Source organism: Microchirus variegatus, assembly GCF_963457635.1.
Source record: "Microchirus variegatus genome assembly, chromosome: 8".
Classification (NCBI taxonomy): Eukaryota; Metazoa; Chordata; class Actinopteri; order Pleuronectiformes; family Soleidae; genus Microchirus; species Microchirus variegatus.
Window position 1 is genome coordinate 20634121 of NC_139809.1, and position 144179 is coordinate 20778299.

General features: G+C 40.2%; 1 protein-coding gene across 1 annotated transcript; it reads right to left on the minus strand.

Moving 5' to 3' along the window:
- Window positions 1-4077: 4077 nt before the first annotated feature.
- On the minus strand, window positions 4078-82870 carry pclob (piccolo presynaptic cytomatrix protein b; the record flags this gene model as incomplete). Its single annotated transcript, XM_083894276.1, has 31 exons — window positions 4078-4221; window positions 4629-4774; window positions 4867-5004; window positions 5858-5916; window positions 7911-8046; window positions 11517-11711; window positions 12739-13021; window positions 13575-13646; window positions 18531-18624; window positions 18993-19019; window positions 20385-20515; window positions 20607-20654; window positions 22431-22845; window positions 23062-23170; window positions 24662-24787; window positions 24874-24949; window positions 25067-25155; window positions 26267-26293; window positions 26583-26651; window positions 28412-29462; window positions 29778-30603; window positions 30974-31239; window positions 31394-32961; window positions 33413-35120; window positions 36228-36814; window positions 37881-38011; window positions 38212-40034; window positions 40196-41050; window positions 65705-66808; window positions 67847-69055; window positions 81956-82870. 31 exons carry the CDS (start codon window positions 82868-82870, stop codon window positions 4078-4080), a joined length of 14427 nt encoding a protein of 4808 aa, XP_083750402.1.
- Between the last annotated feature and the right edge of the window lie 61309 nt (window positions 82871-144179).

Genomic DNA, 144179 nt, shown 5'->3' on the forward strand with positions numbered 1-144179 from the left:
TTGTATTACATTAGTAACATTCCTATTAAAATCATTATAATTATTACTTGTTTAAACTAAACAAGTAAACATTCAAATTATTGTATTATTTTAGTAATATTTTTTTTATAAAAGTGACATTTATTTGCAATAAAAAAAAGGATGCAAGATTTCCCTTTACAAATATACATCAAGAAATGCTGCATGTGGAAATCCCAACCCTGTAGAGAGAACTAGATTCTGGAGGTATACACATGAAGGACAGAAATAAAAAAAAAAGATCCAATTGTGAAATCAATAATAATAAATATGAATAAATGATAAGGATAAAATGGATAATATTAAACGCACTATTTTTTTTTATCCCATAATTTTCCTACTGTATTTTGAGACCACAGCATGTGTAACTTGGGCGCCCTCTACTGACAACATGAAGTATGAATTGTTGCTATGACAATCCAAAATGTCTGCACTTGAATCAATAACAAAACATAAGAAAACGAGGCTGATGTCGACCAGTGTAATATAGCTCTTCTTAATATTTATTCTTTAGACTCAGGGGGGAAACAGCTGATTTTTTTCTGTTTTTTACAGCACAATTTGCATAATATCTCAACACATCCTGTGTACAACCACAAAACCATAACATTAGATTCTTTGTTTTTACACTGAAGTGAGCATTTGTCTTTACAGTCAGCATTACAGATAAATCTATACATATTCTCTCTTTTTAAACGTAATCTGTAGGCAAAATATACAGACAAACCATCAACGAAACATGCAACATCCAAAACATAAAGTCTCAGATAACTATTAAGTTGAACAGATTTTTTTTCCCACCTGCCCCCCTCCCCCACCCTATTTGGGTCATTTCAGCCATTGAACAGGAACGTGATTGCACAGACAATCGTTGGTTGACACGTCACGCGTTTTCATTACACAGTCAACTCCTCTTATACAACTACAGACACGCATCGCTGTACAATTAAGTATTTTTTTTTTGTTTGTTTCTGGACACTCACATGCTCAAACGTCAGACAATATAAACATTCAAATCTCTGTAGAAAATAAACACTTTATGTACACATTAAGTCACATTCACACCCCTTTAGGACAACAACAAAATGGATGGTTTCACAATTACAGGCAACATTTCGATTCGAACAAACAAGTAGCTCAAGGAAAGTCGAATGAATGAGACACAAGGGGCTAAACAGTCATGACCAAGCACTAAGGGAATGTCTTTTTTAACTTTAAATGTTCATTTTTTTTTCATCTGTACTTTGTACACTGACTGTTTCGTTGATGATCAACATATTATTCATTTGATTTCTCCCCAAATTGTGTTTTTTTTTTTCCTTTTGCCACAGAGATACAAAACGTACGCCACAAATTTTTTTTCCGCCACCACATACACCATGATTCAACTAATTTCAGTGCAGAAACACTAAACACATTTTTTGCATGTCAATGACAGTCAAGGTGAGACAGGAAACTATCGTAAATAATGTCATAATAAAGTGCACAAGCTCCGCCGTTAACATCTATATCATCTATATCTATATCTAGATATTAAAATAAGTAAAAAAAAAAAAAAGAAAAAAATATTTAATGTAATATTTTCTTTCACTGATTTAAATGATATTTGCTATAAGACAATTAATCAAATGCATTCAAACACATATGTTGCATAGAAGTACTTCAAAAGAACTAATGAGTTGGTAATTAAATTTTAAAAAAAGTTGGCACAGCAAAATAATTATCTGAAAATCACCTCTTCCTCATTATATCCTTTTATTTTTCATATATCCTCTCTTTTCTTTTTTTCCTGTTTCCATTGCTGTGAGATTCAAGTGACATCCTGGTCCAAGTGTAGTTTTTGTTTCCTTTTGTGATATTTTATTCTAAAAAAAAAAGATTGCATAAGCCCCGGTTAATGCCTAAATACACTGACAGAGGATCACTTGATCATGCTTTTTTTTTTGTTCAATTCTGTAGATATGGTGGCAAAACATGACAACAAGGATTCATGGGTCACCTGCTCACACAGAATTGGCACCATGTTTTCTCTTCTGACCTAAATGTGAATGAAACCCGGTGGGTCTGTGTGAGTGAGTGAGTGTGTTGGTCACAGGCAGTGAAAGAGGCTGGTTCACTGTGTTCTAACGGGAGTCACTGACACAAAACAGTAGAGTGAGTTTCACAGCACAGCGAGACACACAGAAGAACCTTGACATTTGACTGATAGGAATAGATTTTCTTCATTTTCATTTTGAGCTAACCTCAAACTGGAGGTGGCTGTATGTACACACGCATATGAATGTTGACAGTTGTGTGTCTACATAATATGATTTTTGACACAATATGTGCGTGTGTGTGTGAATTACACATCCATTCCAATAGTGTCATATATTATACCCAACCAGCTTGTCCATGCAATCTCCTTAAGGATTATATCTGGGCTGACAATATGGGTCTTAAGTGGGTTTGTCCATGTTTTCCATGGTAACCCAACCTTTGTACACAGTGACCCATATGATTGTTACTGAAACCATATGGGACCTGCATAATTTGCCCCCTTGGTACTAAGCCTGGTTTAAGTGGGGATGGGCCTGAACTGGGCAAACACAGGTGGGGCCTGAATATAACCCTGATGGGGCCACATGGACATGCTGCCTGGTATACACGAAGGGCTACTGTGACTGTCGCTTTTTTACCATAAATTTAGATACTGATACAAAGTTGGGGAGGAAAAAAGTTAATTCAAGTTATTAATATACAGCTCAGACTGTCTGAAGTAATGACAACGTGCTCCAACAGAGGGTGTTGTGAGCTTTTTTCAGTTCAGCTGTAGATCCGTCTGAACCGTCGTCGTCCTGGGTAGACGATCACGACACCACGTGTGTGGGAGCATTTCAGGTTCTACCACCGCATCTCAGATGGGCAAAACATGGTCAACCTAATGACTAAAAGTAAGTGTATTATTGAAGAAAGTTGTGTTAATATCACGTCACCTAATAATGTTTCAAACCTCATTTTCACAAAAAGTGACAGCTTGACAGGCTACACTTAAAATATATCAACACACTGGGCAACTACAACACCTTTGAAGTGAAATCCTGTTCCACGTGACACAGATGTGATGACTTGGTTTTCATTGAACATTGAACACAGAATGTGCTTCTGACACGCATAGCCGTTCGTGTTTCTGCATTGACTGCCTGACATGACATGGTACCAGTGAAACAGTGTCACTGGATGTTGACCTTTATTTTAAAATCCACCGCGGTCAGTGTGAACAGAATAAGTCCACATTCAGTTCAACCATGTTAGAGGCTGCCTACACCACAGCCTAAAGTAGCCTTCTGGATTGTCAGTGCGCCACCCACAGCCTCAGTATGATACAGATCATAATGTGTATATCTTCTCTTCTATTGTAAGCTTGTGTTAAGATAATCATATATTGTATTTTGTATTATATACATTCTGAATCTGATATCTCTGTATTCTACATAAGTATCACACTCTACACTGTGACTTCTCCGATATGTTCTGAGCGATATGTTACATCTGAAGTGAGTCTCACTCACAATTTTTTCTTCTTCTTTTTTTTACATGTATATTAACATCATACAAGCATCATGTATTCCCTCATCGTGGAATGCAATGACATCCACAAGCATCATGATCACAAAAACACATTGCAGTCAATGGCTCGTGATCAAAGTGAAATCATTTCTTCTTCTTTTACAATCTCTTTTCAGCTCATGGAAAGCGACTTATTCAACTCAACTCAATGCCATATTGCTGCCGAGTTTCAGCGCCCACCGTGGCATTTGCGTGTGTTTGCATCCAATGAGCAAAGTCTACAACCAGCAAAGACTTGTGGCATGGAGGAGGTGGACGTGTGCTGGCAGTGTTGCACTGATACATTTGAATGGTAATTACCTCCTTTACATCCTTAACTTATCAACTGAGGAAATAAATCAAAACATTTTTTTTTTTTTTTTTGCGTCATCCATTTCAAACTGGTATCTCTGCAGTGGTACAGTCTGGTTTCACCTTCCTCTGATCTGCCCCTCCGTCTTGGTGTGGTGCTCATGGGTTGGTCAGAGTGGAGCTGACAAACAGCTTGTGCCAGCTCACTACTCTCTTTCTCATGTCCACCTTGTCCAGCCAGATGTAGGCTTCACCGATCAGTGTCTTCTTCATGAACTTCCCCCCGTTAGACACCAGGAAAAGCTAGAAAAACATTGAGAGGAAATTAAGATGCAGGCTCTCCCTTATGGCAAGGTAGACAGCATTTTCCCCATTCACACTTATTCAAAACTTGTTCTACTTATATTCAAAACTTATTCTAAAACCTGCCTTTAAAAGGATTATACACGCATTAGATTAGTGTAAGACGAGTAAATATTTAACTACAACTGTCTGTGCAGAGTTAAAGCCTTTTTATATGACACGACCAGATGTTCAAATCCTGCGGAGGCACAGTTGGCGGTTCAATCTCACAGCTGCTACATGAGAGACAGGTTTATATTAACGACGAGGTGTAAAACTTATTTTGTCAGACATTACAAGCCTCTGGCGTTTAACCTCAGATTCTGTTGTTTTCTACCAAATAGATCTCATTTGCGTGCCTGCTGTACCTGTATGGCGTGTCCTGTTGGGTTCAATGCGAAGCGGAAGGTCTCGTTGAAAGAGGGCTCCCTGTCGTGTCGACAAACTCTGGTCTTCTTCTTGATGATCCTCTTCTGAGTGGCCACGTTCACCACATACAACTTCACATACAGGTCTGGAGGCCAAAAATTGATTGATTGAACGGTTAATATGAATAGTTGGGATAAAAATAATAACAATTATAAGTAGAAATGATTACTTGCAGACCTGGTAGGTGGTCTGGGCTTTTGAACTTGTATGTGATGTTCCTACATTGGAGGATCTCCAAAACCAGCTGGTCACCTTCTGTTTTCACCTCCTTTTTGAAAGCGACCTTGATTTCTCCCATTATTTGTGTTTTAGCAGCTAAAAGCAGCAATGAAAGAGAAATGTGCTTGGTTAGTTGTAAGTTTAATTGCCAGACCCTGAATTTACCTACAGATTCCTCCAGGGAACTCCAACTGTCTTTGAAGCCTATACCCATATACTTTATTATTAACAGAAATAAAGATAAAGTTATTATGATGGAATCTACTGACACTTTCATCACCACAAATAAAAACTGGGATTGGGAAAAAGTGGAATATATATATTTATATATATGTGTATATTATGCATTACATTATTATTACATATTATAGATGTTACCAATGCGATTGAAAAACATTTAAATAATACAAACAAAGCCAATATGATAATATATAGTGGACTAAAACTAGACTGAAACTCAATGGCATAGGGTGCTATTTCAGTTTAATTGAGACAGGGTCATGTGTTAAATGAGTAATCAGTCGCCATGGAAATGACCTGGTGACCCCTCATCTGTTAAACAGCTGCCTGCAGGCTGCAGCCTAAAATGACCTTGGGCTCTTTGTTACAAAGTGAAACAAGAGCTAGAAGAGAGGCATCGTTGACACCTGAGCTACCTGACACGACGATATAGTTATGACAGTGGGGAGGATAGTGTGACACCCACCTCGCCTCCACTGTCGCAGGGCCGTACACTAAGCTGATCATTACGCTGAGTATATTATTTGATGAGAAACACTTAACTCACATGAGACTCCACAGATGTCACTCTGGTTAAATGTGTTTAAAATAAGTGACGTCATTATTTAAAATATCTAGGTGGAGATGTTCAACCAAGTGAAAAAAACATGTTTTATTTTGGGGTTTTTTCTGTCTAAACCTCAAGAAAGAAGACATTTATGGAACTTACCTTCATTTTCTGGGGTCTCTAGTTGATTTTTGTCGGTGCCATTGGGGATCGTCTTACCACTGTAAGGAAAAAAAGAACAAGATATAACCACCATCTTGGCCTTAAAGCTGCAGTACGAAACTTTTAGTGATAATAATTATTATTTTTTGTTTTTTGATGATATTATTATTGTGCCTATGGTCTCATGAACATAACTAATGTTTAAGACATTATTTGTATGCTGTGTCCTATGTCTGAAAACAGGCTATGTCAAGCAAAACTTTTAGACCTGACTGAGGGAGCCTTTTTGTGTATACAGCGGCAGCGGGTGGGGTGGGAAGGAACAAGAAGCAAACTGCTGAATGACTGGGTTTTTTAAGCAGTTTTTTTTTAAGCACATGCACGGCGCGTCACTTCTGCTAAAATATAAACCAGCTCCTTTACTTCCAGTAACTTGCTGATAATGGGAAACTTTTTAAGTTATTGTTAGTAATTTAAACATCCAATATTGATCAAAAAGATTGACATTGTCTTCAAGTAATAAAGTTTTAGTCGAAAGCCCAGAATTCAAATGTAAATTGAATTCCTCTGGGAATTCAATTCCCAGAGAAAATTATGCTTTATTTAAGCATCATGAGGAGAAAAGAGATCTTCTACCGCCCTCTGTGCTCATCTTTGGCTAAATTCTATCATTTGTCAATGTAGCGGTCACTGGGAAAAAGGTTATGCCCTTATTTTGAAATTAAGTTCCTGGTTGATTAGTGACCCCGACTCTAATTTATGAGGGCAATGAGGAAGATAATGCAGTGCTTACATGTTTAATTAACTTTGTGTGCTGGCTTGATGCTTTGAACAGTGAGCTGGATGAGGAATAGGTGCTATGTTCTAATAAAGAAGAAAATAAGACTTTAAAGGATATTAAAGGGGGCATATTATACCCTATGTAGTGTGTGAATATATTTGTACTTGTATATTTGTACTTAATTGTTTGCATGGCTGTGGTTTTTGCCAGAAAAGGAAAACAAAAAGCTGTAGTAAAATATCAGTCGGAGCGAGGCAGAAGAGAGAAAACCATAGGGAGCAGCTTTAGTCACAAAATACTCCTGATAACTTGTGCAGACACTAACTGCAGAACATCTCTGTGTCTTTGGCTGACAGCTTACTGGAAATAGTCGGGCTGACTTATTTACTGTGCATAAGTAACCATTTCACTTGTGAAATGTTTATCTCAAAACAGACGGAGGCCAGAGCAACATTTTGCTCGTGAAGCGAGACGGCTGCAATCAGGTTTAAATATGACTGAAAACAAAGACACACTCAGGAAAAGTTTCAGAGGTAAATCATACTTTGTATGTTTGACAGTATGAATGCATCCTTCAGTCTGGTCTGATTATGAGATTTTGATTCTGAGTATTGCTTGACAGAGCTTGATTTAAGATGAATGATATATAACGCAGGTTTGCTATCAGCAACGTCATTTACCATTACTTCATAGTATTTGCACAACATGGACCGTGTCGTCGTACCACGGCTGCACGGCTGTTTTTTATACACGACACAAACGCACAAACTAGTGATGGGCAAAACAGTTATTTTCCATGTACTAAATCATTAAAATCAGTTCATTAAAAAAAATGCTCAGTACTTCCTGCAGGACTGGAGCACAGACTCCAGCTCATGATCGCTTGCTTTCGGCAGTGCTGTCACTATTACACCAGACACCTGTTAGATATCGATATTTAAGAAATGTCCTTGGCAAATGTTGGAGATGAACACGTTTTTTAACTGATCTACTGTTGAGCATTGTTCAGTTTGATTCCTATGTCGGACATTGCACTCATGACTCTTCCAGTGACGACACTCTCTGCCAAACAGTGGCCGGCAGTCTGTTGACAGCACAATTTGGTATTGACTCAGACCAGGTACTATCACTAATGCAAAAGCAAAAAAAATGAGTAGAGTCGAGTCGAGCCGAGTGGTGTAAGAAATGTATAATGGACCAATGCACCAATAGTTTCCGATCACTGCACCTTTGAAATCATCTCTGCAAAGAGTGAACCACAGATGGTCTTACATGCGTGGCACTTGAAAAATGGCACTGTCCACTCCAGTGTCCGCCCCCTCCTCCCCATCCAGACCGACAAGACCCACAAGACTTGGGGCAGACAGCACCACTGACCCAGAGACATCAGCAAGCCGGTGACCTGGTCCTGAGGACGAGAAGGGCAGACGTGATCCATCTTTTGTTACAGGGAAATTATTTTTACATGATCTCAGAGCATCTCAACTGACACACACACACACACACGTCCTGAAAGACCTCACTCTGACAGTCTGTCACACACTGAGCATCACATAACAGCATATGAAGCGGAGGAGACAGATGACAGTGTGTCCTTGGGTGTATCAGCACAGTGTAAACCTATGAGGGGCTGTATAGGTATGAGGTTTGTTTTACAATAGTGTGTGTGAGGTTTGATTTTCAGTGGTGTGCGTGTGAGATGTTCCGTATTGAATGTGAGAGTATCCCGCTTTCAACAGCGCGACGTGAGTTTGGATTATGGCCTATACAGCGCCTCACTGATTCCACAAACTTGACAGAAGCAACATGTGTGAAATCGCCTTTTCATCAAGAATGGCCACCTTCCTGTTAGTGTGTTGATCCTCATTTACTTTTTTGCGTGTCCCATTTCCAGTCTTCACTCACATTCACCCAACATTTCGCACACGTTTAGACCCTCAAATTACTATTACGACACGTACAAACACAATACGGTATGAACGCAGACATGCACGCACATACACACAAATAATCGAATGAGAGAGACATGAATTCATTGGTTACTGGGTGGGAGCTGTGATTGACCAAATGATAAATAGCAAAAAGAAAGTGTGTGGAAACACCAGTTGTTGCACCTGAGCCATGTGACTCGTCAAAAAAATATATAAATACATGAAACTAAATTACTTATTAGAAAATAAAATACAAAGTATAATATATATATATATATATATATATATATTAAAAAGAAAATAAAAGAATCATTATACGGTCAAATTAATACAACGTAAACTAAATACATCACCTTGAGGGGAACCAAGAGGTTACTTTTGGAGCAACAGATGGTGTGTGGACACTTTTCGCGACTTAATGTATGTACACATGTAGTTTCACAGGTCTATTTTTGTCTCCTTTTTTATTTCTCTAAAGGTAAGTGAGTCGTTATTTCGAATATTTGTCATATTTATCCTATGTTTCCTCACCTTCCCGTCACACTTGTGTGTTCTTCTCATGGTTAGCAGCTCCCATTACTCTCAGTGCCGAGCAGAATGTAAAGGTCCAGTTTTTCCTGGCTGCTTTGGTCTCTCATTTGTGTCACCTTTATTTTAGGTGGCAGGAATGGAATGGGACCAGAAAGGGGAGGGGACTTTGTGTGCCATTACTTTCTGTTTCTGTGTCTGTGTGTGTTATCTACGTTATCAACGCAGCTCACATGCACACACACACGCAGACTAAAGCATCACAATGTCCTCAGCGGGCAGGGAGGTTTTGACTGCATGCTCACACACTGTGCATTAACAGGATTGAGTTTAGTTTGAGTCATTTAAATAATTAATAACAACGTGCCAGCTTGGTTCTCCACACTTGGGGTGTGTGTGTGTAGAAACCATGTTCTTGGGACTGACACATGCACACAACATGTAGAATAAGATAGTAATGAGAAACTTGGTGGCAACATGTTTTAGTTTTACAGACTATATGAAGTAAGATTTTTACAGAAGGTTAAGTTTCGACACAATACATCAATTAAGGGCTGCAACAATTAACTGATTATTCATTCTGATTACTAAACGATTAATTTTTACATCTAATTTTTACAATTGATGAATCGGTTTTCATATCTTTTTTTTTTTTATTAAATCAAGTTCTTCTGATTGTTTCAGTTTCAGTGAATATTTGCCTCATTCACCAAAAGAATCATTAAGACAATTATTTTGTTTTGACATTCGAGAACATCATCATTCTGATGTTTAAAAAACACTGGTCCATATTTTTAGACATTTTCTGAATAGAGAAAATAATGAAAAGATTAATCAACAATTGTTAGTTGCTGCCCTGCTTCAGTTACTTTCTTCTTCAGTGTCTTAGGTAGTGTGTAGTATGACAGAGTAGTAGGGCCATACTGAATAAAAAAAGTACACTATGAAGAATACAGTCGCAATATTTGTATAATAAAGTTGCAATATTACAATGATCAAATGATCATATTCCGAGAATAAAGTGATATTGTTGTTTATGCAAAGTCTCAGATGATCAGCTGCAAATTTGCTTTGGTTTGAGCTTCATTAAAAAGGAAATATGTTGTATTTTAGTACATCAGCACCACATGAGCATCAGTGTGAGGGCTTTGAAAAGATTTGTGCAAGAAACTAAGGGTGAATTCCAATTCCTTGCTTAACCCTCAATCTCAAAAATGCGCGCTCCCTCTAGTGCAAGTGCTAAGTTGAGGGGCGAGTTTAAGGGCTGTATTGCCCTCAATATTGAGATTTTCTTGGGAGCAAGGGCTACCCAGAATGCATTGCGTGTTTTCACATAAGAAAGATGCCGTCGAAAGCAGCGAAGCGAGTGCGATACAAATTAAGTATTTTCTTTGTTAATAGAGATATAAAAATGATGAAAACCATTGTATTATCTTAGTTTAGGCCCATTTTATGGATTACTGACGTCATTGTTGCGTAACATTTATTTTTATTTTACGATCTTTTGTCAATAGCCGGCCGGTGCGGACAAGCGATTGTTTGCTATGGTTTACTTTTCAATAAGTCGTGGTGTGTGGTAACTGTCAGCTGAATATGTCCGTGGTTGTGGTATTTGTATGAGTATCATCTTATAACTAACTGACAACCTAATAACTTGACTGACAAACGGATCGTAATAAATAATTGTGACGTAATGTGTTCTTCTTCTTCTTTTTTGGAGTTGACAGACTGGACACAGCTTTCGCGTTATTCTGCCCCCTACAGTCTGAAGACGTATCTGCATTTAAGGGGTGTTAAGATAGGAATTGGAATTGGCCCTAAGTCTCTTCGGAAAAAAGCCTCAGAGACTTGGAGGAAATCCTGTCTTCTGTGGAGGAGGAAATGGCTGCTCGTGGTCGACTGCAAGGCTGCTACTGGTTACACCTGTGTGCTATTTAAAGAGGGTTTATAGTCTCTCACGAAACAATGGGATTGATAACTTTTTGGATCCATGAGTGGAACTCCAATGTCAGAGAGCCGATGCTTATGATAAACTAAAGCCATACGGCATTGCAGTTACACGCGGCATAGACAGAATTAGCTGTCACATCATGTGGATGGAGATGTAACCAATAAAAAAAGGGAAAAATGTTGCAGCAATATTACGATATATATATCCTATATATATTTTTTCTTTTTCTTCTCTTCAGTATGGTACTAATACTCCATCTTAGTTAAGTGACTATATTTCTCAGGATTAATTTGTTAGAGACTGACATAAACACAGAGAGCAGAAGGCAGAGGCAGAATGTTAAGGAAGTGATCACACAGCAGATCAGGTTTTTCCATCAACCGATTGGGACTTGCATAAGCATGAACTGGGGGAAAAAAAGAGGAAGCATGTCACAGGAAGTGTATCATGGGTAGGGGAGGGATTTACTTGGTTGCAGGCGGGACTGGTGCACGGCAGCCTCTGCAGCAGCAATGGCTATCCCAGCATCCTCGAGGTGAGCCTGAGTGACGCTGCTCTTGCTTTGGCTGCGGGAGGGGCCGTGGGACCGAAGCTGGCCGTCAGAGGACGACTTGGAGCTGCCCGGGCTGCTGTGTGACTTCTCCAAAGGCAACATCTGCATGTCTGCAGGAACATTAAATGGATCTTTATGATGCAATCATAATAATTCCTAATATTTTCTGCTCAAATGAAGCCCCGTTTGTTGCAGGGAGCAGACAGTTGCAATTACAGCCGTCAAGTAATGTTGAGCATTTTTGTTTCCGTGGTAACAGCCTCCATCTCCAGACAACTGTATGAAAACCACCTGACCTTGCATGCTGTAATCACTATGTGCTACAATGCAGGTCATTTAAAACATCCTATTATAATAATTTAGGAACAAGTGAATGTTACTGCCACTGAAAGAAACATTATAAATAATTGATGAATAATTTATACTGAAAATGTAAGTTGAAAATTAATAAGCATAATATACTTTTTAACGTGTGAATGTCAATGTTGTGTGTTTTTAAATATGCAATCTATAGCTGAGCATAATTTTAAAAGGAATTCAGTAGAAACTTAAAATATTTGGTGTTTTGGTTAAACGTGCTTTATACCAAACAATTACAATAATTTGAGGGCTTTTGAGTTATTTTTGTAATTTGTATTCACCTTGTATTATTTTATTTTAATATTTTAATATTTTTAACCTAATCATATTTTTACTCCGTTTGACCTCTTTTCACTCTTTTTTATTTTGGATTTTATTTTTTTTTATGTTTCTGTAAAGCACCTTGAAATTACCTTTGGTACTCTGCAATGTCAGGAACATGCAATGCCTATATTTTTCGATCCCACACTGTGACCAACTTTATGATAATAATAATAATAATGTGCCAAGTGTGATCCAAATTGGGTTTAAACTGCTTGAATTAACAATGCAACTGTCAGAGAGAAGTCACCAATTAACTTACACCTTCCAACTACATCATTGTGTCAAGTCAAATACAACTTGATTTATCTCTGGATCACCACCAGAATCGAAACATTTCTGTCGTTCTGCAAATCTGACAAACATGGTAAACCCCTGGTGAAGTCAGAGATTTTTTGGAAATAATGGAAACTGAAGATGAATAAGAGACTGAAAACAGACACATGCTGCATTTACCTTTAGATGGATCAGGGAAAATTCCATGACTTCTGCTCTTGATTACAGAGTTTTTTGGTGAATCATTACTCCCGTCTCCCTGTCCCATTCCATGTCCAGGCCCCATCCCGGGCACTGACATATGACCGTGGCCTTGTCCATATCCCTGACCTGACCCAGAGCCTGGTGGGCCCTGAGAAACATGGTGAGCTCTACTCTGCTCAATACTCTCACTCTGCTCCCTCAGAGGCAGCCAACGAGGAGTGTTGTCCAGCTGCACAGTGTTTGAGAGGTCAATCAAAACCTGAGACATCATTAGAGAGAGCGAAAGACAAGGGAAATTAAATGAAAAATGGTCAAATCAAGCCAAAGATTAAGGTAAGAATAATGCAACCCTAATAATAATAATAATAATAATAATAATACTAATAATAACAATAATAATAAATCCAAAACGGAATGTGTCATCAATGGAGTTTGGCTAGACAACCCAGAAGATACGACGCACAGGGACAACTTGAAAGGGATTTTTCCAGAAAATCTGACATCCAGTCTTGTCTCTCCCATGTTGTTCATGTCAAATTTCAAGCAATTCTACTGTAAAAATATGGAGGAATTTAAACCTTAATTCTGCTAAACCCCAAAACAAACCAACAACAAAAATGATTAATTATGCCCACTGCAGAGATTTACAGGCATGGACTAATTCTTGACTTGTGAGAGGAGAGAGATAAGGCTTTATATTCAGATTGTATGTGGAACACAAAAAAAAGAGAGCAGAAACCTTTTGTGCCAGTTAAATATAAAAATAAATGTGACATTTTCCGACACAGGATTTAAAGTCGAAAAGCACTCACTTCTCCGAGGAAGTCGTTGGAGGCGGATCTGTCGTAATCCCACACTGTCACCTCCAACGTCTTTTTCTTTAACTGGATAGAGAGAAAATAGACAAGGAGAGAGAGAGTGAGAGAGAGAGAGAGAGAGAGAGGTGTGGGAAGTGTGAGTACGCACTGTGCAGGAATGAATGCACATCTTGTAAAGATCAAGTGTGTAACAAGGGTTTATGGCAGAAGTTGAAAAGAGATATAATTATTTTACCCATAAGTATCATCCGAAAAAGAGGCCACCACTTTGCATTGTTTTGTTTGTACTACAGCCTAAATGAACAAACTAGATCATGTGTTTTCCATTTTAATGTGGGGGCTCAATTCATGTTAATGAATACTCAACCTTAGTATTAAAGTATTAAACAGTATATATATATATATAAGTACTGCCCTTTGAAGGTGATCTGCTCTGTACACACGCCATCTATTAATCTATTCTATTCATCATTTCTGGCTCTCATGGAAGAGTGATCTCCTCTTTGGCTCCTCTTGAGATTTAATCCTTTTTGAAAAAAAAAAAAAAAAAATTCATCCTTGTGCTGTTCCTTACATCAGCTAAGCTCCCAGAATGTGGGTACCTGTACAGATCGTGAAGCACACCAAAGAGAATTGTGATTTTGTGAAATTGGGCTAATTGATTTGAAATGAAGATGATTAAATTGTAACTAAACCCCCAGTTGCGTAGTGTAAACCAGTGTATGTGTATCTAGTAATGTTACTTGCTTATCCAGGTGCAAATCTTCATAGTTCAGTGTTAAGTATTGCAATTTTACATGATAACATTTGGTGTATCTACTGTCCTCTCTGGTCAAACACCATTTACTGCATGCAAATTTTGCCACTAGCGTTCACAGTCAATCACACTAGTGTCCACTCGCTTTATTGTCTCTTCTTCTCTAAATGGGAACATTCTCGACAAAAAATCAACATCACATTCTGTTAAAGAAGAGCTGAAACTAGCAATTGAGACCATTAACTCCTCAGGAGGATTAACATCATAAATCAAGTTGAAGCTCATTTTTCCCATAGATTTCTATGTCTACCTTATGCAGTCTATGTATGCAACAATTGCTCCTTGAAAACAGATTGATCCAAGTATAAAACACCAACACAACACTTGCACAGCAGTGACAGACGAGTACACAGGTCTGTTGTGTGATTGCAGGTTGTTAAAATGACACACACTGTCTATGTCAAGAGTGTGTGAGAGCAGAACTGATGGCTGCTAAGTTGTTTCTTGGGAGTGTTGAGGAGATGTTATACAGGGATGCTAATAATGGCCCAGAGGACGAGGCATGAGGACTGAATAATAATAATAAGAAAATAAGACATTCTTTCATTTAAAATAGCCCACAGCCATAAGCAAATCAGACTGGAGGACTGTGTGTGTATTTTGTTATCTCTTTAAGAACTTTTCTGTTCATAAACAAGTACAATGTCAAATTATGTCGATGCTTTTTGATATAATCGATGTAATCAACCGAGCAGTGCAGTGAATTATGAGTAGCTGTCAACTATTTTTGTTTGTGTTAATAACATTACTAATGTTTATTCTAGATAAAAAATAAATAACCATGACTAATCAGAAAAATAATTGTACGGATAGTTGACTACCAAATAATTGTGCGTTGCAACTCTACTTGTCAGGAACTGTTGGTCTCATGCAGACCAAACCCTGGTCCAAATAAGGCAGACATTCATTTATAAGGACCTGGTGATTGTTAAGGCTAGGAGAGATAATGTTTTGTTTAGGCTGTCCAAATGGTTGGACGTCACTGCAGTGTCCAAAGAAGAATAGCTGTGCCAACCTGGGGTCCGTTTCACAAAGCAGGTTTAGTGAAAACTCTGAGTCTGTTAACCCTGAAATGAGGGAAACTCTGAGTTTTCCGTTTCACAAAGGGAGGTAAGTCAAACCAGAGAAAGAGGAGTAACTCTAGCCTGTTTCACAGAGAGAGGTAACTTAAGCTCTCGGTCAGTTACCATGGTAACATGCTCTTTGAAACTAACCTGGTCGGGACCAGGTCCACTACGTGGATGAAGGTGCAGCATTACTGTGCAGAGAATTAAATATTCGTCAGGAGATGATTATCAGACCGCGCATAGATGTTCTTACATTTCCAGACACTTCTTTTTGAGCGGTACAGTTTCACGTCACAGTCCAATTATTTACATTCACAACCTAATCAGTCCTTACATTTCAACATTAACAACCAGAGTCACGCTCTCACATCACAGCAGATATTGTGTGTTGCGCTGCGGTTACAGTATTTATTATTAATAATATTATACATTATTATTTTTTTACTTACAAATTTACAAATTTACACATTTTTCTTTTATACAGCATCATAGATGCAGAACACTTGAACGTGATATAAAGAATGAGAAGTTATTTATGTGAAAACATCATTATGTTGAGGATAAAACAACTGTACAATCAATCAGCCACTTCATATTTACTTTATGTAAAACATGATCAAAATGAGGTTAATCCCATGAGATTATACCGAGGTCTTACCTGTTTGAACAATGTTTTTGTGTTTCATATTAAATTGAATTATTATTATTATTATAAATTGATTAAATTCATGCTGTCTTTTTAAACTTGTGGTGCACGCGCTTAACTCGAGGTGAAACTACTCTGAGTTGAACAAACTAACTCAAATCAGCTGAAACCGAAAACTCAGAGTTTCCTTTCTCAGAGTAGATCAACTCAGAGTTCAGGGTTAGACTCAGAGTTTGTTGAACCTGCTTTGTGAAACGGACCCCTGTAAGTGTGTTTGGGTGAGACAATCAACACTGTCAGAGCAGAGAAGCTGCATTTGTCTTGGTTTGTGTCTGAATTTTACTGACAACCCTCAACAGCTAGCTCATTTTTGTGCATTATATTATAATGTGAAACAATCAAAAAAATGTGTTGCTGATTCTCTGCTATGTTTCCTCAATCTGTGTGTGTGTGTGTGTGTGTGTGTGTGTGTGTGCGTGTGTGCTGAAGCAGCAGACGTCCACTGATGGAGTAGAGTGTGCGGTGAAGAGACCACAGAGAAGCTGTGCTGTGTAACACCAAACTATACCTGTAATTTATTTTGTGAGTCTGTTCTTGCTGGGTCAGCATGCCAAAACTTTACCAGGAGAAATGCTTTCCTGGTCTTCTATCGCACATTCACTCGCTATTAGTATGTTGTCCTGTGTAAAGTTTTCAACTTCTGTGTCTCTTGTTTTAATGGTAGTTGGCAAAAAAAAATTCCACTAATGCCGTGAGTGCCTTTATGTTGCCCACTCAGTCTAGCCGGGCTAACACCAGAATGCATTTCAGTCCCATTTGACATTGAATACAGATCAGGAAAGGGTCTAGTCACCTCCCCCTTGCAATGGACTGAAAATCAAAATTGAATAGACTTCAAGCCAATCAGACAAATGATCCAGATGATGTATGCACAGTGACAGAAAACATGCCAACAAATGTGCTTGCTGTATTTTTAACGAGTATAACGCTTAAAGTGAAGCTAAAGCCATATCGAAAGACAGCTGTTCTTTGGTGGCCTCCATGTTGGATGTGTATTTCCCTGTCGTCATCTTGTTAATCCCTGCCTCTCACGGTTCCAGGAGAAAACATTTTTTTTGGATTGGTTCCATTTTTTTCTGAAATTCTGTAGTTTGCCAAAATGGAGTCCTTGCCAGAAGTGTCTACAGAGCGAAATCAAATTGCATAAATACATACAATATACATATACATACATAAATGCAGGGCTGCCAACTTTTGAGAAAACCTTGGAGTGAGACATTGTGGCATGCGAGGCTAATGTATGGCTGGTTAACACTACGCACCCAATATATTCATTTATAGTAATATTTTTTTATGCATCCCAAGCTTAATTAATGCTTTATACAATCTATATAAAATATACAATTTATGGATTATTAATGCTTAATACTCATAATGCTTTATCAAATAATAATAATACGGTAAATAAGTTGAGACCTGGATTCGATCCTTCGACCTTCCCCACAAAAGACGAACAACTTAACCACTAGACTACCACTGTAAACGTACATTACTCAAGTCGTTACCCAACTTGTACCAGAAACTCGATCCGTTCTGCTCATGTGTTTGGCTGAATTCCTAGAACCATTGATGCTCGGACACCTCTCTTACCGCTCAGTATGATGCAACTGATCATAACCGAATGGTCTAGGTATCGCGGGTGCGAGTGGTTTCAAACATTTCAGAGGATGGATGATATTCGCACCATATGCTTATGCTATTCAGAATAGAGCTTAGATCGGGCCCAAAAAATCAAGCCCGACCCGACCAGAGCCCGTGCACGTTGTGTCCGAGCCAGACACATTAACTGTAATTACGAGCCCAATTTAAACCCGACATTTTTTTTAATACGGTTGACATATTAAAAAAAAATGTTTTTAATCGTTTTTAATCGTGATGTGTACTTCAGTGTGAGAAATCGGAAGTGTGTCGTGAGAGCGTGAGAATTCAATCAAATGCGTGAGTCTCACGGCCAATGTGTGAGAGTTGGCAGCTATGTAAATTTAGTATCACTGTCTGCAATAAACTGCACCATTATGCTACAGGAGGATTACATATAATTATTAAGCCCCTAATGCTTAAGTGCAGTTTTAGTGTGTGCACATTTTTTTACTTAAATTGAAGAATGTGGTTGTTTTAAGGTTGCATGAGAGTTAAGTCAGTCTGGCGGTGCTCATGTCATGGACTGATGCATTTACAGAGCCCTTGTCTTTGTCACTGAAGTCAATTTTAACACCTTGGGACCAAAGACATTACACAAAATAGCTGCGCAAACCTTTCAGTTTGTGTGTGTGTGTGTGTGTGTGTGTGTGTGTGTGTGTGTGTGTGTGTGTGTGTGTGTGTGTGTGTGTGTGTGTGTGTGTGTGTGTGTGTGTGAGTACCTGCTCCAAATGAATGTTCTTGTAGATGACAGTCTGGTTCCATTCTGGATTCATTGTCTTCTGGGCATACTTTGTCCTTCTCTTGTTGTCAGCACTGATTAGTCAAGAATTCAGAACAAATTAAAATGTGTCCTGTTTGCCACACCCCAATGACAGATATTCACCAAACTGTGATGTACTCAATCAATGTGGACTGAATTGATGTTATGGATGTTGTCTGTTTTTCATCAGAAACATTTTCAAAATTGTGTTTTTACATTTTGAGGACAGCTAAAAGTGAGAGGCATGGAGAGAAAAAGCAATGGGTGTTCTTAAACACCATGAGATTGAGCAGACAATTGGACAAACAACAGAGGCCACAACAAAAGGGTGGAAAAATCACGTTGGAGACAAACACTAATTCTAGAAAAAAAAAAAAAGGAACATAACATCAACTAAAAGCAAAGATCAGCACCACACTACCTTGCATTCTGGACAACCATGACTTGGCTGAGGGAGTCCAGAAGAGGAGGAGGAGGGCAGATATCACAAACAAGAAAAGCAAAAACACAAAAAACAGTCAGAGCTCAAAGAAAAGGCAGTAAAAGGAGAGCGATCTGAGGCATTCAATATTCAATGCAGGGTGCATTTCTGTTTTTGTGCCAAAGCGATGTATGTGGCGCAAGATCAAAAGAAAAAACTCAATGATTACGCGTGACTCATGTGTGAATTAATAATTCAATGTTCTGAACTGCTCTTGAGGTTCATGGCTGTGCACTTCACTGCTACACTGCACTTCACATAAATATAATTTAAGGATATTCTGGAACCGGCAGGAGAACAAATGCACTCTCCTGCAGCGCTTTCATTTTCTAACCTACAGGGTGGTCCAAGAGAGCTTATAATCTTATGAACAGGTCTGACGGGGTCATTATCTAAGAGCAGATAGTGTTACACAGCAGATAACGACTGTATTGATCTTTCCGTCAGCTGTTCACAGGCTGTCATGAAGACAGTTGAGCAGATTGTGATGAAAGGGGGAAATTCTAGGGAACAAACCCTTAAGAAGGCTACTCTTCCTAGCCAAAATTGACATATTCTGAAGAGTGTGTGAATTTAGCATGTTATATATTTCCACATGCTGGTGGTTCCCAAACATTTTATATGGGGTTCCACTTTTAAAAGGTGACAAACTATCAATCACAATATTAACCGTGACATAACCACATTTGTGCATGATATAATGTTTCTGACTATTCTTAATGCAATTAAACTAACCATTTCCAAACAATATTCATTTGATAAATTGTGGGCAACTGTAAAATTATTGGCCACATCAATGGAGCTGACCACGCTCATGATATAAAAGTCTCCTGGTAATGAAATACAACAATTCATACAGAAATTAAATTAAAATTATTTTATCTAAATGTACACACTGTACATTCAAATAGTTCCTCAGTAAAAGGATGCGCAAATGCATTTGTCAAGCCCCAAATAAATGTCCTGTACCTCATCTGCGGGTCCTGATCCAGTCTCTGTGAATGAATGATTGGTCAATATGAACAGGGAATGTGTAATGTAGTGGTATGGCCAAGGATCTACTCTCACAGCTTAGTATATTATCCACAACAGCCATCCATCGATTGGTCTTTACCATTGTCTTTACTCCACCAAATGACTGAAAATGAGTGCCTCATATCATGTCTTGTCCCATTCTCTCAGACAAACTCGGGTAAGTTAGTCAGTTCCATATATGACACACAGTCAATACAAAGTCAGAAAGAAATAGGGGGAGAGAAAACAAGACAGACACAGAAGCAGAAAAGGCAGGACACAGACCAGACATGACACTCAAACACACTCAGGACTCACCCTCTCCCTGGTAAGAGGTAGACCTTGACAAAAGGGTCAGAGTAGCCGTCGTTGTCCCTCGGGGCTAGGTTTCTAGCCTGCAGGACATGAACGATCAGGTTTCCAAGGTTCCTGTCATAGTTGATCTGAAGCTGAGGGGCAAAAACGTAGAGACTGTGTGAGCCAAACTCAACATATGTGCTCTATCTTCCATTTTGTTGGGCTTAACATTGGTTTTGTTACCTGAATTTCTCCAGTGATGGGGTGAGGCAACTTCATCACCTCTGCTGGCTGAACAAAAGAAAACAAATAAAAGGGTTAAATTATATGCGTGTTAACACATTTTTTACATGTCAGCAACACCACTGTTGCATGGAACAGACACACTTTCTCTTTCAGTTTCCACCAGTTGCTGACATGAGAAAAAAAAACATTGATATTTGGTCAAATAAAACAGATGGCGATGTAATGTTTGTATGAGTACGTATGTGCATGGACAGTGTGCAGCTCTGTGCTTCTATGTTCTGGTAACTGTTTGCATCCATTACTCTCCAATATTTCAAACAGGGACTGCACCTATTTTAAACTCTAAAGGTCGCTATAATTGTATTTCACATATGACAAATCAAATGTAAACGTTTGCTTAAAAATGAAGCCTTCGTGTATCAAGTCCCATATATAGCACATTTCATAAAGACTAACGAGAACCCATATAACCAGGGTCATGTACTCTACCACAGCATTTTTATAATTTATTATAATTGGTGTGTGTCACTATCTGTTGAACACAGTTGCACCGTTTCACCTTCGCAGGGAACTGCCCTTTAGAAGTGTTTGATGTAATACTAATTGAATTACTGGAGCCAAGGTGCATGGCAGATCACACAACGGTACACACACTGCGGCCAAGTACAGATCCTATTATTTCACTTTATTTTATGCAATATATCAATGTGGATAGTGACAGTGACACAGCCACTTTGTTAGGCACAGGAGACGCCTAATAATGAAGTATGAGTAACATAAAATGAATGGTTATTTGAGTCAGTGTTGCCTTTTCTATCATTTCTTAACAGTCAATTGGCATATTTGCCCAGAGAAATGCCACTCGCTGGATTTTTTCTTCTTAGATCAGCACTTTCTGAAATATTCAGATCAGCCCATTTCTCACCATCAAAGATATCACATTCAAAGTCACTTAAAGGTCCAACATGATATATCCAACGTGATATTGTGGGCGGTTTTGTTAGGATCAATCCAATATACTACCAATAAGTATGAAGGTCCAGTGTGTAAGAATTAGTGGCATCTAATCTGCAGATTAACACATAATTCACTCTCAACTCATCCCTCCCTTTCCCCAGCATGTTAAGAGATTGTGGTAGCCTTCACATACCACAGATGATGTTATTCTTCAATTCTGAGTGAGCTCTGGTCTGCTTAGGACAGGGGCAGTGCTAGATGATGTCACCCTGTGTGAAGCAAGTCCCTGTTTTATCTACAAATGTCTGTGTCTATCAGTGATTATAGCCTTATACAAACATACTTGTGGGTAGTATATTCAATTTCTGCCAATAAACCATTAGACCTTTTAATCACCTTCCTTCCCCATACTTATGCTAAGTTTGAATTCCCATGTTTTCATGTATACTGAATTGCTGCCATGTAATAAGCAGTTGAAGTTGTGTACCTATTAATGTGCCATGTTTTTTTTTGGCAAATTCATCCCTTCACAGATGATGATGTCTTTATTTAGATATTGCTTTTCTGGTCTTGATGTCCACACAAAGCTGGTTTGCATTATTTACACTATTACATCGATGTACAACACAATTTCCTCTTTCACACAGCGTTTATATACACGCTGTAGGCACAGCCACCAGGAGCAATGGGGGGTTAAGTGTCTTGCCCAAGGTCACATTAAGATGTAGACTAGCGCAGCCAAGAATCAAATCCACAACCTTCCAGTTGAAAGACTACTCGCTATACCACTGGCCGAACATGAACTGACAATCAAATAATATTGCGCGTCTGAGATGAGCAGGTACGTTCTCAAATAAAATCCACTACCTTGTGTCGCTGTTTCTTGTTTATGGCAGGGGATGCTGGCTGACCAGGGCTCGGCACACCACTGGAGGCAGCCGATCCAGTTCCGGAATGGAGTAGAGCCGAATGCTCCAGTGCAGACAGGACACCCAAACCACCAGGCACAATTCCTGTCCCAGCAACACCAGGACCTTGCTGCTGAGACACCTTCTGCAGCTCTGCTGCCAACTGCTTAGGATCCACTCCCGGTGAACGCTGGCCACCTTTCAGAGACAAACAACCATTGTAATCCTCAATGTGTGCAGGTGAAACGGATACACAGATACATGCATACATGCAGACATGACACAACAAATCCTTGTACATACCAGCCTTAAGCTGGACATGGTGCTCCAGGGCTTGTGGGTGCTCAGGGTCAGACAGCATATTAAGGTCGCTGTTTGGATCCATACAGGAAATTTATAAAGGAATATCAACCAGTGTTTTCTTAGCAGTAATCGGTCATTGAGTGATATTTGACAGTTGAAGGGGTGGAATGGATAGAGTAAGGAGGGATGAGGAGGGCGTGTGTGTGCAGAGTCACCATATTGTGACTAAACATGTAAGAGTTTCAGTGGGACAGAGGGGTAATGATGACAGATGTATAACTTACAGTCTCAGGCAGAGCTCCACCTCTGCACATGGCTGGCCCATGATGCGCTGCACTTCTTCATAAGTCTTTCCCATCAGAGGGACTCCATTCCACTCTAGTACCTGCATTCCTGTGGGGCATTTAAGGTGAAGCAGATAGATGTCGAGACTGCGGGCAAAAATGCTTCACCTCATCTCTAAATATCAGACATGATTTTTTTTTTCTGAATGCAGCAACATATGTACTCATATAATAACACTAGTCTATAGACGATATACACAAATTACTGTATATAAAGAAAGATGGACTGTGCCTCTTATCACCTCACATATTTACTAAATATACATAAAATTCCCTAATAAATAAAATACTACTATTTTTATTTAATCAATTAAATTTAATTGCATTATAGAATATAAATACATTGCACAATAAAAATATGACCACCAGTCCCCAAACGTGAAGCAGGTGACACAAATTTAAATTTAATGAAATTGGTTTTATCTTGAATATAATAAAATGGTAAATGGTACCATCTCGGAATACTTTAATCTGTTGAGGAGAACAAGGCAGGGGACACTTTTCTTTTGATTTTGGCATTTTGCAGAGCCATGTTGACTTAGCCATTATCACCTCACACACACAGCACAGCAACCTCTGTCAAAACAATAATTGCACTGCAAACCGAAACTTGCAACCCAAGGGCAGAGCAGTACAAGGCCTCACTTACACAACATAAACCTGCAGGTCCTTAGATTAGACTTCTGCTTATGAAGCAACTCAGCAGCTGCTGCAACAATAAAGGCTTGAATTAATATCTCCATACCCGGCTCTGCATGAGCTAGTGCACATGCTCACTCTGTCTAATTCATCATATCCTCCCCCGCTTTATTTCTTCTTGCACCTTAAGGCATGAAACAACTGCCAATTTCTTTCAGTGGGAAGTAAACACCAAATCAAAAGCCCGACCAGTTACTATTTGCCAATCTACCTACCTACATAAACAGCTATTTAAAATGAGCTGATCATCCTTCACCCTCTCCTTTGTACAAAAGTCATGTCTGTTGAGTTTCCACTGTAGAGAGAGCTATGAAACAATTTAGCACCAAGGAAATATCTTCAAACTGTGAGTATCTCCATTTGTATTCCATCCATTTACGATCCAAACCATAAACCCAATCACTTTAAAACTCTTGACTGCAAATAAGAATTGAATGGGTTTTTAAATGATTATTGGGCTAATTATTGTGTGTGTGTGTGTGCGTGTGAGAGAGAGAGAGGGAGCATGTGTACGTGTCTATAAAGATGCTAAATATAGCTTAGTGACTAACAGAGCCTAATGCTGTGGATGAAGGAGTTCACAGACTTTTTTTCTGCATTTATATGCAATGTCGAAATGAGACATGACAGACCACAACACAGAAGGCTGCTGCAGCCGTGCATCTCAACTCACTGATTCAGACAGTGACTTATAGGGAATAAATAACAGTTGAAAGACCACGTGAAATAATGCCAAGTCATTTGGGCTGTGTTAATTGTTCACAAAAGATATAATTGAAAAGTCTTAACTTTGAACTGCACAAGGTATGTGTTCTAGTAGATTCATGGAATGTGATCTTACCCTCTACAACTTTTCCTGTGTGTTCTGCCACACCACCAGGAATAACCTTTGCAATGTAGGCTCCGATCTCTCCACTGCCCCCTGGAATGTCTTTGCCACCCACGACACAGATCCCAAGTCCATGCCCTGAGGGAAAGTAAACTGATTAGCAAAACAATCATAGTAAATAAGCACAGAAACCCATGTTTGTGTGACATGTCTGTTTTTTTTACCTGACACACTGGTGTCCATGGGGTCTCTCTTGAGCATGGTCCGAGTGTGAGGGAAGGCATAAGGAACCAGTTTGATCTGAAAATTGGTTTCATAAACAGAGGTTTTCCATGCTGAATATTTCATAATTGTTCAAAAACAATAATGGTTCTGGTTAGGGTAAGGAAGCAATATTTTGTGAAGTGGAATGCTCACCTGTCTCCTGTCTGACATGTTTCCACCCTGAAGGTGTCCTTCTCTCGGCTTGTCAAACCAGTCTGTGTCCTCTCTCCTCAGATGGTAGGCTAGGCAGGGAGAAGCAGTGGTTAAAAGCCATGTACAAACAATCAATCACACAAACCCTGTACCCCTGGTAGCTTGATAAATTAGCTTTTAAACCATGGTAATGACTACTTGGGCAGCAATTATTTTTGCACAATCATCCTTTGGCTATAGTATGTGTCACACAGTTAGCAATGCATCAATTCACTTGTGTAAGGGCAGGGGAATCATTGGTACTTCAGAGGAGTATAAACCCTATGTCACCCTATCCATTCCATCTCTCAGCTGAAATGATGGAAACACTGAGAAAAGGATTAAAACATTTGAGTTCGGCATGCTTATGATATCATGCAATGCTCAGAATGCAGATGTTTCTCTCCTCCTTTTCATAGCTGCTGTGTATGAAACATTATCACTGAAAGAAGCTCTACCAGACTTTGTTGAAAAGCCAACATTTTATATATATTTTTTCATATAATATTTTCACTCCAATTTCAGAAAACCACAATATAAAATACTGTAAACCACTGCAGAGTGTGCTATCACGTGCTGTTCAATTATGAAATGTACCAAACACAGAAATCTAGCACCCTTTTCAATAATGATAATCTGAAACAAAGTGGTCGTCACTTTACTGTCATAATTGCAAAGCTAAGAAAACTTGCATCTTTCAACACGAAAGCAAACTTACATTTTACAAAAAGCACAGCATTAGTAAACAGTGTCAGCATCAACCTTCAGAATTTGGAGAATGTATGTAATGTATATTTATCTACCACAATTTTGTGGTAACACTTGTGCAGGGTCACATCATATACACATATTTTTTTGGCAAAAGTGCATGAATATGAATACTAGAAATGGGTTATTCCAGAATGATGTGTAACTCGATTCACTACAATACGGTATATGACACAAAAGAGATCAATATTGCCATGAATGGATTTGACATGTCAATTACTGCTAAATGACATGCATTGATCTGCTAAATGACATGTATTGTATACTACTGATATGTGGGTCATTCCAGAATGGGTCTGGTTTAGGAAATCAACCAGAAAAGTTGGATCATTCAGAACCATGGTATGTGGCATGGAGGTGTAGTCGCTACATGGGAATTGAATGCTTCCTCACCTTCTATATTCCAGTTTGGGCCTCCAGCTAGGGTACAAAGTTGTATATATGTATATTTAAAAATGTGTTAACATGTTTTATTGAATCTAACAAACTACAGAAACTGTGCTACCTTTTATTGTGAGCATATTTGAGCACATGCACTGTACAAGCAGTCAATAAAAGTTGCAAATTTTAACTACAATAAGTCTGACCTGTCAGTAAAGGTACTATGTATGCAAACATGTTAATAAAAACAAAACAAAACTTATCAAATTATGTCAGACTGAGCCATAGTGGCATAAAGGGCTTTAATCAGTACCATGAGATACTCTACCGTGTCTGATACTTTCATGAAAGATTCTGGAATCATCTCTGTTCAAAGCCAGCATGGACTCACTTAGTGCTGTAATCAAGGCAGATGGACATACATCATCTTCTTATCAAGAGCTAAACTCTAATGATTCCTTATAAAACGCTCTTAAATCATGTGTTACTATCATACATTGTGTGATAATCAGTGTGGACACAAAACCCTCTTAAACCTTCCCCATGAGTTTTGCAAATGCCATTTTACTGTAGCGTCTCATTTATTTATAAAAATTGAATTCACACTGTCTTCAGTATTCCAATGGTATGTATATTAACTGAATTCCATACTATGTGTTCATATCTAAAGGAACAGAATTATCCGATCTCGTGAATCTCTGCCAATTCCACACTAACAAATGTGGAGATAATACATGTCAATATTTTCTGTCAATCACTAGAAGACATAGACATCTCTCATAGCAATGAGACATAGACTGCAACATTAAGCAAGCACAGAACATTCACTTTATTTAGACAGAAATTGGAAATAACATAAATCAGACAACATGCAAGATTGCAAAATCAGATACAGATAGAAAATGAAAGACATACAGTAATATAATAAGAAAGATACAGTAAACACAACACAACTGAGACAGAAAGATATCATGCTGAACGTGAATTATGACACAGTCCTTGAGAGAGCTGAAATGTACCACAACTTGCATTACTTTTTCAAATATTTTGATTAGTCCTTAATGTGTATGTGTCCCTGACAGACCAGGAATAACAACACAAAGGGAATGCAATAAACTCTTCAGCACATTGAAATTTCAGGACTCTGCAGTATGCCTTTCAAAGTTCTGCAGCTATTGCTCTCCAAAAAAGCTAAAGGATGCTTCAGAATAGTAAATGCAAATTATACACAGATTTATCTTGGTGGCAGTGACCTACTTCTGATAGTGCTTTGTTTTGTAGATAGACATTGTTGGAGGGGGGTGTAAGACAATCCCCAGATATTCCATGTCATACCTTCATTTTAAGTCTACTATCACAGGATTTAGCAGATAAAACAGCATCCAGGTGGTTTTCTAAAGCATCGCAGAAAGTCCAGATGCCAGCAATTGATAGAGTTTCAAACTTGTAAAATATGTAATGGTGATTAAGCGCATGTAATCTATTGTATGTACAGTATAAGGCACTTTACATTTGATGTAATTTTATGTTATATTGTTACTATGTTGGACAGTTGCTCTAATATAATAAATACATACAAAAAAAACCAAAAACAACAATACTTGCCATTATATGTCACAAGCATTCATTATATATGTATGCAGGAGTGAATCCATACCAACTTTCTTAATCAGTTTATATCTGCAATTAATTCACAGATGTTCCCAATTAAGAACTCTGTTTAGGATGCCTATTAAATGTTTCACTATAAAGCAGCTGTAATGTTGACTATATGAATAAGTTCAAGCCTAAAGATTGTGTGCCTTGTAATGCTGTTACACTGGGCTTTAAGTTTAAGGAGGAAAGCTGATGCAAAATAAAAAGAGAAAGCATGCTGATGAAATAAAAGACCGGACATGAATATAACTGATTAGTGACATACATAAACTCAGGTCGAGAGTGTTATGTATCGGTGAGCATGCATGCAAACCACTCATGTTTCATTTATTGTGACAGAGGGAAATACAAAAAAAACAAACAATCAACAACTATTTAGCACACAGATGCTTGGGAAAGAACCATTTAGAACACAAAGTCAGTCACACCACTAAGCATCAGCATGCATGACAAGCATGTCCAAACAGCCGAGTTGCTGCATCAGGCTGAGGATCCATTTACCTTCACTGTCCGACATGGCACCTTGCAAGTCATCCATGATGAATGCAATGTCTCGATCGTATCCCCTTGTTCGAGATTCCTCCCTCATATGTTGTTGTACCTCTGGCAGGGAATGGCTGGACCCAAACTGGTCCCTAGAGTCAGCAGAGATTGGAGGGAGAGGTCCAGCCGAGGCTCTCGCCATGCCCATAGGCTGCCCCACTGGGCTCAGAGGGCTCTCCTCCTCAGAGTTCTGAGCCACAATGGGGATACGGCCCCGGCTTTGGCTGATAGGTAAACTAGTTGGCTTTGCTCTGGCCATGCCAGAGGCAAATGCTGCATCCAGGACCTCTCCCTCCGTTTTTAGTCTAAGTGAGGAGCTAGATAAATCACGTTTGATAGAAAGATCCAAGCCATAGACAGAAGAGGGGCGGGAGGAGGGGCGAGATGAAGGTCGGGAACGTGAGCCACTGGGGTAGGTCCCATCATCCTGGGCAGTGGCCCTGATCGCGGGTCCCAATCCAATGGACTGCCCAAGATTAAGAGAAACAGCTAGGTTGGCCCCCAAAGAGGAGCCCAAATATTTTTGCTGCTCAGACAAGTTCTTTCTTAGCCCAAATGTAATTTCATCCTGAAGCAACCTGGCTCTAGCTGCCAGGTTAGTCACAGAGGAGGCCCCAGATCCCATGTAACTTCCAAAGTCAGGCTCCAGGTCCCTACTTTCTTGAATTGGAGAACATTTTGTAACTACTTTAGGGTCTATTAGGGCCTTTTTGTTCTTCATCTGTTTCTGGTAAAGCACAGCTGCTGGGAGTTGCTTTGCAGCCTGTTTTTCAAGGGTGAGCCTGCCAATGCTGTATTTCTCCCCTTTAGGAAAGTGACGAAAACTGCTGTCACTGGGGAGAAACTGGGGTAGGCCCAGACTTGTCAAGTGTTCCAGCCCCTCAGTTCCTCTCCTGAACTCCTGCTTGATTTGTTGCTTCAGTAGTTTCAGCTCATATGGTTCCTCCATAGTGTCATCTTCTCCTTTACAATAACCTTGTAGACGGGATGTGCCTAAAAAATCTGCCACCTAAATGAAGAAAATATAAGTGCTTACATGTGTAATACTTATAGAATAATTAAATATGACAATTATTACCTAGATAAATTTTTGGAACAGTTTTTCAGTGCCCTTTCAATTAACCATAATGCTGCGTTCTTAATATGATATGCAACCGTGCATCATGGGCATAAAACAAACAGCATAGCACAGTTCTTATTTTTTAAAATTTTAAATTGACGTAGTGAGAGATTCATGTGCCACAAAAAAGTGACCAAATGGCATGTAAACTGTAAATCAAATGATAAGAAAACTATAGACTTGCTGTAATAGTGCAGTATTTACCTCTGCTGTGCGCCTGACTTCTGCTGCTCTGAGAAGCCTGTCTGCTTTGGACAACTCTTTATCAGGCAAACTGAATCCAGAACCCAAGCCAGTGTTGCTTAGCCCTGTTGAAGCCTTGGTAAGCTCCCCTATGTCCTCAATCAACACATAGTTCCTGGCATTGTGGTGGTCAATGTCAGCATAGAAAGAATCAGCTGAGATGCTGGACATAGGACTAGAGGCCATGCTCCTTTCCTCTATCCCCAGCCTCAAATCCAAGCTGCCATACTTGCCTCCCAAGTGAGCAACACCATATCCACTTTCTGAAGAGGTTGGTACAATTAGCAGAGGCTGGTTGCGTATTACTTCGTAGTTGGTGGTGATCTTGGGCTCTAAATCAGACAGAGTAGTTTGTCGCTGCTTTCCCTGTTGCAAGAGCAGTGCATGTTGGTAGCTGCTAGGTTGAGCCTGGGCGTGGGACAGGGATAGAGATGAATAAGGAGACACTTGGTGGTAAAGGGACTGCTGCTGATAAAGATTCTGTTGGGTGTAGTGGCTCGTGGTTTGTGTCTGAGGAACATATTGGGCATAGTGTGAGTATGGACTAGTAAGTGTGTTGTACTGGGAATCAGCTTCCGTCTGTGGGGGGATGAATTGGTCAAACTCCGATTGGGGAGCCGTCCGTGGTCTCTCCAGGCCATCACCCCTTGCTTCTCTGATGTTGCTAACCTCACTATCTGACATATAATCTCTTTCCTCTGCCACCCCCTGGAGATAGGCCCTTTCTCTTTTCTCTCTCTCCTTCAGCAAGGCCTCCTTACGCCGATTAATACCCATCTCCAGGTACCTATAAGATAGATAGAATTTTTTTTTATTATTTATTTTTTGTTTTAGAATTTAAGCATTCTATTAACATAATAACCAAATATGTTCCAGGTCCTCACACATTTGTACCTGTTTACTATGTGTGAGTGTGGAGAGGTCTCATTGTGTGATGTCAAGGCAGCCTTTTAGCCCATAAGCTATCAAGGTAAAAGGGGAACCATGCAGATGAATTAGGAATGATGATTTCAGGAGAGGGACAAAATGCAATGATGCAATAGTAATCAATTAACAGTATATTAATTGATCACTAACACTTAGTTAATTTGCGTTATATGTTCTGAAAGAAGGTATAATACTCGAAATTTGTTGATTTTAATTCTGTAGTAACTCACCGCAGCTTGGCATCGATCTCTTTTTCCTCTTCATCTAGCTCAGCCTGTTTCTTACGAAGTTTGGATGATTCTCTCTCCACCAGATCAAGCTCCTTGTCAATATCCTGCAGTATCTTTGCACGAGCCATTGTTGTACTGCGGGCAAGGCGGCGACGTGCAGAGTTGGTGCTGTAGCCTGACCGTCCTGTCAAAGACTCGTCCTCAGGAGGAGGGTCCGGTAGTGTCCGTTTCACCTTCTTACCTGAGCCAGTAGAAGAGCCTCTACCCTATTATGTAAGATGAAAATAAAATGTAAATTATATACACAGCTATTATTATTTGGAATCCAAAACAGTGTTATCATTCTACAAGTATCAGCAACATTTTAGTTATTTTATCAATGATGGTAATTCTTTTTAATTACATTTTGAAATGACTTACAGAATAGATGTCTGCACTGTATCCACCCATCCTGTCTTCTGTTGAAGGACTAAGGGACATAGGATCAGATAGGGATTTCTGACCAGATTTCAATATACGTGGACCAGAGGAAAATCTGGCTGGGTCAGCAGTTAACATTCTCTGGCCTCCAAGAGATTTTTCTGGAGATAGTGGGGAGACTGCGGTATAAAAGACTTTAGATTTAGAGGGGAGATCTGCTGTTAGGTGGGTACTGTAGGCCACCTCAATAGGTGCATGTCTTCTATCTGAGTCCGTCTGACAGCTCAGACTGCCACCTCTCTGCGAGTTTTCTGGAGCTGAGATATGTTTGATGATTTCCACCTTTGTGTCCATCTGGACATTAGGACGTTTGATTGATCCAGAGTGGTCAGTCTGGACAGATATCTCTGCTACTGTCTGGATAGCAATGCTAGAGACCTTGGAGCCATGTTTCCCATCACTGCTATGTTTTCGAGAGCGTCGACGAGCTTTTGAAGGAGCATCCCAGTCATCTTGGTCCTCATCATCAGACTGAGCTGAGCTATCAGCACTTCTCTTAATCTTCTTTCTCTTCCCTACATGCTGCTTCTCTGCTGAGTCTTCATCATCTGTCTGCACTCCACTATCAATTATTCTTTTACATGTGTCCTGATCAGCTTGCGGCTTCTTTACTAAGCTAAGTTGGTCTTGGTTTTCCTCTAAATATGTTCCAATACATGAAGTTGTAGACTCATCTCTGACTGGCCAGTACTGGCCACCGTCTCCCACTCCTGCATATTTAGCATCAAGGAGATTTCCTGTAGGACCACTGCTACCATAGTGCTCATCTAGCTGGCGTTGGAGTTGCAATTGGAGTTGTTGGATTTGTTGCAGCTGCTCTTTCTGCTGGGCATAGGTCTCCTGCTGGGCCACCATATGTGCATGGTGCTCTTCCTCTTGCTGTAAGAGAAGCTGCTGTTTTAGTGCCTGAAGTTCCTCAAGCTCCCTTTGAACCATAAGCTGCTCCTGTTCACGGTAACGCTGAATTTCCTGCCTCTCCCATTCCAACTCCTCAGCAAGACAAAGCTGTTTAAGCTTTTCTAACTCTAGAATCTCCCTCTCCATCTGATACTGGGCCATCTTGGTATTGTCTAGGCCAGGGAACATTGGGGAAGAGGCCAAAGCATCAAGAGAGGCAGCAATTGCTTCCAGGGTTATATCTGAGTACATATCTGGATAACCTGTTATAATGTCAGTCAAAGTTGGGGGTATGAGCTCCTTAGGTAGACCTGTGTCATAAGGAATTATCTGTCCTGGGTCTGTAGTAGGAATGAAGCCATAAGGTTGTGGCAATAACTGGTTTTGGACTGTTGAAGTAGGAGTTAAGGTGGTGCTAAAGACTGAGCCTGGTTGAGTTGTAATTGCATATGTGGATGGAACTGGGGCAGCAACAGAGGAGTAAACGATTCCATCTGAGGTTCTTAGAACACTATTTATACCAAAACCAGCTGCAGAAACCTGGGAGTAAGGAGTTGTAGTCATCCCAGGATAGTCTCCAGTAGCTTTGTTTGTGTAGTCAAGAGCTTTACCTGCGATGAAAAGTCCAGAGATAAAAAAAAATGTACTTAACAAAACACAATAATTCTAGAAACAATCATAATGCACTGTATATCACTTGATTGTCATGCAGCTTGGCTTTACAAAGAGTACCACTGCACATGCATATCTGCAGTTATTTTGGCTAGCAAGATGCAAAGCCAAAATATTGAGGGAGCACACGAAGGCACACAAATGCATCTGTATCAAGACAAAAAGAAAAAAAGGCAGCTGTTACTCAAAGCATGCATATTAAACAACTGAAACATTTAAGGGAAGCATTAAGGGAAAATAATCACATGAATCTTCACTATTGAAATGAATGAACTGTAACTGTGTACGTAAGTAAAAGAATAAATCCTCTAATTGATTAAATCAGTTTAATGCAAGACCCAAAAGAAAGCAAAACATGCAGGTTAAACAAACTCATACTCCCATACTCACCAGATGGAAGTTTGGTAGCAGTGAGGTCTATAGCACCATCCGAAGTTCCAATGAGATAGTTATAGTCACTGTTGGGGTCACCAGAGAAAAGTCCTGCTTCTGTAAGGTTGGTCTCAGACATTGATGCTTTTACACCATTCATGCCTTTGATTCTATAAATTCCAGCCTTGTCGTATTGGTAATGGTCATCTCTGTCACCAAAATGGTCGTCAGGCTGGGTTGTAACTGGGGGCTGTCTTCTGCAGCTTCCTGTAAATGGAAGTTTGTAAATGACATCACAGCATACACTCCTCCTACCAGCTGTAAGGTCAACTGGAGTTCCATCATCCTCTACAACAGTGGTCACCACTCCTGGGCTTGTGCTTGATAAAGCTACCATCGCTCTCACTGGTCTGTAGTTGGAGAGATCCATGGCTTCTAGGGAAAGAACAGGACCTTCATTGGTGACAGCTGCCGGTTGTTTGACTGCTGGTGAGACAAGACCTCCAAAGGAGAGATTAATGGGTATATCCTGAGCTGTAGTTGCAACAGCACTGAATACAGTCTCAGAGTTCACAGGTTTATATACAATCTGTGATATTGGTTCAAATGGTTTGCATGATTTGACAGGCAGAGGTAATGCCATAACATGGCCTTGTATATCAAGGGGTTTCTCAGCTGCAGCTTTATTATATGAAGCGATGGTGGCTGTACAAGTAACTATTGTGATGCTGTCTGTGACAACAGACAATGTGGTTGCAGGGGTGATCTGTGAACTAAGATTCACTATCTCAGGCTGCACTGCTGTAATTTGACGGCCACTGGAGTCACTTGAAAAAGACTGTCGACGTGAGTCAGGCTGTGTCAGGTCCATGCCTTGTTCTGTCATTCTGACACCAACCTTCATTGTGCGTAAATCAATGACATCACCGGGGTATATCAGCTTCCCATTCTTTTTCAGGGGAGGTTGGACTTTAGCTACTTCTGGTTGCATTGTGATTGCTATACTTGGTGAAGGGGCCTGTGGAAGTCTTTCATGTACAACAGAAACAGTGGTCCTCTGGACCTCAGTGGTTACCACCTGAGTGACCAGACTAGGTAGGCTCTCAGGGGGTTGCCCTAAAGTGGATACTGAAGAAGAATACATGTGACTCATACTTGAGACCACCTTTTCTGGTCCCCGAATCTCTTGGCTCTCAATAGACTCTTGCTGAATTTTAGTGATGGAAACTGGGGCCACAGAAACAGCCTGTGGAATGTCCTGTGCAGTGGGTATTGAGGTTCTCCGAGCATATGCCTCAGTGGTTATTATTTCCAGAGGCTGATCAAATTCAGATGAGTAAGTTATTACGTGTGGTTGTTGTTCTGTTGAGGAAATAGATTCTCTTCTGTAAGGCACATGGATTCCATAACCTTCCATGGGAATGTCTATCTCCGATGGCATGTTTACGACCTGTGCTGACTGTAATGGTTGCTGCATAGTTATGGATTCTCTCCTGGTTGCAGCAAAGGCAATAACTTGGTTGGGTATGGATGGTACAGATGTCCTCTGCTTACTTGTGGTTTCCTCTGTATTAATAATTCCTACTGGCATGGATAATGGAACTGAAGCTACATCAGTACTTTGTGTTATAATCTCTATGGGAGTCTCACATTCAGGCTGCAATGCAATGACCTCCAGTGGTGGTGTAGAATTTGAAATGACAGAAGACGAAATTGCTTCATTGACCTGTGGTAAATAAGGAACAAAAGGTACTTCTGGTTGCACTACAATTTGCTGCACATCAGTCACAAGAGGTGATTGTGTTATTTTAGTACCTGCTGGGATTATCACCTTATCAATTGGGGCTAGCAGTATTGACTTAGCTACTTCAGGTATTGGGGTAAAATCAGCTGTTACATGTTGAAATTGTGATACTGTAGATGCTGATGATGGTCCACTTTCAGCAGCATCGATGGAAATAACCTCAGTGAGTGATTCAAACATTGTAGGCAGGGTTTCCACATTTGGATGCTGTTCTGGCTCCACTTGGAAAGGCTGGAAACGTTGTAGTATTGATTCAGCAATGGTGTGACTATCTGTGAGTAAAATTTGGTCTGCAGGTTGTGTTATTGCATCAACTTCTGTCAGTTGCTCATGAACAGGAAGTTGCTGACCCACTTCAGTTATAAATGATACTATAGACCCTTCAGAGAGATTAGGATGTATACTCTGTTCTTTCTGTAGCATTTCTATTTGAGTTGCAATCTGTGGGTAACTAACAGTTGAAGGGTCTGTAGCTGATCTATTTTGTGGACCTAGTGGATCTAAAGGTTGCAGTGGTACAACTACAACTTCTTTCAGTGGCTGTGGCTGCACGGGTACAGTTGTTATTGGGACCTGAGAAACTTCTGGTGGAGCTGTTGTTACCTCTATTGACATATGTTGTTGGTGAGCAACAGATGGTATAGCCTGTGTTCTTACTGAGTCTTGGATTGTCACAGGTTGAATAAGAACCTTAGGGGGCATCGAGATTAGCTCAGATATAATTCCGGGTGGTGAGAGTGGCTGAGCAGTTGATTGCTCTTTTTGCACATATGGTTTCTTGATTGGAGGAGGTACAGCATGCACTTGGATGATTGTGTCCCGATGAGCTGACACCATGCTGACTTCGGCTACAGATGGTGGTGGATGCACTACAGGGGGAAGAGAGTCTCTCCTTGTTTTCAATTCAGAAGCAAATGCTGCAGAAGATGTAACTTGCTCCACTGCAACAGTAAGAGGCACAGGTACTGGATGTGGATGCCTTACCAATGGGACAGAGGAGGTCCTCATTGTTGCCTGTGCTGAGTATACCTCAGTGGGTGCTTTTTGCTCAAAAGGTGTAGGCCGCACCTCAGACACTTTTGCAGATGGAATGGAGCCTCTCCTTGCAGGTGCCTGGACTGTTATAACCTCAGTAGGTGAGCCAGGCTCAGATGGAAGAGTTATCACCACATAAGTTTGCAAACATTTGGAATGTCGAGGGGACAAAGGTGACTTAGGGGATGTTGCACCAAATTTTGATTCAACAGGTCGTGTCAGACTAAGCGACAGAGCATTTGGAGGTTCCTTGGTCCTGGGCAGTGTTGCAGCTTTCAGGGCTACATGGGGAGGTGGCTTGACACTCTCTCCTGGCTTGTGGCTGAAAACCAGTCCAGCTGGAATTGATATAGGCTTAGGTGGTATGGGTGGAGGAGACTTGGTTGTTTGAGTGGGACCAGCTGTTGTTGCAGCAATCGTAACTGCAGTGGGAAAATGTGGCTTTGGATAAACAGTTGGCTTGGGTAATCCAGTAGGTGGTGGTGTTGCTGGTGGTGGAGGTGTATCTGCCACGGGTATTTCAACTGTGTCTACAGCTTTTGTCCCTGTCATGGGTTTAGGTGGAAGCGATGCTATTGGTACTGCTGACAGTTCAGAGGATGGTGAAGTTGTAAGTGAACTGTATGTATCTAAAGCAGGGTCAGTGGTCATTTGAGTAATTGGTGGCAGAGAGGAATTGTAAGCAACTAACCCTGTGCCAGTAATAACTTGTTGAGTTTGTCCAACTACAGATGAAGAATCCTCACTAGGCACTTTGATGACTACATGCCCTTGTCTGGTTGGGGTCACGATGCAAGATTCAGCTATATGATTCGGTTTTATGTCTGTCATTCTTGGTTGTATAGCTACAACTACAGACTGCAGTGGCTGGACAGATGCTGTGCTTCCCATGTCTGTGGTAGTGGTCACATCAGCGGTGACATGGTGATCAGTCCTTACAAGAGGCAGTTCTGTGCTTGGCTCAGGTAATGACACTGATGTAGACCGAGGGGGAGGAGGGGGTGGAACCTTCTTTTTGACGATAGTTGTTGATGCCAGAGCTGGTGGTGGCACCTTGGTTGTTTGAGCTGGAACTACCACTGGGCTCACTGATGGCACAACTGGTTGTACAGGGACTGAGTGTACCACCTTAGCTCGGGCTTGGGCAGGGGTTGTCACAAGTGCTGAGACTGGTAGTGGAGTTTGTGCAACAATTGGAGATGTAGTTGACACTAGGTCGGGCATCTGGACAATGACTGGCCCTGGGCCTGACGTCAGTGAGGCAGAAACAAAATGAGATGAAGCTGGAGTGGAGACTGGTGCAGCTGCAACTAGGGCTGCAGACTGAGCTGAAACAACAGCAGGTGCTGGACTTGGTGCTGAGGCCTGTATAACAGCTGGTGCCTCAATGGGCATCTGAGATGGAGATGAAACTAAGTCTGGCATTTGGACCACCACAGGCACAGTTGACATATCTACTTGACTTAGGGGTTTAGAAGGGTTCGCTTCGGTTGCTGCAGTTAGAGATTTGGATGGATCAGAAACCACATCTGGTATTGTAACTATAATAGCTGTAGGAGTGAACTGGGAGAATGAGCCCCCACTAGACGATAATGCTGCAACTGTGGTAGGTGATGGTGATGAAATGTCTGTAGGTGATTGTGTTACAAATGAGGTTGGAGGTGTTGGTGTAGACAATGGAGTTGAATCTGATGAAATAGGTGTTTGAGCCTGGAATGGGAATGTAGAACTGGAAAGTAAACTGGAATCTGAATTGGCTGGTGAAGTTGGAGGTGATACTGGTGACACAGGGGAAGGTGTGGTGGTGAGTTCTGGGGCTGATATTGGCGTTGGAATGGGTTTTGGCTCTGGCATTTCACAAACTACACATATAGGCTCAATTTCTGCCGTTTCAAAGAAAGGTGGGCTTGTGGATGGATCATCTTTGGTCTCAGAGTCATCACTGGGGGTAATGTCAGATGAAATACCCACACCATACTCATCTGCTAGACTGTCATCTTCTTCCTCCCCAGATGAACACTGGGTAATCTTGAGGTCCGGTATAGGAAACAATGATTTTCTGAGTGCAGGATCCTGTGGAACCATAGGCCTTACAAAACCTATAGATACACTTGGAGTGCAGGGAACAACTGTCACCTCAGTGCGCTTGGGGGGTTCAGAGGGGCGTGGTGGAGCTGGGCGTTTCTTTTTCCTCGTGAGTAGTTCACTGGAAGATTCGGTTTCCATGAGAGGAATTTCAGTTTGACCAGTGAGGAACTCTTCCATGGGAATTGTAACCACACAGGTCTCAGCAACTGATAGCGGCTCAGTAACTGAGGACCCAGTAGGAGAACTTTCCATTGCAGTCTGGGCCTGATGAAATTCTTGCTCTATCATCATCAGTTCTCTTTTTTTCTCCATCATTTCCTCATAAACCTCCTCAGGTGACCTGAGTTTTTTGAGGGATTCAAAGCCAGTATTCTGGTTGGATTCTGCCTCTTGAGATTCACTTATTCTTATATCAGGCTCCTCAACCAAGGATTCATAAAGATAGTCCTCAATTGACATTCCTCCAAAGAGTGGCTCAATATCAGGAGGACTCTCCCCAGGAATCATTATTGTCTTTTGAATAATGTCCTCATATGCTTCTTCAGCACTCTTCAATGATTTTGTTACAGATGGAGTGTATGGTATCACTGTTGTCGAAGGCTTACGTCCTCTCTGTACAGCTTGTCTAGCCTCTGATTCTGATTCAACACTGGCATAGTAGTCAGAGCCAGATGTTCTATTAGTTTCATCCATGAACTCTCTCAGATCACCCCTTGGGGAAACATCTTCAGGTGTAGACAGTGGTTGACCATGAGCCTTAACTTGATCTTTGTCTTTCTTAGGCTTCTCTCCTTCCCTCATCTGCTCATCTTCTGAAGAGTCTTCAATTGTTGGGAGAGGCTGGGTTGGTTGCCTGTGTTTACCTTTACGATGGCGTTTGTCCCCAGTGACTTTCCTATGACTGGGGCTGCTGTCACTGTCCTCTTCAAGAGATGAGGCTGACGTAGGTGAAGATCCTGGAGTAAAGCTAGATGCCTGAACACTAGATGATCCCTTGGACAAAGATTCTGTGATGCTCTCTACTTCTTCATCAGTGCTTTGTCTCTGTCTCATGACAGGAACGGCTTTCCTGAAAGTAGAGATAGGCATTGTTTCAGGAAAATCTTGAGCTGTTGCAGTGCCAGTTAATGGGAGGGCTATTTTCCTAGTTGGGCTATCATCATTATCTATGACACCTTGTCTAGACAATGCTATCACTGAAGCATTATCAAGCATGGACTCCTTTACGTCCTGGTTTTCCAAATTATTGTCTTTTTCATCTTCTGAAAGAGACATTTGTCCTTCATCACCCATACCCATTATCTGTTTGCGAATGAACTCTTCAGTTTCAACAGAGGAGTCATTGCTTTCAGTTTTGATATCCTCACTGCTGGATGAAACCTTTGTTACCTTTAGCCTCCTCCTTTGGAATTTAGGTGAGGGTGATTGCGTGTGTTCACTTTCACTGCTATCATCCATTGCTTCATAACTTAAGAGCTTTCTTTCAGCTTTGGCTTCCTCTTCTACTGGTATGGATGGTTCTGTATTTTTATCATCATTGCTTGTGTTGCTAACCACCTGCCCATCCTCTAATTCCTCTGATATCGGTAAAATATGGGGTTGATCATCATGTTCTTTCAATTTAGGCTTTGTATCTGTTGGAGAGAGAATCTGCTCAGTTGAGGGAGACACAGTCCTTTCTTCAATTGGCTCTTTCAAGGTCTCATCTTGGGCCTGTGGGGGGTAAAAGACATGTTACAATAAATGTTTAAGAGTTTGGCATTAGATTACAGACATGATAATGCAATACACAAAATAAAGGATGTTGAATTTTATAAAAAAAGAAGCAATACATATTTTATCAAAGTTGATATTTTTACAGGACCCATTCTTACTTTTACAATGATGGTTTTCATTGAGTCTGGTTGTGCCTGTGGTGCTGAGGTGACATCAGGAATCTTTATGTTTTCAGAGACTGCCTTGTCCTCTTCTTGTAACCCTGGTGTTGCCTCTGATATCAACTGCATTTCCTGTGTCTTTGGTAACACCTCATCTTGCTGCAAAGATTTTGTTTGTGCTATAGGTTTGACAGGATCATCCGGCTGTGCTTCTTTTACAATCCTCTCTGGGGTAGAGGGAGGATTTGGCTTTGATTCTGTTCCAGCAACAACTACAGCCAGGGCATCTTTTGCAGCCATGGGGGAGATGGGTACACTTGTAGCAGCAGCAATATCTTCTTCAACTTTTACTTTTTGAAGATCAAGTTCAGACCCTTCAGATATGGGCAATTCTGTCCCACTAATCTCCATTTTTACTTTGTTTTCTTTAGTTACATTTACAGTCTTGGAAATATCTATGTTTGGCACCTGGACCTTTGGTTGTACCACTGTTTCTTGCAGTGGGGACACAGTGGGTGTAGTGGGTTCTGCTGCAGATGCCACTTGAAGCTGTTGTCCTTCTTTAACTGGTGAAAACGGTGCTGTTGTGTGTAGGGGTTGGGCCTTGTCCTCAATTTGAGTTGAAGCTGCTAAAGGTTTGGTTTCCCTCATGGGGTCAGGACTTGACTGTGATGTGGTGGCAGGTGTGGGTTCTGCCTTTGGTGCACTTTTGGACTCTGCCTGTTTGGTTGCAGGTGGGGCCTGGATCTCTGGCTTGGCAGATACAGGTGGAGGCTGGGCTACCTTCTCTGAGTCTCCTAGTTGTCCAGACAAAGCCCTTTGTGTCTGGCAGTTCAGACACAGCCATTCCTCCTGTGAACAAACACACATGACACAAACACACTTTAAGAAATTGTTTACCAGTTTACAATCTAAAACGTCCAAAAATGCTATTTTTGTTTTATACCACATATTTTATACAACAAAGCCTCTGTTTTTTCTGTCTTGTGTATGGACTTTTTACCTTTGTGTGAATTGGGATTAAGCCTACATGTTTTGTCCATTGTCATGGTGTATTGTCCGTATATGTATATATTTTTTATGACTCCTGCCTTAGGACAATGGGCTAACTCCGGCAATTAATTATTAATTTAATTGTTAGTGTATATGCATTTGGTAATATGCAATTTCCTCTAGGTTGCAGTTCAAATAATTACTCCAATACTTGGAAAGGGTATTTCATAAAGGCGGAAGAAAAGTAAGGTTTGCTGTGAAATTGCTGAATGAACCTATCTTACTGATCTTAACTGATCTAGTAGGATTAAATAATTGCACAAAGCAAATGATCAGACGAGTCTGTTTCCAGGAGAGGAAAAAAGTACTGTATGGGTCCAGCTGATCCACCTCTCTAGCAACGTGGTTCAAAAATACACAAAAATATGTTAGATGGTTATACTGCACACAGCAGAAAAAAACTCTTAAGGTCAAGTTATATTATGAGAATTGATTTCCCAAGCATAGAGGTAAACAAACAGACCAGTGCTTGTTCAGTGTATTGACCCTAAGCCATCATCGGGGTCTGACAAACATCTACTCTACAAGAATTACATATCAAATGTTAGCGGCAGTATTCTCCACAGATGTGGTTTGGTACACCTTTAATAACATGCATTGCACACACACTGTACCGCTTAATCCTCCACATGAGGGTTCGTGTGGAGGATGAAGCGCTAGACAGTGACATTGGGGGCTGGGACCAGTCCATCACAGGGCAAACATATAGAGAAGAACAACCCTTCACTCTCATATTCACACCTATGGTCACTTTAGAATATCCAATTAACCTCGGCATGTTTTTGGACTGTGGGAGGAAACCAGAGAACCCAGAGCACATGCACAAGCAAACTCCACACAGCAACGAGTCACTGGTTCTGGCTGTGAGGCAACAGTGCTCGGTACTAATCTGCTGTGTGGACCTGCATTCCACACACGTCAAAAATATTGACTCTGCATTGTGTGGAAAAAAAGAGTGAAAAGAGTGAAAAAATGCAATAAAATAAGTCACATTAGGAAAAAGATCAAGAGATGTCCAACAGCTGCAAATGAGCAATAATGGAAAAAAGGAAAAACATATCATAATAAATGAACACCAAACTCTCTTCAACTGGCAAATGCATTTTGTAATAACAAAAAGGTAAATTATAGTTTTTATGCATGAACATTTCTTGAAACATAATATAAAACAGCAATCATTTCCTAAAAAGTTACTGTTGTCTGGCGGCTTTTGTTTTATTGTTTATTGTAAATTTCTCTTGTTTGTTTTTCGGATCAATCACAACCTGTTCATAAAAATTGTGATGATGGCTGGACTAAGTTTTGCTGCCCTTCGCCGCATTCTTCTGTTACTTTTTCTACTCTTTGAACAGAGAACTTTGCCGGCAGTAGTGGGGGCATTGTTTACATGCGTGAACAGCTGCTCACGCTGTGTGAGCCTGTGCTGCTGCCCAGAGATAGACCTGTGTTCCCAGAGGAGTTATGGAGGAGACGCCGGGGTTGCAGGTACTACTAATATTTTATTTTGCACTACAATCTGTATCTATCTATCTATCTATCTATCTATCTATCTATCTATCTATCTATCTATCTATCTATCTATCTATCTATCTATCTATCTATCTATCTATCTATCGACAAAAGCCTGTGTTAAAAATATTGTGAAGCTGAAATTTGGAATGTGAATCCCATTATTTAACTTAAAAAAATTCACCTAAAGATGGAGTGCCTTTTATTTTTTCTCTACAGTTGTCTGCAGTATTGACAACTGGATCATTAGCATCACATAAGCATCAACAAATATCTGCATCATTTACACACACCCAATTTGTCTGGTGTCTAATCTTAGTATTAAAATACTTGTTGTAGTTGTCACTGAGAAAAGATACTATACATAGGAGGTCATTATGTCAACTGATAAATACATTATAGGAAATGAAATAAACACAATAATATATAATGGCAGACTGTATGTGCCAATGCAGACATGAATTACAATGTGGTGCAGTCATTAATGAGTCCTATTTTTTCACATTTTCAACCTCTACACACATGTATCAGTCACAAGGTAACAAGGTAATAAATTCAATCTTCACCACACACTATGACTGCCGGACAGTTAAATCAACCAAAAACTGTGTTATGTAAATAAATAGCATTTTCAAAATAAGCTTGTGGTCCCTACTAGCATCATGCTTGCAGCACTAGAACTTACAATACTTAAAGGATAGCAATAAAAAAATGCTTACCTTGCAAAAGCGCTAATCACATTTTACAACATTCCTATCACATCTAAGCTCCATTAAGGAACAGTGAAGGAGGACATGAAAGGCATGAGCTGTCAACAGATAAAGCAGTGTCTGTAGCAGCCTAGCAAACCAAATCACAGCAATGCGCCTGCCTCTGCAGAGCCAGGGAGAGCATGTCTGATACTCGGGGCAGAGGAGGAGATTACATTGCATTCATGTCACATTTGTGAAACAATGTTCATTTTTAACTTCAATTTATGTATGAAATAAGTATCACAACTTATACACATTTGCTCTGTCCTCATTATGACCATACGTCATTCATTTTAATACATATTATAATAAAAGAGAAATATGTGACATGGCCCCCGCACAGACAAATAAAACAGTTCAGGTAATCATGTGCTGACTTTATCTTTCGTCATTGATTTAATCTGCGTCCTGTCAAACACTGACTTGTGTGGGCATGCTCAGAAAAAATCAAGCTGTGCTGTGGATTTCTCATCTTTGTTCCCATAAAAAAGCCTCAAATATTACAATGCAATGACTTGTTATAATGATACTCAAAAACAAGACTAGAGGGGCCGTTAGCATGTTTATACCTGAATTCATTTGAGAATTTTGTCCAACTGGGATTATTAATATTTCTCTCAATCCTCCCTTTGCCAATTTGCTATTCAGATATTTAAAACTAAACTGTATATGACCACACAACTCTCTCTGTGTTTGTCAGTACAGGCAGTGTTTAGATCACACCTGGCAAATTTCAGCGCTGCACACAAGAAGTGATTTGTTTAATGTCAAGACTGATGGAGGCAACAGCAACATTGCACTATTAAATCGAGACGACAGCAAAAGATAATATTTATATAATATACACTTTAATACATTATATTCACTCATAATAACATATAACCAGTGCCTCCACTATGAGTGTTCCGTTCACTTGTGGCTCAGTCAAGAATATGATAATCCTATTAGTTCCCTTCCGATAATAAACAAAGCCTTATCAGCAAGGTGCATTTTGCTGATAATTATCAACATTTTATCTGATCCCAGCTCAGCCCTAGTCATTCACATTTGTAAGAACTTTAAACGTTGCTAAATAAAACCTAAATCTTGGAGAGGGAGATTAGTTAAACAATCAGCAACTATGATATAAGATGATAAAAGAAAGTAAGCTCCAGTATTCAGCTTTAAACATCTGTCCTTTATTTCCACACAACCTGCTCCTTCTTTATCTCCACATCTGCCACACTGAATACAATCACAGCTAACAAGGAACACACTCCTGACACATGCATATGATAATCAGCAAAATCATGTCACGGATGTCAGGGAGGGCATTGATAAATGGTAATCGCCCAATAAGTTATTTTCTAGCTTTTCTAATCATCTCATATAACTGGCACAATGATCTAATCAGAGGCAGCTAATATGCAGTGATTATCTGCATATCCTTATATGATATTTATATATCTTTATATAATCTTAATATTTATATTTTAAAATATAAGATTTATTTCTAGATTCATTCCTGAGCAACCATAATCAAAATATGGGGCAAACTTAAAAAAAAGGATATATATATATATATATATATATATATATATGACAAGTGAACTTTCATTAGAGGAACACACTTGAATACACTTGAATGGAAATGAAGAATATTTTATGCCTCAGAATAAACTACAGACACGAGAGTCCTTCTACCCATCGAGCCATTCCACCTACCCAAACTGGGTAAACTGAATTCATTTTAATATGATAAAGATAATTGCAGACCAAAATTAATAATTAAACAACAAGATTGGCTCAATATGTTCAATACCAATAACAACACCAATTCACTATCACTACTTGGTGTGTGTGAAAATAAAAAGTAATTCTAAGTCAATATCACAGCCTTGAGTCTCTCTGAATACCAATGCCTGACCAATGCAGTTAAAGTACTAAGCTCTTTACACATCATTAGTGCTGCTACATTACCACCAAACCACAACAAGCCATTTCAAAACCACTAATATCCAACTGAGTAATAAATATTGGCAATAATTCAGCTAATACATACATTAGAAATGAACGGCCCACAACATAACTTATAATTAAAATGCTGTTGCTGCTTTTTATTTACTTGGTTTTTTTTTTACACTCAGGAAAGTATTTATGTGACCTTTTATCTGATCCACGGATTTTGACCAGTCCTAACCAATACTAATTCTGTAATGTATTCCGGTATACCAAATAAATCATCCAAACTATATAATTAAAGTTTAGTAAAGTTTGTGGACAAAAGACACGTGTGTCCCGCCACGCATTCCTAGTGAGGGTGTGGTGATGTCACATTCCAGTGCTTTTGTTGTTTTTTCGGCCAATCAGCTGCTTGATGGTCACGGAGAAAACACATGGGTACTTAATATGCAGAGAGGCATCGAGTCTCCTCACTGCTACTGTGGAGCTGTGTGTGTTCACCATTGAATGAAGATGGACAAGGAAAAGCACAAGAACTAAAGAACTAAACCATGCACTTCTTAACAAAGACAGAGGCTGACACAGATCTCACTTTGCTATGTGAGTGGACTTGTTAGCATTAGCTAACAAACTTTATGCTAACGCGTACAGACACAGTAATTACGTTTGAGATCATGACGTGACGCCAGCACCTCAAACCCTTTTATTAACCTTCTGTCTTCTTATGGTGTGAGTTTTCATTAAATTCTAAGTAATGTTGGTGTTCATTCGAAGTCACACTGGGATTAAAAATGTTTTTTTTTCATGCTAGGCGCTGTCTAATAATAATCCACTCTGCGTTTCAGAACGTTATGTGGCTGCATTGTTATTAACTCGCTCCAGTGCGGGTCCAAATATTTATGGGGCCTGAAGCTGATTTTGATTTGTACCTCAATAAATTGAATTAACTATATTATACCTGTGTTATTTACTCCAAACCAGTGTCACTCTTGGTTTTTTTTTGCGTTAGGGGGGAGTAAAATCACATGGCCAACTTTTAATTTGCACTTTCGGGGTTCAAAGTTAAACTCTGTGGTGATACTGGCAAGCGGCAAGCAGCGACTTAGTTTGATTATGCCTTGGGCTGGCTCTAGCGAGCTCAGTATTGTTGTTTTAAAATGCTGATGTGCTTGAATGATGTGTGAATGACAGCTTTGAGTATGAAGTATTTATTGTTGTGACCAGCACACCAGTGACTGAAACTGCAGTGCAATTACAAACTTTTTTTCATTCCCAGAATGTAAACAGTTTCCACCATCTTTGCTAACAGTTACACTAACAGGACCAAGTATCACTGGTGGGCACGTAACAAAAACAAAATATTTCTCAACTCTGAGAAACTGAGGTTTTTAAATTTTTCTCAAAAATTCTACCCTATTCTCTTAATACAAAGCTAAATGCAAATTGGTGAACTATTCCTTTAAATACTTGGATCCATTCACCCTTTCCTGCAATCAACTGTAAATATGGCCCTCCACCTCAGCTCTCCAGTGTCTTGTTGTATAGGTCCTTGTCTCAGCACGATGTATACTGTGCTATCTTGGTATCTGATAACTCACTGAACCTGTTAACTCAAAACAACCTACAGCAAAATAATGATCCCATTCATGAAAAAAAAGGACCTCATCCCAACACATTCCCTTTTCAGCACCAATCTCTGCCTCACAGTCATAAAGTCCAGCAGAGCCATGCATCGGAGCCACAGGGTCTGGACAAATGCCATCACCCTTTTGTCTAATTTAATCTGTTTTGTGAGTAAAGACTATGAGGCCTAAGCAGAAAGCTGTGGGAGAGGTTGCTCCACATGATTAGCCGGTGAGCAGGATTAGCAGACCTACACAATGACACCAGTCAGGAAAATTATGCTACTGACACACAGGCATAAGTGGTTCATCTGCTGAGCTTCTTAAAGGACTGCCAATTTGACTAAAGTCACATCAAGAGATATTCTTCCATTTAAGCAACTTAAATAAGCCATAATGTGCTTGATATTCAAATTAGAGCTGGGCAATATATATAAAGCTATTATTTTCTTCAGTATAAATATTGAAAAAAAAAAAGTTGTGATTGTGTACATGTTTTGAACATTTCACCATTCAGTATGGATAACTAACAGGTGAAGTGTACTTGCCAGTCACAGGTTCAGCTACTTGTGCAGTGAGAGAGGTGAAAAAAGGAGTACAGGCAGGGTGGAGTGCGACAGAAGGATAGCAGCAAAAGTTAACTGCAAGGCCTACAAGATGGCAGTGAGACGTGCTATGATATGTGGCTTAGAGACAGTGGTACTGTCTAAAACACGGGAGGCGGAGCTGGAGGTGGCAGAGCTGATTTTCATTGTGATTGACCAAGTTGGTCAGGATTGGAAATTAGAATATTTGAGGAACAGCTCAGGTTGAACGGGGGTGGAGATAAAAAAAAGTAAGAGAGTCAATGTTGAGATGGTTTGGTCATGTGCCGAGGGATAGAAATTATATTGGACAAAGAAGGTTGAATATGGAGCTGCCAGGCAGGAGGAAAAAAGGGGAAGACCACAGAGACTATTCATAAATGTTGTGAAGGAGGACATGAGGACAGTTGGTGCAACAGAAGAGGACACAAGGGAAAAGACAAGATGGAGACACATGATCCACTATGGCGACCCCTAAAGAAGCCAAAAGATGATGTCGAAAAAGAAGTAGAAATAAAAGACGGGTTCAGTTGCTTGTTAATGCAAATATTTTATCAGCCAGTCACTCAGCAGCAACTCAGTGTATTTAAGTTAGACATGGTCAAGACCATAGACCGTACAAAATGGACATAGTCTTCCATTTTCCTGTTTGAGGCAGTTGAAAGAAAATATATGGGAAAATGCGCTATAACATTTTTTTCCTAAGAAGTTAAAGGACCAGTGTGTACAATTTAAGTGAAATTATTTTTATTTGGCAGCTATTGAAGATACAATTTTGATAATTAAATGATTCCTTCTACTTCAATCACCTTATTGTGTGAATTGTTTATTTGTCATTACCCCAGAATAAGCCTTTTATAGTTATATCAGGAGCTCTTGGAGCTATGTCAATACAGCTCAACAGAGGCTGCCATTTTTCGTTTGACTTTTGATGCTAACTGAAGGGTATAAGTTAGCTTCATTAGCTTCAAAATAGGAGTTGAGATTCTTATACATGACACCATGACTGGTTGCTACTTGGTCAAGACTTTGACATTAACAATGGTATGGTTGGTCTGAATATTATAAACTGCTTATCTACTGGGACTTTTCCCACACAACCATCTTTAAGGTTTGCAGGGAAAGGTCAAAAAAGAAAGACAGGATATCCAGTAAGCAGCAGCACAATATGGGAGAATATTGTTTGTCGTGATAGAAAAGCAGTAACTGAAATAACTACTTGTTACAAATGAATGAACAACGCACTGAACCTTGAAGCAGATGAACGACAGCAGCAAAGGACCATGCCAAGTTCCACTCCTACCACTTTATATAGATGCGATAGATACAAGTTTAAGACTTTTACTGATCTCCCATAAGGGAAATTCAAATTAACTCAGCAGCACAAAGTGTAGCAGCAGAATGTGACAAAAGATAAATATATAAAAAAGAAATAAGAACGGAAAGTAAATTAATATATAAAACAATAGAAATATGCAGTGACACAATTGACAGTGTAAATGTGATGTTTTTGAGATTTATGTCAGCTCTCTTTGAGATTTATGTCAAGGTCATTATAGTGCGGGTGCTTTTCGACTGTGCATCTGTTAGGTGTCCTTTGTACCTTATAAAGTGGTCGGTAAGTATACATAAGTTTCAACATCAACATTTGGTATGACCCGGTGTTCTAATTTCTGTCGGTGATCTTTGTATTGTATTATTCATTATTGGTTGGTACTGTACATCACTTTGTTTATATAGCACTTTTTAAAGCCATGATTACAAAGCAGTACCCACTTATTTACAGACACTACACACTACATTAGTACCAGAGTGGACCTGACACACTTGCATTTTCAACACAAATAAAACAATGCAGTACAACAACATATGAGACACTTTCCCAATGATATCCAGGTGGTACTAGCTAGACTGAAGAAATGGCCTTAGGTCTGTTGACGACATCAGTATTCCTTAGCCTTTTTTCACTGCTTTCCAGCTATTGATACTGGAGCTACTAACTTTCTTATTGATTTTCTGGCAGACACTTTGGCACAAGCTGTAGAAGGCTAATATACTCGACCTTCAGCAGCCCACACAGAGCAGAACTCGTCATAAATCAAGCCTCTCTGATGACTGAGGACGTTGACCCACTGATTCATAATTAGCGGAGTGCTCCAGTCTGCATATGAGGAAACACACACCCCCTGTTTTTTTGCCAAAACCTGACAAATGGTGCATCAGCAGTCCATTTGATGCCAGGGAGCAATGGGCAAAGACTGGGAGAAACATAAGAGGGACTGTAAGGGTGTGGCATAAATGACAAAAGTAAAAACAGTAGAAAATGAAAGATGCTGAGAATGACTGATCCAGCTGTCTCGGGTCTTGGATGATGTCTTTTGATAATATTCAATTGTTTCCACTGACCGTTTGGCACAACAGCTATAGACCATCTGTTTTCAGTGGCTATGACATTCTCATGTTCAAAATAGGACAAAACCGCAAGACACAGAGCAACATGGTTTATACAGTGCGGTCTAATGAGGATTGTCCTGACCTCTGAAACCAAACAACCACTGCATAAAAGCAAGACACAGCACAGAATAGCAAGCTCATGTGGACAGGACATGAATCACCTGTCCACCTATCAGGGACAAGGGACACTCTTTTGATGATGAGAATGTTTGCAGACCACACCAGGAGAGACAGATCTTTTGAAAGAGGAGTAAAGGAAGTCATCTATGTTGACCTGACCACTCAACAGAGGAGGTGGACTGAGACCATCAGCCACCACCTTGAATGTTGTCCTGAACTCTCATCCTAAAAGGATCAGCAGTCACACAGATCATCAAAGGTAAACGTTGATGTTCTTTGATGACCTCCGCCAAGTCTGCGCTCTCCGAGTGCTTTTCTAGATTTATTATTCATTCATTTTAATAATTTCATTATCATCGTGTTAAATCCCTTGTCTCTTTATGTTTCAGTGTGTGTAATCCTTTTGTTGTCGTCTGCCTGATATGATTACTGGTGACTGAATAACAAATTGACCCTTGGGCATAATAAAGATCTATCCTAGTCTATTCTATCTTTCACAGCTTTGCAAATGCTTCTGGGTGTAAAATCACATTTTGTTTATTCAACATACGACCAAATAGAAATATATCCTGCTATGTAAAAGGAAAAATAAAATTCTTGGGTGTTTTTTTTTTTTTTCAATACAGAGGCTATGTTATTCTTATCACAGCGTGACTGCACAACACAAAACATGTGTGTCCCACTTATTAGTCAACAGTCACTACCAGGCTTTTGATGGAATCAGCTGAAGCAGAACACACAAAAGAAAAAATGGACAGAATGGCTAGCTTTGACTTTGACCTGAGGGACCTCCTTTTCTTTCAAACCGAATTAATAATAATTCTTGCATCTTTCATAAATATACTTCTGCCATTCTCCTTAAAAACAACGTACATTCATGTACCATGAGATGTGGTCCTTTTCGATAACACATGTTGACAGCAGTTTAGTACTTAGAGCTGTGTTAAAGCCAAGCTATTAATGGTCTCCTCGACTATTATGAGGATTGAATCTATGTTGCACTCATAGCAGCGATCATCCCTGCTTGTCCCTTCCCCCACTGAAGCACAAGGCCTCGGCTCTTCCCCTTCTCTGGTGTCCACAATACGTGAGAAGTATCAGTTACATAAGTGTCAAAGGGAAACCAAGCCATGAATAAAGAAATGAAATAATATGATGCTCACACTCATCGCAGTCACTACAGAGGAGGTTTATCATCATTTTCTGAGTTTAAAGACAATGCTCCTCATTCTCATACAAACATAAAGTATCCAATATACTGAAATTAATATTATTCGCAGATGACGCAAGTATTTTCTGCTCGGGGGATGATTTGAATCAATTGGCGGAAACAGTCAACAATGAAATGGCCAAGCTTCATGTGTGGTTTAACATAAATGAATGAATGAATGAATGCTTTATTTGGAACATGTGAGGGTAACATAAGAAAGTAAACTTAAAACAAACAAACAAAACTATTGGGATTAGTCAAACAATAATTATAGTCAAAACAATAATAATATGAACCCAACATGTCCAAAAAGGAGTAGGATGAAGCATAAGCTTATTTAAACCTACCCCTTCTCCACTACCCAATTACCATCAAACCCAAATTTACATATTTACATAATACATATTTACAAAATGGTTCTCGACCGGAAAAGGGTGGGTTGCTCCCTCCGGGTCAGTGGAGAGATCCTGCCTCAGGTGGAGGAGTTTAAGTATCTTGGGGTCTTGTTCACGAGTGAGGGAAGGATGGAGCGTGAGATTGACAGGCGGATCGGTGCAGCGGCCGCAGTAATGCTGTCGTTGTATCGGTCCGTTGTGGTGAAGAAGGAGCTGAGCCGAAAGGCAAAGCTCTCGATTTACCGGTCAATCTACGTTCCTACCCTCACCTATGGTCATGAACTTTGGGTTATGACCGAAAGAACAAGATCCCGGATACAAGCGGCTGAAATGAGTTTTCACCGCAGGGTGGCAGAGCGCTCCCTTAGAGATAGGGTGAGGAGCTCTGTCACCCGGGAGGAGCTTGGAGTAGAGCCGCTGCTCCTCCACATCGAGAGGAGCCAGCTGAGGTGGCTCGGGCATCTGTATCGGATGCCCCCTGGACGCCTCCCTCGGGAGGTGTTCCGGGCATGTCCCACCGGGAGGAGACCCAGAGGAAGACCCAGGACACGCTGGAGTGACTACGTCACCCGGCTGGCCTGGGAACGCCTTGGGGTCCCCCCGGAAGAGCTGGAGGAAGTGTCCTGCGAGAGGGAGGTCTGGGCGTCCCTTCTCAGACTGCTGCCCCCGCGACCCGGCCCCGGATAAGCGGAAGAAGATGGATGGATGGATGGATATTTACAAAATAGAAAATAAATAGAGTAAATAAATAACTACATAAATCATTAATGATAACACCCGATTGTTAAAGCCCTTCTTCCTCCATGTACCTCGTGAAAACCATGTGTTTGTATTGCTTTTTAAACTGGGTCATGCTTGTACATTGCTTGAGCTCCATATCCAGTCTGTTCCACAACCTCACTCCACAAACAGAAACACAAAAACTTTTTAATGTTGTACGTGCCCGCTGATGTTAAATTGTTCCCTCATATTATAACCCCCATCTCTGTTAAAGTACAATGTTTGAATATTTCTAGGAAGTAGGAAGTGTTTATTGCTGTTTATTGCGTTGATTTGTCCTGTTTGGAAAGGAACCAGGTCAGTGAATTTTAAGGATTTTGATTTTAAGAATAGTGAATTAGTGTGATCTCTATAACCGGTATTATGAATTATTCTTATGGATCTTTTCTGCAGTATGGATAGTAATTGTATTACCCAGACCTCTGCACAATAATGTACATATGGTAAAATCAGTGAACATTAGAGAATGTGGAGTGATTTGTGGTCCAGAATGTGTTTTGCTTTGTACATGTTTTATATTAGACTTCCAGTTTATTTTATCATCAATTATTACCCCCCATGTACTCTTTCAATATCCACAGCATCTACTTGTATCTGTACTTGTTCATTTTTATTTCAATTGCTGAATAACATGAATTTGGTTTTACTTAAGTTTAATGATCATTTGTTTCTATCAAACCACATTTTCAGTTTGCCGATTTCAGTTGTGATCCTCCCCAGTGTAAATCCCCCCCCCCCCCGAACAAAAAATGTTGGTGTTATCTGCAAATAATACTAATTTTAATATTTTTTAAACTTTGCATATGTCATTTATGAAAAGTAGAAACAGTTTCGGACCTAATATTGACCCCTGCGGGACGCCACAAGCAATGTCCAAGCATGACGATGAATATTCCCCCAACACAAATTGTTTTCTGTTACTTAAATAACTTCTCAACCAATGCAATACTAACCCTATAACAATATATAACAATATATGTATTTATTAAAAGTATTTTATATGTTCATTCATCAACACTGTAGGTGGCGGTAATGAGGCTTAAGTGCTTGGCATCACCCGCCATTCAAACAGTAGAACAAGGAAGTATACTGCTGTTCCAATTGAAGAGATCGTACTCGTGTACTCCCGTACTTGGCAAGTATGTACTCCAGTTGTACTTCTCAAGTATGTACTTTCCAGGTATGCAATTACGTACTGGCATACTTGGGTATTGAGAAAGGGCCAGTGTGTTGAGACTTCAAGGGGGAAGAATGAAAACAGAAAGGACAACTCTACCCAAACAATTGAAAAGTACAAATGTCAACATGTGAGAAGTATAACGCTAACCCTGTGGCGTAAACCATGACACAACTGAGAACCAATTACTCCATGATGGAATTGCTAAGTTGGTCACTGAATGCAATCGACAGAATGTTCTCAACAAGGAGTGCGGGCTCTAGTGAACCCCAGTAAGTTACACCATGGATGGATGGGAAAAGTGGAAAGTCTTGTGCCTTGCTGGACTGAATATAGATGAAGTCGAGGACGTGCACATATTCACGTTCATGGCAATTGGAATGCTCTCCTTGGCATGTGGAATGTTCCTCCAACATTGGAAAACTGAGAAAGATCGCCGCTGAGCAGATCAGTGTGGACAAGCAGAGGGTGGACAACGACACAGCTCGGAGAGCTGGGGTGGGGATGCACTCTGACATCTCCACAATTTGCGAGTACGTTGGTAAGAATGGGAGTGGGCACAGCTAAACGAGATGAAACGGGCTATCACACCATAAAAATCACAATACTGAAATGAACTGTGTTGATTGGAACACTTTGTGGCGTGGGACATCACAGGCAACAAGTCAGGACTGTTGTCAATCATGATGGATTAATATGGACACATGTATGGACATACACTTAGTCTGTTGACTGTCAGGAGCTAGACTGCGGCTCTGATTGCTACCTGCTGCTGGAGCATGTTACGTCAAACGGTCAAAAGTAAAGTAAATTTAGTATGATGATAAAGATGTATTCTGTTGGTAATGGGGGCGGGACTAGATAAGCTTTTGCTTCTCCCACGTTCCCTTTCGGCCATGTGTATGAATTAAACTAAGATGATGTTTGATCTAAATGACATGCCCGAAATAAACAAATGAATAAATAAATGTCAGTCAAAAATACTCGCCTTTCCATGTATACAGCTGAACACTTGATCGTTCTCAAATCAAAATTGCAATTGGATGCAACAACGCAATTAGAAAATCTCAAAGGCAGTTCTACTTTTGATTGCTCTATGTTCTTAGTGGTTCTCAAACATTTCATATCGAGAAGCGTGCAGTTTAACACGCTTCTCTGTGCTCCCACTCGTTCAGTCGCCCCCTATAGATAATGACTATGCTATATATAAAGATAAAGCTATATATGAACATAGATTTAGGATTAACACAGTGTCTGCCTCTAGGGCTCCATACATTAGACAGTCACGGAGAAACAGGAGAGGAGTCATTCATAGTAACCTCGTTAGAATAAACACGAGGACATTCTCCGAGCCGAGAACGAACAGTTTTAAGTGTGGTTTGTTAAATATTCGTTCTCTCCGCTCAAAAGCGTTGCTTGTGAATGAACTGATACACGAACAGGATTTTGACTTGCTCTGCTTAACAGAAACATGGCTTCAAGTGAATGATTATGTATCTATAAACGAAGCAACGCCTCCTTCCCACACCAATGTTCATACCCCTAGAGGAAATGGCAGAGGTGGAGGGGTCGCAGCTATATCTGACTGTATACTTTCGCTCACCTCTCGACCCACGTGTACTTATGAATCATTTGAGCACCTTACTCTAAGTCTGTTAGACTCAAGTATTAAACAGAATAACAGACTCCAGCTTATCGTTGTATACCGACCACCGAACTCCTACTCCGACTTTTTAAGTGATTTTGCAGATTTTTTATCTGATTTAGTTCTCTGTTCAGATAAAATCATCATAGTAGGTGATTTTAATATTCATGTGGACGTAGCCAATAATAGTCTTGGCTCGTCTTTTAAAGCTTTGCTTGAATCAATTGGCTTCAAGCAGCAGGTTAACAAACCAACACATCGTTATGGACACACACTTGACCTTATCTTGACGTATGGTATTGACATACGTAACTTGGTAGTATTTGATGAGAATCCTTTGATATCGGACCATTGTCTGATCTCATTCGAGGTTGTACTTACTAATGTTACTGATCCTAAACAGCAGCATTATTACAGTCGCTGTTTATCCGACAGTTCAGTTGAAAAATTCACTGAACAGCTCTCGTCTGCCCTCCAGCCATGTTTTATCACAGAGGATGACTATAGAAACATCTCTCCCACGGAACTTAATGGAATAGTGGATAACACAAATTTAACCTTGCAAACAGTTCTAAACACTGTTGCTCCTCTTAAGAGAAAGGTTATCACCCGGGACAAGTCTGCCCCATGGTACACAGCCCAAACTCGAGCGTTAAAGCTCAGTACACGGAAGTTAGAAAGAACGTGGCGTTCCACACATAATGACAGTCACTATGTCTTGTGGAAGAACAGTTTTGATATATATAAAAAAGCTCTTAGACATGCAAGAACTTCTTATTACTCAGAGTTAATAGAGAAAAATAAGAGCAACCCCAGGTTCCTTTTCAGCACTGTAGCCAGGCTGACAGAGAGCCATGATACAACGAATCCATCGATCCCTCGATCGCTGAGTAGTAATGACTTTATAACATTTTTTAACGATAAGATAGAAACGATCAGAGATAGAATTACCAACCAGTTTAGTACAGCGAGCCTAGACTTAACTGCGGCTCCAGCTTTACATGTATTGAATCATTTTATTCCTATAAGCCTCCGGGAGCTGACCTCACTGGTCTCCTCCTCTAAACTAACTACATGTCAGTTGGACCCTATACCAGCTAGACTCCTTAGAGAGGCTCTACCACAAGTTGGAAATATTTTACTAGATCAAATAAATATGTCTTTACTGAGCGGCTGTGTCCCAAAGGCCTTTAAGATGGCAGTAATTAAGCCATTACTTAAAAAGCCTTCTCTCGACAGTAGCATTCTGAGTAACTATAGACCGATCTCAAACCTTCCTTTTATTTCAAAGATTTTAGAAAAAGCTGCAGCCACACAGTTGTGTAATCACCTGTGTAGCAATAATGTATTTGAAAAGTTCCAGTCTGGGTTTAGAACCCACCACAGTACAGAGACTGCACTACTTAGAGTAAAAGATGATATTCTTCTGGCCTCTGAAAAAGGACTGGCTTCTATACTGGTTCTGTTGGATCTCAGTGCAGCATTTGATACTATAGATCATGAGATCCTGTTACATAGACTAGAACAAGACGTTGGGATTAGAGGATCGGCACTTGTCTGGTTCAAGTCCTATTTATCGGACAGATTTCAGTTTGTTAGTGTAAACGAGGAATCCTCCATACTCACTAAGGTTAACTACGGAGTTCCTCAGGGTTCTGTGCTTGGACCTATTCTTTTTACCCTGTACATGCTGCCATTAGGCAACATTATCAGGAAACACAACATAGATTTTCATTGTTATGCAGATGACACTCAGCTATATGTATCTGCACGACCGGACGACCCAAACCCATCTATTAAACTCCAGGATTGTCTCATAGACATACAGACGTGGATGACTCGTAATTTTCTGATGCTTAACACAGAAAAAACTGAGGTCATGGTCCTTGGGCCAAAAGATATAAGAGCAGCACTTGGAGCTCTAAACCTAGGCAGTAACACTCCAGTCCCTTGCACTACAGTAAGGAACCTAGGAGTCCTGTTTGACCAGGATTTATCGCTGGATGAACATATTAAGCATATATGTAGAACAGCCTTCTTCCACCTTCGCAACATCAAGACAATTAGAAATATTATATCAAGACAAGACTCTGAGAAACTTATCCACGCCTTTATAACCTCTAGGCTGGATTACTGTAACTCCTTACTGTCTGGATGTCCTAGTAAGTCCCTGAGAAGCCTTCAACTGGTCCAGAACGCAGCAGCACGGATACTGACTCGAACCAGACGACGTGACCATATAACTCCTGTCCTGGCTTCTCTTCACTGGCTCCCAGTGAAAAGTAGAATCGATTTTAAAATACTTCTACTTACATACAAGGCCCTGAACAATCAGGCACCTTCTTACATTTGTGACTTAATCACTTTATATCAGCCGAATAGACCGCTGCGCTCCTTGAACTCAGGTCTACTGGTTATTCCTAAAATAACTAGAAGTAGAATCGGTGGTAGAACATTTAGCTACCAGGCTCCTCTCCTGTGGAACCAACTTCCGCTTTCAGTCAGACAGTCTGACTCGGTCTCTGCCTTTAAGGTGAGACTGAAAACCTACCTTTTTAACATAGCCTATAGTCGAAGCTAGATCAGGTAGTCCTGATTAGAATAGTCTATCTTATGCTGCCATAGGCTTAGACTGCTGGGGGAATTTCCCATCATGCACTTAGAATGAGCACACAGACTTTGCACGAGCCGCACTTTCTCTACCCCGTCCTCGATTTTTTCATCCCTCACCACTTACCTGATGTACCCCCATGAGATGTAGCACATAAATCTACATATAGCACATCTCTAACTGATTTTAATCTCTTACAGTTCTGCTGACACCAGTGAACGACATGAGGTCAGGACAGGAAAGAAGACTCCGTCATCCTCAAGTCTCTGACCACAACAGTCTTCACTACAGGCTGTGATAAACCCAGTGATCCAGATGATCCTGGCATTTAAAGACTTTTTTCTTTTTTTTTCACTTTTTATTCTTGTCATTGTGTATTGTATTTTTTGGGTAACATCTACTGCACGTCTGTCCGTCCAGGGAGTGGATCCCTCACCTGTGGTTCTCCCTAAGGTTTCTACCCTTTTTCCCTTTTACAAGGGTTTTTTTTTCCCTGGTAGTTTTTCCTTACCCTGGTCGAAGGTCTAAGGACAGAGGATGTTACCAACCCTGTGAAGTCCCGTGAGACAAACTATGTTTTGTAAACTGTGGGCTATATAAATAAAGATTGATTGATTGATTGATTGAAGTACCACCTTTGAAAACAATGAGCTCTGGAAGTAAAACCATTATCACCAATGTTAAATACAACAAAGTGGCGTACAGACTATTCACAGGAGGCAGATTTATTCCCAATAAAATAATTTGCTCTCATCACCCTCCTCTTCCTCACATATACTTGAGACATTATAGTAAAATTTGATTAATATTGAGGGAGAGATAAGGTGACTAATAATTATTATTAAATGTAGTCTATTTGTTTGTTGTTTGTTTAATTTTCTACACAAAAAAAATCCTTAGCTCCACTCCACGATCCCATAACCTGGTGTATACAGTAGAACAGTATTTCTGAAGTATAATTATTTCTACACTCTACACACAAGGGCTGAGGTCCTACCTGGAACCATTTGCTTCTGAAATACCCTCTCCCATTTTTCAAGGGTTCTTGGTAACAATACTGGTTCCAGTAAGAACCATTTTGATCCAGAAAAGGTTCTTGGTGGAACCCTCCAAAAGAGTTCCAGGTGGAACCTTTATAAAAAGGTTCTACCTGGAGCCAAAAAAGGTTCTCCCATGAGAAAACCTTATAGGGTTCTACTTATCTCTTTTATTTCTAAGAGTGTATGTCATCCATTAATTTTCTCCTGCTTTGTCCTCCACATTTACTCCTATGGTAATTTAGAGTGTCCAATGAACCTAATTACCAAATTTATTTGGTGTTTTTGGACTGTGGGAGAAAGCAGGAGTGCCCGGATAGCCCATTCACAAAACCCATGTGAACTAGTGAACTTCTTGCTGTGTCCCCATGTTCTATGCCAATTTAAATAGATGTAGTATGTCAATGCATCTTGGTGCGAATCCCAGTTGACAAAGGATGAAAGGCAGGGTACACCCTGGACAGATCGCCAGCCTATCACAGGGCCACATTAACACAAACAACCATTCACTCTCACGATCAATTTAGAGTGTCCAATTTGCCTAATCCCCAAATCTGTATGTTTTTAGACTATCGGAAGAAATCGGACTGGGTTGCGAACCCTTCTGCAAAAACAAGAGTGCTAACTACTACACCAATCCACGTGGCCATGAAGCATGACTAAAGAGTTATATCACAATTCTAATTGCAATAGCAATATATGTAAACAAATTAAAACAAATACCATCAACAATTATTCAGGGTGACTCCATTCCAGTTTCTTTCACTATACAGATACCAACGTCAAACCAAGAAAACGGTGCGCTGCTCGGCTGCTCACTGAGTCTCAGAATGCTCCTGTCTATATTGTTTTTGTCTCGTCTAAAGTTTGCCTAAACTGTCGCGCTTGTTAAAGTGTCTTCACATGAAACAGCATGACCACCAAGGGGGTTCCTGCAGCAAAACGCTCCAGCACAAGATGGCCAGGGACTGCACATTGCCAGCCCCTCCAGAAGCCAGACTGCAAGCACTGGCATCCCCGGGCACGAGGCCCCACCAGTCCGAGAGTGCAAACCCCCCTGACCCGGGGCCCGCCACCACCAGAGAAGCCGGAGCACCTGCCAACCACGGCCCCAGGGAGAGAGCAAGGACCAAGAGCCCCACGGCACCCAGGATGCCACATGCTGCCCTCACATTGGGAGGGGTGGCAAGACGGGAGAGCCAACTCGTACACACTGAAACACCCATACATAACACATTCACACCACATGTGTCTTCTCATACGAACCACACACACACACACACAAACATTCTTGAACTTGCTGCATACTGAGGACCAGGTAAAAGTGCTGGCAAAGTGAGGACCAGCATTTACACTTTATAAATAAACACAATTACAAATATCTACTTCATGAATGACATCTATAAAAAAAACTACTGGGTGCAGTACCATAACATGTCTGCAGGTGGCAAAAAGTGTGTGAAACACCGGGACTGGAAAACGGGTTTTTGTACCAAATTGAGGATTTCTGTTATAGTTTAGTTAGCGTATAGTATGTTTACAACCTAAGGAAGTGATTTCAATGAAAACAAAATGAGGACCGGCCAAAATGTCCTCACTTTGTAAAAATGACCTCACTTTGTTGGTTAAAAACCCTCACTGGTCCTCAGTATGCCGCAAGTACAAGAACACACACACACACACATATCTCTCACACGAGCCACACATACTCACCTCTCATACGAGCCACACCTATACATACACACTTGCTCATGCGCACACAAACACACATACACACCTCTCACACAGGCCACACAAGCACACACAGTCGCTCATGCACACACACACGCTCAAGCACACACATGATCATGCACCCACACACACACCCCCACACACGCACACAATCCTGCACACACACACACAATCATGCACACACACACCCCTACTGCACACACACACCCCTACTACGTTAAGACCCTTTTATCTGCCAAGGTTTGTTGTATACTCGCCACCTCGCGGTAAAGCGGCACAAGCAGCACGCACTATTGCTGACTGCGTGCATGACATTCAACTCCAGTACCCAGAGCCGCCCGGCAATCATCCTTGGAGACTTAAACCAATGCAATCTCCAGACTGTTTTACCTGGGTTTGAGCAGTATGTGAAAGATCAGACGAGGAAAAATTATATTTGGACAAATGTTTTGTCAATGTAAAAGAGGCTTATGTGTCTAAGTGTGAGCCACCCATACTAAACTCAGATCATAACGTTGTGCACATGATTCCAGTTTACAAAATAAAACTCAAAAGAAAAACCAGTAAGAAAGATGATCAGGAAATGGTCTAATGAATGTATTGAACAGCTGAAAGCCTGCTTTGATTTGACAGACTAGGAAATATTTCACCATGATTCACTTGATGAGACGACTGTTGTAATAAATGATTACATCAACTTTGTGTTGTCCCTAATAAGGAGGTTAAAATCTACCCCAATAATAAATCATATGTGACAAAGGACATTAAGAACATAATAAATGAATAAAGAAAAGGAACTCAGAACCAGATTGAAGGATGCAAAACTAACACACAGGCGGAATTTAGAGAATGCCTTTAAAGCAAACAACACAATTTTGCCTCTCAACTGGCTCCAGTCTGGCAACCAATCTTCCAGGCATCCATTGACACACATATTATTCCTTCGAGTTGGAAAACTTCCAATATCAATCTGATACCAAAAAACCCATTTCCAAAAGAACATAGTAACTTCAGGCCAATCGCTTTGACCTCAGTAATTATGAAGTCTCTTGAAAGAATCCTACTCCGCCACCTGGTCAACACTATGAAAGAGCAAGTTTATCAATTCCAATTTGCTTACAAGCAGGGCTGTGGAACAGAAGATGCTGTCACCACACTCGTCCATCTCATAGCAAAACACCTGGATAAAACTAAGACCTACACTAGAGCTCTCTTCCTAGATTTCTCATCAGCTTTAACACTATACAAACACATTCAGTAGTGAACAAGATGATCCAGCAGAAAATAAACCCATTTCTAATCCATTGGTATGCTTCATTCCTCACCAACAGAACCCAGATAGTAAAGGTTAACAGAACCCTTTCATCTGCCATTATAATCAATGAAGGAGCCCCACAGGGCTGTGTGAGCTCAGCAGTGCACCATTAAAAAAGAAATAAACTGCCCACAGTAACCTGACAATGCTGTTGACCAGTATCGTATCAGCTCATCCTTTAAAGTGATCATGAGTCTGAGTCTGAGTAATTACCAAAACACTGCAACAGTGAAACTAGCCTATGTGTCGGGGGCCGACAGCAAGGGGTATATCCGCGATCTTGTCCAATCCTCAACTTTCCAATATACCCAAAGTATACGCACTCGCACCTGCCACTAACTGTTTTAATTAATTATTAATAAATTCAACAAAATAACTGTTAAATATTATGATATAATGCTGACTACACTTTATACATGTTCAAAGTATCCATATAAACTCGAAACTCATACATTTCTCTCTAGTTTTTAATAAAACTAGTTAACCTATTATACCTTGTTAAATATCATGAATATTAAAATGCTAACCACACCTGCCATATCTTCGAAGTGTCCAAATGTCATGAAAAAGCATAAACTATGTTTATTAAATTTCATGAAAAAGCATACAATATGTTCAAACTTTCCATTCAATGCATTAATAAAGAAATGGAGGCGTAACTATTTTTTATATGATGATTAATACATTTATATTATAATGTAATTAATATTATGAATAAGTGCTAAATAAACCCATGATATCCTCAATGTGTCCAAATGAGCTCAATAATAAAGAAAAAATGCCTTAACTATTTTTTTATATATTATTATTATATTATATATATATATTATATATGTTTTAATAAGTTGACCAGTTAACTTATTATGTAACTATTACCAATCATAGCCAAAGTAATAATGATTGTACTTGTAGAATAGATAGTTGTTACATGAATTATTGTATTTAAGGCAATATCTCCATCAGTCTGGAAGATAAAGCCAGAAATGTGTTTTTAGCATAATAAATTAATTAATTTGCTAATTAATAATGAAGCTACAAATATAGGGATAATTCTCAGGTGGTATGTGATGCCCATGCAAAATTTGAAGCCAATACCTGCAATACTTTGGAAGATACAGGCGAAATTATGGTTTTTACATCATGAATTAATTAATTAACTAATTACTAATAATGGTAGACAGCTCAAAATCAATACCTAATACCAATACCCAATAAGAAAATTTAATCTCAAACGCCTTTCCAGTTATCGCGTTAACGGCTAAAATCTGCGGACGCGCGAGACCGATTCCATAATATCCGCATTTCTCGCGGATATAATGACTTTTCTTTAGTCAGTGGCAAGCAGGCAGAAAAATTGATCTGCAGGGTCTGCAGGAACTGCTGATTGGCGGTATGAAAGATGATTGATAGAAAATGCGCTGCACATAGTATAGCTGCACTGTATGAACGTGTGAATGGCAAAACTGTAGTGTGTTTTGAGTGATCATCAAGACTAGAAAAGTGCTATATTGAGCCCTATTTGAAAAACACAAATAGCTATTTTTTGTTTACATTGTTGATAGGATGCACATATTTTGAAAAGTTTAAATTTAAAAGATTTTATGTAAGAGCATTCCTGGTAGTAAATGAATGGTGGTTGTGTGAAATGTCACTCGAACAAGCTAAAAAAAATAAGGGGGGGGGGGGTGTTATTGCATCTGATGTAAAGAATCTTCATTACCAAGGATACACAACCTTGTATGAAATAATGACCTGTGTGTATGACCAAATCCAAAACATGGAGCCACTGATATGTAAAATAGCAGATCATTTGAAAGAATTGTCTGCTGGTCTAATGTACTCTGTTGTTATTGTGTTGGATGTAATCCATTTCACTTCTACTTATTGGCATACATCACAGAGCTTTGCCATTTCACGGGTGCTGGAGATTCCCTGATCCCTGCTCTGTCATGGCAGCAGATCCCCATTCCACTAATGCTGTTGCACAACACTCAATCACTGTAATACGTTTTCAGAGCTGCTGGTTGGCTGGAGCACTCGTCCTCTCATGAGCTGTTATGTAATAACCCCTGCCACCTCAGTGGATGGATAGCCACAACAGTTGGTCACCACACAGCCTGCATTTTAGTGTGTTTTTCATGTTGTAAAGATCTGTGAAAGTCAGTTTGATCATTCGATTACATTACATTAATCAATAGCACACTAACCACTGTTCAAAGTCACAGTCTGAAAACCAGTTGAAGCAAGCTGCCCTAATGTTTCTCTGCTGTGGCACCTCCATTTCATTCAATGTCCATTTCATTCCACCACACTTCCTTGGCCAAGAAAAGCAAATCAACAGTGAATCATTTAAGCAAACATATCTGCATTTTCAGTCACAATAAAAGCCAGCATGACTGCTACCATTTTTTTCCACTCTATGACGCGCACAACATTCTGACCATAAACCATTTTCTTGACATCTTCCAACTCAAAAGACGATGTGCCCGACAGTGAAATCAATGTTAAAAAAAATCAATATTAGAACAATTATGGACAAAATAAAATAATTTGCTCATATAAAGAGCTCCATTGTTGCCCACTCACAGACACAGAAAGTTATATACATATACGTATATATATATACATATATATACATATATATAAACATATATGTATATACATATACATATACATATACATATACATATACATATACATATATAACCCCTATATTACCCACTGCAGAGCATATTGCAGGTGTTTGAACCATAAATAATGACAATATTTGTACCAGCAGCCACATTTGGCATGTGACACGTGTGCTAAATCAGGATCAATCAGCTCAGATAGAATCAGCAGGTTAGCTAAAGGTTAGCTTTTTTTTTTTATTATTATATTGATATTTTACAGTTGCTTATTCCAGACACATAATTGCATTTTTGAAAACTGAAGTTTTCTTCCTCTGGTTTAAAGAAAAAAGAAAATCCTGTCCATGCATGCTCAGTTCTTAAAAACATCTCTGTACGCAAAAAAGCCCCACTGTTATGTGCTTTCAAAATAATCTTAAGTTAACAAGAGGTGAAGGTCAAGCTTGGTTGGCCGATCAGAAGAGAGACTGACAAATTTGCACAAATTGTCGGCAAATGACAAAAATACAAAAGTAAGCATGTTAAAAGTCCACTCGCCAACGCCAACACAAGCACAAGTTTGGCTACATCCAACACAACCGAAACAAACGTGATGACGTCACACACTGACGTCAAACAGAAGAAACACTGGCAAAAACTCATCATCAAACTCAACACATCAAGATCAATAAAATGTTCACCCTGGCAGGGCTTTTCAAAAATGTGTGTTTTCAGAAACTTAACCCACAGTTTGCTTGTGTCTGAAAGTGGTAAAATAAAGCTACATTTTCACAAATTCCTGCCTACATGTGGACTGGGCCTTATATAAACCTCTAATGCCCTCTGACTGTAGCATTTGCATAAACTGTCAAGTAAAAAAATTTGCGACATGATGTGATGTGTGTGTAGCATGGTGTTGTAACATGCATAAGAGAAAAGGAACTGTCTTTGATACACTTACCACTGCTGTATGAGGCATAGGGTTGAACCCACAAAGGTTGCACACTGTGCTCTTGCATTCGGTGCAGGTACTGTAATTCGGGGGTTTGTCGGAGCCTCTGTTGAGTTCTAACTTACAGAGCGGACAGGTCAACAGATCTGCTTTCATGGCAACTTTCGTCACCGCAGCGACCTTTGCAGGTTCTGGTGGAGATTTCTCTACTTTTGCCTGTGCTGAAGGAGCAGGTTTGCCTTGTGATGATGGCTCTTGCTTCTGAGCAGCAGGTGGTTTGGTCTCCCTTGCAGGGGGAATTTTAGGAGAAACTGGAGGTGTAGTTTTCGTAGTTTTATGCACAGCAGGGGGCTTGGTGTCTATTGCAGGCATCTTAGGAGAGGCTGGTGGTGTAGTTTTTGGAGAAACCGGGAATGTAGTGGACATCTTACGTGGAGTCGGTGGTGTAGTTTTTGGAGAAACCTGGAATGTCGTGGACATCTTGCGTGGAGTTGGTGGTGTTGTTTTTGCTTCATCTTGAACAGCTGAGGATATTAAAGTGGATGCAGAACTTAAGAAAGATGAGCCAAAGCCAAACATCTTCCCAGTGACTGACTCAGCAGGCTTGGCAACAGAAGGTTGTGTTTTAGGACCACCAAAGCCAAAAAAGCCCCCTGATTCCTGTTTGTGAGGCTGAGCTGGTGGTGGCACAGATTTTGTAGGTTGGTGTGATGGTGTCACTGCTTCTTGTTTTGCAGGGCCAGTCTTTACTTCTGGCATAGTCATTTGTGAAAGCTGCACTTGAGGAGCTTTTCCGCCTAGCTGCTTTTGCTGAGCTAAATCCTGGGCCTTTCCTTGTTCTGTACTTGAAACTACCTGTGTTTCTTTTATAGATTTGGCCTCAGCTTTGGGGGTTTCTTTTTTGAGTGGAGTGACCTCTTTTTTGACTGCTGAGGATTCTGTAGATTTCTCTTTTTGGGCTTGTGTTGGTGGTGTATCCTCCTTTTCAGATAAGGGAGGTGTAAAAGCTTTGCTTGGCGAAGCCTGCGGTTTAGCTGCAGGCTGAGGTCCAGTGGGCTCAGATGCTCCCAGGGCTCTCTGCATTTGGCAGTTCAGACAAAGCCATTGCTTCACCTGAAATGAATTACAATGAAAAAAAACATTGATCAAAAACAAGCAACAACTATTTTTAAAGATAAAAAACAATAACAAAGCATGTTACGGCACAACAGTATATTCTTATATGACCTATAATGATGTGTATTGTGAAGAAAAAATAAATGTGAATAAAATCAGGTTTTTAGCGCTGGTAGTTATCATTACAGATATAATGGACATAATAATTTTGCTGTATAGAACATGAGTTACGTAAACCATAAACTTGTTGATATGACAACATCTCACTTTTGAAAATATCAATCAAACATAGTCGTTTTCTTAACTAAGTGCTGTAGTATGACTAGTAGAAATAGTTAATATACCGTAGTAGTCATTAACAATTTGCCATAATTATACAAAAGCACATTTTTTCAAAGGTGTGATGTGAATTTGGTGCAAATATGCTGCATATAAATAAAGTCATTTCATATTTATTTTCTTGGTTTGTGTCCAACTGAGAAAGAATTCAATTTGGTTGTAACTAATTATTTATGTACTACAATTACAATGATGTATTGATTGTGTTTTTGAGTACTTTATGCTTGGAAATTGATTTCAGATCTATGAATAACCTTCCAAATGTGTTGCTCTGTCTAGCACATACAAAATACACTGGACAGGTCAGAAGCAACCGATGTGGAGATGATATGTTGTTTTAGATGACATAATGTAAGCAGATGAGTTTTCTTGATGTAATTGTGACCATGATATGTAACTACTCTTCTCTATTTCCAGTACTGTGCACAATCACTGCATCTTTTAGTGGTGTGCAGTACCAAGCCATACCTGCTTTCTTAGACCCCTGAGTGCACAGTATATTAAGTTATGATATAGTTGTAGTGGCAAACACTTGTGTGGTGTAACATTAAAAACTTTGCAGTAAAATATGTTTAGAATGATGTGTTGATTACTTAAATAAATGCTATCTTTCTCTAACTATCACTAACTTTGAAAACATGTTATTCAAATTAAACTACTTTGTTTAACTTTATACACATTGTTGGGATGATTTACCTCTGCCACATTTGGCATTGGATTAAATCCACATTGATTGCAGGCTGTCATCTTGCACTGTGTGCATGTGTTATAATTGGGAGGATCTTTGGAGCCCACATTTAGTTCGACCTTACACAGTGGACAGACAGACTGATCTGCTTGTGCTTTTGGAGGCACTGATGGAGTTTCTTCCACTTGTACAGTTGTGGCCTGTACAGTTGTAAAGGTCTTGTCCTGCTGGGGTGTCTCTGGTTTCCTCTTATCAGTTTTATGCACAGTAGGGGGCTTGGTGTCTATTGCAGGCATCTTAGGAGAGGCTGGTGGTGTAGTTTTTGGAGAAACCGGGAACGTAGTCGACATCTTACGTGGAGTCGGTGGTGTAGTTTTTGGAGAAACCTGGAATGGCGTGGACATCTTACGTGCAGTCGGTGGTGTAGTTTTAGATTCGTCCTGGACAGCTGAGGTTATTAAAGTGGATGCAGAACTCAAGAAAGATGATCCAAAGCCAAACATTTTTCCTGTCACTGACTCAGCAGGTTTTGCCACGGTAGGCTGTGTTTTAGGACCACCAAAGCCAAAGAAGCCTCCTGAATCCTGTTTAGCAGGTTGAGCTGATGGAGGCACAGATTTGGCGGGAGAAGTCCCAGGATTTGGGGGCTGCTTTTGAGATGATTTTCCTGTCTCTGGATCTGGTCGAGGAGCGGACTCAGTCGGAGCTATCATTGTTTTTGCAGGCTGCTGCTGGGGTTGAGCTGGTGGTTCAGATTTTGTAGAAGGGGGTGCAGATTTTGTAGGAGGGGACACAGATTTTGGAGGCTTTTGTGGTTGTTTTCCTGCATCTTGTTTTGCAGTGCCAGTTTTTACTTCTGGCTTGGTAGTTTGTGAAAGCTGTACTAATGGAGCTTTTTCCCCAGGCTGCTTCTGCTGCTGAGCTAAATCTTGGGCCTTTCCTTGTTTGGTACTTGCATTTTCCTGTCTCTCTTCAATAGGTTTGGCCTCAGCTTTGGGGATTTCTTTTTTAAACGGAGTGACCTCTTTTTCGACTGTTGCAGATTCTGTAGTTTTCTCTTTCTGGGCTCGTGTTGGTGTATCCTTCTGTTCAGATTGAGGAGGTGTAAAATCTTTGTTTGGAGAAGCCTGAGGTTTAGCTGCAGGCTGAGGTCCAGTAGACTCAGATGCTTCCAGGGCTCTCTGCATCTGGCAGTTCAGACAAAGCCATTCCTTTACCTGAAAAAAATAACAATAGAAAGCATAAATCAGAAACAAACATCAGCGCTTTCAAATATACAAACCCAGGAGGAAACATGTTTCAGTATACCCTTTACATTCTATAATTGTGTATTAAAACAGACATAATGGGTGGAATTAACCAGCTGTTGAAACTTTCAGTTTGAAAGTTCAGCAAACCAGTGTAAATTAAAATTGTATAAATTTATTTTCATTGGCAAATAATTTGTTATCAAAGCAAATTGAATTAAATCAAACATTCGACAGTAAAAGGTTCCAGTGTGTAACATTTAAAATTAAAGTTTAAATAAAACTTTAAATAAAAAGTTATTCACAGAAATTGACTAAACCCCCGCAGCAAGTATGTTTGTATAAGTGTGTAACTGCTTTAATGAAAGCAAACCATTGTTATCAAAACCTTAGAAAAAATGTTTTGTGTACTTGGGGGCAAGAGCTTTGCTTTATGGAGGCCGTCATCTTGCACTGCTAGGTTTGTGCAGCAGTCTAAATAGACAAACCAGCCAGACTCTTATTTTCAAGTGGATGCTTACTATGCAAACGAAGAGTGGATTCAGCCATTTAGACCCAATCCATAAATCAACAAATACAGAAAGGAAATGGTAAAGCGAGTAGTGAAAGGGAGTTTATATCCCTTCTCATATGCAAAGGGTCACAGTAGTTCACTTGGGAAAGGAAGAGAGGTGAAAAAGATAATTCCTCAACATGTTCCAATTTTAAGACTTTACACACTGGACCCTTGAATGGTCTTGAAATAAAAAAAAAATATGTAATTCTAAAAAACAAACAATGTAAATACTTTTTATAAAAAAAATGTGAAATCAACAGTTGTTGGAATGATTTACCTCTGCTATATTTGGCATTGTACTAAATCCACATTGATTGCAGGCTGTCATCTTGCATTGTGTGCAAGTGTTGTAGTTGGGGGGATCTTTGGAGCCCACATTTAGTTCGACCTTGCACAGTGGGCAGACAGACTGATCGGTTTTTGGAGAATGTTGGATGTATGCTGGTGCTTTTGGAAGCACTGATGGAGCTTTATCCACTTTGGCCTGTACAGTTGTAGAAGTCTTGTCCTGCTGGGGTTTCTCTGGTTTCCTCTCATCCATTTTCTGCACAGCAGGAGGCTTGGTGTCTTTTGCAGGCAATGTTTTGGGGGAAGCTTGCGGTGTAGTTTTAGGAGAAACATGGGCTGTAGTGGACATCTTCCGTGGTGTCGGTGGGGTAGTTTTAGGTTCATCCTGAACAGCTGATGTTATCAAAGTGGATGCAGAACTCAAGAAAGATGACCCAAAGCCAAACATTTTTCCTGTCACTGACTCAGCAGGCTTTGCTGTGTCAGGCTGTATTTTAGGTCCACCAAAGCCAAAGAAGCCTCCTGATTCTTGTTTAGCAGGAGCTGATGGAGGCGCAGAGTTGGCGGGAGAAGTCCCAGGTTTTGGGGACTGCTTTGGAGATGATTTCTCTGCCTCTGGATCTGATCGAGGAGCATACTCAGCAGGAGCAGTCTTTGTTTTTGCAGGCTGCTGCTGGGGTTTATCAGGTTCTTTTTTGGGAATCTCTCGAGGAGGATTTTGGGAATCAGTCTTTGTGATAGCTGGAGCTGCTTTAGAGGTGCTTTTCTTTGTTGGATCATCAAGGGTTGGGGATTCCGTATCTTTGGTTGTAATCACATTAACAAGACCTTTTTTGTCTTCAGGAGAACCTGACACTGGGGTTTCTTTGTTCTGCGTGGTGACAGGGACACCTTTGCTTGAGGGAAGTTGGGGTTTTATCATGGGGAGGCCTGGAGGTTCAGAAGCTCCAAGTGCTCTCTGCATCTGGCAGTTGAGGCATAGCCATTCCTTTACCTAAAAAAACAAAAAGAACCTGAGTAAAAAACTTTGAGTGTGTTGGCAATGCATTCTTCAAAACATGTTGATATATTGGTAACAATACAAACTTTATTTGATGCGAGGAGACAACAGGTTATCAGGTAGTACAAAAGATTATCTCAAACCTACATTCCAACTCATGTGAAAGCTGTTATTCAAACACCAGTGTTTAGATTATCAGAAAACATTGTATTTCACTTACCTCGGTTACATTTAGCATAGGGCTAAATCCACATTTGTTGCAGACATTGGTTTTGCATTCTGTGCAGGTCTTGTAGTTAGGTAGATCATTGGAGGCCATATTAAGCTCTGTTTTACAGAGTGGACAAGACTGGTTCCCTTCTGTTGATGCTTGGGGATGATCTGGTTTTGGAGGCTCTGATGGACCTTTGTCCACTTGGGTCTGTCCTGGTGGAAGAGCCTTGACTTGTATAGTCTGGTCTTTTTCTTGGTGTAGCTTCTGAGCAGTAGGATGTTTAACCTCCTTTGCTGAATCGTTTCTCAGAGAAATAGGGGCAGACATTTTAGGGGAAGTTTGTTGTGTTGCGCGGGACTCTTCCTGAACTGCAGATGTTATCACATTGGATGCTGAGCTAAACATGGATGAACCAAATCCCATCATCTTCCCAGTCACAGTCTCAGTAGTCTTTGAGTCTGCACGCTGAGATTTAGGACTGCCAAAGCTAAAGAACCGTCCTGAATCTTCATGTGTTGGCTGTGCTTCTGGTTGCACAGATTTGGCAACAGAGATTTCAAGGTTTGAGTCTTTGCTTTGTGCTTTTGGGGGCTTTAATTCATCAGCAGACTTCAATACGTGATCAGAAGATTCTTTAACTATTTCAGGTTTCTCCTCTTTCTTTACTGATGCTACTTCAATTGTAGGAGAACTTGGTGGTGTCAGATCCTTTTTCTTCTCAACAGACATTTGCATATCAGTGCTGATAGGAGAAGGTTTCACAGTCATCGATGAGGCAGTTTTCTCATCTGTTGCTGATGCTGACACAGCATCTTGGATCTCCTTTCCAACAAAGGCTAATGTTTGGGTATTATCAGCTTGAAGTTGGGTTTTAGTTTCCTCTTTCTGTGGTGCACCTGGAATTGAACTGCCCTTCTGTTTTTTGTCTGGCATGTCTGCTTTTTGTGTGGACACATTATCTGACTTGTGATTAGCAGTGACATCTTTTGGAGCAGAAACAGGTGTGGAAACTTTGTTAGATGATGTCTGGGTGTTCATCTCCGGTGGACTTGCCATTTCTGCTGTCTTTACAGCTCTTTGAACCTGACAGGTCAGGCACAACCACTCCTTCACCTGTGGGCAAACCATATTATCTTGAATAGGGGTGGCACTGTACATTTATATGATACAACATTATAACAGAAGACAATGTGAAATACCAATAAAAGCAGAGTAAAGTGCAACAAAAATGTTGGGATATACATCACTGAGCAAATTCACTTACTTCTGACACATTTGGCATGGGGTTGAAGCCACACTGGTTGCAGACAGTATTCTTGCATTCTGTACAGGTACTGTAGTTAGGCTGATTCTTAGACCCAAAGGTGAGTTCAACCTGACAGAGTGGACATGTAGACTGGCTTGGTTTGACAGTGCTCTGTGAGGCTGGAGCAGCCTTTGGAAGCTCTGCTGCGGCTTTCTCAACTTTCGCCTGTACGAATGGCAGTGTCTTGGTTTGCTTGATTTGTTCTGATTTATTCTGATCTTCTTTCTTCTGTAGAGCAGATTTGATCTCTTTTGCAGGAGACATCTTTGGAGAAACTGGAGGTGTAGTCTTAGGCTCAGCTGAGGTCATCAACGTTGAGGCTGAACTAAAAATAGAAGACCCAAAGCCAAACATCTTCCCCCCAACTGACTCTGCAGGCTTTGCAGGACTGGGTTGAGTTTTTCCACCACCAAAACCAAAGAAGCCTCCTGATTCTGGCTGTCCTGCTGTGTTACTCTGTTTCTGTTCAGTTTTCCTTGCAATGTCTGGTGATTTTTGAAGACCAATTGTCTTATGTGGTTCATGTGACATTTTCTGAGGAGAAACTGGTAGTTTCTTTTTATCCTCCTGAGGTGCAGCTGTCTGTGCTGTTATAGTCAGTTTCCTCTGAGGTGACTTAGGTGCTGATGAGTCTAACTTTTCTTCTTTGGGTGGAGTGATGGTGTCAGGTTTTGCATGATTTTGAGATCTAACAGAGGTGACCTCTGGAGGCTGTGTTACTCCAAGAGCCCGTTGCATCTGGCAGTTGAGACACAACCATTCCTTCACCTTAAAATTTGAAAAAAAAAGTTTGATTACATAATATGTTGTAATCTGTATTTCATGTACATTAATCACTTATGTTCTTGTAATGCTTTTTTCACACCGGACGCACAACAATTTTTCAGGCCCCTTGCGCTGCTCAGCCAAGGCCAAAGTGAAAGTCGAGTCTATGCAATTACTTTTTATGCAACTTTGTCATGCGAGAAATTCATGTTGGGTCCGGGGCGAACCCAGCATAACAGTTTCAGCAGCTTTTATGCAGTAAACCTAGCAATACAGAGTAAATTGAAATCTAATATTTAAGATTCTGAAAAAGTAACAAAGTCATGCATTTAAACATAAGAGATACTTGAAAATAAGTATTCTTACCGCTGTTTCATTTGGCATAGGATTGAATCCACACTGCTGACACACATCATTCTTGCATTCAGTACAGGTACTGAAGTTTGGCTGATCCTTAGACCCAACATTGAGTTCAGCTTTACACAATGGACATGTAGATTGACCTGGTTTAACATCTACTTGGGAACTTCCTTTTGGAAGCTCTGAAGATGCCTTTTCCACTTTGGTCTCATCCAATGTAAGTTTCTTGGTCTGCTGCAGCTGTTGCGGCTTCCCTTGGTCTCCTTTCTTTTTGGCAGCTACCTCTTTTGCAGGAGGTTGGTCCTGAGGTGCTGAAGTTATCAGAGTAGATGCAGAACTGAAGATTGAAGAACCAAAGCCAAACATTTTCCCACTCACTGACCCTGCAGGGTTTGCAGCATCTGGTTGAGATTTAGGACTACCAAAGCCAAATAATCCTCCGGTCTCTTGATGTGTTTCTGCAGGAACATCACTCTGCTTACTTCCAGGTTGACTTGCTTGATCTAGTAGTTTGACAGGACCTTTTTTCTGTTGTTCCTGGCTGCCCTGTTTTAAAGGTGAAGTAGGAGTGTCAGGTTTGCCAGACTGCACTGATGGTGTGGATTGATTTTGCTGTAGTGAGACTGTTTCTGAGATCTCTTTCTTTTGCAAAGCAGAGCCTGGAATATTTGTCTTTTGAGGTGCAGCTGTTTTGCAGGAATCCTTCATTTGTGCTGCAGTAGGTGAAGGAGCTTTACTTGGTGAAGTCTGGGATTTAATTGTCGGAATCCCTGGGGGCTCAGACACTCCAATTGCTCTCTTCATCTGGCAGTTGAGACATAGCCATTCTTGTACCTATAGCAAAGTTGAGAATGGTTATGTGTTGCTATGGAATTGGGATTGGGATTACAGTATTTCTGAACAACCCATGTATTTAAAATAAGTCCTGGAAGAATACGCTATATGTCACTAATGTCAATGTAAAAAAGTAGCACACGATCTATACTCAAATTATGTTAAATTCACACAGTCTCACATTACATAGTCTCGATGAAAGGGATACATGAAAAATCAGCTTCTGTCCTGAAAAATGTTAATGTTTACTATCACTTACCTCTCCAATAGGTATGGGGTTGAATCCACATTGGCTACAGACAGTAGTCTTGCACTCAGTGCAAGTGTTGTAGTTTGGAGGGTCCTTGGAATTAATGTTAATCTCCACCTTACACAGTGGACAGGTGGTCTGGTCTGCATTAGGAGATGTTTTGGACACTGTTTTTGCCTTTGTCAGCTGTGATGGAGCTTCATCCTCTTTGCTAGGGTGGGATCCCTCTAGTTTCTTCTCATGCTCTGACTTTTGAGTCATTGTTTTGGGCTCTTTTGCTGGTGACATTTTGGGGGAAGCTGCTGATATACCCTTCGGAGAAATCTTGGGAGAACCTTGTGATTGTGCAGACATCTTACGTGACCCCGGTGGTGTGGTGTGTGATTCTTCCTGAACAGCAGATGATATCAAAGTGGATGCTGAGCTGAAAATGGAGGAACCAAATCCAAACATCTTCCCAGTCACGGACTCTGTTGTTGTAGAAGTATCAGGTCCACTTGCATCAACTTTGTTTAATGCTAATGCTCCTTTTATATCCCGATGAGATTTCTGGTCAGGGGTCAGACTAGCCTGTGTTTTATTTTCTGCTTCTTTGTCTGATGTATTATGTGTCTTCTGTGGAGAACCTTGAGTGATACCCCCCGCTTTTTGTACTGTATCAGACATTGGATTCTGTATCTTTTTAGGTGCATCGGATTTTAGCAGTTCCTTCTTTGGAGCATCAACTTGATTATGAGTGGTTATTTTTTGATGTACCACAGATGGAGACATTTTACTAGCTGTACTCTCAGGTTTCATAGGAGGTCCTCTAAGTTCAGATGCACTCAGAGCTCTCTGCATCTGACAATTGAGGCATAACCATTCTTTCACCTGCAACAAGAAAGTATGTCAAATTAAAATATGGAACATTTACAACACCTGTATTATGCAAACACTTTTCTACATCAATTAACAGTATGTACATTCTGAAGTACACAATATACTGCTGTTCAATTATTATCTACCATACATTTTACAATCTGTAACATTGTATTATAGTGTAATTTCAACATAAATTGTGGAATCTTTCAGCTCATTACCTCTGAAACATTAAGCATTGGATTAAATCCACATTGGTTACAGACTACGTTCTTGCATTCAGTACAGGTATCGTAGTTGGAAGGTTCCTTGGAGCCAAAGTTGAGTTCCACCTTACAAAGTGGACAGGTAGTTTGCCTTGCTTTGGGAACAGGTGGGAAAGTGACCAAGCCTTTTGGAGCTTTTTCTTTATTGGCTTGTAGCAACAGAGGTGCCTTGGTTTGTTGGTCCTGCTCAAGTTTCTTCGCCTGTTCTTGTTTTTGGGGTGATTTGGCTGCCGTTGCAGCGGACATCTTGGGAGAGACTGGTGGTGTTGTATTAGATTCATCTGGGCCAGCTGAGTTTACTAAAGTTGATGCTGAACTGAATATGGAGGAACCAAACCCAAACATTTTTCCACCCAGTGATTCTGTAGGCTTTGTAGCATCAGGTTGAGGTTTAGAATGACCAAATCCAAAGAACCCCCCAGATTCATCTCGTCTAGCAGTGGCACTATTACTCTGTTTATGCCCAGATTGACTTGTGTGGTCTGAAATTTTCTGGCCATGTTGTGGAGTTTTTTGACCAGGAACTGGGCTGCCCTGCTTCTGAATTTCTGGTCCTTTCACATGACCCTTTCCTTTCTGCTCTGCTGGTGGTGGTTTCCTCTGAGGGGATCCTGGTGCAGAGACCTCCTTTAATTTAGATTCAACTTGTGTTGGAATGACTTTGCTCTGAGGTTTGTCTGTTGGGGGGATTTCTTTCTTCAGAACATTGGCAGATACAGGAACTTTATTTGGTGAGGCCTGTGTTTTCATCATAGGGGTTCCTGGAGGCTCAGATGCTCCAAGTGCTCTCTGCATCTGGCAGTTGAGGCATAACCACTCCTTCTCCTGTATTTAGAACAAGTAGGTAAAAAGTCAAATTAAATACAGATTAGTTATGTTGGATATTACATTATTTACAAATTGCTAATCTAAAGTAACATAATTAAGTAATTGTGCAACGTAAAATATTATTTCAGTCTTACCTCCTTGACATTTGGCATGGGGTTAAATCCACATTGGTTACAGACAATATTTTTGCACTCTGTGCAGATGTTAAAGTTGGGTGGATCTTTCGAGCCCACATTGAGTTCCAGTTTACAGAGAGGACAGGTAGATTGGACTGCTTGAGAAATAACTGGGGAAGCTTGATTTTGCTTTAAAGGAGAATTTGTTCCTTTCAGCTGCTCTTCTGAAGGAATCTTGGCCTGCTGTAGTTCTGGTTTCCTCTCTGGATCACATTTCTTGGGGGAGTTGGTGCCCTTTGCAGATGGTATTTTAGGAGAGACGGGTGGTGTGATTTTTGGCTCTTCTTGAACAGTGGTGGAAATTAAAGTAGATGCAGAACTTAAGATTGATGAGCCAAAACCAAACATCTTTCCTGTCACTGATTCTGCAGGCTTTCTATCTTCGGGCTTAGGACCACCTAGGCCAAAGAAGCCTCCTGAATCTTGTTGTTTAACTACACTGGCACTGCCTTGCTTTTGTGTTGTTTGGCCTGTTTGTTCTGTTTTTTTCTGAGGACCAGTTTCTTCACTCTGCTGAGGTGTTTTCTGACCAGGAGCTGAGTTGGCCTCTTTATGACCACCTGGTCCTTTAGCAGCTTCAGCCTTGGCTGGTTGTGCAGCTGGTGTAGATCCTTTCCGAAGTGGAGACCCTGGTAAAGAAGTCCTTTGTTGCATAGGTTGTGCTGTTGCAGGCTTTTTTGGAGATGAACTGACCAAATATGTATCTTTCTGAGTTTCACTTGCTGCAGCAGCTCTCTTTACCTGGCAGTTTAGACAAAGCCACTCCTTTTCCTTAAAAACACAACAAATAAACACATTATTCAGATCCATGTTCAAAAAACCACACATAATTATACACCCCATTCAGACCTCATGCAGACAGCACAAGTTCAGCCCTCAGTGCTCCCAACCCATCCTGAATGCATCATATCCGATCACAAAAACACATTCAGAGGTGGGTTGAGGAAGTGTGTGGCCATATCCCTGAGCCTGCATGAATGTGATCTGTCCTCACGATGCATTAGAGACCACCCCCTCAGCTGAGTAGGACCGCTTTGACCAATTACAGTTTCACATTATTTTTCCACACTATTCAGAACCCATACATTGGTTTATTTGTAGCCACCATTCGTAGTCACCAAGACTCATTAAAACGTTTTTATCACAAACAGACATGGTGTCAGTGGGTATTTAAATACAGTATGGAAAAAAGTAAAATCTGACCTCATGTGGTCACACATCCAGGGTGCATTTTAATGCCAGCTGTTAACAGTCATACTAAAAACTGTTGGAAATGTGGTGGAATCTCTCAGGACAGATGTTAATAGAGGTCTGAATGAAGTCATAATTAAGTTTAACAGTATGCCAAAAATATACAAGTATGTAGGTATAGGATATGTGGTGCTTAAAACTAAACAGAAAAAAAACGCTCACATACAGTATATACACAAATTCATTTGGCAATAGTGCCTCTGCAAATGAAAGAAAGCGATCAAGCTCTATAAAGGCCAATATTCATACTTAAAATGACATATGGGGCTGATGCAGCTGTGTAATGACACAGCACCATCAAACAGGCAACCTAACTCACCCCCTGCCATTTGTTTGAATCTAAAATGATAAAGCTGATTAACAGTAATGACTGTAATTCAGTGGTTAGAGCTATAAATTGGTACCACATTCACTTCTACAGAGAGTTTGCAAAATACACAGACAGAGCTTGATCTTGGTCCACAAATATTTTAGCCATTAGTTTTTGACAATATCACAAGATTGAGTCACCTTAGACTGTCCAATAGTCTACTATGTGTCTACTGTAGTTAATTACAGGGTCAAGAGTCCAGTGTCATGGCCTTTGTGCTTTAGATAAACTAGAAGATGTAATTCAAGATTCATCAAGACAGTGTAGCCCTCCTCTGTTTGGTGTGGCCAAAGATAACCTGTCTAACATAACCTTTATGTCATTATTACATAATCATTTCATTTTTGTGCACAGCCAGTTATAGGAGCAGTTCCAAGAGTTTTTTAATCATATTAATAAAGAGCACAGGGCTGTTAGACAGTTTTATCAATACTCAGGAACAACAAATTAACGTAAATATGGATGTAAATAATCATACCTTTTTGGTATTGAGATTTACGAGTGTATTAAATTCGGTGGGGGAAATGCTCAGATCAGCTCTGCGCAGTCAGCTACATTATTTTCTCTGGAAAACATACTTTTATCGGAAAGCATTCCCCAATTATTTGAACTTTAATTCGTAATTTCTGCTCTTGTGATAATATTGGTTTTATGGACTGAATGTGTCTTCCTTATAAAACAGATTGTTTTATTACCGTTTTTTTTTATCTTAAGCATTTTGTAACGTGAATCTTAAAAAGTGCTTGATAAATTATTATTATTATTGTTATTATTATTATTATTATTATTATCATTATTATGTCTTATAAGAGCTAAAAAGATGTATAGGATTGTTTGGCCTTGGTGTAGGTATGCACTCTACAGAGTGGTTTAGTCTGTGTCATTCAGGTTCTCAAAGTGCATGTAAATCGACGAATAAATATTTCCTCTGACTTTGTCAACCCATGGTGAAACTAACTAAACAAATTTGAATTATTAAAATGTTGCTTTAGGTATTTCAGCTACATTTGCTGCACTGTGATGCTGGCGGTGTGTGCACGAGAGGAGCCCGACACACACACACACACACACGTAAGTGGGGGATCCCAGCTGATGAATGTCTCTGTGTATTATATTAACGTAAATGCACTGGTATCAAACTTCCTGTTAAACAAACATAGAGGTCTGAGGAATGTAGGGGAGTGACATTCCCTGGATTCAGTCCCCACTAAAGCGTGTGTATGAGTGTGTCCCAGCTGTTGGTGTCAGTACATACCTTACACAAAGACAGAGCTGGTTTAGCTACAGTCCTCATCTCTGTCTCCCTCTTTCTCCTCTCTTTCTACTTCATTTCCACATCTTTGGGAATTTTAAATAAAGTGGCAGAGCTTTTCTGTGTTTTTGCATCGAAGTAAGAATCATCTCATCTCAGCCAGCAAGCAAGCAAGCAAATCAAAGTGTAGGAGCAGGTGAAGTTACATAACGGAATTGATAAACAGCTGAGGGTTTTTATATCGTTGCACTAATTATGGTTCTGGTGCGTCATCGAGCCACATTTTCAGATAAGCCTGAACTTAAGACTGGAGAGAACAGTCTTTGCCCCATAATTCTTAACTCCACTTATTTATTTATTTATATATATATACACTATGTGAACATATTTCTAAATTATTCTTCAGTACTAGAGATTGTCTATCCAAAAGTAGTTATAATCAATCTATTTATGTTCTTGAACACCCCCATGAACAGGAGTTTCGAATGAACATTCCAGACAATGACGTAACTACAAAGACTGGACCATCTGTCAGGTTCTGTAGAAACTTAATTTATCACCTAGGAGTATTTAGAAAGATAAAGTGATGCATGTAACTTCTTTATGGAAAATGATGGTATATTACTTATCATGGATACATATAATACACCTTACCTCTTTAACATTTGGCATGGGGTTAAATCCACACTGGTTGCAGACAACGCATTTGCATTCAGTGCAGGAGTTGTAGTTGGGAATCTCCTTTGACCCCATGTTGAGCATAACCTTACAGAGTGGACATGTGGACTGTCCTGCTTTAGGAGTCTTTGAAGTCTCTGATGGAAGTTTGTCACCTTTGGCCTTTGCCTGCTGGGGTGGCTCATGTTTCTTGTCTTGTTCTGACATTTGGCCAGATGATGGTTCGGTCTCCTTTTTAGTCTGAATTTTGGGAGAAACTGGCGGTGTTGTTTTGGGTTCATCTTGAACAGCTGAGGCTATCAAAGTAGATGCTGAACTGAAAATGGAGGAACCAAAACCAAACATCTTCCCAGTCACTGACTCCTGGGGTTTTGCAGATTCTTTCTTAGCACCACCAAAGCCAAATAAACTTCCCGATTCCTGCTGGGAAGCTGAGCTGGCGGTGCTTTGCTTGCATCCAATTTGATTAGTCTGGTCCGGTTTTTGAGACCCAGATGCTCGTTGGGTCTCAGGTGTCATTTTCTGAACAGCTGGGTTGCGCTGTTTTGGACTTTCTGGCCCTTTAGCAGCTTCAGATCTAATCTGTACTTTCTGAGGTGAACCTGGTGCTGACAGCTCTTTTTTGACAGGTTCAACTTTGCTCGGTGTGGCCTTTTTCATGGCAGGTCCTGATGATTCAGAAGTTCCTTGAGCTCTATGTATCTGGCAGGTAAGACAAAGCCACTCACGCCCCTGTACAAGAACACATTAAAAGATACATTAATTTGGATGATGTTGAACATGACAAGGAAATAATATATACAGTTCACAAAGTTAAATGGTGTCAGAAATAACAGTAGATCCTGGTGAATTGCAGATAATCATTAAAGTTTATTTTGACAAGGCCAAAAGTGTGAGCCTGTATCTTTCCCTTTTAGCCAGATCATCGTGATTCATAATATTATGTAGTAGGATTGTTTTTTCATTTAAAATTAAACATAAAACAAAATCTCTCTATCTGACATCCTCTGTGTTACTGACAGTCCAATACCAATACTGATCATAACATTTAATATTTACTGATAATAACAATATCAGTCAGATGTAGTCATTTCATCTATTAAACAACCAAGCTGTTACCAACACATTTGTGCTGATGCATTTGCCACCTAGCAATAACAAGTCCTTTCAAAATATAGATTATTTTAACCATATAATAAATATTCTGCTTCTATAAAGAAGAAACAAAAAATATTGTCAATACAGTGTTGAGCTTTTTAATCATACTGAACTGCAGTACGGCAGATTTTTTGGGACGGTTCCCAACCATTTAGGATAAAGTGGTAGAAGACGGATGGATTTTGTTAAGATTTATATTTGTATGTTTTAAATAACATGTATGAAATTAAATTTTTATTAATGTATCAAACATCACAGATATATCTGTATATTAGTTGCCAAACCAATGCACAAATTAGCTATTATCACGATTTTTATTGGGTTTTTTAAAAATGGGTCCCCGTTTAGCAAGTTTGGGCAACACTGCTGTACTGTATATGCAAAAAAAATCAAGAGAGAATATTGAGACATTCAAAACATTCATACTGTATATAAAATGTAATTAGCAGCCAGTACTTACATCAGAGTCTGGAGGGCTGAAGCCACATAAGCTGCACACTTCACTTTTACAATGTGTGCAGGTTTTGTGGTTAGGTGGTTCCTTGGTATGCATATTGAGTTCTGTTGTGTTACAAACTGGGCAAAGGGCCTTAATGACTTGTTTTGTCTGAGATCCAGCCTTCGTTGTTGTTAGTGGTGACTGGCCTGGTGTATTCTGTCCCTTTAGGCCTTGTTGCTGGGGTTTATCAGAGGACTGGTGTTGTGATGTAGTCCTGAGGCCTTGTTGCTGCTGCTGCTGCTGCTGCTGACCCACCTTCGGTGAGCCCGGTTGCGCAACTGTTGGGGAACCTTGCTGTCGTAGTCCAGTTTTTGGTGACACCTGCTGTTGCTGTCCTACTTTAGGTGAACCTTGCTGTGATCCGGGTTTTTGTTGCCCAGCTTTCGTGGACCTTTGCACCCCACCCTTTGCAGGTTCTTGTTGTGTCCCTGTCTTCGGTGGAACATGTTGTTGAGATAATGCCTTTGGAGAAACTGGTTGAGCTCCAGGTTCAGGTGAACCTTGCTGAATTTGGACCTTAGGTTGACCTCCAGGCTGTGCGTCTGCCTTTGGAGCAGTTTGTTGCCCACCAGCCTTGTTCGGGAGCCCAGTTTGTCCATTTCCATGCAGCTTTGGTGATCCTTGTTTCGAAGATGGCTGGCTCTTTTGCATAGGGGGGGCCTGCCCTAACTTTTGGGCTCCCTGTTGCTGCTGTTGAGGGCCTTTGCTAAGACCTGCTCCTGGATGCTCTCCTCCACGTGGCTTTGCCCCCTGTTGGGGAGGAGGTTTCTGTTTTTTACCCCCCTCCCCTTCATCTCCAAATAAACCAAACTTATTCACAGCAGAGGACACAGCATTGAGGGGGTTGGCCCCACTGAGGAACTTTGAGGAGAACATATTGGGATCTTCCTCCTCCTCGTCCTCCTCCTCCTCAGTGGAGCTGGACTCTACAGAACTGTCAGAGCAGGAGCTGTCTCCTCTCTGTCCTGGCTCTCCCACAGAGGCCTGAGAGAGGGCTGGGGGTGGAACTGTTGAGAGGGCATCTACGGCCCCGGTGATGCTGCTACTGCTGCTGTGGCTGCTGCTGCTGCTGCTGTGGCTGCTGCACCCAGGACTCTCCTCTGGCTCAGCATCTACACCAGTCTTCCTAAATCCAAGACACACACAGAAGACAGAAGAAGTGTGAGATGACAAGGAACAAGACAAAAGAGAGTGAGGGTGTGTGATTCACATTTACACTTATGACTCAGCAATATTCTGCCAGGTTTCTTATATTTATTTATGTTTCTATTCTTATATTTTCTGCCATATTATGTTATTATGTTTATCTATCTGCTGTGCAGCGGGCTGTGCAACTTCTTGATTCTTAAATCTGCAAGTTCTACCCCTGTCTATTATACTTTTACTCAGGCAAAAATATAATCAGCCGTGGAGAGCTTGAGAGTGTTACATAATCTGCTGTTAACTCTAACAGTTGAAAGCGGGATCTTTATCTCATTCTGTGAACTGCATTTTTTTTTTTTTTAAATAATAGGTGCTTTTAAATCTGTAAATGTAATAAAACACCCCCAATGACACACACCATATTGTGCCTAATAAAGATAATGCACTTTCATCCCTTTTGCTGTAAATGACCACATCACATTTGTCTCCTCTGTACAGAGAACGCCATTGATGAGGGCACCTCACACTGATTTATTCCTTCCAGCTGTTGCATTCAGCACCACGGACAGAGTCGAGAACCGCTGAAACCTCAGAGATATAGATCTTTTTACTGCCCAGCCACACAATATAGACCTATGTGAAACACAGGAGGCCTCTATACTCTCAACACCTTTACGACAAACCCATTTCCAATGAATCAATCCCAGGAAATCAAACATTTTATGCTCTACTGTGTAAGAATCGCACTTTATCTATTGGTTTTCCACATTCATCACACAAATGGCACCAAGCTCAGTTAATGAGAGTGAACACCATGCATATAGCAGGTTTCACAGCAGCAAGAAGACGGGTAAACAGTCTCTCTCTCTCACACACACACACCATCTCTCTCTCTCTCTGCAGAAACTGCAGGCACATCCGGGTAGAGGCCCATGGAATAAATGAATGGAGGGTAAAAAAAATAAATTGATCCTCCTTCTCCATATCATATAGCATCATATACTACACGTCTGTGATGGGAAGATGTTATTCCAGCGCGTGTAGACTTCAGTACATTAGCTGGATTGAACGCTTACTATACTCTCAGCTCACCACCACGCGCAATCATTCACACATTTGCAATGAGTGGATGTGGATATCTATCACAGAAGCGTTTTATCGTAATGGGGGGGAGGAGGAGGGGGGCGGAGCAGCATGCATCACGCGTCACTACTCTAAACCCGTTTACATCAGGGGTTGGAGGTGCTGACAGCTCCGAGCGCACACATTATCACCCATTTCTGTGTCCTTGACCTGTTCGGATTTCAGAAAAGTAGCCAGTACTATTGCTCAAATCAGCGAGGAAAACCAAGAAAATCTCCCTTGAAACACTATCTGTAATCCCACCCCTCTCCCTCCTCACCTCAAAGCATCCTGCAGCCGAGCATCCTTCACCCTCCGCGGTCACAATGTCAAACACTGAAGCGCCGGGTATTCCCGACAGGAACAGGCAGAACGTGTACCTTCATCAGCGGCACATTTGCCTCCTTATCCTTCAAAAAAACCCTTGTCTGATATCTGTTTTTGCCTCCTCGCGCGCGCGCGCGTGTGTGTGTGTGTGTGATCGCCTCTGACGATGGAGGGCACAGGCAGCAGAGAGAGAGTGAGAGTGATAGAGAGCGATCAGCTGCATCCTCTCCGCCTCCCCCGTCCAGTGCGCAGGCGCCACCATCTGACAGGTGATCACAATATATGTCACGCACGGAAATTGAAATTAAAGGGAACAACGTTATTTATTTCCACGGAGTCATCAGTGGCAACGTCCTTGAGATTTACCCACATTTTCTCAGAGACCACTCATTCATTATTTACTTGACAATCATAATGTGTCCATAAAATGCAAAAGCAATTGAAAAATACCAGTTTATAATGTCATCAAGCTTCGAAGATACTAACTATTAATTTTCATTCAGGAGCAAGTAAACCAGACCACATTGACATACAGTATATAATATTTTTATATTAAAGCATCACATAACCACCTATACATAAAACACCAAACCAAAATGTTTCAACCATTTCAATCAATGGAAAATCGTATTTCTATTCAAGGTAACTGACTGTCTTTTCACTTGCCTTTTAAAGATGCTGTTCTGCTACAACTTACAGGTAAAACACACTATGGAAATGTCTTAATGAGGCGTTTTTTTTTCATTATATGGTAAATGGTTTTTATTTCTGTAGCTTTCTAGTCTTGATGACCACGCAAAGCTGCTTTACATTACAGTTTTGCCATTCACCCATTCACACCCACTCAGACTTTCACACATCTATTTACAGCGCATTTTTCTATCGCTCATCTTTCATATGCATTCATACACTGCTGCCAGGAGCAAAATGGGTTTAAGTGACTTGCCAAAGACACATTGGCATGTAGACTAGCTGTTGCATTAATAATAATCATATTTACAATATGCAAATGACAAAATTATATTTAAAAAAGTAACTTATTTAATTTTGAGCTAAAGTTATTTGTGTTATAGCAGAATTTGACCATTTTAGTCAATTCCATTGTTTCTAACTCATTTAACATAAAAAAAATTAAATAAACCAGATTATCTGAATTTAAGTGTATTTACAGTGTATTGTCACAAGTGCAAATATCTGAGCCCAGGGAAACAACCTGTGTGCCGCTTTATATTGAGATATTATTTATACACCATATGGTCCAGACTTACGATTGAGCAGGCGAGACGGAAGAACAATTACTGGTCCATCAATCTACGTAGTTAAAAGCAAAAGGCTGTTCATTTAGTATGTCTGTGTGATCATCACTACCAGTGAACAGATGAATAACCGACCAGACCATCTCCAAAGACCAACAACATCATTTTGCTGCAGATGTTGTCACTGTGCATCATTCAACTATTCAGCACACTTTACACAAGGAGATGCTGTATGGAAGAGTAATTCAGAAAAAGCCTTTTCTCTGCACCTGCCACAAACAGACTCGCTTGAGGTATGCTAAAGCACATTTGGACAAGCCAACTTAATTTTGGAATAAGGTGATGTGGACTGATGACACTAAAATTATTTGGGCAAAACAAGGGGCGTTATGCAAGGCAGAAAAAGAACACAGCATTCCAAGAAAAACACTTGGTACCTACAGTAAAATTTGGTGGTGGTTCCATCATGCTGTGGGGCTGTGTGGTCAGTGCAGGGACTGGGAATATTGTTAAAGTTGAGGGTCGCATGGATTCCACTCAATATCAGCAGATTCTAGAACAATGTCCAGGAATCAGTGACAAAGTTTAATTTGTGCCAGGGCTGGATCTTTCAACAAGACAACGACCCTAAACACTGCTCAAAATCTACTAAGGCATTCATGCAGAGGAACAAATACAACGTTGTGGAATGACCATCTCAGTCCCCAGACCTGAATATTATTGAACATTTGTGGTGTGATTTAAAGCGGACTGTCCATGCTCAGAAACAAACCTGACTGAACTGGAGATGTTTTGTAAAGAAGAATGGTCCAAAATACCTTCAGCCAGAATCCAGACTCTAATTGGAAGCTATAGGAAGCCTTTAGAGGCTGTTATTTCTGCAAAAAGAGGATGCACAAAATGTTTATTTTGTGGTGCCTAAACTTATGCACATGCCAAATTTGGTTCAAATAATTCTTGCACACTTTCTGTGAATCATATAAACTTAATTCCACTTCTCAAATGTCACTGTGTTTGTCTCCTATATGATATATTTAACCGAAATGACTAATTCAAACAACCAATTATTTATAAAGGAAAATCATGAAAATTTACAGGGGTGCCCAAACGTTGTGAAATGATTGTTGAAATGGAATGGTTGGAATATGGACCGCCTTTCAGAAAGCTCCACAGGCTCACCTGAGGTGTGAGGGAAGTCTGGCAGGGTACACTAGCAGTGTGTTGGCGACAAAAGTTACACACTGTAGCTTTAATGTCAGTGTTTCCCAAAACTTTTTTGTAGGGGCACCCGCTTTTTACAGGTTAAAAAACATTGTGACTCATTTTACAAAATCATGAAAACAGCATTTTTTTTCTTCCCACTAGCCCTTTCCGTTCCATGTATTGTTTAGAATTATCAAATACAAATCATTCTGAAAATGTTATTTACTAAATATATGACAATTTAAACACAAACTTGTTCCTGGCTATCACTGCTGTAAGTTAACACCTGAATTGACTAACTGCCAGGTTTTGACAGTACAGTAGAACAGTACCACCAAAGGAAGCTTTCGTACTACGATTTGAGAACCATGGGATTAGATCATACCTATGAGGACCTTATGATAATTAATCAGCCAATTATTTCTCATTGATGAAAGTTTACACATTTTTTTCTTGGAAACTTCACAAAATCTGCAACATTACCCAATCTATACACAAACGGATTATTGAGAGGGACCTGAAATTATTATTTGTAGTTAACCCTTGGAACACAGAGCATTTCGGCTGCTTTTTACCATTCCACTATATTAAAATGTATAGTATATACAGAGAATATAAGAATGTGCAATATAGAGTGTCCTGAAAAATGTATTTAATTTTCACCAACTAAACACACATGAGCAAAATGTCCGCAAAATGTTAAAAATTTTATTGCAATTTGGAAATATGTCACAGTTCAAAGTTCACTTGTTTATTTTGTGAATTCTGCAGAATTAATGCTACAATTTATACACAATTTTGGGAATAAATTATTATTAATTTATGTTTTTTCTAATGAAAGGAAAAAGCAGATCACATTTATCACCTAAAAAATCCACATAAATGACCCATCGGCTGTTTCTATAGATCGGTGTCAGACAAATAAACACCACCGCTTATTCACTGTTCACTTGTTACTTTTTTCATCAGTTTTCTGCTCTCGATATGTTGAATCAGGACTGTCATCAATTCATTATCTCAATCGTAAACAACACCCATCTTTCAGGCCTGTCAAAATACTGGCACAGCAATATCTCAGATTTTGTCATGAAAACTGCCTTCTCAGCATACACAGTTTCACAAACTAATTTTGGATTGGACGCCTGTGTGCCTCCACTGTGCGGACACAGTCTAGACGTTTCCTCCAGGGCCTGAATTAAAAGTTGTTGTTGGCTGGTTGCAGAATATCTAATGAAGACATATGAAATCAGTCGTGAACACCCACAGGCTCAAAGCACCTCTTCAGACCCCAAACTGGCTTTGATTTCAGAATTTCTCCAACCAGAGATTATCCACTAAAGGGATTCTGTATAAAGAAGAAATCTGAGTGATGTCATCCTGCATGACTGTCAGTATTTAAGAAATGTATTGCTGTTTTATTTCCTATTTCCAGCTCAAACCAGATTAAAATGCTTAGTCTGGTGTCAATCGATGAACTGATGATCCTGTACCCTGATTAGCCACTAACTTTATCAGGTACAACTGTTTAAACTGCTTGTTCACACGCATCTCCAATCAGCTAAGCCCACTGAAGAAACAAGCTGCTGAAGTTCACACTGGGCATTAGAATGAGGAAGAAAAGGTGATTTCAGTGACTTTGAGCGTGTTGGTGGCAAACGCCTTCTCTGACTATTTCAGAAACTGCTGATCAACTGAGATCAGCAGTTTCTTGGATCCATGATCTTTTAAAGAGAAAGAGGCCCGTAAAACAGAAAAGAAAATATCCAGTGACAATGTCATATTGACACCAGGAGTCAGGGGACAAAGCATTATATACTATTGAATAACTATTTTCCGAACCTTAAACACAGCCAGTTAATGCCAAACCACAATTCAAATCCAAGTCCTAAACCTTAACCAGCTCCTAACAAATGAGTGTGTGCCTCATTAAGACTAGGTTTTGGTCTCCATGAGGATTACTGGTCCTGACACAGTCAGTGTTTATGTCAGAAAAGGTCCCAAAGAGATTGTAAATACAAGAGAACACACACGCACACACACACACACACAAACACACACACACGTGGCATACAGTAGATAACGTCCTTTCCAGTATGTGGTATAATCGTGAGTGAGATGTGTGGGAAGGATGAAGAGCAAGTGGTGTGTGGGCATGTGGGAGCGTTACGTCATGTGTGATGTGTGAGCTGGAGAGTAGTTATGGTCTTGGTTTGGAAAGCAGCAGATTGGGGTTGAGGACACACACACTGAAAAACGCACACAGGAAACATTCATCAGCACAATCTCCATCTGGGGACGGAGGCTTTATCATGGGCTTGTACATGGGCAGGAAATCCTGTCAGGAGTGCTTGACTGCTACATCTACCTCATCCTCACAACGCAGTACTTAAAGACACAGTGTGTAACTTTGAAATACAATCCACAGACTGTCACATTCAAACCACTGTCAAATGAGTTCACACAATGCTGACACAAATGCTAAGCCTATAAACTAAACATAGACTAGACTCTCTTTGTATTTCTCAGTATATGGCAGCATTTAGATCTTGTGTCACCCAGTGAAATTGCTGTGCTGCACACAGGTGGTGACTAGTTAAGACAGATGGAGTAAACAACAACATTGCACTAGTAAAGCGAGACGGCTGCAAATATCTAACTTTACTTACTATGACCGAAAAAACTAAGAAGAGCCCAAATTAAAACATTTGCAAGTACATTTTACTGCTCAAAAACCCCACTTTAGCGCCATAGTGGCTTGACGCACACCGAGGCGGCACTTGCTGATGACATTTTACTTTTGGGTCTTGACCATAGATGGTCTTGACGTTACACTGTCTGCATACTTCAAACTTGATCTTCAAGTTTGTTAGGTCAAGTCACAAAGTGTCACTTGCAATACATTTATAAGATGGTTAAAATCTCAGTTTTGAGAAGGCTTTGGACATATGCACCATGACATATTTTGACATGTTATTTGTTATTTATTTGACAGAACATTACAGTACACGTCCAGTTGTCAAAAAATTATGAGTGCATCCTTCATGTTTTTGTTGCAGTCTAACCGTTTTCATCCCACTCACATGTCGCATTTGTCAGTCAACAACTCTTATGTAAGACTGTACAATGGCAGGAAATCACCAGATGAGAGGCTCGATCGAGTTCTTTTTTTTTTTTTATCTCTCTCGCTCTCCTCGCTTGTCAGTTTAAATATAACGTCAATATACACTGTCACCAACCTTCTTTTTTTACTCCCACACGCACTCGGATAACACCAGACCAGACTTAAATTCTGCAATCACACAGCTCAAGCATCCTGGATTTGAACAGCATCGATCGTTCATGCAGACTCAAACACCGGGATGATTGCATCATCTTGAACGTGCAGAGGAGTCAGAAGTGTTCCAGTCAGGAGAATTGTTTGAAAAAGCAGACTGACATACATAGAACAGACATACTAAAAACATGTTTGGCCCACAGCTTTCTTTCTCTGCCTTACCACACTTATTGTGATTTAAATCACATGGAGGATAGAAATGCAGTTCTTCTCAAAAGCCCTTTTTCATATCAGGGGTTTGGGTTGGGGGAGCTGTTTTGTGAGGGGAGCTTCAAGGGAACAAAGGAAACTACTATTTTATAATGAAATAAATTGTGAAGAAGTAATGCATTTAATACAAAAGTATGCATTATCTTACAAAACTCATCTGCTGAGAAATGTGGTATGTGTATGCAGGATTAGACACTATCACCAGTTTTGTCACGCGCTGATCGTCATTAGGGACTTGCCATTCATTTAAATGTAAAGCTCCCATAGAACAGCATTACCAATTAACAGTGTTTTTTTTGGTGTGTATCTGAGCCATTACCTCGTTTATGAAGCCCTAAAGGTTCAAATCAAACAGTTCAGCCACTGCTGAGAACGCTTGTACGTGTTGTATTGTAATCTCGGGCTCAGCGAGATCTCTGAAAAACCTTGTTCTGGTTACGTAAACAGTATTTCTCCTGAGCAGCAGATCCTCCTGCTGCTCAGGCTATTTTTAAACATTGTTAAAACAATGTTTTGATAATAAGTAGCAGTGCATCCACCGTTTCAGAGGGGGGAGCTGCACTTCTGAGAGCGGGTGTGCTGATTATGTCACTTCCAGGTATTGGCCAATCACAGTTGGGAAAGCCCTCACTGGCTGGCCAATCACAACACAGTCTGTCTTCTGGGGGTGAGATTTAAGTCTGAAAGCGCGACTGACGAGAGCTTCAGTGAGGAGAGATTTACAACAACTAGGAGGTTTTTGACCATAAAAATAAGTTAATGTATGTTGGTAGACCTCCATAACTCACATGTATGTGCGATAGGACCACTCTATTGGAGCTTTAACATGGTTCAGTAATGTATCAACAAGGTGAATTTTGACATGTTGGTCATGTTTATGGAAGATGTAATAGCGATAAGCAGGTCAAATCAAAAAATGTGTGTTGTTGAGGTCTGTGCTTTCTGAGTGCTATTGTTATTGTTGTTATCACCTTTGGAACCAGAAAAGCCCCAATAAGACTATACGTTTTTTTTTTTTCGAAGACAGACAGAAACACATTCAATTGGGTTTCAAATACAATACAGCAACATTTACAACAATGTAATATACTATTATAGTCATAAAATATTAATCTTGAAAAACGAATAAAACACGGAATAATCGACTGGTTAGTGGACAACCTCACATGCAACACCACTAAAACATATGATATGATACTGGAGAAAGCGTGACACAGACCCTGCCCCTCTGTATCAATGGAGCAAGTGTGGAAAAGGTGAAGATTTTTTAAACTTTTCAATGGGAGTGCATGGAGGAACAGCATGGGGAGGAGCGTCATGATGGCTTTCTACCAGAGTTGGAAAGTGTACTGAAATATTCTACTACTAAGTAAAAGTACCACTATTTAGATACAATTTTATTTAAGTACAAATAAAAGTAATGGTCTAAAAATGTACTCAAGTACAATGTACTCAAAAAAGTTTCTTGTTTAATGTACTCAGAGTAAAAGTTATTTGGTTCTGGGGGGTTCTTGTGTCATGCAAAAAGTACAAGGCGACACAAATCTCAGATTAATTGTTTTTAATTAAAGGCAAACTAAAAATAAAAGTGCTGACAAAATGAAATATGTAAACATATAATGTATCAGTCAAAATGGGTCAAAGATCACAAATGTTTAACTCCAAAAAATGTTTTTACTCAGTAACGGATGTGATTTAAAATGTAGAAAAGTACATTACTTCCAAAAAGACATGCATCTCAATAAATTAAAATATCGTGGAAAAGTTATTTTATTTCAGTAGTTCAACTGAAATAATGAAACTTATGTATTATATACATTCAATACAAACAGGCTGAAGTAGCTTACGTCTTTCTTTTAATTGTGATGATTTTGGCTCACATTTAAACCAAAATTCAGTAAAAAGTTAGAACATGGTGAAAAAGTTCACAATTGTAACTTTATGGTGTCACATGCCAATCAGCCAATCATCTCAAAACACCTGCAAAGGTTTCCTGAGCCTTCAAAATGGTCTCTCAGGTTGATTCACAAGGCTACACACTCATGGGGAAGACTGTTGATCTGACAGTTGTCCAGAAGACAATCATTGACACTCTTCACATGGAGGGTTAGCCACAAAAATTCATCGCCAAAGAAGCTGGCTGTTCACAGAGTGCTGTATCCAAGCATGTTAACAGAAAATTGAGTAGAAGGAAAAAGTGTGGAAGAAAAAGATGCAAAACCAACTGAGAGAACCGCAGCCTTGAGAGAATTGTCAAGAAAAATCGATTCAAGAATTTAGTATATACATCATATTATATATTATATACATGTCATGTCTAAACTTTTTGTCATAATTGTATTTTTTAAAATCCTCGCTCAAAAGGTCAGCTGATCAGCTGCTCCTGAGTTTGCCAAAGACTAAACACAAGCTCAGAGGGAACTGTGCAGTCACTGTTGTGCCCCCTAAACAGTGGAATGATCTGTCTCTGCACATAAGACAGGCCTCGTCTTTTTTAAATCTTCTCTTAAAAATCATCTCTTTTCATTGGCCGTTCAAATTGTTGATGTTATTTTTATTTTTTTTATTTGATCTGCTTTTATTGTAGTTTATTGTTTGGCTGTTACTTTTATCCACGTTTTTATCTCTTTTCATTAATCTTAGTTGTTTTAGATGTATCCTATCAGCACTTGGTTCACTGTAGGTTGTTTTATGTAGGTGCTTTAACAAACGAAGTTGTCAAACTATGACAATTTTGAAATGTTTGTCATAGGCCAGAAAAATAACACTGGTTTTGGCCCATGGACCACCACTTACTGACCAATGATCTGTTATATATATATTAGATCCAGTGCTGAGAGTGTTACCTGTTAAATAACAGGCCTTGAGGCTTATCAAATATCTTGTTTGCCTCCAGTTACATATTTAGTTTTTCAGGCCTTTTAAACTTGCAGTGCACTCGGTCTATTGCCTGTGGGACAAACATGGGATTTATTAGGAGCTTCTCCTCAATAAGAGAAAAAGTGAAACCATCAAATCATCTTCGACAAAGTCATTAATGCAAAGTCCATTTTCATATTTTCAAATATTAATATAGACTTATAAGGCCTAAAGGCATACACCATGAAGAAATATATAACATAACATTAAAACTCTGTCTATATTCTGTACAGTTGAGACTGAACCCTTCACACCAACACCATCTCTCTCTTTCCATCTATCTCGCTCTCGCTCAAACACAAACATGCTCAAACAAACAGAGCTCAGAAGCAGTATACTTATCTCATTCTCATTTTAATTAAGCCGACACTCTGGAGCATATTGCTGCCAAGCAGTTACTAACCCACACAGCTGTAATTCTCACGGAAGAGACTGCAATTTCCTTCATAGCAACAGCCAAACAGTTTCTACCAATTGTCCTCTCTCTATAAAAAAATACTTTTGAAATGTAAGTTCTTTGCAAAACAGACACACACCTCTGACGTTGACCCTTCAGGAAGGCAAAGCAGTTTTTTCCCGGCATGGTTTTGTCAGGAATGGAGCCGGAGCGGTGTTGAGCAGTTGTGGTCTGCATGGAGGTGTATTTGCCGTCCTCTCTAGGTCTCTAGGTCTCTGTGCCTGTGTGTTTGGCAGGTTCCCTGTGTAATCTATACAGTAACCTGATCACGCACACTTTGCCAGTGTCATTAAATTTACATATCAGGCCCTAAGGAGGGAAAAATATGGACTTGTGACACCGCACTGGAAATGGAACCAGGTCTAAATGCACAGAAAAAACCAATAGAAACCATATTTACAGTCTTAGATACTTCCACAGTACATTACTGTACTGTATAAAAGTAAAATGACAGATTTGATTTGTAACTTCACAATATGTAATGCACTTCCCTGTATGTATGGTTACTGCATTTTACTGCAGTTATAGCATACAGTAACTGTGATTTAGCAATATTTATCTTTCACATACTTCGCACACTGTAAAATACTTTCAGAATTTCACAAGCTTTTGTTGTAAATTTCTCAGGAAGTTTTCACAGTTTTTCAAAATGTAAGACATTTTGTTATTGTGTGGTTAGTAGAGGACATGCCTCTTTGTAAAAGATAGTGCTAAATCACAGTAATATGGAACATAATATGAAGTAAGTAATGGAAAATACAATAATTATTCTAGAAAGTACCACTAAAACACTGTAATGCATAGCACACTTGTGAGATGTTGTTGTAAACATGACCAGCACAATGATAAAACAGAGAATGAGGATGGACCATGAGTGACATGGCCACAGAGGCATTAAACGTGGCTGCACAAGAACAGGAATTTATACAAGAGGATCAATAAAAGCAGGGCTCCACCACACCAGACAGGACTCTAGGTGCAGACTGTGCAAAGGGGCCCCTGAAACAGTTCAACACTAATAGCAGCATGTAAGTTCCAGGCAGGAACAGTGTACATGGAATGTCATAACCAGGAGGCTGGAATAGTTTACAAAAACACTTGTGCTGAGTGTGAGCTGCAATTCTCAAGCTCAGACTGGAAGACACCTCCTATTAGGTGGTTGGGAATGACAAAGACAAGATCCTGTGGGACATTCAGATCCAGACTGACAAACTAATCAACTAATGGCTAATCAACCAGACATTGTAATGTTTAACGAACAACACAAGAAGCAAGTGGTGAAAGATGTAGCAATCTAAAGTGACAGCAGCATCGAGAAGAAAGAGGCTTGAGAAATACCAAGGGCTGAGAATGGAGCTAGAAACGATGTGGAGCGTAAAGGCAACGATGTTGCCGGTGTTAAATGGAGCACAAGGTGCTGGGAGAGTGGCTGAAACAATTCCAGGTACAATATCTAAGATCTCTGTTATACTATTATCAGAGAAACAAATATTTTTGTCTTTCACAATGGTCACCATGTCAGATTACCAATCACAGTGACAGGGATTATTGCCATGGTCAAGAACTTCTTTCAGACAGATATATGACAGTGGTACTCATCACAAACAAAATTAAACAAAACAAAATTGAAATGTGTCTTCCTTTTCATGAGTCAGCTGAAGAAGGATGTATACCTTGGATTTTATTATACTTGCACACACAAACACAGACATCAATCCATGCTTATAGTTCTCGTGGACACTTGCAAGATCACTTTTCCCTTTAGGCAAAAATCCAAGAATATTTTCCCAACCAATGTTTGCAGTGTGGCATTATGGGTGAGGTATCATGTGTGCCACAATGTAGGCATTACTATATTGCCAGAATATATTTAGCATATTTTCTGATTAACTTTAAAATCAAAATACAACAAGGCAATCAGAGATGGTAGACCCATTCATGCAACAAGCCTCTGTTGGTCATATTGGCAAGTGCAAGTGTGGAAGCACAAACAGACAGACAGACAGACAGAGCTACTAGAAACAATATGTCACTCCCTCTCCGTGGGGTAATAAATAAGTAATAAATGTATTGGACAGTGATGTTCAATAGGGTCGACAATGATTCCATCTTCTTGAATGCCTGGTTATACTTTGGCTGATTCCAGCCAGTGCTTTGTCACATCACAAACATTCCTACAATGTTATTGGCTAGTAACTTGATTATATTAGAATGCTGATACACAGGTAGAGTTACCGGAGCTTGGCAGCATTGTCTGCTCTGTCTCTCAGGGAGCTTAATTTATGCTGTGCCTTCTTCTCTCTTCCTCACTCAGCATCAAGCTAGGCCACTGCATGAGCCTCCAAAGCCACCCAGCCTTTTTTTTTTCCTCATGAGTGACCACTGCTATCTGCCACTGCCTACTAAAAATATCCTTAAAGAGACAGCGTCCATAAGACACCAGTACACCCTTATCGCTGCTTCCCCTTGTTCTTATATTTAATTTTTTCCCTTGCCAGTCCCTCCCTCAGCTGTAAAGTCTTGGGAGAATACTAAGGATAACACAGCCCACGCCCCCCAATCCTACAAATCAGCGCGCAGGAAATCACTGCTGATCAGAGTCAGACCAGCACAGGATAGAAGGATGGGATAGAATAAAAATGAGACTGGGTTGAATAGAAAACACATCTAATCTCATGCTGAAATGAGGACGCTTAATTGAAGATAAGAGAAACACACTGGCAGACGTGACGATGGTTAAAATAGAAAAAAGAGATGGTGAGGCAGAGCTGCAGCTTAATTCTAAAATGTTTGTTTTTTTCTGAGTGGCAAGCGTTTGTGATATTTGTTTCATTGGTGTTTCAACATAAGTTATATAGAGTATAGAGTGATACATTAAGCAAAAATAATATAAACACAAAAAGTATATGTGTTTATCAGCACAAATTGTCAACATGAAAAAAATAGGAAATTGGAAAGAAAACAACAGCACAATTAATAATATTTAATCTCACTCAAGTGTTTGGTCTAATGTGGTCAGTGTTTCAGATTTCCTCCACACTAAGCACCTGAATGAAAAGCATTTAATATCAATTTCTTTTGTGGTTTATTAGCACCTTTGGTGTCATAAAATACTGCCATAGGAAATGAATGGGTACATTAAGATTATATTTTGTTCATCCAACAGATGGAGAATGTCCTATAGACGCATACACAACCCTATCTCGTCACCATTTAATATTTATTATAATTTCTCACTGCTCTTGCATGTCACCGTCTCTTCAAAATAAAATAATGTTTTATTGTAGTATCAGAGGCCCATTGTGTAATATTTAAGCTGGTTTATTGGCAGAAATGATATATACAACTGTAATATACACCTGTAACCACTTTATCCTTTATGATTTGCCGGAGCCAATCCCAGCAGACACAGGGCGAGAGATGGGGAACACTCTGGACAGGCTGCCAATCCATCATAGGGTAAACATACAGCAATACAACAACAAGCATTCACTCTCACATTCACACCTATGGTCACTTTAGAGGTTCCAATTAACGTCTGCATGTTTTTGAACTGTGGGAGGAGACATAGAGAACCCAGAGAAAAGATGCTGTATATACAGTGGTTTACACCTGAAAAAAATTGGCTTTGCTTTAAAAAGTCCACAGACAAAAAATCGCAAAACCAGCAGAGAGATGTAATTAAATCTGCGGTATGGTTCTGTGTGTTGTTCTGCTGCCCTGCAGCAGGACAGACATCCAGGTTTTTGCAGAGGTGCAGTGATAAGGTCTCGACAGCACTCTGTATATGATTGAAGAGGTGTAAAAGAAGATGGGGGTTTACTGGTGGACTTTAGTTTACAGTGCCAAATATTAACTTTGTTCAGTAAACATTCAGGTTCTCTTGCGATAAACTTAATTTATTTCCAAACACAACTGTGAAAATGCTGACTTGCAGTATATTGGAAATACATTATTTGCATATCATATTCATTTTCATAAAATGTATTGTAGTGTGGTGCATTGGTGGCTGTATGCTTTTGATCAGAGGCCATTCTAGAGTCTGTTGGGGCCCTAAGCAAAAATTCTTAGGGGGCCCTTCCGGCCAATGTTCATCACCATTATGTTCTAAATAATCTGACACTAACGAAAAATGTATGAAGTTGTTAGGACCTAAGCCGTGTGTCTGTGATCTATTGTTCTTTGTCTAAGGCCTGTATGCAGACAAAGAGCCTGATTTGAGTTTAACAAATCTTGCTTCCTCCCTCATTTTGTAACAGTCCTTGTCTTCTGACTGGAGAGTCTCCAGTGGGGGGGGGGCAGGATCTTTTAATTCTCATTGGCCATCTTGGGTTTTGAATTGTAAACACTTATACAACAATGAACAAGTCCCCAAACAGCAACCCCAACATATACAATAATAAATTACAATACTAACACAAAAAACCTACATTAAGGAGAAAAAAACAAAAAACAACATGTTACAGAGTTACACAGCCTGTGAATCAATTATGTCCCACTGTTTCCAGCAGGGACCTGTAAATTAAAATAATTCAGAAATGGCTGCCGGACCTTATACAATCTCTGGGTTGAACCCCTGATCGTGTGTTTCAACTTCTCAAGTTTCAAGTGTGCCATTACATCCCCAACCCAGCGCCTGTGTGTGGGAGGCATAGCTGACTTCCAATTACACAAAATAAGACGTCTGGCCAATAGAGATGAAAACGCAATGGCATCTGCTTGTGCACCAGATATCGTCATCCCAGCAGGGGTCACCGACATCTGGATATATCCTGGCAAGCCTACTCCTGGATAGATGAAGCCTGTGGAGCACCTTAAACTGAAGCAAACCATGTCTGATACAAATCGAAGTTGAATGTATTCTCTTAATTGCGCTTTGCCAGGAGACATCCGACACTTCAAATCCCAGTTCCTCCTCCAAACCCTGCCCTAATATTACTAAGTGACGGCGAGGTGATCATCTGGATATCCTCATATAATCTGCTCACTCCTCCTCTTTGATTTAGATCCCCCTCTAACCACTCATCCATCCAGTCATTTGGCGAGAGAGTGACGGAAAGGAAGGAAAATGTTTCCGAACAAAGGCACGCACCTGCTGATACCTGAAATAATGCAAACTTGGGATATTATTCTCATTTACCAGCTGCTCGAATGACATGAACACACCATCCTTAAAAAGATCCTCCACCCGTTTCAGACCATTCCTGAACCATAACTTAAATGCTGTATCCATGAGTGAGGGTGGAAAGAGTGCGTTAGCCGAGATTGGGAGAGAGGGCATAGCCTGTCTATGTTTAAAGTGGATCCTAAATTGGGACCATATTCGAAGTAAGCCAGTCACGACAGGATTATTTGTGAGGCGCTGCTTACTGAGAGGCAGTGGCGCACATACTAAAGAAGGTATTGACACCAGATGAGCGGAATGTTGTTCCATTTCAATCCATACAGGTTCACCCACCTCATAAGACGCAGAGACCCATAAATATTAGCTGCCCAGTAATATTATAAAAAATTTGGTAATGCTAAGCCTCCAGCCTCTTTCTGTTTCTCAAGATGTGCTTATTCCAGATAAAGGTGGATATAGATTTATCTAGTGCTCTGAAAAAATACTTAAAACAGGTATTGTATGAAACAGGAATAAGAACCTGGGCATAATTATCATCTTGACAGAATTTACCATGCCAGCAAGTGACATAGGTAGCGCTGACCAACGGAGAGCAAAACCTCTGCAGTAGGTGGAGTTTCCGGGGAATAAAGGATATTAAAAAGCATTCCATATTAAAAAGCAAACCAGTCTGATCTGGATGTATCACTGTATGCATAACAGACTCCAATCTACTCGCCAGAACCTTGGTAAAGATTTTGTATTGGCAGCAGAGTAGACTCACAGGCCGAGATGACTCCAGAGGGTTCTTTCCTTTAAGAAGGACTGAGATAGTGGCCTGGGTCATTGTAGGAGGGAGAGTCTTGCACTCCAATGCCTCGGTATATAAGTTTTTTAAAAGAGGGCTTAATTCGAATGAGAATTTTTTGAAGAATTCAATAGGGAAGCTATCCGGCCCTGGATCCTTACCGCTCTTCATCTTTTTAATTGCCCGATCAATTTCAGCTGCTGAGATGTTGCTATCAATGTCTGCCCTGTCTTGTCGCCTACAGTTGGAATCTCAAGACTATCGAAAAACTGAGCTAACTTGGTGCTATCACAATTTTCAGTGGCATAGAGGTCCTCATAATTTTTTTAATTTATTTATGCTTTTTTAATCTGTGGTTATCCCTTCTGGAGTGTTTATCTCTGCTGTAAATCCAGCCTCAGCGGATTGTCTTAACTAATGGCTTAGTAGTTTGCTGGCTCGTTCCCCATGCTCGTAGAATTCTTGGCGAGATTTAAGATGAAGCTCCTCAGCTACTCCAGATGAGAGGGTATCAAATTCTGTTAGCAAACCTATTCTTTCTTCACAGAGATCCGCAGATGGAGCATCAACATTTTCATGATCGACATCCTTTATCAAAGAGATCAACTCATTAAGGCGTGCTGACCGTCTTCCGTTCATGCTTACATTATAAGATATTATCTGACCACGTAAATACGCTTTCATTGTTTCCCACAGGTTAGAGTGGCTCGTGTCTGGTGATTGATTTGTTTCTAGAAAGAAGTCAATTTGGGCGGATAGGAAGTTAACAAAATCTTCATAGACAAAAGACGTGGGTTAAGTCTCCACGTGCGTTGTGGAGGCTCGTTATCTGGAAAGCAAAGCACCACTGTTACTGGGCTATGGTCAGAGACAACGATACAATCATATTCACTAGACCTCAGCAGGGGGAGGAGTTTCTTGTCCAGCAAAAAGTAGTCTATCCTGGAATATGAATTATGCACCGGAGAGAAAAAAAGAATACTGCCTAGAAACCGGATTTCTATATCTCCATGCATCAATCACCCCTTACGCTTGGAAAAAAGCGTTAATAGTCTCTGCTGATTTACTGAGTGTTCCCGGTACAGCTCTAGAACGGTCCATAGTGGGATCTAGAACACAGTTTAAATCTCCCCCGAGGACCAATTGGTGACTGTTTAGTTCTGGAAGGAGTGAGAAAAAGTCAGTGAAAAATTTTGCATTATCCCACTTTGGAGCAGAAACGCAGGTCAGTACCACTGGTAAATTAAATAAATGTCCTTGAACAATAATAAACCGACCGTCTTTATCCTGAATCGTATTTGTTTGTACAAATTGCACTTCTCTATGGATGAGAAGAGCCGCACCACGGCATTTAGCGTTAAATTTGGAGTGGAAAATCTGGGAAAAGCCCCCTCTCTCAAGTCTGGAGTGATCCTTATTAAGCAGGTGTGTTTCAGTCAAGAATGCTATGTCTGTTTGCAGCTTTGATAAATTAGAAAACACCTCACTATGCTTTACTGGGTGGTTAAGCCCTTTGGTGTTCCAGTTTATAAATGTAGTGTTTACCCGCCCTGAACCACTCACATTAGGGGTCGCCATATTCTGGTATCTGAAATGACCTGACAACATTCTGCCTAGAAACAGCCTGATCATAAAGCCTTTTCACAAGTGACAGGTCTCTGTTTAGACATTGTGCAATTAAAATTGATGATAAAAAACATGAACACAACAGAAAATACAAAAACAAAAACACAGAATCAAACGCATCATTCACAAAACCCCATTGCTGGCCTCTCCCCAAACGGAAGGCTGCATACTCCCCCAGTTGTACACTATCTCTCACCAAAACTATACAGATGACAGAATAACATGTTGCAGCTGATCTTAACTGTAATCAGATACATTATACACTCAATAAATGTCCAATCTAGCACCTTATTTATATCCCACTTTATGTGAGTAACCTTAACAAACATAAACAGAGTCTCTGAACCAACCAGTCACGCGTTGTCAGGGCCCTAACAGTTCACAACCAAAATTAAATATAAAATTACATTTCTGGTACATATTGGACACAATAGAACAACATTAAACTTATGTGGATGAACGGCTTGTAACACTCATCAACTTCATCATCGCCAGGTTCTGGAGGACCGATTGGCGGAGGGGAGGCAGACTGAACTAATCCAACACTTTTAGGTAGTTTTAAATTCTGACCATCTTTGTGCCGGAAAGTAGGGCAATTAGCAATAATATGCCCTAACTTGTGGCAGTAAAAACATACACGATCAGAAGAATTTTGACTGGAGCAAGGGGGAGTATTGGCCTGATCTCTTGGATTTTTACCTGCACTGGCAACTGGAAAGTATTCACGGCGCACGGAGGGAAAAAACAGCTCGGTGAGTTAAAAACAAACTTGTCAGCACACAAAGCAGCTTTTGACAAAGTTTCCACTTTCTGCTCATTCAGATAAACCACAATTCTTTCAGGTAGACACTTTTTAAACTCTTCCAAAAGAATGAGCTCTCGGAACTGATCAAACTTTGTAACTTTACAAGCTGCACACCATTTATCAAGCAGAACAGACTTCTCCCTTGCAAATTCAACATACGTTTGGTTGGCAGATCTTTCACATGTACAGAATTTTTGGCGATATACCTCTGGGACCAATTTGTATGCAACCGGGAGGGAAACGTATACTCACAGGAGTTGACGCAAGTGGGGGAGACTCCCACTTCTGCGTTCAAACCCGCAGAAACCTCATCTGACTGCGGTTGCGTCTCCACTGCAACTATACCCCTCTCCACAAGCCTCTCGGATAACACTTTTTTAACCTCTGACTTAAGGGCATTCATAGGAACGACTTCAAAAAAAGCAGCAATCGCCAACAAATCCTCTAGTATATCTATCCAACTTATCAAGAGTAGGAGCCTGTGCAAATTCATCCATATCAAACGTCATCTTATGCCTCCATACACGTACAAAAACTGCCAACCAACAGTACAAACAAACTAACCTCCCCGACGCAGGTCAAAGATTAGGAACTATCCCGGACGAGCCCCCAATTATGTTACGCCCCTGTCTAGGGGAACAGGGGCACAACATAAACGAGACAGAGAACAACGTTTCGCAGTTATTGTTATTTATTATGTTATTTATTGTTCACAGTGCAAAATGAACAAATACCATGTATCAGATAGGCATAGGCACAGTCACAACCAAATAAAACAGAAAAATAATTGAAGCATTTCTTCGGGGTGAACCAAGGCCAAAATAATAAACAAAAGAAACAACCTCCTCAAACAAAACTAACTTGCCCTGGGGGAGAAAACAAAGAAGAAAAACAATTACAAAATCTAAACCTAACTCCCTGAACTAACAGAAACAGGAGAAAAAAAAAGGGGAATCAAAATAAATGGCAGTTACACCCTTACGGCTTCCTAACAAAAAGAAATATCAAAGATAACAGTGCTATCACAATTCATTATTTTTAGTGAATAGTACTAAGCAGGCTAACAAAGAAAACACAAATTCTAAGTTGGATTAGACAGAGTTCACTCAATACACATATCAACATTTCAAACCCTCCCACTGTTGTCTGAAGAGCACTGATTTTTAAAAACTGGAGCTCCTTGACAGCTCATCAGGCTCATCAGCTGCAGCTGCAGAGGACCAATGGCTGGTGGCGGGAGGTGGGTACCTGTGAGACAAGCAAAGATGGTGCAGTGGAAAACAGGAGCACTCACTCAGGTCTAAAGGGCAAAGACTAACGGCTGGTGGCCATAACAATATAAATAACAATATAACACTGTAAATAACTGTAAAAAAAATAAAATATATATGTATATATATATATATATATATATGTAAGCTTAGTAAAAAAATATACATTACACCGTAAATAACTCACATTATACTCACAAGTATAAAAGTTAAATAGTTTTCTTGGGGGTACTAAACCCACAGCAGGCTATTCCTCATAAGCACCTTTTAATCACTGCTTCTACTAGTTAGTGTTAGCGTCAGCTAGCGTTCTGGTGCTCTTGTTAGCTGCTATTCAAGTCTATGTCCCCGTTAGTTAGACAAAGTAACAGTTCAATAACAGAAGTCATTTACTGTTAATGTTATCATTATATCATTATCTGCACTATCAGCACCACTAACAACGGGCTTTCTTTCTTTTTTATTCATCCTCTTTTTTCCTTCCTCTTCTCACTACCTGATAACTCTTTTTCATTTTCCTTCAGCTTCAGGTGGGATCATGGAATTGACGTGGGGCCCTTTTAGGGAGGTTTCCTACTGAGATGTCATTGCAAGTGCTTATTCATTTCCAAAATATGCACTCTCCCCTGTACCATAAAAAGAAAACCAATCAAGCCTTTTAAAGAGGTTTTGTTATTTTTGCAGTCTTTGAATGAGGCTTTTGTATGAATTCGAGGCAAGGGCCTTGCTCTATGGAGAAAGCCATCTTGCCATTTGTCTTGCACCATTTGCATGTTTTGCATTTTGTAGTGGGAGCAGTGTTTATTTCGTTGACAAAGACTATGAAGATAAATGTTCCTTTTTTAACTAAATAAAAATAAAGTTTATATGACAAAAACTATGAGGGAAACTACTGACACTTTCATCAACAAATTGAAACGAGATGAAAACGTGAGGACGGGACAATCAAGGAAGAGAACCAATCAGATGAGAATAATAATAACAAGCGATTCAATCAGACTAATATCTTTGTGAGGTACAGAGGTTAGGTTGATCTAAGCGGCAGAAATGAGGGTGTTAGGAAGAAAGAGAAGAAAACATATTGTTGAGTTTCACGTACGATGTTACAGAAGACAAAACCCTTTGTAAACCATGCACAGCCAAACTCAAAGGAAAAAAACACTATGAGCCTCAAGTGATTTGGAGGCAAGTATTTTAGTCATAAGACTTTATCTAAAACATAATCCAAATGTGGTCAAAGTACTGTATCTAATTCTTGTTTTTCCAGTTTTCATTTGAGAGCTGGGGTTGTGGGGATGGTGGGCGAGATGCATGTGATGCATGTCAAAATGCAATGCTACATCTAACTCTTTCCAAGGATTCCTCACCTACCTACGACCTGTAAGGTACTCGTGTAAATATATTTCTACTTTCATGTACAATACTGTACATGTCCATGTGTCCAAGTCATTGTAGATAATGAAGGTTGAGAGTTCAATGTAAACTCTAAAAAACTTCACTGGCACCTGCTTGGCACAAGACTGTGGAAACGATTAAGTAACTGTACTACCAGGTGTGTGTGTGTGTGTGTGTTTCCGTTGCCGTGTGTAAGAACCTGTGTGTTTACACGACCGTTCAAAAGGTTGTGGTAACTTATTTTTGAGGGAAAAGCATTTTTTAGTTTACTAGTCTAGCTGCAAACGTCTGGTTTTTAATGGAATGTGTACATATGTGTATAGACGCCCATTTCCAGTGTTCTAATGGTATGTTGTGTTTGCTAATCGCTTTAGAAGGCTATTAGATGACTAGAAATCCCTTGAAAACCCGTGTGCAATTATGTTAGCACAGCTGAAAACAGTTTTGCGGGTTCTTTGACGAAAGCAAAGTTTGAAGGCCAAAATTATTACTTTGAATTAAAATCATTATTTCTAATCTTGTAATTGTCTTGACTATATTTTCTATTAATTTTGCAACTCTTTTTGATGAATAAAAGTGTGAGTTTTAATGGAAAACTGTATGGATGATCTCAAATTTTTGAACGGTAGTGTATGTGTGGGCTTGAGTATGCATACTGTACTGAGGTCGAGGATCCATTCTCTCATCAAATATTCACCAGCAACCACAGTCTCCCAGCTGCCTGCTGCTATAGAGCGTGTACACACACACACACATACCTGTGTTAGTGTTGCTTGATGTAAAAAAGTGTCCCATTAAATATGTGAACAGTCCATTTTGAAGATAATTATTATTAGCATGGAGCGCAAAATTTGGCATATTTATAATAAATTGATAATAGAGAACTAAATACATGAATAAACAGATACAAAACATAGATAAATAAATACATTGACATGATTCCACTCATCACCACACATTCCAGCATTATTGTTATTATTTTCCCTGCTGCTCGATGTTCTCTCTTCCTCTCTCTCTGCAGGAGGTGTGGCTGATCTACTTTCTGTGATGCTGGTGATCAGCTCCACCTGCGCGGCTCCGCCCCAGCTGCTCCTGATCAGCAATCAGGAGCCTTCTTAAGCCGGAGTCTCCTGCTCACCAGTGTCAGATCGTTGTTCTACACTCGTTGGTAAATCCAAAAGTCTCGACTCTCTAGAAAGAAGAACTTTTTGCAACTCGTATACTTACCCAGCTTATCTTCAGGTCACCACATCTCCTGCTCCACGAGAGACACAGATCATCGCCAGTGACTTCCTCCTTCTCCTGAGTTTCCTGTCGAATGGATCTGCCATCGGCGTCTCATCTCCTGCTCCACGAGCGACACAAATCCTCGTCAGCGGCTTCCTTCTTCTCCTGAGTTCCCATCGCTTGGTTCCTGCCATAGTCGTCTCGTCTTCAGCTCTACACAGGACACATAGCCTCGTCAGTGTCTTCACTCGTCCCCTTGTCTTCCTCTGCATTCAACTCCATCGTCTTCTCCTCGCCTTCCTATCCACAAGCGCGAGTCTCCGCCAGTCATCTTCCTCAGCATGGGAATCCTCTCCTCGCAACTCCAACTCTGAGTGAGTTTGTTCCTGGCTGGAACTCGACCACAAACAGTGACTCTCGCCTGGAAGCAGCTGTCCTCACCCGGCACAGCTGCGTAGACATTCATTCTCTCGTTCACTGTTCAACTTTGGCACCAGTTACCTATATAGTTTAAATAAACATCACTTGTTCATTTTACTCTCGTGTCCTGTCTGCATTCGGGTCCAGTCCATAACTCCAAACGTTTTCCCATAAGGTCAATCATAACATAACGATCTGAACAGTATGGACCTGGCAGACAGCTCTTCATCAGGCTTTAACTGCTCAGATGAAGCAATCGGTCGCCATTAAACTTTATTATCAGAAGTTGCTACCTCCGTTCGTGATCGCTCTATTCACCTCGCATCGTTTATGCAACAAGCTCCATCACCTCGCCCTTTAGCTAATGCTACACCTAGCTTGGCTGCCACTTCCGCTCCCGTTCCTACATCTTCATCACGCGAAACCCTATGTACCTATTCCTGAGCGTTACTCTTGCGAGATCGGAAGATGTTCTAGTTTTTTGTTTCAGTGTGGCCATTCCCGCCAGAGTAACAACGCAGCTAATAAATTGATCAGTCTCAAACAAGCTAGCTCTTCGGTGGCAGATTACTCTATTGAGTTCCGCATACGCGCCACCGAGTGGAGGTGGACGCATCTGGGCTGGGGCAGTCTTCTCCCAGCGAAGTGCCAGTGATCAGAAACTCCATCCCTGCGCGTTTTTCAGCCGTCGCCTCTCCCCCGCCGAGAGGAACTACTTAACATAACGATCTGACGTGGGAAACGGAGAACTTCTGGTGGTCATTCTGGCTCTCCTCTTTTCCTCGCCAGATTCCACTTCACACTCACCTTCCGTCCCGGCTCCAGAAATGTTAAACCCGATGCCCTATCAAGGCAATTCTCTCCTGATCGTCCGTGTCTGGAGTCTGGTCCCATCTTCTCACCCGCCTGCATTGTTGGAGCAGCTTCGTGGCCAATTGAGGACAAATTGTCAGTTGGTTATAAGATGATACTCATACAAATACCACAACCACGGACATATTCAGCTGACAGTTACCACACACCACAGCTTATTGAAAAGTAAACAATAGCAAACGATCGCTTGTCCGCACCAGCCGGCTATTGACAAAAGATCATAAAATAAAAATAAATGTTACGCAACAAGGACGTCAGTAATCCATAATATGGGCCTAAACTAAGATAATACAATGGTTTTCATCATTTTTATATCTCTATTAAGAAAGAAAATACTTAATTTGTAGGGTACTTGTTTCGCTGCTTGCCCCTCAACTTAATTTTTCTGAGAATCGGGACAGCACTTGCACTAGAGGCATTTTTGAGATTGAGGGTTAAGCAAGGAATTGGAATTCACCCCAAATCTAGACTGGAGTGAAAAATGATGTCAGAAATCGGATCACTGCTTTAAAGAGAAAAGGCATGTTGTCTTTTATATCGTCGTATAGCAAGTAGTTGGTTGTAGATTCAGATGTAGATTCATTCTCTAGGCAAGTATGTTAATTGACTACCGTCCAGATGCATTCATTTGAAAGTTAGCCAAGTTTGTGGTGATCTGTAATTGTCCAGGACATTCAATTTGACCTGTGTGTCACTTCTACATTATGTCCATGTATTATGTTACTAAAACATTAAAAAAAAGTTGACTGCAAACGCAACCCTGTTTTGTGTATTACTCTTTCATGCAGATTTTCATCTTGGTGCTACGATGACATATTCAGTCTACCTCTTAATCTGCATTATTCCATGGTCTGGGTGATTACTCTTCTCTGATTGGCACATGTAGTTTGGCTCAAGTTTAATCACATTCTAAATTCTGAAACCCAACATTTAACTGTATCAACAGTGTTGGGCCCAGCATGACTGTGAGGCCTCACTGTCCTCTTTGGGAAAGCCTGAAGGCAGCCTGGACCTAAAATGGTGGTCTGAAAGACCCCAGGAGCCACATGGGGGAGAACAAAGGAAAGGAAACTATACCCCCAAGGCGTCCAGGTGTGATGCACTCATCCCCCACAACCCACTGCGGCAGATGACGTCCATGGCAGTCAGCCGTTCACCCATTGGTGGACACCACAGGATGCCCCGCCCCCTAGGCAAAGGTAACAAAACTATGCGAACCCCCAGAGTTCGGTCGCTTCACCATATTTTCCTAGCGAGAGTGGATGTATGTGTTTAAGAAGAGGAAAACATCAAGAAAATCTACATCCTTGCTGGCCAAGCTTTGAAGATTCTTCTTCGTCCATTCCTACCACATTTTTGGTTTTTCCCTTTTTGTTTTTATTTTTATTTTTGATCCAAGGACCCCGTGAATAACCCCCTGCGAGTTATTCCCGTTATTCCGGCAGAATAGGAGACCGTGCTCCTAAATCCCTGTCGACCAGCTGTCCCTGTCGTGAGTGGTGAACCACGTATTACACAGCACCAGAGCCGCGCAACGAGACGCCCGCTCCCGTTCTCTGATACCGGTATACTGACAGAAGAACAGATTGAACCACGCGTAACACAGCTCTAGAGGCGCCCTCTCATCTCTCCCATTCCGGCAGAACCAGCCGACGCACGGAGCAGAATCGTGCAACGCGATCCATGGACCCCTTCCTTACTCGTTGTAAGGAAACTTATAGTAAGCGATTGTGTCTGGGCAAAATAGCTATTCAGAGCTTATTATAAACACGGGAGTGCACCCCGTAGTTTCATTGGGTTTTTATTGTTTTATGTGTTTTTATTTTCTTTCATCGTCACCGTGTGTGTCTCACACACGGCTGTAACTTGTGTAGAATAATACCTGTGAACTAAGCTAGCGGATCGTTTAGCGGAAACACTGCGGCGCCGTCAGCCCAGCTGATCGAGTGTTATTATTTTTTATGCCTTTCGCTCCCTGCGCAGCGCCAGCGGCGATCGTAATAGAAGCTTAATTTGACCGGTAAGAAGACAGGCTCACGAGATAAACTCTCGCTAATCTGTGTGGTCGAATTGGGTTTCTATTTCTCCTCACGAGTCTCTCCTTTTGTACTGTGATTTGTCCTCGTGTATCGCGATCCTGTGTCCTCAACACAGCCCGCGATCACTCATTGAGAGGAAACTTCCGTGATCTGTAAGAACCACCGTTTAAGTCGGACAAGCCGGATAAACTGTGTGATTACAGAAGTTTTCTGATCAGACTCGTTCCTTCACATTTCACTTCCTGCCGCCATTACCTTTAAATTTTCCACGTCACTGCTGACTTAATTTCCTCCTTCAACTCTCCTCTTTTACTCAGCGCTTCCGCTGGTGAAAGACGGAAGAGTGGAGTGAAGAAATCAGAGCACGAGCGCCATCTCGCGTCGCCTCACGGTAACAGCGGGTGATGCCATTTTCACGTGACGTAGCTATTGGCAACCCGGAAGTGGGAGGCGCGTCGCCGTGACAACCGTCACGTCAGAGACCCCTCCTTCTTTTACCTTTTGGCTTTGTTTTGTTCACTTCCTGTTACCTGCTGCTAAAGTGACACGCCCCCTTTTCACTCACACACACACACACACACATTCCTGCACTCAGATCCATACCCCTTTTTATTTTATTTTACTTTCTTTCTTTTATATTGAAACGTTTTTACCAGCAGTTATTTTAGATTAAGGGATTGATGTTTGTTGCTGTTATTGATTAATTTTAATGCTTTAATAAATGTTGAACCTTTACTTTAAAAGTACCGTTTCTGTCTTTTGTGCTTGCTTGTTTGTAACAAAGGGTAATTGAAAGAAGCCAGTGTACGATCTCACACCTTCTTTGTTATTTATTAATAAATATTAATATACTTATTATGAATTAGTTATAAATGATAGTCAAGAGACACTTGAAGGTTGTAAAGTGACAGTTTCTCTGTCATTCTCCTCACGCTAAGAGCAGTGGTGCCCCGTTTTTAAGAAATTAATAACAAAAAATTAATTATTAAAAATAATTAATCATTTGTGTTAATATTTTCCCACTAATTACCTAAGTTGAATCACAACAACAGTAAAGAGCACAGCTGCGCCTTCTCTGCTACAGCTTAGAGTTTAGTAAAAAAAAAAAAAGCATATATGACTGCTTTTGCTTTATAACCTTTGGATTTTGAGTGCCAAACTTGAACAAAAAAATTGCAAATGCTTTTATTTTGTTCGCAAATAACTGTGGTATAAGCAGGATGATCGACTTGTGGGTGTGAGTTAAACAGTTTTAAGGCACGAGTTTCAGCATTTTCTGTAGAAATTTGTAGAAAACCAACTGTTGTCAGTGGGCACCCCTGAGTGGGCACACCCTACATAAGACTTGCAGGTATGGGAAGGATTGGCCAGTAGTTAAGCCATCATCCTTTTCTATGCCAGAGGCTCCCGAGAGTTACCGCTCACTCAGATCAGCGATGCACTGATACTGTAATGTGATTGTTATTGATGATTTCTTATAGCAATATATATATAATAACTGGCCACACGATAACAGATGTCTGAATTTCAATTTCAAGAAATAAATGTCAAGAATTTAATGTAATGTGAAGGTTGAATTCTCTTATGTGCAAACTGCAGTGCTATTACAGGACTTCCATAATGGAAGACATAAACCATCAACAATGACAATAAAGGGGTGACACTATAACTGGAATGTGGAAAACTGACATAGATGAAACTTAAATAAAGAAATAGTTAATAGCTATACACTATACAGCTATCGGGAGCTGTAACTAAGTGCACCATGTTGTACATTTATCTGTGATGCATGAATGATGCCCAGCAGACAATGATTATACATATATCACCTGTAGCTTTGCAGAGTCTGTCGGGAGTCTTGTCTCAATGAGTTACAGGTGGTTGGAGATCTGACGTATGTTGAGAGTTGAGCTCAGTTGGCTTCAACAGGGTGAAGTGTAGGCTGCAGCACAGTGAGCTAGACAAAGTTGTCGGTCTCTCAACCTAACATGCTGCGTCCCTTGTATGGTAGTGCTGTCATTACCATTAGCAGTCATTACATCTGGTTCACTAAACATTGAGGGAGTGTCTTGGTATTTTGCTTGTGCTTGTTTTTTACCAAACAGACAATATCAGATCACAGCTGACCATGAGTGGAGACTCACAGCCTAGCATCTTTGCTTTGCAGAGATCTGTAGTGAGTACCAGTGGGGATGTATGTGGGGTCAGTCCCCAGTGAGACCCAGGAGAGGGTGTCAGCTAGGTCTGAAGCGAGTGCCGGTGGGGATACCTCCAGTCCATTTGTGCTCGAGCCAAGTCAGGGGTCAGCAAGGTCCGTAGCATGGGTTGCAGTCCCCGAATCTGGAACTTGACAGATCAGGTGCTTCTATTTCTGATGTTTTGATGGCAGAATATAGGTTGATGATTCAAATGTGTGTCAGTAAGCTGTTCATGTTGGTTAATTTGGTAGTGGTGAAATCCTTCCTTGCTGTTCTTCATTTTGTTGTTGTAGATTGTGCCAGCCAGCGCAGTCAGAAGAGGAGGGGGATAACGCTAACTTTAACCATTGGCACTTTGTCCCAGTCACCAGAAAAAACATTATAGGTTCAATAACCACTTCTTCCTTCTGTATGAGGTAATTTGGGGTTTATATTGATTGAGTTTAATGTATTTTCTTTCAATAGCTGAACATGCATGCAGATAATGCCATTTAATAAGTCCCCAAAGGAAAGTGAGGCACCAAAAGATGACTTTTGTCAATCTGTGTATTTGTGTGTAGCGGAAGACCCCAAATAGGACATAAAAATTATTTGTCCCCAATCTCAAGGTGAAACATATCTATCTACAAAAGATGTTTAAAACTAACATATCAAGTGTTTTTAATTATCTGGAAACTCCTAGTAATATATTCCACTTCCCATCTCTCTAAACCATTCCCCCATGTGTGTGTGTGTGTGTGTGCATGTGTGTATGTGCAGGAGGTTGGGTGTTGGATAATGCATATGCCACGAGTGTGTGACGCAGTGAGTGCTATGCCATTAATCTGGGTGTAATCACTGTTCTTGTGTCCTCATGGAGACTTTGCTCTCTCTCCTCTAATCTGTTTCCCTTTATCCCTACATCTTTCTCATCACAACACTGACCTTTGCACTGCAGCTGCCCCAACAGCTGGTCAGATATGTTAAATAAACCAAATAGCGCAGCCGTTCAAGAACACAAAGACACTCATGTGGCATCATGCAGTAGAAAATATTCAGCTACAAAACAGAAAATACAGGAGTCTGGGGTTTCAAATGTGAATACAGTGAGTTTCTTGTAATGTGTAATTCAGTAAAGGTGTTCTATGACGATTTAAGAAAATCTTCACTGAGTGATATGTATTCTTAAAACCCTGATTTATTCTGGTGCACATATGATGACAAACTGGAATGAATGTTTTCGTTTAATGTATACAAGGTGGTCACCTTTGTTGAAAAAGAATTCCAGGCTAATTTGTTCAAGGTAGTGTGTGATTCGTGTTGTAGTCTTTAAATAATGGTGTCCCATTTTAGCTGGGCATATCCTTTATCTATGACATAATTATATATATAACCCATGCGTTTCTGCGGTGTGTCTTTTTTCCAGTTTTGAGGCACACACAGGAGTTGAGTTTCAGGAGGATTTATTCCCTTTTCGGAGAGAAAACATGGAAAACAGGGAAAACAAACATGCGTCACACACAGTCCACAGCATACATCTCGCTCCACTCAGCTCAGAGCGTCAGTGCTCACTCACACTCCATAAATAAACATTTAAATAAAAACCTATTCATGAGGAAATTATCAAACATAAATAAAGCTGTCTCAAAGAGATCAATTAAATAAAACAGTCTATAAAATATATATACATCATTAAATAACAAAAAATATATATATTAAGGAAAAGAAAAGAGTCTTTAACACACACTGTAACTCACTCCCGTCAACTTATTTTATAGAAAACACACAGTCCACAACATACATCTCGCTCCATTCTGCAGGATAAAAAAAAGGAATTACCCCCACATACTGGTCAAACAGCGGCATTCACACAGACACGCAGTGTTGTCCTTAACTCACTGCCACTAGCATAAAGCTAACCCACGGACTCATTCACGCACGTAAAAGTCTGTTTTATGTTACAGTTTAACAACTTAAAAGTTACCTGCACAACAAAGATTTAACCCTCGTGCTTAGCAGCACGTCACTAAGCAGCGTGCATTATAAAAAAACTGTTTAAAATTATTATTAAAAAAAATCAAAGGGAGAAAGATGCCAACACACCTTACCAGCTCAGAGAACGTCAGTGCTCACTGAAGCTGGACACACAGGTGCAACGCCAAATTACTCCCCAGTGAAACAAAGAAAAGGTATGGCATGTAAAAAATAATGTGGAACCTATTTACAATAAAAACAATTTTGGGGGAGTTCACAAAAGAAAATTATGTGAAATAGATTACCAAAATAAAATACAATAAAATTAAATTAATCTCGGCTACATACAGTACAGACCAAAAGTTTGGACACACCTTCTCATTCAAAGAGTTTTCTTTATTTTCATGACTATGAAAATTTTAGATTCACACTGAAGGCATCAAAACTATGAATTAACACATGTGGAATTATATACTTAACAATAAAGTGTGAAACAATTGAAAATATGTCTTATATTCTAGGTTCTTCAAAGTAGCCACCTTTTGCTCTGATTACTGCTTCGCACACTCTTGGCATTCTCTTGATGAGCTTCAAGAGGGAGTCACTTGAAATGGTCTTCCAACAGTCTTGAAGGAGTTCCCAGAGATGCTTAGCTCTTGTTGGCCCCTTTGCCTTCACTCTGCGGTCCAGCTAACCCCAAACCATCTCAATTGGGTTCAGGTCCGGTGACCGTGGAGGCCAGGTCATCTGGCGAAGCACCCCATCACTCTCCTTCTTGGTCAAATAGCCCTTACCACAGCCTGGAGGTGTGTTTGGGGTCATTGTCCTGTTGAAAAATAAATGATGGTCCAACTAAACGCAAACCGGATGGAATAGCATGCCGCTGCAAGATGCTGTGGTAGTCATGCTGGTTCAGTATGCCTTCAATTTTGAATAAATCCCCAACAGTGTCACCAGCAAAGCACCCCCACACCATCACACCTCCTCCTCCATGCTTCATGGTGGGAACCAGGCATGTAGAGTCCAACCGTTCACCTTTTCTGCGTTGCACAAAGACACGGTGGTTGGAACCAAAGATTTCAAATTTGGATTCATCAGACCAAAGCACATATTTCTACTGGTCTTGTGTTCTTTAGCCCAAACAAGTCTCTTCTGCTTGTTGCCTGTCCTTAGCAGTGGTTTCCTAGCAGCTATTCTACCATGAAGGCCTGATTCACACAGTCTCCTCTTAACAGTTGTTCTAGAGATGTGTCTGCTGCTAGAACTCTGTGTGGCATTGACCTGGTCTCTAATCTGAGCTGCTGTTAACCTGTGATTTCTGAGGCTGGTGACTCGGATGAACTTATCCTCCGCAGCAGAGGTGACTCTTGGTCTTCCTTTCCTGGGGTGGTCCTCATGTGAGCCAGTTTCTTTGTAGCGCTTGATGTTTTTTGCGACTGCACTTGGGGACACTTTCAAAGTTTTCCCAATTTTTCGGACTGACTGACCTTCATTTCTTAAAGTAATGATGGCCACTTGTTCTTCTTTACTTAGCTGCTTTTTTCTTGTCATAATACAAATTCTAACAGTCTATTCAGTAGGACTATCAGCTGTGTATCCACCTGACTTCTGGGGTGGTCCCCACCCCATTTATAAGGCAAGAAATCCCACTTATTAAACCTGACAGGGCAAACCTGTGAAGTGAAGACCATTTCAGGTGACTACCTCTTGAAGCTCATCAAGAAAATGCAGTGTGTGCAAAGCAGTAATCAGAGCAAAAGGTGGCTACTTTGAAGAACCTAGAATATAAGACATATTTTCAGTTGTTTCACACTTTTTTGTTAAGTACATATTTCCACATGTGTTAATTCATAGTTTTGATGCCTTCAGTGTGAATCTACAATGTCAATAGTCATGAAAAGAAATGAAACTCATTGAATGAGAAGGTGTGTCCAAACTTTTGGTCTGTACTGTATATATACACACACACTATATCTAATGCCTGAGAGCCCATTAGATTTACTAAATGCATGTACTGAATACAACACATTGTGTTTGATCAGTTATTATTATGTTTATTACTATATATGCTGCTGTAGCACTGGGAATTCCCCATCGTAAGACATTATATACTGTATGAATCATATGTTCTTTTATTGGATATTTGTATTGCAAATATGGAAATTATTCATGAAATGATCATGTAGGATTATTCCAATTTATTTGTATTCATAAAACTACTTTGATATTGCTGCCCCTGATAACACTTATGGACTTACACGGACACATGTATTCACAGGCCTGACCATAATCACGTAGATAAATACATATAGACTACTTTAATATGGAGTTGGTCCCCCCTTTTGCAGTTATAACAGCTTCCACACTTAGAAGACTTGAAGTGTTTCTATGTGAATTTGTACCCATTAATTATGTAGAGAGGGGAGGGGGCACACCTGGTGAAACACCAAAGAAGGAGGATGCCCACCTGATGACCCCAGTGAAGCTGCTTTTGCTCACCTAAAATGTGGTGTTCAAATACAAACGAGGATATCTTTTAAGTTGTTTAACATATCTGGATATAATTACCTGGAAATTAAAGCTGAAATGCTGATCTCTTGGCACTGTCACTGGCGTTTTGGTGTCATTTCATACTGTTGGTGCTTCAGGAACCATACGTCCAATTGCAATCTTGTTGCTGCTATTTTAGGTAATGAAGAAATTGTCCTTGCAAACATATAGAGTGGCCAAAATACTAGTCTCTGTAGGTGAAAAACATTATTAATGCATGTCATGGGAATGAGTTACTTATGTTGTGGCCACACGTTACTAATAGGATGTGTGGGAACGACATAAGTAACTCTGCCCCGGTGTTACGCTGTGCGTGACACTGGTTCTGGGAAAACACAAGACTGCGGTCGCTGGAATCGCTCTTTTCACATTCACTGTTGCCTGCTCGGTTCCTGGGTGCGTATGTAGTCAGCAAAAAGGTGTCAGACACAGACTATGTAATTTCCACTCCTGAACGTAGGTAAAAAAAAGACCCATCTATGCCATGTTAATATGCTCAAACCGTATTTCTCCAAAAACACTCCTCAGGTAGAAAAAACCCAAACGCTGACATCTCTGGTGTGTGCAGCAGATGAAAGCGATAATGGGCCCAATGTGCCCTCTGGTGGCCAACAGAGTGATAGGTTAACAAAAACTGAGTTCCTATCTAATGCTAACGCTCATCTGTCATGCCTTCCCGAGATACAGAGACGAGACATCCTGCACCTGCTCAAGTTATTTTCCTCCTGATGCGGAGATGTACCATCCTGCACCAATGTCCTTGAACACGATATTGATGTACGTGATGCCTCTCCAATTAAGCAGCATGATTACCGTTGTTAAACAGGCAAGCGACAGGTGATGAAAGCCGAAGCTGAGTACCTGGTAGAAAATGGTTTAGCAAAGCCAGGTTACAGCCATGAAGTTTCCCATGCTTGCTGGCTGAAAAAGCAGATGGGACTGTTGTGTTTTTTCTCTCCAGGTTGACTCTCCACCCCCTGTACACAGGAGGTTTGGGTTAATGATCAGTGGAAGTGGATAAAAGGAGGGTGAAAAGCTTTGGCTGCCCTCTCTTTGTGAGCTGAGTGGAGCTGCACCTGTTTGGTGAGACAGTTTGTGTTACTCCTTTCTGTGGAAAGGAGGGTGGTTTGGCAGAGGTTTGACTCTGTTGTGTGTTCTAGGCTGGATGTAATGACAATTATTGTGTGTATTAAACTGGTTCTGTGGTTCCCGTATGTCTAGAAACCAGCGCTTTAAGTTTTGTTAACAATATTAGTGTTTACGTTTAAATAAAATAACCCCTTCTTGTTTGAATCCTTAACTGCCTCTGTTGCTCCCTCCCGGGTCATTATATTTATTTGTTTGTCCCTTCCATCCCTCAGCCAAACCAGGGCCGTAACAGTGCTGATTACCAGTTGACATATTTTCGGATATCATGGGCTATGGTATTGCGCAGACGAATGTAGTGCAAAACGCTGTCAGAGCCGTCAGAGTAGGTTGAACTCCAGCCGCGGCTGCGGCTGTGCTTTGGGGGTGCGGCTCTTTTCAAATTAAAACACTCCCAAAGCACCCCCCCTCCTGATTAGTCGATTTTTAGTCGAAATTTCAGGGCTTTAGGGTGAATTCCAATTCCTTGCTTAACCTTCAATCTTAACCCTCAATCAATATTGAGATTTTCCGAGACCACCATTGGGAGCAAGGGCTACCCAGAATGCATTGCGTGTTTTCACATAAGAATTATGGCGTCGAAAGCTGCGAAGTGAGTGCGATACAAATTAAGTATTTTCTTTGTTAATAGAGATATACAAATTATGAAAACCATTGTATTATCTTAGTTTAGGCCCATATTATGGATCACTGACGTCATTGTTGCGTAACATTTATTTTTATTTTACGATCTTTTGTCAATAGCCGGCCGGTGCGCACAAGCGATCGTTTGCCATCGTTTACTTTTCAATAAGCCGTGGTGTGCGGTAACTGTCAGCTGAATATGTCCGTGGTTGTGGTATTTGTATGAGTATCATCTTATAACTAACTGACAACCTAATAACTTGACTGACAAACGGATCGTAATAAATAATCGTGACGTAAATGTGTTCTTCTTCTTCTTCTTTTTTTGGAGTTGACAGACTGGACGCAGCTTTCGCGTTATTCTGCCCCCCACAGTCTGAAGACGTATCTGCATTTAAGGGCTGTCCCATTTCTTAGTGACAAAATAACCCTCAACACTTGGTTTTGAGGGCCAGTTAAGATTAAGGGTTGAGCTTGAGGGTTAAGATTGAGGATTAAGATAGGAATTAGAATTGACCCTTGGGTTCTGCATTGATACACTGAATGCAGTCGCTCTTTTGAGGTACCTTGCATGTGTGGATGAAGCACATCATGTGTCTTTCAACTGCACGTACCTCACTCTTTTCCCACTTACGTTTAGAGTTACCTATTTTGTCTGTGAAGAAAAGATAGAGGTGTAGTCAATATATCATTACTAAAAGCATGTTTTGCAGTCCATCCAAAAGAGCATTCACAAGCTCTACTTTCTTTTAGTACTGTTCAAAGTGCAAGGACAACACCAAGGTAAACTGATCAATAATGGAAGACAATGAATGATAGATATCGCTACAAAGGTGTTTAATTATTCAAAACACAATCCCAAATAGCCATCACAGTTGAATGTGTTACAAAACAAAATAATAATAATAATAATAATAATAAAAAAAATGAATGAATGAATAAATAAATGCAGGTTCTCTGCTCCACCAACATTAGCCGAAGAAACTACTGCCTTTTTTGGGAGCAGAGCTCAGGTTTATACTGTACAGACATGAACAGAAAGAAAAATCTTCACGATTATCGACCAATAGCTCCTTCCAATAGCCCTCATTCATAAAATCTGGAGTTACAATACGTAACTTTTTAAGCACTTTTCAAAGTTAGTAAAACTTAAAATTCTTCTCCAAACTCACTTGTTGGCTGCATTTGTAAACACTTTTAAATCAGAGAGATTTTAGTATCAAACACATTTTGAACAGAATTTTAAGCTTTAGATTGATTAGATTGCACACTAAGGCAACCATAAACCTAGCTTTAGTCCTGTTTCTCAATACCCGTCCCTACTACCCCTATTACTGATCAGTTATTAGTATATTTAAGTATGGTCATTTATCATTAAACAGCCAAAAAAGGAAGCTTTGAATGTGTACCTTTAGTTTTACCAAAACCTTATCCACAGTGCCAGAGGTTTGGCTGCAAATTTACTTGAAGGGCTCTGTAGACCAGGTTTACGAGGTTAGGTTTATATTGCAGAGACTAACTATCATTCGTTACAAAAAGACCTAACCTTGTTTTGGCTTGCAGTTCCACTCCTACCAGAGCACTGGGAGGAGTGGAACTGGAAGATGTAGTCTCCAGTGGCTCCTGGCCTTCTTCGCCTGTTGCCTCAGTGGTCGACTCAGACTCATCCTTATCACTTGACATGTCCTGATCTATTGAGGAATCAACTTTTTCTGAGAAATATTAAAAAAAGAAAAACAAAATATGGCATAGCCTCAGCAGTTGTAGCCTTAAAATTAATCCAACAGTCAATTCTGAATATATTGCCTACATAATTGCAGTTGCACATTAAATCAAAAATAATTTGGTATAGTAGTGTTATACATCAATTAAACATATGCAACATCTAAGAAGAAAGTAATACATATTTGACCTGATAGACTACATTTGCATTCTTTCAATTTGAAACAGATTGATATGGTTCTCCATTTCTAGACTTAAACAAAGACATAAACATTACCTTATTGTTAAAGAGTACTGACTGTGCATTTCTTATGAGGCAATAACCATGGGTTGCCCCAGCATCTGAACTAAAAACATTATATTAATATACACTAAGATGCACACATGTATCCATACCTTCAGGGTCAATTTCAATGTCATCAAGGGTTTGACCTTTATATTGTGATAAATTCCCCTTCTCCACTGCCAAAAGCATTTTGCTCATTTTGGTGAGCTGAAGTGTTCCCTCCAGAAGGCGGTAATACTGCCTGTGCACACAAATATCATGACCCAGAAATTCAGCAAGTTGGTCTGCTTCATTTTCTTGAAGATTAAGGACTTGAGACATTGGTGCTATGTGCTTCTGGAGCCTTGTTGAGGTTAAGACCTCAGGATGTTTGGCACCACTCTCCCTTGCAAATATTTGGATGCATTCTCCTCTTCTGTAAGCTGATGATGCTCCTGGTCTAGCAAACATGTAGATGTTCTCTTTTGAGACTCTACACAGCATTCTTTCAGCATCCACTCTAACATTCTACATGTGAGAGTCCAAAAGTTTGACATCTTCAGTGAGAGGGATAATCTGTGGTGCATTCCACTTTGACTCTCTCAGAGAGGTTGTTGCTCCTCTGGTAATCGATCCCTTCCATCTGAATTGTTTAATGGTCTTGAATTTTTGAGCAAATTATACAAGGCTCTGGTCTCTGTCAACTGTGGACAAATTATCACTCTCTACAAGCTCACAGATTGTACCCAGGCTGTTACCAATTTTGAGGGCTAAGGACAGTGTGCAGAATGTGTTGTTCTCTGCATTGTACCCAGCCAACTCCTTCACTGCAGATATGACATGATTGTAGTTTGCAGGATAGATGAGTTCCTCTGCCTTCCAGATGGGCATCTTCTTCTAAGCCACAAGTAATAGTCGGGCACATTTGGATCGAATTTGAGGGAGGCAATACTCTAATTGAGCCACAAATTTGTTGGATTCTGCTTTTCTCAGGAGTGTTTGAGTTGCTCTTTAGTGGACTGGGGGATGAGGTCTTTCTCTTTCTCCGAGTGATCAAGTTCATCTTCTTAGGGCTGACTGCAGTGTCTCTATTTTCTGTGCTTCCTGAATCAATATCTTGTTTTGATAGAAATAAAATGGGATATCGCAGATGAGACAGTCGCTTTTTCCCAACTGGATACAGTGGTGTGTCTTCATCAGGATCAGAGAAACTTCCTGTGTCTGGGACATAGTCACTATCACTATAGTCTGTCACATCAGATTCATCAAGGGATGATTCCATACATGAAGTGGCCTTGGAAAAAAAGATTCTGTTAAGTAACAGGTCATCCTTTACTATACTGAGTGTCATGTACTCTGTTGATGCATTGGACTTTTATTACAGGAACATTATCTCCTTTAGCTTCGGGATATAAAGGCTACCTTTATCAATGTTTATTTAATGAAAAGGCACATAATATAAACATCAAAATGTAACTGTAATTAGACTCTAGGAAAATACATGTCTTTGTCTTGAAAATGTCAAAAAGACAAAAAGATAAAAGCATTCCATGAAGTACAAATTTCTCAGCAAAAAAAATGCTAATACACATGCTGACAATAAATATAAAAAATAAAGCACCGAGGCAGCTCAGTGCCTACAAAATACACCCTGCCCCTTAAGGTCAGACAGCAAGTGTTGTAACCAGTGATAGCGTCTTGGGATCACACCCAAAATTTAATCACTTGTTCCTAGTCCCATTGCGGGCATTTCCTGAAAATTCCATCCATATTTGTCCTTGACATTTATAGTTGTACCTCCTACATATACCTCCTTGGCGGAGGTGAATGAGGTATATCTTTGAATAGCATCATGAAAATGATTGGATTAACGATGATTTATTTAACGATGCCAAATGCCACACTGAATATACTTTTACAATTGAAAAGTAAATAATGGGCTATTGTTCAAATGCAGCAAGCAATGCAGTGTTACCCTGTGCTTTTGTTGCTGGCTCTCTATCTTCCAACAGATCACTGGTTATCGCTGATTCTTCCAGAGACGAGGTATCTGATGAGGCTAGTGACTAAAAAGACATTATGTGCAATATTCAAATTCAATTGGCATTTTAAAAGCATGCCAGATAATTGCACCCCTAACACTGCTTGTTGTACACGGAGCATGTCAGTAACCATGGCGTTTTACAGTAGCTTCCCTTTAAAACCTGCCTGTTTGAAGTTAGGGACATACCTGAATATCATCATTCAAGACAAGACAAAACAAGATATTTGGCTCCAGCACAAGAACAAAACTAAATAGGACCAACGGTCATTTGGAATAGAAATGTAGACTACTCATCATAGCCTTACTAATGTCTAAATGTTAGCAAGATAACACAATTGCAGGCCAAAGGAATATTTGCAGAAAAAGTCCATTCGTGTATACACATTAAATATAATAGGCCAAACGTTTTTCTCTGGGTTCATGGGAATTAATCAAAGGACAAGTAAAAAAAAATAATTAAGGGCCATATCCACCCCACTAGCAGTCAGTTGAAGAGCCCAGCTTTGACTGTGCTTCATTCAAAATAACGCAATCAAGCTCCTCGTAATGAACGAAAAGAGGTTGGGCACAGAGAGCAATGTCTTCAAGATATTCAAGTAAATTATTCACAAGCTCATCCAGTTGTGACAATATTTTGTCACATATATTTTAATGACAGGAATTCAATAAAGAGCTGATTGTTTCAAAGGCAGTTTGTGAATACAATGTACATTATAACACTTCACAGCCAAAAATTAGCAATAGTGATAGCACACCAGCTAACAGCCTCGACTCCCTGCCTGCGCACCAGCTCGCACGGAATGGAGGCTAAAATCCCTCACACCAGAGGGCACGGAAATTTCGAAGCTGCGGGAATAAGTTATCGAGTAAGGATCCACACCAGGTCTGCTCGAGCTGCCTGGGCCTGGAACACGCCCAGCTGGCTATCGTTTTCCCCGGCTCCTGTCACAGCTGCGCGGCGTTCACCGCCAAGAGTCTCCACAGACGGCTTGCGCACCAAGCTAGCCTGTCTGGCCGCTACCCATATCTCCCTTCTGATGGCGCCGCCGTCCAAGACGGAGAGGAGATGGAGGTCGCTGGGCTCCCAGCTTGACTTAGCCGTGGTACCCCCGCCAGAGGAAGACGTCCTAGGACTATGGGGAGGATGATGATGTCGCTTCTGAACTCCTCATATCAGAGGATGAAGAGGAGGACGATTTATTCATTACTCCGGCCCGGGCTTCACAGCCCTCTGCCTCTGTCGCCTCTCGGGATGGGGGTGAGAGTAGCACACCAACTTCTCCCCTCCCCAGCTCGGACATGCTCGACGTGTGTAAACGCGCTGCTGCCCGACTGGCTATCCCCTGGCCCGCTGTCGTAGCCGAGACCACCAGATCCCGCTACGAGGGGAAGAAATTGCTGGATGAGGTCGCACGCTCGTGGAGAGCCCGTCCTTACATCGAGAGCCTGGGTCTGCTCCGTATGCCTCTGATGGAGCCACTCGTTGCAGTGCACCTTCACCCGTGACTGTCAGTGGCGTCTTCCCGGAGTCCTCCCGGAGTCCCAAACTGCCGTCCAATTCTGACCGTTTCCAGTCAGCGCTGACTGAGAAGGCATATAAGGCGGCGGCGCTGTCGGCCAGAGCGCTCAATGTTCTCTCCCTGCTCAGGGCTTATTAGGCTGAGTTATGTGAGGATGTTGGGCAAACTCAGGACCAAGTCGCGTGGGAGTCTCCCTCTGTTCTCCGCCGGAGGAGGGTCGTATCCCTCCCCGAGACAGGGGCTGTGATGTCCCCACCGCTGCGCTGTCCACCCGGGCAGAAATTCGCAGCGTCGCCCTGGGGCAGTGTCACTGTTCCACCAGTAGATGGCGCCACCGCACCGCGGCTGAAGCCTCTCGGAGTGGAGGAGCTGCAGTGTGTGTCCACTCTCTCCCTCAGACGCGAGAGATGGGCTACACTAGCAGCTTCACCCTGGGTGTTATGGACTATTTCGTGGGGGTTAAAGGCTGCAGTTCGCCGCTGTGCCCCCGCGTTTCGCCGGCATAATACACTCCCAGGCTCAGGGAGAGTCAGCTCCCGTTTTACAGGAGGAAATCCTCTCACTGTTAAACAATTTGTGTCGTCTCTCCCGCACAGTGTCAGAGCGGTTTTTACTCCAGGTATTTTCTCGTCCCAAACGAGGGGGGAGCGGGATTCGCCCTTTAAGTTCAGGATGCTGACACACGCATCCCTGCTGCGTCTTGTGCGTCAGAACGACTGGTTCACTTCTGTCGATCTGAAAGACGCGTATTTCCACATCCCCATTTATCCGCCCCACAGAAAATATCTAAGGTTCGATTTAAGCCCGAGGTTGTTTGTGCGGTGCACGGAGGTGGCAATAGCCCCGCTGAGACGGCAGGGCATCCGCCTGGCCACATATCTGGATGATTGGCTGCTTTTGGCACAATTGGAGCAGGAGGCCAGGGCGCATACACGTATTCTCATGGAACACCTGTTATACCTGGGTTTCGTGATAAACGCGGAGAAGAGCATGCTATCTCCGGCTCAGGACATAATCTTTCTGGGACTGTCCCTGAACTCGGTGACTTTCACAGCGTGCCGTTCGGCGGAGCGAGTGGAAACATTCAAAGCATGTCTCGCGCAGGAATATCTGTTCGGTTCCGATTGTGCCTTCGATTACTCGGACTTATGGCATCTGCCATTCTCGTAGTCCGTCTCTGTCGCCTACACATGAGGGAATTCCAGCTCTGGGTGGCCTCATGCTGGCTGAATCCCGTGCGTCATGGCGCACGGAGAGTGCTGGTTGCACTGCGCCAGGGCACTGCGCCAGGGCACTGCGCCATTGGCATGTCCTGTCTTTCCTGACGCACGGAGTGCGCATGGGCTCTGTCCTGTCCAGGAAGGTGGTCACTACGGACGCCTGCCTGACAGGATGGGGCGGGATTCACGAGGGCCGGTCTGTGAGGGGCCACTAGAATGTGGACCTCCAGCGGTCTCACATAAATTTCCTGGAACTTTCAGCGGTGTTTCTATCCCTGAAACATTTCCTTCCGTCTCTCATGGGTCATCATGTCCTGGTGAGGACGGACAATACCACAACAGTGGCGTATATCAACCGTCAAGGGGGGTTACGCTCCTGTCGGTTGCATATGGTGGCACGCAGACTGATCCTGTGGAGCTGCGGTCGTCTCCTCTCCCTGAGAGCGACGCACATCCCGGGAGTCCTGAACACGGGCGCGGACCTGTTGTCCAGGGGCGCACCGGTGTACCGGGAGTGGGCTCTACACCAGGAGGTTGTGGAACAGATATGGGCCCGTTACGGTCGGGCAGCAGTGGATCTGTTCGCGTCGGGAGAGAACTACATTTGCCAGTAGACTCCAGAGTTGTACGTTTGTCACAATGCCTGTCACATGGGTTTTGGGGAGCAAACTGCAAGCCAGCACCCGATGGTTTGCCATTTTATGAAGGGGCACGCAGGCTCCTTCCCGTGTCCAGACCGCTGGTACCGCCATGGGATCTGGCTTTGGTTTTGGAGGGGCTTAAAGGGCTCCCGTTTGAACCACTGGAGGAGGCAGACTTAAAGCACGTGTCTCTTAAGGCTGTGTATCTGCTGCCGCTGGCTTCCGCTAAACTTTCTGTGCATCCGTCATGTGCTCAACTTTTCCCGGGCGATGTGAGGATGATTTTGAAGCCCAATCCGGCTTTTGTGCCTCAGCAGGTGGGCGGTCACATGTGTTGTGTCCAGTTCTTGCTGTGCGCACTTACATGGATGGGACAAAGGCTTTCAGACTACCTGTGGCAGACGGACACTTTCACCAGCCAATCAGGATTGGCGTAATGAGATTAATGCTTCTGAGGGCTGCAGCAGGGGTGTGCATCCCATAGTGAGACATCTCACTCATATTACTCAGAGAACCGGGGTTATGTTAACAACCTTAAGTTTTTGTTGATCTTATCACACACCTGAGATGCATTCACAGGAGTAGATGACAGCTAAAATAAAATAAAAAGTAATTGAAATTGTGTGTGCAGCAAATGTGTACATTATTATTAATAGGCTGTGTACAACTGACACAAACACTACTTGCAAACTGGAAGAACTTACCTTTTATGGGTTGATAAAATGGTCTGTGAGACCAGCCTTGTCAGTTTTCAGTTGAGTATGTTGTTTGGCATCCTGTCGAGGATGAACCCGTCTTCTCCTCACAGATCTCTCCATTATGACTTCATTGCCCACCATATCATCTGTTTGACAGAACATTTCATGTATAATTAACTGATGTGAGCTACCCAGTTAAACTAACATACATCTATTAGTTTCATCTCAAATGAACTTCTTTTTACTTCATTACATACAGTACATTTTCAGATGACTACTTTTACTTCTACTTGAGTAATATTTCATCAAAGTATTGGTACTTTTACTTGAGTACAATATTAGTACTTTCTCCACCTCTGCTATCTATCTATCTATCTATCTATCTATCTATCTATCTATCTATCTATCTATCTATCTATCTATCTATCTGGCAAAATGCAGGCTACCTATAGCTCTTAACTTATCTATCTATCTATCTATCTATCTATCTATCTATCTATCTATCTATCTATCTATCTATCTATCTATCTATCTATCTATCTATCTATCTATCTATCTATCTATCCTAATGACCTTAGTAAATCACCCGCAAAGTTTGAAGCATGTGACCCATTTAGCAGTGACGCAATAGATTATTATTACGACTGAGCACACAATGCATTTGAATGTGTGCAAACACAGAGACATAGCCCCACACAAAGTTGCACAGATGGATTTATTTTCAGACATTCTGCTAAAAGCGAATTCCAAAAATGGAAACACATGACACTGCACCTTCATAATTCTGCACCATGACTCCTTTTTACTCACCTGACATATTTACTTTCACTATATTTTAGGTTTCTCACTTGCATCAGGAACCTGCACCACTCTCTCCTGAAAGACTTTCCCAGATTATGCAGCCATATATGTGAATTCAGACAAGTGTCAATACCATAGGAGGCAAAACACCAAGGTGACAAGAGCACAGAGTTCCACATCTAACACCTCCCGTTGTTCTGTGTTTCCACCCTTTCTCTTTCACTTTCTCGCCGACTCATTCTGCCCAATCTGCCTGCCTTTGGCAATAAGTCGTGGGAGAGAAAAAAAACACAAATGATCTTCACTTCCCATCTTCTTCCTTTCCTCTCGGTGAGCCTCTTGGGTGCTGATAGACATTAAGCTGTGTGAAGCACCTTAGAGAGTCATTTTGAATGAATGAATTAAGTTCCATCTATATTGTGTAAGTTTCAGTGAGCCTTAAAAAGATTACAGACATTAAAAGATGTATTAGGAGACATAAGCACAGAATCACATTGTGCAGGGCTTCTTCTGGTGCTGGCTACATGTTAAATACTGTACCTACTGGCATCTGTATTATTTGAGGATCCATCTCTGTGTGTGTGTGTGTGTGTGTGTGTGTGTGTGTGTGTGTGTGTGTGTGTGTGTGTGTGTGTGTGTGTGTGTGTGTGTGTGTGTGTGTGTGTGTGTGTGTTTGATAAAGCTGTCCTATTTTTGTCCTATGCATGACAAGTTGGTGCCTGTTCCGCCTCTGATAGTGGATCCCCCTTTGCCAGGAGAGGATTTTAACCTTCAGATGTTACACCTACACTACGTGAGAGGAGAATTTAAGATAAAAACAAGAGCTGATTCTGTATGAACATATAGAATAAAATTAAATATGAGGAGACCAAAACCTTGACCTGTCCTGCATGGGCGACCCTGCCAGGAGTACTCTGCATAGCTTTCGGGGTCATTGAGCCACACAAGCCCTCACACCGCTACAAGGCGTGGACCTTATGAGAGAACATTGGTGTCTTGTAATGATTCGATATTTTTACTTTATGATGTTAAATATTTTAATGGGGCTATATGTTAATAATGTAAAACCCGCCATTAGCATTAAGAATGGGTAGTGCAATTCAAATTCAAAGTATTGTGTTACACTTGTGCACTCATGAGTTCATAGATTATTTCTGAACGACAGAAATAAGAATTTGCACTGTAGGATTTATGTCGGAATTTGTGTCAGCAACAGGTTAAACGTGAATGTGTGGCTGCTCTTTTAAGGTTTGAGGATATTCGGCATTTCTGACCCATACAGCTCTGGTAGCTGACGTGACACAACCTGTGTAATAAAGTCGTTCACCTGAATAGACAATGTACATATGAGACAACACATAAATCAGGCAATATTAGAGCTCTAATCGGGTCTAGAGCTCTAAAGTTAGGCCCGACAAGGCCCTAGCCCGTCAAGTACATTTTGAGTGAAAGCTTTTTAAAAGACCAAAACCGTTTACAGCCCAATATTATTCAAATATTAATCTGCCTTTTGTCAAGAATGAGTCATTTATACATTGACAAAGACCACTTAGAAGTTGGAACAAAGAAATAAAATAAGTCCGAATCATAACATACATTATCTCAAGGCAGTGTACATAGACAAGTCAGACAACAGTTTCAGAAAGTCTATCAAAAATCCCAGTGTGTCCGGTGCCTCCTCAGCATCTTTCTCGTGCTAATCGAAATGCATTACCTGACCGCTCATTTACCACGCAAGCCCGAGCCCGACCAAACCTGTCGGGTCCCGCCGTTCAGGTAAAGCTCTAGGCAACATGTCCAAAAATCTGTTTTGATCATTAAGGTGAAGATGGCGAATAGCTCCTGTGTTGATATGGTGGGGGTGATTCATGGCTATGAAACATGCTGACAGTGAGCAGAATACACTGGGAACCAATGAGCAACAGATTTCATGGTTAGCTCTCTGTAAATCATGGACTCAGATTAGATTTACCAAGCGCTAGTCTGGACAGCAACGTTAACACAGCAATTATTTAATGCTAACACTATACTACTACTACTACTACTACGACGACTACTACTATTCTGCTAACCAGAATAATAAAGGAAATTTGAGAAAGCCCCCTCTTCCTGCTCCTCAAGTGTCATTTTACCTTTACATCTCCATTGCTATGATACATAGGACTCACAGTAAATCGAATGACCAATTAAAAGTGCACATATTCTGTTAGATAGTAATAAACGACTGACAGATTAGGAGGAAAAAAGTGCATTCTGTATGTTCAATACAGAACACGTCTTTCATTTTCTTTCAAAAATGTAACAAATAGGTACGGTTGGCAATCCTAGTGCCAACAACAACATTAACATTTGCCAGTAGACTCCAGAGTTGTACGTTTGTCACAATGCCAGATTGCATCCATTAGGCTCTTGCAAACTTTCAGTGACTCTCTGGAGTAAGATGAAGGGAACTTAATCGGGAAGTTGGAAATGCCAGGTTTCCACAATTCTCTAATAATGTCCTCTGGCTGTTTCCAAATTCCTAAAAAACTGGGGTCATTATAAGGATGATGTACCAGTCGATCTCCATGAATTTAAAGTATGTAGTGAACTCTGAGTCTGAATCTGGCCCTGATCTCTTTCAGTTGTGCTGCATCTTAGGCTGCAGAGATGGTGGATCATCGAGACCAAGTCTGGAGCTCATGGGGTCTGGAGCTGTGTGGTGGTGTCTAACCCTAACCCTAACCCTTGTGGGTCAGTGGTGGTGGGTGGCAAAAGAGACCAACACATGAAACTTAAACATAATCAAAATATTTCACTTTTATTACGGTAATTTTATAACACAATACATTTCTTACATAATGTTCTTAAAATAAGTTTTAAGAATGTTTTACTTGCGAACTAAGAATTGAATTAGATGTAATAAATTGTTTTACATTATATACTGTTTTGATGAGAATCTGATGGAAGGCTGAGGAAGTGAATCCAAAAAAGGAGCAACAATTTATTCCTTAGAAAAGACAAGACAAAAAAGAGAGAAAGAGAAAAAGAGAGCCAATGCTCACAGTTAACATAAGGAGGGTGAGCCATTTTGCCAATAAATGATGACATGCATAAGGTTAGTTTTGTGTTACATTCATATCAAATTGGGAGAGAAATAAATATCAATGTGATAGACGTTTAATGTATATTCATCCTTACACACTATATGATACATTAACATGCAGAGTAAGGGTCGACTGATATATCCGCCTTTTTAAAGAAATGGCTGAAAAGAAGGGCAACCCTGTGTGGCACCACTTTACTGAGCCAACACCAGGCAATATTGGTGCAATATCTGCAATTAATTGTTTCTATTGTTATATATTTAAATTCCATATTGTTTATTCTAACACTTTTGTTATTATCATTTTGTTTTTGGTTAAATTGGGACTTATATAACATTTGTTATCGTGTAATTTTTATGTAAATGGAGAGAGAAAAAGCAATATAGTCTAAAAAAAAAACGGCAGCACGTATCGGACATCGGCTTTGGCCGATGTAAAAAAAATCGGAATGGGCATTGGCCATAAAAAACCCATATTGGTCGACCTCTAATGCAGAGAGTTACTGCTGGTGGAGGCTTGTTTACTCTTTGTTGTCTAATGTTTCTTTGCCTCTTTCCATCTTTATGTGACATTTCCACTTGTAATAATAAGTGTTCTGGTGCATTGGCTCCTGATAGGAACAGCAACGTGCAGGAACAACAAAGATGGCAGAGGGGGGAAAAAGGAATGTTCTGCAAATGGAAGAAAATGATCAGTTTTGTAATGTTATTACACTGACTGCAGCATATGCTGTAGGCTGTGATCTTTGATCCTTTGCTCCTTTGGACATCAATGAATGGATTTACTGCAGGACAATACATTACATTACATGGCCTTTTGGACTTTACAAGATATTTTTGACAAAATGTGATGAGATTCGACAGGTCTTACCAAAAGCAGCTCAGATGATATATGTACAGTAGGGAGCAGTGGTTAGATGGTTCCAGGGGCAAGAGTTAACTGTGTTAGAACATGACAGACACCATGGAGGGAGCTTTGATAAGGAGAGAACTGGTTCAGAGCCTGTTGCTATGGCAGCCATGTGGAATAAATCAGCAGCATGAATTCCATTCTCAAATGCCTTCAGCACCCCACCGACTCAGGTGGACCCAGACAGAATTTGAATTAGTGTGGTGTCCAACTGAGCAGCTTAATAATTATGATTATTATAACCAGGCCATACCTACTGATTGTTCTAGAGTTTTAGGTCCATAAAAACCCACTTCAAGTCACCCTGTTTTTAATTAAGAGTTCTATACTCCACAATTGGTGTCGTGGTTAGCGCTCTCGCCTTTGAAGCAAGAAGACCAGGGTTTGCGTCCCAGTTGGAACAAGGGCCTTTCTGCAATGATTTTGACTGTTCTCTCTATGTGTGCATGGTTTTTCTCTGGGTTCTCCGGCTTTCTCCCACAGTTCAAAAATATATGCAATATGGGGATTAGGTAAATTGGACACCTTAAATTGACCATAGGAGTGAGAGTGAGGGTGGAATGGTTGTTCGTCTCTATCACCATGTTCATTAATACACATAATATGTGTATCACTGATCATGGTAATGGTCGTAAGGGCGGTTTGGTGCACATTGGCAGCCGCGCTTCCGTCAGTCTGCTCTAGAGCAGCTGTGGTTACAGACGTAGCATACCACCACCAGTAAGAATGGGTTAATGAATAATGGGTAATTTGTACGCACTTTGGGTGTATAGAAAAGCGCTAAGAAATGTAATTAATAATAAAATGTATATTTAATAATGTGTATGAATGCATTTGGGTGCTATCTGTGTTTGTCTTTGTCAGGCTGAATGTTATGGTAACAGGGAAAGTACCAAAAAGCAAGACACAGAACGCAGTACTGCAGTTAAAGTCATCATTTAATTGTGTCAAATATATGTGCAAATATTCTTCAAGAGATATGCAAATATTATTTGCATATCTCTTGAAGAATATTTTTAATGAATTTTTGAGAATCCGGAAAGCGATCCATGCACTTGGACATTCCAAGTATGTTGGAATGTCTTGAAATTGTACTCAGTCATAGTCAACGACACCCTGAACAAGAATCCATTGAAAATATTTGCATATCTCTTAAGGAATATTTTTAATGAATTTTTGAAAATGAGGAAAGTCTGTGCACTGAGGCAGTGACTCAACTTTTTATTCAAAAAAGACCCCAACAGTATCTTGGAATATCTTGAAATTGTACACAGTCATAGTCAAGCATGTCCTGAACAAGAATCCGTTGAATATATTTGCATATCTCTTCAAGAATATTTTTAATGAACTTTTGAAAATCAGGAAAGCGATCCATGCACTTGGACATTCCAAGTATGTTGGAATGTCTTGAAATTGTACTCAGTCATAGTCAACGACGCCCTGAACAAGAATCCGTTGAAAATATTTGCATATCGCTTAAGGAATATTTTTAATGAATTTTTGAAAATCAGGAAAGCGATCCATGCACTTAGGCAGTGACTTGACTTTTTCGTCAAAAAAGACCCCAAAAGTATCTTGGAATGTCTTGAAATTGCACACAGTCATAGTCAAGCATGCCCTGAACAAGAATCCGTTGAATATATTTGCATATCTCTTGAAGAATATTTTTAATGAACTTTTGAAAATCAGGAAAGCGATCCATGCACTTGGACATTCCAAATATGTTGGAATGTCTTGAAATTGTACTCAGTCATAGTCAACGACGCCCTGAACAAGAATCCATTGAAAAAATTTGCATATCGCTTAAGGAATATTTTTAATGAATTTCTGAAAATCAGGAAAGCGATCCATGCACTTAGGCATTGACTTAACTCTTTTGTCAAAAAAGACCCCAAAAGTATCTTGGAATGTCTTGAAATTGTACACAGTCATAGACAAGCATACCCTGAACAAGAATCCGTTGAATATATTTGCATATCTCTTGAAGAATATTTTTAATGAATTTTTGAAAATACGGAAAGCGATCCATGCACTTGGACATTCCAAGTATGTTGGAATGTCTTGAAATTGAACTCAGTCAGAGTCAACGACGCCCTGAACAAGAATCCGTTGAAAATATTTGCATATCGCTTAAGGAATATTTTTAATGAATTTTTGAAAATCAGGAAAGCGATCCATGCACTTAGGCAGTGACTTAACTTTTTCGTCAAAAAAGACCCCAAAAGTATCTTGGAATGTCTTGAAATTGTACACAGTCATAGTCAAGCATGCCCTGAACAAGAATCCGTTGAATATATTTCCATATCTCTTGAAGAATATTTTTAATGAATTTTTGAAAATACGGAAAGCGATCCATGCACTTGGACATTCCAAGTATGTTGGAATGTCTTGAAATTGTACTCAGTCATAGTCAACGACGCCCTGAACAAGAATCCATTGAAAATATTTGCATATCTCTTAAGGAATATTTTTAATGAATTTTTGAAAATGAGGAAAGTCTGTGCACTTAGGCATTGACTTAACTTTTTATTCAAAAAAGACCCCAAAAGTATCTTGGAATGTCTTGAAATTGTACACAGTCATAGTCAAGCATACCCTGAACAAGAATCCGTTGAATATATTTGCATATCTCTTGAAGAATATTTTTAATGAACTTTTGAAAATCCGGAAAGCGATCCATGCACTTGGACATTCCAAGTATGTTGGAATGTCTTGAAATTGTACTCAGTCATAGTCAACGACGCCCTGAACAAGAATCCATTGAATATATTTGCATATCGCTTAAGGAATATTTTTAATGAATTTTTGAAAATCAGGAAAGCGATCCATGCACATGGACATTCCAAGTATGTTGGAATGTCTTGAAATTGTACTCAGTCATAGTCAACGACGCCCTGAACAAGAATCTATTGAAAATATTTGCATATCCATTAAGGAATATTTTTAATGAATTTTTGAAAATCAGGAAAGCGATCCATGCACTTAGGCAGTGACTTAACTTTTTCGTCAAAAAAGACCCCAAAAGTATCTTGGAATGTCTTGAAATTGTACACAGTCATAGTCAAGCATTCCTTGAACAAGAATCCGTTGAATATATTTGCATATCTCTTGAAGAATATTTTTAATGAATTTTTGAAAATACGGAAAGCGATCCATGCACTTGGACATTCCAAGTATGTTGGAATGTCTTGAAATTGTACTCAGTCATAGTCAACGACGCCCTGAACAAGAATCCATTGAAAATATTTGCATATCTCTTAAGGAATATTTTTAATGAATTTTTGAAAATGAGGAAAGTCTGTGCACTTAGGCAGTGACTTAACTTTTTATTCAAAAAAGACCCCAAAAGTATCTTGGAATGTCTTGAAATTGTACACAGTCATAGTCAAGCATGCCCTGAACAAGAATCCGTTGAATATATTTGCATATCTCTTGAAGAATATTTTTAATGAATTTTTGAAAATACGGAAAGCGATCCATGCACTTGGACATTCCAAGTATGTTGGAATGTCTTGAAATTGAACTCAGTCAGAGTCAACGACGCCCTGAACAAGAATCCGTTGAAAATATTTGCATATCGCTTAAGGAATATTTTTAATGAATTTTTGAAAATCAGGAAAGCGATCCATGCACTTAGGCAGTGACTTAACTTTTTCGTCAAAAAAGACCCCAAAAGTATCTTGGAATGTCTTGAAATTGTACACAGTCATAGTCAAGCATGCCCTGAACAAGAATCCGTTGAATATATTTCCATATCTCTTGAAGAATATTTTTAATGAATTTTTGAAAATACGGAAAGCGATCCATGCACTTGGACATTCCAAGTATGTTGGAATGTCTTGAAATTGTACTCAGTCATAGTCAACGACGCCCTGAACAAGAATCCATTGAAAATATTTGCATATCTCTTAAGGAATATTTTTAATGAATTTTTGAAAATGAGGAAAGTCTGTGCACTTAGGCATTGACTTAACTTTTTATTCAAAAAAGACCCCAAAAGTATCTTGGAATGTCTTGAAATTGTACACAGTCATAGTCAAGCATACCCTGAACAAGAATCCGTTGAATATATTTGCATATCTCTTGAAGAATATTTTTAATGAACTTTTGAAAATCCGGAAAGCGATCCATGCACTTGGACATTCCAAGTATGTTGGAATGTCTTGAAATTGTACTCAGTCATAGTCAACGACGCCCTGAACAAGAATCCATTGAATATATTTGCATATCGCTTAAGGAATATTTTTAATGAATTTTTGAAAATCAGGAAAGCGATCCATGCACATGGACATTCCAAGTATGTTGGAATGTCTTGAAATTGTACTCAGTCATAGTCAACGACGCCCTGAACAAGAATCTATTGAAAATATTTGCATATCCATTAAGGAATATTTTTAATGAATTTTTGAAAATCAGGAAAGCGATCCATGCACTTAGGCAGTGACTTAACTTTTTCGTCAAAAAAGACCCCAAAAGTATCTTGGAATGTCTTGAAATTGTACACAGTCATAGTCAAGCATTCCTTGAACAAGAATCCGTTGAATATATTTGCATATCTCTTGAAGAATATTTTTAATGAATTTTTGAAAATACGGAAAGCGATCCATGCACTTGGACATTCCAAGTATGTTGGAATGTCTTGAAATTGTACTCAGTCATAGTCAACGACGCCCTGAACAAGAATCCATTGAAAATATTTGCATATCTCTTAAGGAATATTTTTAATGAATTTTTGAAAATGAGGAAAGTCTGTGCACTTAGGCAGTGACTTAACTTTTTATTCAAAAAAGACCCCAAAAGTATCTTGGAATGTCTTGAAATTGTACACAGTCATAGTCAAGCATGCCCTGAACAAGAATCCGTTGAATATATTTGCATATCTCTTGAAGAATATTTTTAATGAACTTTTGAAAATCCTGAAAGCGATCCATGCACTTGGACATTCCAAGTATGTTGGAATGTCTTGAAATTGTACTCAGTTATAGTCAACGACGCCCTGAACAAGAATATATTGAAAATATTTGCATATCTCTTAAGGAATATTTTTAATGAATTTTTGAAAATGAGGAAAGTCTGTGCACTTAGGCAGTGACTTAACTTTTTATTCAAAAAAGACCCCAAAAGTATCTTGGAATGTCTTGAAATTGTACACAGTCATAGTCAAGCATGCCCTGAACAAGAATCCGTTGAATATATTTGCATATCTCTTGAAGAATATTTTTTATGAATTTTTGAAAATCCTGAAAGCGATCCATGCACTTGGACATTCCGAGTATGTTGGAATGTCTTGAAATTGTACTCAGTCATAGTTAACGACGCCCTGAACAAGAATCCATTGAAAATATTTGCATATCTATTAAGGAATATTTTTAATGAATTTTTGAAAATGAGTAAAGTCTGTGCACTTAGGCAGTGACTTAACTTTTTATTCAAAAAAGACCCCAAAAGTATCTTGGAATGTCTTGAAATTGTACACAGTCATATTCAAGCATGCCATGAACAAGAATCCGTTGAATATATTTGCATATCTGTTGAAGAATATTTTTTATGAATTTTTGAAAATCCGGAAAGCGATCCTTTGCAGTTGGACATTCCAAGTATGTTGGAATGTCTTGAAATTGTACTCAGTCATAGTCAATGACGCCCTGAACAAGAATCCGTTGAAAATATTTGCATATCGCTTAAGGAATATTTTTAATGAATTTTTTAAAATCAGGAAAGTCTGTGCACTTAGGCAGTGACTTAACTTTTTATTCAAAAAAGACCCCAAAAGTATCTTGGAATGTCTTGAAATTGTCATAGTCAACGACGCCCTGAACAAGAATCCATTGAAAATATTTGCATATCGCTTAAGCAATATTTTTAATGAATTTTTGAAAATCAGGAAAGGGATCCATGCACTTAGGCAGTGACTTAAATTTTTCGTCCAAAAAGACCCCAAAAGTATCTTGGAATGTCTTGAAATTGTACACAGTCATAGTCAAGCATGCCCTGAACAAGAATCCGTTGAATATATTTGCATATCTCTTGAAGAATATTTTTAATGAATTTTTGAAAATCCTGAAAGCGATCCATGCACTTGGACATTCTAAGTATGTTGGAATGTCTTGAAATTGTATTCAGTCATAGTCAACGACGCCCTGAACCAGAATCCATTGAAAATATATGCATATCTCTTAAGGAATATTTTTAATGAATTTTTGAAAATGAGGAAAGTCTGTGCACTTAGGCAGTGACTTAACTTTTTATTCAAAAAAGACCCCAAAGGTATCTTGGAATGTCTTGAAATTGTACACAGTCATCGTCAAGCATGCCCTGAACAAGAATTTGTTGAATATATTTGCATATCTCTTGAAGAATATTTTAAATGATTTTTTGAAAATCCGGAAAGCGATCCATGCACTTGGACATTCCAAGTCAGTTGGAATGTCTTGAAATTGTACTCAGTCATAGTCAACGACGCCCTGAACAAGAATCCATTGAAAATATTTGCATATCTCTTAGGGAATATTTTTAATGAATTTTTGAAAATGAGGAGGTCTGTGCACTTAGGCAGTCACTTAACTTTTTATTCAAAAAAGACCCCAAAAGTATCTTGGAATGTCTTGAAATTGTACACAGTCATAGTCAAGCATGCCCTGAACAAGAATCCGTTGAATATATTTGCATATCTCTTGAAGAATATTCTTAATGAACTTTTGAAAATCAGGAAAGCGATCCATGCACTTGGACATTCCAAATATGTTGGAATGTCTTGAAATTGTACTCAGTCAATGTCAACAACGCCCTGAACAAGAATCCAGTGAAAATATTTGCATATCGCTTAAGGAATATTTTAAATGAATTTTTGAAAATCAGGAAAGCGATCCATGCACTTAGGCAGTGACTTAACTTTTTCGTCAAAAAAGACCCCAAAAGTATCTTGGAATGTCTTGAAATTGTACACAGTCATAGTCAAGCATGCCCTGAACAAGAATCCGTTGAATATATTTGCATATCTCTTGAAGAATATTTTAAATGAATTTTTGAAAATCCAGAAAGCGATCCATGCACTTGGACATTCCAAGTATGTTGGAATGTCTTGAAATTGTACTCAGTCATAGTCAACGAAGCCCTGAACAAGAATCCATTGAAAATATTTGCATATCTCTTAAGGAATATTTTTAATGAATTTTTGAAAATGAGGAAAGTCTGTGCACTTAGGCAGTGACTTAACTTTTTCGTCAAAAAAGACCCCAAAAGTATCTTGTAATGTCTTGAAATTGTACACAGTCATAGTCAAGCATGCCCTGAAGAAGAATCCGTTGAATATATTTGCATATCTCTTGAAGAATATTTTTAATGAGTTTTTGAAAATCCGGAAAGCGATCCATGCACTTGGACATTCCAAGTATGTTGGAATGTCTTGAAATTGTACTCAGTCATAGTCAACAGCGCCCTGAACAAGGCTCCGTTGAAAATATTTGCATATCGCTTAAGGAATATTTTTAATGAATTTTTGAAAATCAGGAAAGCGATCCATGCACTTAGGCAGTGACTTGACTTTTTCGTCAAAAAAGACCCCAAAAGTATCTTGGAATGTCTTGAAATTGCACACAGTCATAGTCAAGCATGCCCTGAACAAGAATCCGTTGAATATATTTGCATATCTCTTGAAGAATATTTTTAATGAACTTTTGAAAATCAGGAAAGCGATCCATGCACTTGGACATTCCAAATATGTTGGAATGTCTTGAAATTGTACTCAGTCATAGTCAACGACGCCCTGAACAAGAATCCATTGAAAATATTTGCATATCGCTTAAGGAATATTTTAAATGAATTTCTGAAAATCAGGAAAGCGATCCATGCACTTAGGCATTGACTTAACTCTTTTGTCAAAAAAGACCCCAAAAGTATCTTGGAATGTCTTGAAATTGTACACAGTCATAGACAAGCATACCCTGAACAAGAATCCGTTGAATATATTTGCATATCTCTTGAAGAATATTTTTAATGAATTTTTGAAAATACGGAAAGCGATCCATGCACTTGGACATTCCAAGTATGTTGGAATGTCTTGAAATTGAACTCAGTCAGAGTCAACGACGCCCTGAACAAGAATCCGTTGAAAATATTTGCATATCGCTTAAGGAATATTTTTAATGAATTTTTGAAAATCAGGAAAGCGATCCATGCACATGGACATTCCAAGTATGTTGGAATGTCTTGAAATTGTACTCAGTCATAGTCAACGACACCCTGAACAAGAATCCATTGAAAATATTTGCATATCTCTTAAGGAATACTTTTAATGAATTTTTGAAAATCAGGAAAGCGATCCATGCACTTAGGCAGTGACTTAACTTTTTCGTCCAAAAAGACCCCAAAAGTATGTTGGAATGTCTTGAAATTGTACACAGTCATAATCAAGCATGCCCTGAACAAGATTCTGTTGAAAATATTTCCATATCTTTCGAAGAATATTTTTAATGAACTTTTGAAAATCAGGAAAGCGATCCATGCACTTGGACATTCCAAGTGTGTTGGAATGTCTTGAAATTGTACTCAGTCATAGTCAACGACGCCCTGAACAAGAATCCATTGAAAATATTTGCATATCTCTTAAGGAATACTTTTAATGAATTTTTGAAAATCAGGAAAGCGATCCATGCACTTAGGCAGTGACTTAACTTTTTCGTCCAAAAAGACCCCAAAAGTATCTTGGAATGTCTTGAAATTGTACACAGTCATAGTCAAGCATGCCTTGAACAAGAATCCGTTGAATATATTTGCATATCTCTTGAAGAATATTTTTAATGAATTTTTGAAAATACGGAAAGCGATCCATGCACTTGGACATTCCAAGTATGTTGGAATGTCTTGAAATTGTACTCAGTCATAGTCAACGACGCCCTGAACAAGAATCCATTGAAAATATTTGCATATCTCTTAAGGAATATTTTTAATGAATTTTTGAAAATGAGGAAAGTCTGTGCACTTAGGCAGTGACTTAACTTTTTATTCAAAAAAGACCCCAAAAGTATCTTGGAATGTCTTGAAATTGTACACAGTCATAGTCAAGCATGCCCTGAACAAGAATCCGTTGAATATATTTGCATATCTCTTGAAGAATATTTTTAATGAACTTTGGAAAATCCTGAAAGCGATCCATGCACTTGGACATTCCGAGTATGTTGGAATGTCTTGAAATTGTACTCAGTCATAGTCAACGACGCCCTGAACAAGAATCCATTGAAAATATTTGCATATCGCTTAAGGAATATTTTTAATGAATTTTTTAAAATCAGGAAAGTCTGTGCACTTAGGCAGTGACTTAACTTTTTATTCAAAAAAGACCCCAAAAGTATCTTGGAATGTCTTGAAATTGTACACAGTCATATTCAAGCATGCCATGAACAAGAATCCGTTGAATATATTTGCATATCTCTTGAAGAATATTTTTTATGAATTTTTGAAAATCCTGAAAGCGATCCATGCACTTGGACATTCCGAGTATGTTGGAATGTCTTGAAATTGTACTCAGTCATAGTCAACGACGCCCTGAACAAGAATCCGTTGAAAATATTTGCATATCGCTTAAGGAATATTTTTAATGAATTTTTTAAAATCAGGAAAGTCTGTGCACTTCGGCAGTGACTTAACTTTTTATTCAAAAAAGACCCCAAAAGTATCTTGGAATGTCTTGAAATTGTCATAGTCAACGACGCCCTGAACAAGAATCCATTGAAAATATTTGCATATCGCTTAAGGAATATTTTTAATGAATTTTTGAAAATCAGGAAAGGGATCCATGCACTTAGGCAGTGACTTAACTTTTTCGTCCAAAAAGACCCCAAAAGTATCTTGGAATGTCTTGAAATTGTACACAGTCATAGTCAAGCATGCCCTGAACAAGAATCCGTTGAATATATTTGCATATCTCTTGAAGAATATTTTTAATGAATTTTTGAAAATCCAGAAAGCGATCCATGCACTTGGACATTCCAAGTATGTTGGAATGTCTTGAAATTGAACTCAGTCATAGTCAACGACGCCCTGAACAAGAATCCATTGAAAATATTTGCATATCTCTTAAGGAATATTTTTAATGAATTTTTGAAAATGAGGAAAGTCTGTGCACTTAGGCAGTGACTTAACTTTTTCGTCAAAAAAGACCCCAAACGTATCTTGTAATGTCTTGAAATTGTACACAGTCATAGTCAAGCACGCCCTGAACAAGAATCCGTTGAATATGTGCAGGGGAGAATCCAGGAATCCCACTTGGCTTGGTGAAAGTGGCAAGTGAAGAAAAGACTCTTTGTTTACGTCCTCTACGTGTAATGGCGGGCAGTGGTGAATTTGACCAGGAAGCAGGCAGGAACAGCTAGCAGGCAGGTGAATGGATCAGGTGACATGGATCTGAACAGAGGCAGATGAAAAATTAGATGATTCTCAAAAAAAGCACACAGAAGGAAAATAACTTTCTAGAGGGCTTGCCAACACCTTTACCACGCAATAGAAACAGGTTGACCTGTCTATGAGTGTCTTGAAATCCAGAGGCGTTATGGAGTGGGTCTGATTGTGGGAATGAGATTGCCTGCAAGGGAAAGTAAGCCATGCCCACACAGACAGGGGTGAAGAGACCACAAACACAGGAGATGGAAGGGCTGCCATGACGTGATATTATTATTATTAATATAATTATTAATATATGTGGATATACAGTACATATGAGTGAGTCATCCCAGAATACGATGGAGCTCTGTACATCACGTGACTCAGTTTCTAGAATATGTGACCCGCCACGGACCAAGCGGGAACAAGTCGGCCGAGCGCAAAACGAGAAAAACAGGAAAACTTTTTTTTTTTTTCAAAATTAGGGATTTCCGTTTTTTTCAAAATTACACAAGTTGAAGTTTTGAAGAAGCCACTACATGCTTCAAATCACAGTATTGTGGGTCTTAAAACCATAAACTTTGTATTTGAATTAAGGTTGTTTTATCGTTGTGAATCACTCCTCGTTTGGGTGTGGCGATCTCACATTCCAGAGCCTTTGTTGCCTTTTCAGCCAATCAGCTGACGATCACGGAGAATACACATGGCTAATTAATATGCAGCTCTCACTCAGAGAGCAAAGTGAGAGAGGGAGGGGGAGAGAGAGAGTGTGTCGAATGTACAGCGTATGTGTGCAGTGTGTGTGTGTGCAGTGCGAAATTAAAGCGTGATTATCATCAAAGCAGTCATCATCAAAGCTTTGTTTGACAAAGGAAGGCAAAGAGAACAGGACTATAAGAGCTGTGGCTGAGCAGCTTCTTCACGGACAGGGACAGAGAAAGCTCAGAGACGGCTGTGTGTGGACTGTTAGCATTTTAAGCTAGCGATCTTTATGCTAACGTGTCAGCAGACTTCATCGTCTGACGAATAGGAAGCACGCCTGGACCTCTTATCTGATCGGAGGCACTGAAGTCTACCGGAATACCTTTCAGTTTCTTATGGGGTGAGTTTTCATTAACGTTGTTAATCTATGTTATGTTAGTGTTCATTCAAAGTCACATACAGACGCACATAGGGACGCTGTCTTTTAATAATCCACTGTGCGTTTCATAACGCCGTTTGGCTACATTGTTATTAGCTATGCTTGCTAAGCTCCCTAGCTCGGTACTGTATTATTACAATGAGAATGATGCGCACATCGAAACTTTTGTTCGGTCAGATGAGCGTATTATAAGTCGTAAGGGGAGCATGTCACGGCCCTCTATGAGATTTTGTACACCCGCAGGTTCAGTTTGATAATTCAAATGCTTTGAGACGAAACTCCCATGTTCGAAACCTAACATTGCATTGAATGATGTGTGAATGCCACACCTTTGCATGCATGAATCACACATGATTAACACAATGTGTGATGAACGTGTTAATTACACGTGCAATTCATGCACATAAAGGTGTGGCATTCACACATAATTCAAGCAATACTACTGATCAATCTATACTGATTCAGTGATAAAGTGCCTGTTAACATGAACCATGATCTGAAACCAGTATTTATTTATTTTTTTTCAGAATCCTGGGCATAAGGATTGGCATGTGAAGTTGCTGCCAACCCATGTGTCCAAGGCCTCAGTGTGTTGTCTATACATTAGGTCGGCTAAGGCTCTTGGTATGTGTATAAATTGATTTCTATACAATAGCCAAATGCTTATATAGACTGCAATATGTAATCTGTAAATGTGAATTTTTTTTGTAAAAGTAAAATAATTATTTTCATTGTGGTTCTTGCTGTCAGGTAGTGGAACACAGCTCTCCTGAAAGTCGCCTCAATATTCCGCAGCTTGTTGGAACGCCAGATGACAGAGTGATAGTAAAGGCCATCGACTGGCAGACACATCTGAGTCCCTACTTTCGAAAGCTCCCACAGATCAAGAGTTATCAGCACTTTAGGTATTTATATTCAAAATTCTGCATTTTATGAATAACAAAATCACGAATGGACATGATAGTGTTCCATGTGAACAGTGAGCCATGTTTTAAATATCCTGTTGTGTGCTTCTATTCTGTCACAGCTTTGATGCCAACAGACCACGTGTGGTGCTTTGCTCAAACTCACAGTGATGCAGAGCCTATCGATGTTCAGCTACTGCGCAACCCAGGAGTTCTGCCCCCTGTTGACAGTCTTCCCGTCCTGGCCCCACCTGGACTGACCATGGACAGGCAGACATATCTTTTTGAAAAAATCAGGCCTTTCTGTTCTGATGAGGCAAAATACTTCACATGCCCAGCCCCAAAGGTTACAGCACAGAAGAGGAAGCAGAAGAGGGTGTGCTTGTAATGTCACCATTTAGCCCGCATATCAACTGTGATGGACAGAGTGGGTACAGCCACATTGTGGGGGAGGAACTGGTATTGAAGATGATAATATAGTCCATGGTCTGGAAAATATTGAACTCTCCTTCACACACTTAGATATATTTTATTTGATATTTGAAGTATGTATCTGTCTTTCACCTTTCTTGTTTCTCATTTTTATTCAAGTGCTTTTTGTAACAGAAGAATTTCCCTCTGGGGATCAATAAAGTAAATTCTGATTCTTATCAGTCCACTGAAGTACTTAAGGCAAATAACACTACATTGACATGAACTACAGTCATTCCTTTTTTTTTTCAAACTGCTACACTGTTTCTGTCCTGTGGGCTAACAGACATCAGATGTCACTGACAGCTAGACTGGGTGTGGGGTTGTTACCATGTTAATGTGATGCAAATGAGCAGCTATTGGCCTGGCTGCTCA